The sequence below is a fragment of the Dryobates pubescens genome, chromosome 2 (assembly GCF_014839835.1).
Source record: "Dryobates pubescens isolate bDryPub1 chromosome 2, bDryPub1.pri, whole genome shotgun sequence".
NCBI classification, from domain to species: Eukaryota; Metazoa; Chordata; class Aves; order Piciformes; family Picidae; genus Dryobates; species Dryobates pubescens.
This window is the reverse complement of record NC_071613.1, coordinates 50,884,207-51,025,019: the sequence shown is the minus strand read 5'-3', so window position 1 is coordinate 51,025,019 and position 140,813 is coordinate 50,884,207. Positions and strand designations below refer to the sequence as shown.

Below are 140,813 nucleotides of genomic sequence, written 5' to 3'. Positions count from 1 at the left end.
ATTTGTGCTTGGAGCCAGGGAATGAGGGCAGGTTGGGAAGCTGCAGCTCAACAACAACCTCCTAAGTGCTTGGACCAAGATGGAACGAACAGATGCCAGACGAGAGGTAAGCCAACCAGGCTGCTTTCCTGATCTATGGCTGTGTATCTGTACAGGGCTACTCTTCCCCATCACATCCCTCTTCCTTTGGAGATCCTATTTCTAAACAGATGAAATTTCAGAGAGCACATTTCTATTTCCAAGCAGGATTAACCAGGAGAGAGCTCACCAGAGGAAGGAGTCGTTAAAAATAAACCCATCTGCTGCTGAGGGAGAGAAACAGGAGAATTCAAGCAACAGGCAGGACCATGAATCCTGAGGAATGATAAACTCATGGAATCCCAGCATGGTTTGTGTTGGGAGGCACCTTAAAGATCATATCTAGTTCCAATCCCCCTGACACGGGCAGGGATGTTTGGTCAGCCCCTGGAACAGGCTGCCCAGGGAGGTGGTGGAGTCACCATCCCTGGAGGTGTTCCAGAAACCTGTGGATATGGCACCTGGGGACATGGTTTGGTGGCCATGGTGGGGTTGGGTTGGTGGTTGGACTGGATGATCTTCCAGGTCTTTTCCAACCCAAACAATTCTATGATCTTCAACTAGAGCAGGTTGCTCAGAGCCCAGTCCAACCTGGCTTTGAACACTTCCAAGGATGGGGTATCCACAGCTTCTGTTTAATCACCAATCCCTTTAGGAGAGAAATAAATTCAGGCTCCAAAACCCCCATTTTAATTTACTCACTACCAGTGGAAGTTCCTCCTAGAAGAACTACAGCCTGCCCATGTAAGGATTCATCATACAATGATGAATCATACAATGATGAGGCTGTGGAGTCTCTTTCTCTGGAGAGATTCCAAACCCTCCCATCCATGGTGATCCTGGGCAAGCTGCTGTGGGTGCCCCTGCTGTAGCAGGGGGGGTTGGACTGGGTGATCTCCAGAGGTCACTTCCAAACCCTACCATGCTAGGATTCTTTTATTGCATTCCCTTCTCCAAGCTGTAAATGTTTTCCCAGATCCTCTCCAGGTTAAGAAGACTAAAAGAAAGGAAAAACCTTCTCTCCCTGACCCTAGAAGGGAGCAGCCTCCCACCCCTCCAGAGCACTCTGCTCTGTACTCAAGCACCCTCTGCTCAGACACGCGGTGACAGCAGGTAAACACAAATGCCTCCAGGAGATGCATCGCTTTGTCCCCTATTAATGCTTCAGGAGCCCCAGTTCCAACGGTTTGGGGTCCTGAAGGCACATTTCAGATATTGTTTTTAAAGCTTATTGCAGACCCTGAGGAGGAAAACTCAGCTCAAATACAGTTTGACAGGTAAAGGGCACTGTGAAGCCTCCGTGAGCATACCTGCTACAGGGGGAATGTGCTCATGATGTAGAAAACCCTTTCCATGCCATGCAGAAAGATGTCCCCCGTGGTTTTCCAAGCTCTCCTGGGGTGGGGATGGGAAAAAAAGCATCATTTTACTGGCACCCTGGCACTCTGCAGAGCAGCTGCAGAAACTGCAGACCAAGGAGGAAGGCGGGGGGGGAATAACCCAAACCAAAAATCAAACTAAAACCAACAAAAACAAAACCCAAACCAGCATCACAGATCCCCTCCTGGCTGAAATAATGCACTAAACCCCAGCTTCTTTGGATGAAAATCAATGCCCTTCACAGCAGCCACAGGAAAGCTCAGAAACATAAAATCCTGGAATGGGTTGGGTTGGAAGGGGCCCCAAAGATCATCCAGTTCCAACCCCCCTGCCATGGGCAGGGACACCTTCCACTAGCCCAGGATGCTCAAGGCCTCATCCAAGCTGGCTTTGAACACCTTCAGAGAGAGGGCAGCCACAGCCTCCCTGGGCAACCTGTTCCAGTGTCTCACCACCCTCACTGGAAAGAATTTCGTTCAAATCTCCACTCTAAATCTCCTCTCTTCCAGCTCAAATCCATTCTCCTTCATCCTATCACTCCAAGCCCCTGTCAAAAGTCCCTCCCCAGCTATCTTGCAGCCCATTTCAGGTCCTGTAAGGCAACTCTCAGGTCTCCTCAGAGCCTTCTCTTCTCCAAACATGTGGGCATTTCAGAGTCACAGTAGCACAGAATCACCAAGGTTGGAAGAGACCTCAAAGATCATCGAGTCCAACCTGTCACCACAGACCTCATGACTAAACCATGGCACCAAGTGCCACGTCCAATCCCCTCTTGAACACCTTCTGCCTGTCCATCGGTCCAGCCAGGACAAAAAGTACACTGAACATTTCCAGCAACAGTGCTCACCTTCATTCATGTAACTTCAGAACATGTCAAAGGCAGAGGGCTGCTTGCACATCTCTTCCTGGAAGCCACCCAGACCTGTGATGTCTCTATAAATAGGTTCCCAGAGTCCCCTGTCACTTTGCAAACAAATCATAAAATCACAGTATTGTTTGGTTGGAGAAGACCTCTGAGGTCATCCAGACCAACCTCCAACCCAACACCACCATGGCCATTAAAGCATGGCCCAAAGTGCCATGCCCACAGGTTTCTTAAACACCTCCAGGGATGGTGACTCCACCACCTCCCTGGGCAGCTTGTTCCAGCACCTTCACAGCAAACAAGTTTCTCCTCATCTTCAGATGGAACCTCCTGGGTTCTAGCTGTAGACACACAGCTTTTCCATCTCACCTCCCTTGGTGGGACCAGGACCTGCTTTCTCTGACACCCAGCAGTGGTGGTGGTTGCAGTGGCATTTTGGTTGTTGCCGAGGTTTGCTTTGCATTTGGTTTGTTAATGCTTTGAATGGCAGCATTTGGGGGTGGGGGTCTGCAGTCATGGCTTTGACAGGAACATTCTGCTCAACAGTGGTGACAAAATCACCTTCTGATGTTTGCAGTGTATCTTACTAAAGGCAGAGGGGCTTCAATGTAGAATCATAGAATTGTTTGGGTTGGAAAAGGCCTCTAAGATCATGCAATCCAACCCCTGACCTCAGACCACCAGGGCCATTAAATCATGTCCCCAGGTGCCATGGCCACAGGTTTCTTGAACCCCTCCAGGGATGGTGACTCCACCACCTCCCTGGGCAGCCTGTTCCAGTGCCTGACCACTCTTGCAGCAAAGGAATTGTTCCTCATCTCCAGCTCAAACCTCCCCTGGCACAATGGTCTTGGCCAACCTGTTTTAGAAGCTGCATTTTGACATATGTAATGTTTTTGTAGCTAGCACAGCCCTGGAGAAACAATACTGTGCTGTGCTCTTCAAGACAACTCCTGTTAAGCTCAGATCTGTTCCTCCAGCAATAGGCAGAGGATGGAAAATGCTGCAAAATGGTCTATTATGGACTTATCTTTTCAGATATATCAGATGGTAAAAGTACATAAACCTGCTCACAGAATGCCTGCGTGGTGGGGGTTGGAAGTGACCTCTGGAGATCATGCAGTCCAACCCCCCTGCTACACCAGGGGCACCCACAGCAGCTTGCCCAGCAGCACAATGCCCAGCTGGCTTTGGAAGCTCTCCAGACAAGGAGACTCCACAGCCTCTCTGGGCAGCCTGCTCCAGGGCTCCAACACCCTCACACCAAGCAAATCTCTCTCCAGACCTGTTCTCCAGACCTGTTCTCCAGACCCTCCCACAGCTTCATTGCTCTTCTCTGGACACCCTCCAGAATCTCAATGTATTTCTTGGAGTGAGGAGCTCAGAACTGAACCCAGGATTTGAGGTATGGCCTCGTCAGTGCCCAGTACAGGATGACAGTCGCTGCCCTGGTCCTGCTGGCCACACCATCTCTGATCCAGGCCAGGATGCTGGTGGCCTTCTTGGCCACCTGGGTGTGGGATGGCTCATCCTGAGCTGCTGCCAACCAGCACCCTCTGGTCCTTTCCCACTGGGCATTTTCCTCTGCCTCAAGCCTGGAGCATTCGTGGGGTTGTTGTAACCCAAGTGCAGCACCCAGCACTTGGCCTTGTTGAACTTCCTACAATCCACCTCAGCCCATGGATCCAGCCTGGCCAGGTCTCCCCGCAGACCCCTCCTACCCTCCAGCAGACCAAGACTGCCACTCAGTTTAGTGGGAATATATTATGTCCCTCAAAAAGCATCCACGAGCAACTCAGAGACACCCCAAAGAGTAAACTCCAGCACAGCCAAACCCTCCCCAAACCTGCAGCTGAGCTGCTGTTAGCCCCCTCAAGGAACCAAGCTGCTTCTAACCACCTTGTAGCTAAGATCAGGTGTAAAATCTGCTTAATAACACCCAATCCATCCTCCCTCCAGGAGATTTCATCCTGCATTTGCAGGGCACTGACTCCATAATCCATCAGGTCTTTTCCATCTCTGACTTCTATTAGCCTGTGAATTAGAACAAAAGGACCATTAGGCAAAGCATAATTGTGGAGACAGCCCTTGACACTTGGAACCAACCCCTGCCACTGCTCAGAAACACCCTAAAATGAAGGCACAGGCAGACAGTTGGGAGTAGAGCTTTCCCTTCATCCAAGAGTTACCTGTACCTCAGGAAGGCACAGAGGAGGCTCCTTTTTCTCCCCATCCTGTCAGGTAAAATCATAGAATCATAGAATCAATAAGGTTGGAAAAGACCTCAAAGATCATCAGGTCCAACCTGTCACCCAAGAGCACATGAGTACTAAACCATGGCACCAAGTGCCACATCCAGCCCTCTCTTGAACACCTCCAGGGATGGTGACTCCACTACCTCCCTGGGCAGCACATTCCAAGGGCTAACAATTCTCTTACCTTGCTTGGGCAGCACATTTGGACTCACAGAATCACAGAAAGATAGGTTTGGGAAGGCACATCTGGAGATCATCCAGCCCAACCCCCCTGCCAAGGCAGGATCACCTAAAGAAGGTCACACAGGAACACACCCAGGTGGGTTTGGAATATCCCCAGAGACAGACTCCATCACCTCTCAGCATCCTGTTCCAGGGCTCCATCACCCTTGAATTAAAGACATTACTCTTCATGTTTAGATGGAACTTCTTGTGTTCCAGCTTGGTCCTATCCTTCTGACACCCACCCTTGAAGTATTGATCAGCACTGATGAGATCCCCTCTCAGCCTGCTCTTTCCCAGACTCAAAAGCCCAGATTCTCTCAGTCTTTCTTCATCACAGAGAGGTTCCAGTCCCCTCAGCACCTTTGCAGCTTCCACTGGACTCTCTCCAGCAGTTCCCTGTCTCTCTTGTACTGGGGAGCCCACAACTAGACCCAGGACTCCAGATGTGGCCTCACCAGGGCAGAGTAGAGAGGGAAGAGAACCTCTCTCGACCTGCTGGCCACACTCTTCTTGATGCACCCCAGGATGCCATTGGCCTTCTCGGCCACAAGGGCACATTGCTGGCTCGTGGTCATGCAGGACTCCCAGGTCCTTTTCTCCAGAGCTGCTCTCCAACAGATCAGCCCCCAGCCTGTACTGATCCATGGGGTTGTTCTTCCCCAGGTGCAGGACTTTTCCTTAGTGTATTTCATCACATTTCTCCCTGCCCAGCTCCCCAGCATGCCCAGGTCACACTGGAATGTGTTGTCCAGGGAGGTGGTTAAGTGGGGCAGAGAAGGTCACCAGCTCTCCAAGCACCATGGTGGAGAGGAGGAGTTAACAAATGAAATCCCACACTGGATTGCTGGGAACCTGAACCTCACAAAAGCCCAGCCAAAGCCTTCTCTTTTTCCAAGATTTTCTCAGTCCAAAATTCTCTCAGCCTTTCCTCACCAGAGAGATGTTCACATCCTTTTGCTCTACAGCATCATCTCTTCATGCTGTTATTATAGAATCATAGAACCATAGTATTGTCAGGGTTGGAAGGGACCTCAAGGATCAGCCAGTTCCAGCCCCCCTGCCATGGCCAGGGGCACTTCACCCAACATCAGGTTGCCCAGAGCCACATCCAGCCCGGCCTTATAAACCCCTCCAGGGATGAGGCTTCCACCACCTCCCTGGGCAGCCTGTGCCAGCGTCTCACCACCACCCTCATGGGGAAGAACTTCTTCCTAGCATCCAATCTGATCCACAAGCACCACAAGGACAAAGCCCTGCCTCCTACCTCACCCCCTCACATTCCAGGGTTCTGAGGTGCCTGGCTGGTGGAGCAGCAAACTGGAGCCAAGCCCATGGCTCCCTGTCAGCAGCAGCCTCCCTGCCCAGCTGTGCCACAGCAGCACCACAGAGCAGACTGGCAGCACATCTGCTCGCTGAGAGGATGCCAGTTGTGCCTGGCTGTGCCAGACCATGTGGCAGGGGTTCAGTGGCTGGTTGGGGAGCAGAGGGATTAGGAGGGATCTCAGGATGGTTCTGCCTGTGGCTGGAGCTGGATTGGAAATGGGGCTTTCCAAATGGCAGTGGGGAAGCTACATGATCCTTGAGGTCCCTTCTAACCCTAAAAATTCGATGATTCTCTGCTTCTGCTACAGCAGCCTTAGAGCTGCCTTAACACTTTCATTTAAAACCCTTTTTTTTTTTCCAAAGGGTTTAGGAGTTGGCAGTGGATTTTCTCCATGAGCTAATAATGGCCACACCTGAATTATTTCTCTCATTAAAGTCAGATCCTGAAGAATATCCATGCAAAGAGGCTGTTGACCCAGCAGATCCATCCCAAAACACAAAGGCTTGGATGTTTTACCAGTTAACAATCATGACACAGCATCCCAGCACAGTGGGGTTGGAGGGGACCTCTGGAGATCATCCAGTCCAACTCCCCCTGCTACAGCAGGGGCACCCACAGCAGCTTGCCCAGCAGCACAATGGCCAGGGGGGGCTGGAAGTTCTCCAGAGGAGACTCCACAACCTCTGGGCAGCCTACTCCAGGGCTCCATCACCCTCACACCAAAGAAATTTGTCCTCCTTTTTCAGGCAGAACTTCCTGGGTTCCAGTCTGTGCCTGTTGCCCCTTGCCCTGTGACTGGGCACCACTGACAAGAGCCTGGCCACATTTTCTTGACCCTCAACCATCACATATTGCTGAGCATCGAGAAGTTTCCCCTCTGGGGCTGCTCTTCTCCAGGCTCAACAGCCTCAGGTCTCTGAAACTTTCAGCACCTGCTCCACAGCCACTGGCTCCAGCAAACAATGAGGAGCAGCATGGAAACAACCTGGCCTGGCAGGAGTGACAGCAGGGGGTTACCAGAGATGTTAATCTTGACCCCATCACAGGTGAGACACTGGAACAAGCTGTCCAGGGAGGTAACGGATGCTCCCTCCCTGGAGGTGTTCAAGCCCAGGTTGGATGTAGCCCTGAGCAGCCTGGGCTGGTGGGAGGTGTCCCTGCCCACCTCAGGGTGGGGGGGGAGGGGGGAACTAGACGATCTTGAAGGTCCCTTCCAACCCAAACCTGTGAGTCTGTGTGGGGCAGGGTTTGCTCTGCACCGAGGAGCCACCTGCTGCTGGTTTCTGCTCCTGCCTGGGCATTAAACCCAATCAGCTATTTGCTGAGGAGCTGTGGCTCTTGAGAGAGAACAGCAGCAATTCCTGCCCAAACCCACGCTCCAAACATCTGTTAGATGTTCCTGTACATCCTGCAGCACGGCAGAACACAATCCTGCTGCGAGCTGCCACGACACAGCCGCTGCTGGGGCTGCAAAACAGCAGCTCCTGCTCCACCTCTTCTCTGCGCAGCCTGCAGCTTCCTGCCCTAAGCCTTTCGCAGACCGTTTGGCTTTCACTTGCTAGCCTGCTCCCTCCCTTTTCACTAAAGGAAACAACTTTCACGATTGACTTTGGGCTTTTTCCCCCCTCATAGTTCATGTTTCATCATTCCATTTTTTCCTTGCTCCATCTTTTCCTGTTCCATTTCTCCCCTATTTCATTTTTCCGATCCTATCTTTTCCCCTATTCCTTTTTTTCAGCTTCTCTTTATCTTCCTTTTTTTCTTTATCTTCCACTTTTTTCCTATTCCTGTTTTGCCCATATTCTTTTTTTCTCCCATTTGCAATTTTTCCCTGTTCCATTTTCCCCACATTCCTTTTTTCCCTGCTTCGTGATTTTTCCTATTCCATTTTCACCACTAATTTCAGGGGGGTTTCCACATTCCATTTTTTCCCCATTTCATTTTTTTCCCCATTCCATTTTCACCACTAATTCTATGGGTTTTTTCCACATTCCATTTCTTCCCTTATTCCTTTTTCCCCTATTCCATTTTCTTCCATTCCATTTTTTCCCCTATTCCATTTTCCTCCATTCCTTTTTTCCTTTATTCCATTTTTCCCTATTCCATTTTTCTCCATTCCATTTTTTCCTTTATTCCACCTTCCTCCATTCCATTTGTTCCTTTATTCCTTTTTCCCCTATTCCATTTTCCTCCATTCCTCTATTCCTTTATTCCATTTTCCCCTATTCCATTTTCCTCCATTCCATTTTTTCCCCTATTCCATTTTTCTCCATTCCATTTTTTTTCCTTTATTCCATTTTCCTCCATTCCATTTTTACCCTTATTCCATTTTTCCCTATTTCATTTTCCTCCATTCCATTTTTGCCCTTATTCCATTTCCCCCTATTCCATTTTCTTCCATTCCATTTTTGTCCTTATTCCATTTTTCCCTATTTCATTTTCCTCCTTCCATTTTTTCCCTTATTCCATTTTTCCCCCATTCCATTTTCTTCCATTCCATTTTTTCCCTTATTCCATTTTCCCCTATTCCATTTTCCTCCATTCCATTTTTTCCCTTATTCCATTTTCTCTAGTCCTTTTTTCCCCTCACATTCCATTTTCACATATTCCTTTTTTTGCCCACATTCTTTTTTTCCCCATATCCTTAGTTTCAATTATTAATCCTTCCCCCCCCCCAATTCTTTTCCTTCCCTATTCCATTTATTTTTCCCCTTCCTCCATTATTTTTGTAACCACATTTATTTTGCTCTTCCCCCCCCCCTTAGAAAACACAACCCCAAATCAGGCAGCTTGCAGGCCAGGTCCATTTCTCCCTCCCAGCCACCCAGCTCCCTCCCACACGATCCCCAAACCCCACCACATCTCTTTGCTTTCCTCAGGAAACGAGGCAAAACCTGGACAGCTCTTCGAGTTCCAGAAGCTCCATCTTCAGGAATTAGTGGAAAAGATTCTGTTTTAGAGAGGGATTTGGGGAGAAAAGGCAGCAGTATAGCACTGGGAATTAATCTGTGGTAGCTACAACTGGCTGGTTTTCTTTCCTCAAGCTCCCAGTTGCACAGGAGATGGGGATAAACAGAATAAACTAAATATCTCTGCAGTCACACTATAAATTAGAGTGGGATAGGATAGGATAGGATAGGATAGGATAGGATAGGATAGGATAGGATAGGATAGAATACAATAGGAGTAGAGTAGGATAGGATAGGATAGGATAGGATAGGATAGGATAGGATAGGATAGGATAGAATACAATAGGAGTAGAGTAGGATAGGATAGGATAGGATAGGATAGGATAGGATAGGATAGGATAGGATAGAATACAATAGGAGTAGAGTAGAATAGGATAGGATAGGATAGGATAGGATAGGATAGGATAGGATAGGATAGAATACAATAGGAGTAGAGTAGGATAGGATAGGATAGGATAGGATAGGATAGAATACAATAGGAGTAGAGTAGAATAGGATAGGATAGGATAGGATAGGATAGGATAGGATAGGATAGGATAGGATAGGATAGGATAGGATAGGATACGATACAATAGGAGTAGAGTAGAATAGAATTAACCAGGTTGGAAAAGACCTTTGAGATGCATAAGAATAATGTGAAGAGCTATCATAAAAGTAAATAATACAATATACATATAATTAATAATAATACAGCTAATAACACCATCATTACTGTAATAGATATTTATCATTATATGTATGCAGTATAGATCATATTTTCTACATAACAAACAATACATAATATATTATATGCTGTATATAACATGTATTGTACATATTATATATAATATATACTATGTACTATGTGTGTTGCATAATGTATTATATAAATATAATAAAATAAATAGATCTATAGTCATACCTTAAAACCATAACAATAATGCAAAGGGATATGATAAATACTAAATAATGCAATATAATATACATATAATTACTAATAATATAGCTATGTATATTCATTTCTGTAATCTATATTTTATTACATATATTGTGCATATTATATATATTATTTCTATCCTATATATTCATCACATATAGTTCATTCTATGCATTAAACATAATATTTATGTATATATAATATGAAATACACATCATATTAATTGTATAATATATATATTATCCAAAGATAATGAAATAAAGATCTATAGTCTCACCGTAAATACATAACAATAATACAAAGAGATATTATGAATATTAAATAAGGCAATATAATGTAATTGCTAATAATATATAGAATGAAATGGAATGGAATGGAATGGAATGGAATGGAATGGAATGGAATGGAATGGAATGGAATAGAATAGAATAGAATGAAATGGAATAGAATGGAATTGAATGGAATGGAATAAAATGGAATGGAATGGAATAAAATGGAATGGAATGGAATGGAATGGAATGGAATGGAATGGAATAGAATAGAATAGAATAGAATAGAATAGAATAGAATAGAATAGAATAGAATAGAATAGAATAGAATAGAATAGAATAGAATGGAATGGAATGGAATGGAATAGAATAGAATAGAATAGAATGGAATGGAATGGAATGGAATGGAATGGAATGGAATGGAATAGAATAGAATAGAATAGAATTAACCAGGTTGGAAAAGACCATGGAGATCATCAAGCCCAACCTATCATATATATATAGACAATATGCACTGTATACAATATAATATAGTTATATATAATATAAATATAATTACTAATAATATAGCTAGTTATAATCATTATTGCAATATATATTTATTATCTTATATATATGGAATGGAATGGAATGGAATGGAATGGAATGGAATGGAATGGAATAGAATAGAATAGAATAGAATAGAATAGAATAGAATAGAATAGAATAGAGTTGAACTAACCAGGTTGGAAGAGACCTTGGAGATCATGGAGTCCATCCTATCACCCAGCACCATCTAATCAACTAAATATTCATTATATATAATACTTCTTTATCTATCATCTATTTTATTGTCTATATTGGTTATGTAGTCATAATAATATTAACATATGCTCTGTTATGATATGCTCATAACAATACATAGAACCATAACATAAACATATAAATATGCTAAATTGCATAAATATACCATTTGGGGGCTCTGTTCTCTAAGACCCTGCACCATTTGCACGGCATTTATGTCTTCTTAGATGATGCTACACTAAAAAAGTCCTCATTTCAGCAGTTTATTCCACATAAAGATCACTAACACATTTGGGGGGGGTGGCCTGTTCTTCAGGGCCCTGCATAATTTACTTCAGAGTTATAGAATGTATTTATTTCTTTCTATAATGCATTTATATGATGCCCTGCTAATAAAGTCCTAATTTCAGCAATTCATTAAACATAAATAGAAGTATATCATTTGAGGGCTCTCTTCCTTTAAGACCCTGCCCCATTTACATGATAGTTCTGTATTGGTTTGCACGATGCTCTGCTGCTACAATCCCAATTTCAGCAGCTTATTGAACACCAAGAGCATTACCACATTATTTGGGGGGGGGTTTCTATTCTTTGGGACCTTTCACTCTTTACATTACATTTGTAGCATATATTTGTTTCCATGAGATGTTTATATGAATCTATGCCAATAAAGCCCTAATTTCAGCAACTTATTAAACACAAATGCACTGTTTGGGGGTTCTGTTCTTTGGGACCTTTCACTCTTTACATTATATTTGCAGCATGTATTTGTTTATGTGATATATTTATATGAATCTATGCTAATAAAGCCCTAATTTCAGCAGCTTATTAAACACAAATACCTTGTTTGGGGGTTCTGTTCTTTGGGACCTTTCACTCTTCACATTGTATTTGCAGCATATATTTGTTTATGTGACACATTTATATGACTCTATGCTAATAAAGCCCTAATTTCAGCAACTTATTGAACTTAAATACATTATTTGGGGGTTCTATTCTTTAGGCCCCTCCACCATTTACATTGTATTTGTAGCATATATTTGTTTCTATGATATCTTTATATGAACCTATGCCAATAAAGCCCTAATTTCATCAATTTATAAAACACAAACACATTATTTGGGGGTTCTGTTCTTTAGGGCCCCTCTACCATTTGCATGGCATTGATGCAATTAATGCATTTATATGTGTGTGTGTGTGTGTGTGTGGATAATGCATTTGTGATGCTATGCTTAATAAAGCCCTAATTTCAGCCACTTGTTAGACACAAACATCATCAATACATTATCTCTGGGCTCTGTTCTTTGGGAGCCTGCACCATGTACTTCCTATCTGCATGCTTCTATCTATTTATAGAGCACACTCATGATGCCATGCTCACAAAGTCCCACTTCCAGCAGTTTATTAAACACCAGTCCCATAAACACATTATCTGTGGGCTCTGTTCTTTGGGACCCTGCACTTTATACTTCTATGTTTGTTTGTATTTGTGTGTTTGTATTTGTGTGTTTACACTGATTTATATAGCATTTATAGGATGCTATGCTAATAAGTCCTAATTTCAGCAGCTCACTGAATAAATATCAGCAGCCCATGATTTTTTTTTTTGGGGGGGGGGGGTGGGGGGTGTGCTCTCTTCTTTGGGGCCCTTTACCATTTGCATGATGTTCATATAATCTATTGATTTCTATTTATTCATACAACATTTATGGGATGCTGTGCTAACAAAGTCCTTCTCTCAGTAGTTTGTTGAACCTAAACATCATAAATACACAATTTTGGGGGGGTTCTGTGCTTCAGGACCCTTTCCCCTTTCTATTTTATTTCTATATTTCTATGATTTTATGCTAATGAAGTCCTTATCTCAATAGTTAATTAAACCTAAACATCATAAATACACAATTTGGGGGGGGGGGGGTGGGGGGGTGGTGTCTGTGCTTCAGGATCCTTTCCCATTTATATATTTCTAGGATTCTATACCAATAAAGTCCTCTCAGTAGTTTATTAAACCTAAACACCATAAATACTCAATTTTGGGGTGTTCTGTTCTTCAGGATCCTTCCCCATTTCTATTATATTTATATAGTTCTATGATTCTATGCTAATAAAGTCCTTATCTCAGCAGTTCATTAGACCTAAATGCCATAAATACACAATTTTGAGGGGTTCTGTGCTTCAGGATCCTTTCCCATTTCTATTAGAGCTATATATTTCTGTGGTTCTATTTCAGCCTGGTTTATTCTATTCTATTCTATACTATTCTATTCTATTCTATTCTATTCCATTCCATTCCATTCCATTCTATTCCATTCTATTCCATTCTATTCCAATAAGGTCCTTATCTCAGTAGTTTATCAAACCTAAACACCATAAATACACAATTTTGGGGGGGGTTCTCCAGGATCCTTCCCCATTTATATTTCATTTAGATATATCTATGATGCTCTGCTCATAAAGTCCTTATCTCAGTAGTTTATTAAACCTAAATGCCATAAATACACAATTTTGGGGGGTTCTGTGCTGCAGGATCCTTTCCCATTTCTGTTCTATCTATATATTTCTGTGATTCTATGCTAATAAAATCCTTTTCTCAGCAGTTTATTATCCTAACAATCATAAATACACAATTTTGGGGGGTTCTGTGCTTCAGGTCCTTCCCCATTTCTATTATTTATATTTATATATATATATATATATATATATATACACAATGCTCTGCTCATAAAGTCCTTTTCTCAGTAGTTTATTAAACCTAAATAACATAAATACACAAATTTGGGGGGTTCTGTTCTTCAGGATCCTTCCCCATTTCTATTATATATATATATTTCTATGATGCTCTGCTCATAAAGTCCTTATCTCAGCAGTTTAATAATCCTAAATGCCATAAATACACAATCTTGGGGGGGGGTCTGTGCTTCAGGATCCTTCCCCATTTGTATTGTAGTTACATATTTCTCTAAGTCTATGCTAATGAAATCCTTATGCCAGTAGTTTATTAAGCCTAAATACCATATATACACAATTGTGGGGGTTCTGTGCTTCAGGATCCTTTCCCATTTCTATTATATTTATGTATTTGTGTGATGCTGTGCTCGTGAAGTCCTTATCTCAGCAATGTCTTACAGCCCCAGCGCTCAGTGCCTAAAATCAGGCTCCTGTTGCAATGCAAAAGCCATAAGCAGAAGCTGCAGCACTTCCTCAGCAATCAAAGCCATGTTGTTTGGACTCATCATCCAGAAAAGTAAATAGATGGATAGATGGATAGATAGATAAAGATAGAGAGAGAAAGAGATGATAGATAGATAGATAGAAAGAGAGAGAGAGAGAGAAAGAGAGAGAGAGAGAGGTAGATAGAGATAGAGAGATAGAGATAGAGAGATAGAGAGATAGATAGAGAGATAGAGAGATAGAGATAGAGATAGATGGATAGAGATAGATAGATAGATAGAGATAGATAGATGATAGAAAGAGAGAGAGAGAGAGAGAGAGGGAGGGAGGGAGAGAGAGAGAGATAAAACCTATTTTATAGCAAAAGAGGGGAGGAATAAACCCCACAAAACTAAAGCATCTCTTCACTTAGCTTCTCAAAATGCTGAATGGCAGCTGCAGGGCAAGGCTGTGCTGCGTGGCAATGTGGCAATCCTGAACCTTCAGCTACAAAAATCATCCCCCCCAAAGTGACTGTTTGCAGGTCTGTGCCCACGAATTCATCAGGTCCCTGGTTTTACATCTCTGTATTGCCAATCCTCTGCAGCAGCAGAGTGGGGGGTGGGAAAAAGGTCAAAACTAAGGATCCTAAATGGCTCCGAACCAAAAAACCACCCAACAAGGTAACGATGGTTTGGGTGGATCAATAAAGAGCTTTTAGAGCTGGAGAGAGAGAACAAAATCAAATCAGAGCTGGTGAGGGCAGCTGGACCTCACAAAGCGAGAGCTGATGGCAGGGGAGAGCCTTCCACCACAGGCTGGCAGATGGAGGCAGCAGGGTTCAGATCATCACAGCATCGTTTTGCTTAGGAGAGATCTTCAAGTCAGAGTCCAACCATTAACCCAGCACTGCCAGATCACCACCAAACCATGGCCCTCAGAACCACATCTCCGCAGTTTGGAAACCCCTCCAGGGATGGAAACTCCACTGCTGCCCTGGGCAGTCTGGGCCAGACCTTGACAACCCTTTGGGGGAAGAAATTGTTGCTAATTTCCAGCCTAAACTTCCCCCTGGGGCAGTCTTGAGGACATTTCTTCCTGTCCTGTCACTTGTTCCTTGGGAGAAGAGACCAACCCCCTCCTCATTCCAGCCTCCTCTCAGGGAGCTGTAGAGAGCCAGAAGGACTCCCTTCAGCCACCCCAGGTCCCTCAGCTGCTCCTCACCAGCCCTGTACTCCAGACTCTTCCCCAGCTTGGTTGCCCTTCTCTGGACCTGCTCCAGCCTCTCAATGTCCTTCTTGGAGTGAGGAGCCCAAAACTGATCCCAATATTTGAGGTGTGGCCTCACCGGTGCTGAGTCCAGGGGATCAGCCTTTTCCCTACTCCTGCTGGCCATGCCATTGCTGATCCAGGCCAGGATGCTGGTGGCCTTCTTGGCCATCTGGAACACACTGGCTTATGCTCAGTCAGCTCACACACTCCGCAGGTTGCCAGTGGGTGCAACATCTCAGGCCAGCCCCACCTCAGCCCCTCCAATCTGACTCCTTCCCAGTCAGATGACAACCCACTCCAGGGGTGAGGACACAGGGCATGATGCACCCACCCACCCCAGGGGCCTCAGGCAGCAAAGTGACTTTGCCATGGCTGCTCACCTGCCCACAGGAACAGAGCTGTCACAGCAACTGGCAAGGACTAAGCCAGGATAAAACCAGGAGAAAGATCCAAGACCAAGAATAATTGTCAACCCATGCAAACCAGGGGACAGAGAATCATGGAATTGTTTGGCTTGGAAAAGACCTCTAAGATCACAGAGTACAAGGATCAATCCGACATCACCACAGCCATCAAACCTCATCCTGAGAATAACATTTTGAAGCAATCCCATGGGATTTGCCATGTCAGTGTTAAAGAAGAGCAATCTCTGGCTGTTAGAGGTACCAGTGCACCCACAGAAGGAGAGGGAACTTCATGTGCCTCCAAGAGAAGCTTGGCACCCTGCCCCTGATTGAGGGAAGCTGCAGGCTGGACCTCTTCTTGACAAATCTCACCCTCGTGGTGGCCCAGGAGTGCACTCAAGCAGCCAAACAGGCACAGGTACCACTGGTGTGAAGCTGCAGAGCACCCACTGTGATGCAGAGCTGACCTAGTTGTGGTCATGGTCTTGATCTAGCCCCTGCTCCCTCTTCACCCCACACCAGGCATCCACTAGAACACAGATTCATAGATTCACAGAATGGTTTGGGTTGGAAGGGACCCTGATGATCATCTAGATCCAAACCCTCTGCCATGGGCAAGGACACTTTCCACCAGCCCAGGCTGCTCAAGGCTTCATCCAACCTGACCTTGAACACCCCCGGGGAGGGGGCATCCAGAACCTCCCTGGACAACCTGTTCCAGTGTCTCACTGCCCTCACTGTAAAGAATTGCTTCCACATTTCCAGTCTAAATCCCCCTTCCTCAAGCTTCAATCCACTGCCTCTCTGTGTCCACCTGCAGGCAGGGTGACTTGGACACATCCGGATGCGTCCGCATCAACTGTGCTGTGTCCATCACACATGGTGGCTGCCCTCTGCCGCCCAAGCCCAAGCTGAGCACAACCAAGCAGCAACCAGGACACTGGCTGAGCCCTGACAGGCAGATCCTGCCCATTTCAGCCCTCCCCACACCGTGACCCCAGCCCATCCCTGGCTCACGGTGACGTTCCCCTCCCTGCAGTCGGAACATCTCCGCAGGGGCTGACATCACAGGCTCGCTCCTCCCGCAGTGGAGCCCCACCTTGGTGGCCTTTCCAGTTTTGCTCCAGAGCTTGTCACTTCACTTTAGCTCGTTGGGAAGAACCTGGAGGCTCTCTTCTTTTAAGTCATGTACCTTCACAATCGGAGGGAGCTGTGCCACCAACGTTTCAGAGGCATCCTACCAGATGGGGACTACGAGAAAGCTGGGGAAGGACTTGCAGTGATAGGACAAGGGGCAATGGCTTTGAGCTGGAAGAGGGGAGACTGAGACAGGAGATAAGGGAGAAATTCTTTCCAGCAAACGTGGTGAGACGCTGGAACAGGTTGCCCAGGGAGGTTGTGGATGCCCCCTCCCTGCAGGTGCTCAAGGCCAGGTTGGATGGGGCCTTGAGCAACCTGGGCTAGCAGAAGGTGTCCCTGCTCATGGCAGGGGGTTGGAACTGGGTAATCTTTGAGATCCCTTCCAAACCAAACCATTCCATGAATCTATGAATCCCACCCCAGGACCAGATACCTCCCAACACCACCACCTCAGCAGCTGAGGGTTGTTCCAGTAACGAAACAGAGGCAGTTTCTCAGGGTTTAAGGATTACAAGGGGGTGCTGGGGAATGGGAAGATGCCACATTGAAAAGGCTTTTTGACCATTTATTTTACAGTCATGTTTTATCAGCCATAATCCTGGCCAGCTTGTTGTAGCACTCTGTGTAATTTGCATGGATCATTAAAATGATTGAATCATTAAAATGATGGAATAATTCCACTTTTGGGTTGCTGTGTCCTCATAGGGAAACAGGTTAGTCAAGAAAACAATTAGCTAAGAGATGCTATTTGGCCAGGGGAGGCCTGGGATGGAGATTAGGAACAATTTCTTTGCTGCAAGAGTGATCAGGCACTGGAACAGGCTGCCCCTAGGGAGGTGGTGGAGTCACCATCCCTGGAGGGGTTCAAGAAACCTGTGGCCATGGCACCTGGGGACATGATTTAATGGCCCTGGTGGTCTGAGGTCAGGGGTTGGATTGCATGATCTTAGAGGCCTTTTCCAACCCAAACAATTCTATGATTCTACATTGAAGCCCCTCTGCCTTTAGTAAGATACACTGCAAACATCAGAAGGTGATTTTGTCACCACTGTTGAGCAGAATGTTCCTGTCAAAGCCATGACTGCAGACCCCCACCCCCAAATGCTACCATTCAAAGCGTTAACAAACCAAATGCAAAGCAAACCTCGGCAACAACCAAAATGCCACTGCAACCACCACCACTGCTGGGTGTCAGAGAAAGCAGGTCCTGGTCCCACCAAGGGAGGTGAGATGGAAAAGCTGTGTGTCTACAGCTAGAACCCAGGAGGTTCCATCTGAAGATGAGGAGAAACTTGTTTGCTGTGAGGGTGCTGGAGCCCTGGAGCAGGCTGCCCAGAGAGGTTGTGGAGTCTCCTTCTCTGGAGAGCTTCCAACCCCAGGATGCCCCTGTGGGCAAGCTGCTGTGGGTGCCCCTGCTGAAGCAGGAGGGTTGGACTGGGTGATCTCCAGAGGTCCCTTCCTATCCTCACCACTCTACACTCAGATCTTGTTCAAAGATCATTTCTCTTGAGCAGAAGCATTCATCTGCGTTTAACATTTCCTGCATTCAGAAAGCTGCTTCCTCATCAGAGAGGGAGCTGAGGAGGAAAACACTCAGCAACCAAAACACCCATAGTGAAGGTCCCAAATTCACTGAGGAGGTTTGGTCTTGTACAGAACACAGGATGTGGATAAAAGTACAGTGGAAATCTTCTGACTAGACACAGGGCCCATGCAATTCATGGTGTTGTTTAAATTCATCCCACATTAGTTGGCCCATCAGCAGCTTGGCCTAGTGGAAAACATCTCAGCAGAGGCTCAAGCAGCCACATATCACCTCGATGAACACAGCATGCCGCCTTGCCTGTGCTGCAGCAAACCTCATCCATTCCTGCTGCATCCACACCAAGCACAGAGCTCCCTCCTAGCCTGCAGATCCTCTCAAACCTACGTGCCTGAAGTGCTGCCTTTGAAGGAGGACACAAAGTAGGACACAAATCGCCTGCTCCCTCAGAATGAGCTTTTCTGGTCATCTCTGTGCTACGTCAAAACTCAGTCATCCCATTCTTTGCCCACACAGAAAATGAATCAGTTAAAGCAAAAACAAACCACAAAGCTGACAGTTTATCTGCGGATTCGCCCCTCCTGCCTCCTGACCCTCCCCAGACCACAGCTCTGGTTTACTTCAGGGCACTTTGGGGCATGGTTTCAGGGCTGTGGCCATCTTAAGTTGCTGCTTTGACTCAGTGGTTCATAGATTTGTAGAATGGTTTGGGCTGGAAGGGGTCTTGAAGACTGTCCAGTTCCAAACCCTTGCCATGGGCAGGGACACCTTCCCCTAGACCAGGCTGCTCAAGGATTCATCCAAGCTCTCCTTGAACACCTCCAGGGAGGGGACATCCACAACCTCCTTGGGCAGCCTGTTCCAGTGTCTCACCACCCTCACTGCAAAGAATTTCTTCCTAATCTCCAGTCTAAATCCCCTCTCCTCAAGCTTCAGGCTGATCTTAGAGGTCTTTTCCAACCTCAACTATTCAATGATTCTACTGCTGAAGGAGGGGAGCTAAAACAGGAGGTTGGGAGGCCAGAGGAAGCGTACACTGTGCAGTAACTGTCCAAACACTCGTGGACACTACCACCTCCCTCCACCGACTGCGCAGGCTACTGAGGGCTCAGGCTGCAGCCCACGCAGGTTCTGCAGCAGCAGCGGCTTCACTGACACATCACACATCAAATAAAGCAGCTACAGGTGCCTGGAGCCGCTGCTCTGCCTGCAGCCAGCGCAGGGACCACCTCAGGAGGGGAGAAAAAACCACAGAAAACAAGGATTTTTCTACCTCTGACTGCCCGAGATATAAATTCCTCCTGGCTGCTCCCCGTGTCTGTGACACAGGCAATGAGGATAATGAGGTGAAGGACTAGGAGAGCCACTCTTGCTGATTGCATTCCCAAACTAATAAAGCTCCCGCGCGGGGCTGGTGCCTGCAGCAATTCATCTTCCTTCCCCTCGCCGCGGCCGGCAAAGGCTGCTTCAGAGCATGCCACCATGCTTCCCTGTCCCCAGGTCACCGGCTGGGAGCTGTGTCAGACCCCCCGGGACAGGCAGGGTGCCCCAAGTCACCGGCTGGGAGCTGTGTCACCCCCAGAGCCAAGCACAGTGTTGTGGAGCGCAGGAAGGAGGAAGGAAAAGTCGCAGCTCTTCAGGAATCCTCCCATTGTTATTGCCACTTAAAAACTGCTGCTCCGGCTCCGTGTCCTGCCTTGAGCTGCTGCTGCAAACAGCTCCCTAAAGGGCTCTAGACAGTACTTACTTCTTCCTCCCTTCTCTCTCCCTTCTTTCCTTTCTCCTTTTCCTTCCCATCCTTTTCTCCTTTCTTTCCTGTCCTTCTCATTTCCCTCTTTCCTGTCTATCCTTCTCTGCCCTCGTCCCTTCTCATCCCCTTTTTCCTTTCCCCTCAACCCTTCTTGCTCTACTCTTTCCTTCCTTTCTCACTCCCTTCTTCCCTTCTCTCCCCTCTTCCTTTCTCACTCCCCTCTTCCTTTCTCACTCCTCTCATCCCTTCCATTCCCTTCTCTCTCCTCTTTCTCTCCTCTCTTCCTTTCTCTCCCCCTTTCCTTTACTTCTTTCCCCTCTTAGCAAGGCAAGAAGCACTCAAGCTCTCCGATCAACCCAGCTGAAATCAAACGTCCCCAGCAGGACACGAAGCCCTCTGCAAGCAAACACTTGGCCCGAATTCTCCTTCAGTTTGGTGAAGTTTTCAAGCCCTAGCATGCCAGGGGAAATGCTGCCTCAGTGCATCATCCTCCCACATCAGGAGGAGGAAGGTGGCTGAACAGTGTGACACTTGCTGGACGCAGAAGCGTGGCTCTGAGATGCAGCAAAGCCACCCTGCTCCTGACCGCCCCTGCGCTAAGGGAGTAACTCTGTAGAAGATAGGAAAATTGCACCAGCGAAAGAAGCTGGGTTCCAATCAGCCCAGAGGCCTGCTAGAGAGCTAACAAAGCAACAGCAACAACAACAAATTAAATCCCTTGGGAGCAAACCAGGAGTGTTTGGTTGGTCCCCTCACACCAGCCACGAAGAGAAAGCGGGAGCAAATTCCGCACTCGGCACGGAGCTGAAATAATTGCGGCAGTGACTGGTGGGGAATTCTCTGAGCCTGCAGAAGTCAAATCTCTTCAGGAACCCTCCTATTGCTATTGCCACTTAAAAACTGCTCCTCCAGCTCTGGGTTCTGCCTTCAGCTGCCACTGTGAACAGCTTCCTAAAGGGCTCTGCGCAGTGTTCGCTTCTCTCCTTTCCTTCCCCCCTTCTCGCTCCCTTCTTTCCTTCACATCCTTCTTCCTCCCTCTTTGCATCCATATCCTTGCTCCTTTCCCTTCCCGCCCTTCTCTCCCTTCTTTCCTTCCCATCCTTTTCTCCCTTCTCTCCTTATTATTCTTGTTCCCTGCTTTCCTCCCTGTACTTCTTGCTTCCTTCTTTCCTTACTTTTCCTTCCCATCCTTTTCTCCCTTCTTTCCTTCCCATCCTTCTCTCTCCTTTCTCTCATTTCTATCTTCATTCTCTCCCCTCTTCCCTTCCCTTCTCTCCCTTCTTCCCTTCCCTTCTCTCCCTTCTTCCCTTCTCTCCCTTCTTCCCTTCCCTTCTCTCCCTTCTTCCCTTCTCTCCCTTCTTCCCTTCCCTTCTCTCCCTTCTTCCCTTCCCTTCTCTCCCTTCTTCCCTTCCCTTCTCTCCCTTCATCCCTTTTCTCCCTCTGTCCTGTTCCTCTTTTTTCCTCCCTTCTCTTCTTCCTTCTCTCCTTCCCTCTAGAGCTCTCCATCCAGAAAAGCCCCCAGACTCCTCTCCCATGGAACAGAGATGCTTCCCTCCCCAATTTACCTGCTCAGAGCAAACACCCTTAAAATTCAAGACCCTCTCAGCACCTCAAACCACCACCACAACCCCACCATAGATCCAACCCAAATCTAGTCAGGAATTGCTCCCACTGCCACCTTCCCCATCACTTCCCCCTCACCTCATCCAAAACCCACCCAAAAGGGATGAGCCTGGGAACCTTCAGAGGGTAAAGCCTGGGAGAAAAGTGGCTACAAAAGGCACCCAAAAAGATCTGGGAAACTTCAGGGATGGTTAAAAATCACAACGATTCCAGCCCAATCCCTGTCCCCAGGAAGCATGAAAGGGTCTGAGTGGTGGCGAGGAACTGCAGGAGGTGACCGAGCAGCCCCTCGCCAGCCCCCAGCCCCCTGCAGGCTTCCAGCTTTCCCCCCCCTAACCCTTTTCCTCACCCCAGACCATGAAGTTTCTTCCCGTTCCGGATGCCACCACCATCATCCCCAACCCATCATCCAAAAATCTTTGTTGGAGCCCCAGAGCTGGGGAGGGGGCTCCTGGAGACCACCCGGGATGTTTCTAAGCCGGGGTTAAAGGAAAAACTTTCAAGGAACGTGGAGGTTTGGAGCTCGGCTCCCGGTTGAAAACTTCTCGGGAATGAGGAGGTTTGCAGGGATCCCCACACCCCAAAACCATTGAGAGGTTCCCACATACACTCCAACCCAGCTCTGGAGCTGCGGGAAGAGTTTTAGGGATGAGAATTCCCCACACCCACCACAGCCGAAAGGAATTCCAAGCGGGCAGGGATGCAGGGATGCAGGAATGCAGGACGAGCTGCCGCGGGGTGGGGTAGGGGGGGTGGACGGGTGGAAATCCGGGGGAAAAGAAAACCAACCTTCAGCCTCGGATTTTCCTCTTCCTCTCGCAGGTCCTGAAAGGGAAGTGGCTCAGCATCTTAGAGGGGTTTTGGGGGGGAGGGTGGTTGATTGCCACCCGGGCAGAGGGAATTGTCCTCTCTGGGCAAAGGGGTGGTGGTGACGGTGAAGCTCCTTCGCTTGGGCAGAAAGAAGACAGAATCCCTTTCATTTCCAGGTTTTATTGTTGTAAACATTAAAATTGTCTTTCTCAAAGAAAGAGTTTTATCAGGAGGAGGGAAAATAATCATCATCATTAATAATAATAATTAATAATAATTAATAATAATAATTAGCAGTTCTAACTGTCGTACACCATAGAAAAGAAAGAAAAGGAACAAACAAAACCAAAAAGGCAGCGACCTGTCTCATGTTGCCACACCAGAGTGGGGTGAGGTTGGGTTTGGGGGCGGGGGTGGAGGTTTTGAGGGGCGGGGGGGGTATACACAAAGTAAAACACCACAAGGATATGGCAATATTAAAAACATTACCCTAACAAAATACATGAAGCAAAGATTTTGGGGCCAAAAACTCAAAAAAAAAAAAAAACCCACCCCAAAAACCCCTAACCAAACTAAATTAAAAATAAAAGGGGGTGGGGGGTGGGAAGGAGACAAAAAAATAAGGAAAAAAAACAACAGGGAGCAAAGAAAAAGGAAATAAAAATGTAAAGGGAAAACAACAAGAACAAAAAAATGGAATTAAAAATAAAGGGGGGAAAAACAACAAGGACAAAAAAAAAAAGGAAATAAAAATATAAAGAAAAAAGGAAAAAAACAACAAGGACCCAAAAAAAGGAAATAAAAAATAGAGGAAAAAGGAAAAAACAAGAACAAAAAAAGGAAATAAAAAATAGAGGGAAAAGGAAAAAATAGCAAGAACAAAAAAAAGGAAATAAATAATAGAGGGGGAAAAAGAGAAAAAAAAAAGGAAATAAAAAATAGAGAAAAAAAAAGGAAAAAACCAACAAGAACCAAGAAAAGGAAATCAAAAAAATAGAGAAAAAATAAAGGAAAAAAACAAGAACAAAAAAAAAAAAGAAATAAAAAATAGAGGGGAAAAAAGGGAAAAAACCAACAAGAACCCCAAAAAAAAGGGGAAATAAAAAATACAGGGGAAAAAAAAGGAAAACAACAAAAAAAAGGAAATAAAGAAATAGATTTTAAAAGGGGGGAGGGGGGGGGAAACCAACAAGAAGAACAACAACAACAACAAAAAAAGGCAAATGGGATGAAACCAACACACACACCACCACCACCCCCCCCCAAAAAAAAAAACCAAAACACCCAAACCAACCAAAAAAACCCCAAACCAAAAGAAATTCAAAGTGCTCAGTAATTTCCAGGGAGTTACCTCTATACCATAAGCACTCTGGATAAAAGCTGCTGCATGCAAGGTTTGGTTTTGTGGGGGAGTTTGTCGGGGGGTGGGGGGGGAGGGGAAGTGATTTCCTTTAAGCTTCAGACAACAAAATAATCAAGATATAAACTTTTTTTTTTTTTCCTCTTTTTTTTTTTTTTGGTCTTTTTTTTTTTTCCATTTGTTTTTTTTTTTTCCTTGCTTTTTTTTTTTTTAAACCTTTTTTCTTTCTTTTTTTTTTTTTGTGTGTTTTTTTTTTGTGTTTTGCTTTTAAGTCGACACCGATAACGTAACAACACTTACGAACGAGAGGAATGCCGGACGGTGTTTACAAACACGAATGTGTCCCCTTCTCTTTTCTCTTCTGGGGTTTTTTTCCCCCCCCCCCCCTTTCCATTTTATTCCCTTTTTTGTTGTTGTTGTTGTTGGCTTTGTTTTGCTTTAAATCCCTTCTATCTGACTTCTTTTTAAACGTTGTTTATCGGGGAGGGAGCTTCCAGAGCGGGGCGGGGGGCTGGGAGGGGGGTCGTATTTTATTCATTCTGAGGTTGCATTATCGTTTCTGAAGTGGGGGGGAGGGAGAGAGAGGTTGGATTTTATCCTTTTGGAAGGGGAGGTTGGATTTTAGTATTGGGGAAAAGGGAGGTGGGGGGGGGGGGGGGGGGGGAGGAGGGGTCTGTAGTAGTTGTGCCCACCTATTAGTTGGGGTTTTTTTTTTTAGGGGGGGGTTGGGTTGTTTTTTGTTTCTTTACACTCGAAGAAGACGTTTGGAGCGCGTCGAGAACTTATAAAAGCTACCAGACTACATAGTGTCTGAAAAATACTATTTATAGAATATAGACATCACTGAAATAGCAAGTGCCTATAACAGCATCACCCCAGGACTCTCATGCTTTCCTGGGAGGGGGAGAGATTTGTTCTCCTTTCTCTTTATTTGTTTTGTTTGTTGTTGGGGTTTGGTTTTGTTTGGGTTTTTTTTTTGTCTTCCCTTCATTGGATTTTTTGTTTTGTTTTGCTCTCCGCTCTTTCGCTCCTCCTCGGAATCCGTTTCTCCGCGAGCAGGCACAGAATAAAATCGCTCCAAAGCCCCAAATTGCCTCTGATAAAAATGCTTTCTTTTCCTGACATGCCACCCACGCAACATTTAGGGATGGGGGGAGAGGTGGGGAAGGGTGGGGGAGGGGGGGGAAAGGTGGGGTTGGATATATTACAGCTTTCTTTTACAGCAGAAAACTTTTTAGGGAGGGAAAAAGGTGGGGGGGAGGGGAGCGGGGCTCGTGGGTCACCTTAACGCTTGTGTTTGTCACCGTGCACCAGCTTGAGCTGGGCGGCAGGAGAGGTTCACCCCCTTAATCACAAGTCCTTAAAATCACTAACTCATTGATAAGCTGATAAGAAAAAGGTTGATACCATGGTGTTTGTGTTGGTCCGTGAGCTGCATCCGCGACGATGCCCCAGAGCCCCCCAAAAATGCCCGTTTGTGATCACGCTCTGCCTGCGGGTTGGCGACGCTGGGGTGGGGGTGGGGGTGGGCAAGTTGGCACCCGTGGGTGCTGCCCTTAGGCCCAGCCGGGTTCCCCTTCAGACAGGCCCAAGTTTCTCTTCGGTTCAGCAGGAAGAGCAGAGGGAAGAAGTCTTTAGAAAGGTAAAGTGTCCAGGAAAAGTTTGTCGATTATTGCTGGCGGTGGCACCAAGTCTTCCAGTTTCAGGTAGAAAATGCGCTGCAGCCCCTGCGTGCAAAGCGTGCGGAGTTCGGGGAGCTTCCCCAAGAGTTTGGACAAATAGTTGGGGCGGTTGAGCCCCCCGTTGTTAAAAGTCACATGGTCTTTGAGACAATTGACAATCTTGTTCTGAAGTTCTTCCACCCTCTTGGGTTCCTTCAACCCGTGCCTCTCTGGGAAAAGAGAGAAGGATGCGGAAGGTTACAGGGTTGGCGTGGAGGTTGGGGGGGCGCAGGGGGGCAGCTGTGGTATAAAAAAGAAAAGGGGTATGGGGGTAAAGGGGACACTGACCTGTGACCATGGCCAGGGCAGCGATGCAGGAGAAGGCAGAGATGTCGATGTTCATGTTCTGCAAGTTGGAGGAAAACTCAACAATGGAATCGATCCACTCGCCGAAGCCGCGGACGCACTGCAGCCGGTGCAGGACCACCCCGTTGCAGAAGATGAGCTTGCCCTCCGCCGGGTTGGACCTGGAAGGAAGGTGACAGCCCCAAAATGAACGGATGGAGGGGTGGGCAAGACGGGGGAAATGAGATGGGAAGAGGAAAAGAGAGAGAAGAAGAAAAGAGAAGGGAGGAAAAGAGAAAGGGAAGAGGGGAGAGGAGAAAGAGAGGGACGAAAAGAGAAAGAAGGGGTGGTGGGGAAGAGAGGGAGGAAAAGAGAAAGAAGGAAAAACAAGAAAATAGGAGAAAAAGATAAAGAGGAAAAATTGAGAGAAAGAAGAATAAAAAGAAGAAAGAAGAAAATAAAAAGAAAAAGAGGGTGGAGAAAGAGTAGGAAAAGAAAGAAAAGAAAGAGGACAAGAGAAAGAATAGGATGAAGTGAGAAATAGGAAAAGAAAGGAGGAAAAGAGAGAAGGAGAAGGAGAGAAACAGAGGAAAAAAAGAAATGTAAGGAAAAGAAAGATAGGAAAAGAGAAGGAGAGAAACAGGGGAAGAAAAGAAATGTAAGGAAAAGAAAGATTAGGAAAAGAGAAGGAGAGAAACAGAGGAAGAAAAAGAAGGAAAAGAAGGAGTAGGAAAAGGGGGTAAAAGAGGGAAAGAGGAAATGAGAGAGAAGAGGATGAATGAGAAATAGGAAAAGAGAAGAGGAAAAGAGGGAAAGAGAAGGAGAGAAACAGGAAGGAAAAGAAAAAGAAGGAAAAGAAAGAGTAGGAAAGGAAGGAGAAAGAGAAAGGAAAAGAGAAAGAAGAGGAAGTGAGAAATAGGAAACGAAAGGAGGGAAACAGGAAAAGAGAAGGAGAGAAACAGGAAGGAAAAGAAAAAGAAGGAAAAGAAAGTAGGAGGGAAAGAAAGGAGGAAAAGGAAGGAGGGAAAGAAAGAAAAGGAAGGAAAGAGAAAGGAGGAAAAGAAAGAATCGTAGAATAGAATCATAGAATCGTTTTGGTTGAAAAAGACCTTTAGAAAGAGAAGGGTGGGGGGAAGAAAGAAGAGGAGATTAGAAGGGAAAAGGGGAGAGAAAGGTGGAAAAGGGGGGAATGCAGGGAGAGAATGTGAGCAAGAAAAATAAAGTAAATAAAAACAGAGAAAAGGAAAGATAAGGGAAAGATTGTGGCAGATGGGGGGGAAGGAAAAGAGAAGGGAGGGGGGAGAAAAGCTAAACAACTAATTACTGGAGGAGCAATAACTGAAGGATTTAAGAGGCACCTAATTACCGAGGAGTTAATAAAAGGCAGCTCAGCGGACCTTGAAGGGAGCCGACCCCGCCGCGCCCCCCCGGGGGTCCCCGGGGCCCCGGCCCCTCACCTGTAGGCCAGGCGCAGCACGAAGAGCTCCAGGAAGGCGGACTCGAAGAGCAGGTCCTGGTCCGTTTTGGGGAGGTCGGTGAAGCCGGGGATTTTCTCTGCCCACCCTCGGATGATCTCCATGGAGCCGGTCAGGAGATCGTAGAACTGCTGGATGTGCTGGGTGTCGTCCCCGCTCAGCTGGTACTCGGGGTTAGCCTGGAACTGTAAATTCATTACAGAAAACGCTTAATGAGGGGCTCTCCAAAGTCCCTAACCCGTGACATCGGTCACCCCGCTGCTGGCCGGGTGACAATTAAAAGGTTAGACCTGATGGATCTCAGCGGTCCCGTCCAGCCTGGATGGTTCTGTGACAGATCTGTCCCTGACCAGTCACGAAATGGGACACTTGGAGGGGAGGGGAGCAATTAACTCAATTAACTCCATTCATTAGGAAGGGCGCTGGGGCTTTCCGCTCCGCGGGTACCCAGAAGCACCCCCCGCGGGCTGGGGCCAGCCCCGCTCGGAGCCCCCTGGCCCGGCTTAGCCTCGCCTCTCCCCACCGAAGCGGGGCTAGAGGCGGGGGGCGGCAGGTCCCCACCATCCCCGGGGGTGCAGCGGGAACATCTGTGGGGGTCCCTCCGCGAGCTTACGGTCCAGCTTACCCTGGAATAGTCCAGGCTGGTCATAGCCGGGTTGGAGTCGACATGGGCTCTCACCAGCGCACTGATCAGACTCACCGGGGGCGAGGGGGGAGAGGGCTCCTGGGGGCTCTTCGGTTTGGATGGCAAACGACCCCTCCGGCCTTTGAGGCTGTCTGTGCGCACCACTGCAAGGAAACGGGCATCAGCGGGCATCAGCATGGGAATCAGCGCGGGCATTAGCATGGGTAACAGTGCGCATTAGCAGGGGCATTAGTGGGCATCAGCACGGGCAACAGCACGGGCATCAGCTGAAATTAGCATGGGCAATTAGCACAGGCATTAGAGAGCATGGGTACGGGCATTAGCACGGGCACCAGCGGCAATTAGTACCGGAATCAGCAAGGGCATCAATGGGCATCAGCAGGGCATCAGCGGGGAAATTAGCACGGGAATCAGCACGGGCATCAGCGGGAATTAGCATGGGCATCAGTGGGCATCACCACTGGCTTAAGACAGCTCGGCTTGACCCGGCTCGGCTCTGCTAGACCTGGCCCGGTTCGGCTTGGTCCGGCCCGACTTGGCCCGGCTTAGCCCGGCTCCGCTCGGCACTCACCCTCCTTCACCATGCCGACGGCCAGGCACTTCTGGAAGCGGCAGTACTGGCAGCGGTTGCGCCGGCGCTTGTCCACCGGGCAGTTCTTGTTGGCCAGGCACACGTACTTGGCGTTCTTCTGCACCGTGCGCTGCGGGGACACCGGAGGGACACGGCGGGGGGCACCGGGGGCGGCACCGCCGGGCTCAGCGCAGGGGCTGCGGCAGCGCCGCGGGGCGAGATCCCCAGCCCCGCAGCCCCGCAGCCCCGCGCCCGCTCCTCTTGCCTGGCTGTTTCCCTTGCCCTCCTTTTCTTTAACTTCCCCTCCTGCTTTCTATCCTTTCCTCTTTTCTGACGCCTTCTCTTCTTTTCTCCTTTCTTTCCTTCTTTTTCCCTTTCTTTCCTTCTTTTTCCTACTTTCCCCCGTTTCTTCTTTTCCGTTCCTTTCCCTCTTTCCCCCTTTTTCCAATTCCTTCATTCTTTTTCTTTTTCTTTCCTCCTTTTCCCTTCTTTCTTTCTTATCCTCTTCCACTCCTTTTCCCTTGCATTCTTTCCTTTCCCATTTCCCTTTCTTTCTATTCTTTTATTTTGCCCCTTATTTCTTGGTCCCCTTTATTTCTTCCTATTCCCCTTTCTTTCCTCTTCTACCCCTTTATTTAGTTCTGTTTCACTTTCTGTTTTCTCCTTTATTCCTTTATTCTTCCTTTTCTTTCCTTCTTTTCCCCTTCATTTCTTCCTTTCTTTTTTCCCGTTTCCCCTTTATTTTCCCCCCTTTACTTTTTTCTTTTCTACTTTGCTTCTTTCCCCCTTTCTTTCTTGGTTTTCCTTTCTTTATTTCCTTTTTTTCCCTTTGCATCCATTTAGTTCTTTATTTTCCCCTTTCCTTTTTTCTTTCTTTCTTTTCTCCCCCGTGTTTTTTAATTTATTTTTCCACTTTATTTTTCCCCTTTCTTTTTTCCCTTCCTTACTTTTTTCTTTCTTCCTTTTTCCCTCTCTTTCGTTTCCCCTTCTTCATTTCCCTTTTTTCCCCTCACTTCCTTCTTTTCCCTTTCTTCTTTCTTTCATTTTTCTATTTTTTCTTTCCTTTTCTCTTTCCCCCTTTCCCCTATTTTTTATTTTCTTTCTTTCCCCCCTTCTATTTCTTCTTGTTTTCTTTCTTTGCTTCCCTTTTTCTTTGCATTTTTTTCTCTTTCTTTCCTCTTTCTCTTTTTTACTTCCCTTTCTTCTTTCTAATTTTTTTCTTTCTATTTTTTTCCTTTCTAATTTTTTTCCCTTCTATTTTTTTTTTCCAGAGCATTTAACAGGAGCAAATTGCCAGCGTTACCACTGGAGCTAACCTCCCGGCTCCTGGCCGTGTTTGATATGCCAAGAGGAGGGCAGGAGAGGCTGGGTAAATACAAATCCGTGGGCATTCATATTATTTACATTCCTTGGAGACCTTCTCTATTTAAAATGATCAGATTATTCAATCAGGATGGGGAAATAAAGAGATCACTTAATTTTACCACAGGGAATTCTGTTCCACTTGGTTAGCTCAGACACAGCTCTCTGTCCTAACCAATTTCCATCTGAAGGGGAATGCGGCTCCTCGCCACCCGCCGGCTCCCCCCTGCCGCCCTTGCCCGCTGCCCACCGCCCTGCCTGTTCTCCTCTGCCCTGCCCGCTGTCCACTACCCTGCCGGTCTCTCTTCCCGCTGCCCACCGCCGTACCCACTGCCGTGTCTGCTGGCCGCTGTCCTCTGCCCTGCCTGCCCCCCTTGGCTGCTGCCTTGTTCAATACCCTGCCCGATACCCGACACCCTGGGCACTGTCCTCTGCCTTGCCCCCTTGTCTGCCCACTGCCCACCACCCTGCCTGTCATCCACCCTGCTGCCCACCCTCCTGCCTGCCACACAGCCCACCATGCTGCCCACTGCCTTCTTCCCTGCCTGCCACCCTCTCCGCTGCTTGCTGCCTGCGGTCCACCACCCCACCAAACACCCTGCCAGCTGCCCACCACCCTGCCCACTGTCCTCTGCGCTGTTTGCTATTCTGCCTGCCACTTGCTCCCCACCACCCTGCCTGCTCTCCTCTTCGGTGCCAACCACCCTGCCTGCTGCCCACCACTCTTCTCACCACCCTGCCCACTGCCCACCACCCTGCCTGCTTCTCTGCATGCTGCCCACCACTCTTCTCACCACTCTGCCCACTGCCCACCAACCTGTCTGCTGCTCTGCCTGCTGCCTACTACCATTCTCACCACCCTGCCCACTGCCCACCACCCTGCCTGCCGCTCTTCCCACTGCCCACCACGCTGCCCACTTCCCACTCACCTTGAAGAAGCCCTTGCAGCCCTCGCAGGTGCGGACGCCGTAGTGCTGGCAGGCAGCGTTGTCCCCGCAGACGGCGCAGAGCCCCTCGTTGGAGGGGGACCCCCGCGATGGGGGCGAGGGGACCTGGCTGTCTAGCAGCTGCGGAGCGTGGCCCAGCTGCAGGCCGGGGAAGGCCATGGAGGGCTGCTTGCGGATGGGGTTGGGGACAGCGAAGGCCTGGCCGTCCACGGCGTGGTGGCCCCCGGCAGGCTCGGGGTTGATAGGGACGTGAAGGGGGCCATCAAAGCGCATCTGGCAACTGGAAACGGGGGTGCCGGGGGGCGACTGCTTGAAGGAGAAGAGGGAGAGGCGGGAGACGGGCGTTTTGCGCTGCTCGATCATGTGCGTGGTGGCCACGTAGTTGGGGTGGAAGTTGTGGAGGGAGCCGGGCTCGTCCCACACGGGGCCGTGCTGCACCTGGAAGCCGGGCGTGGAGGGGGTCGGGGGCGATGAGGGCTTGTAGTAGACGGAGCCCGAGTGGGACATCATCTCCTCGGACTGGGGAGGGGGCAGGTGACCGTGCTGCTGGTAGCCGTGCATCTGAATATCTTCCACCTTAATGGAGGACTGCTGTCCCGACAGGGGCATTTGGTACAAGCAAGGTGGCTTCACGTCGTAGCTGGTGTTGTAGTTGTCCATAAAGGTACTGAAGCTGGGGAGAGAAGTGGTGGCAGTGATTTCAGTGTTGGTGAGGTCCATGCTAAACTTGACAAACTCCGGGGTTAGGAAGTCGGAGCTGTACTCCCCCGAGGAGTGGTAACCGTAGCTCTGGGAGGCCGGGCTGGCTCCTTGGGGCGAGGACCCATACTGCGCCTGAACGCAGGGCATGGCTGCAACGAAACAGGGTCATATAGACTCGGCCCGCACCACCGCGCTGCCCCCCGAGCCCCACACAGCCCCGACCCGACCCGCCCCGCCGGAGCCCTCCCGCCAGACCCCTTCCTTGTCCCGCACCCACCTTCAGCCGGGGAGCGGAGGGCGGACAGCGTCGGAGCGGGACGGAGAGAGCAGGTTCCGCGGGTTTAGCAGGAGGAGGAGGAGGGCTCCAGCCTGCCCGTCGCACCGGCTGCAACACACACACAGCCCGGCTCTGCCAGCTGGCCCGGCACCGGCGGGGCGAGGGCTGCAACCTGTCCCAGCACCGGCGGCGGGGAAAGGGCAGCACCAGCACCGGAGGATGCTAATCCGAGCCCGGCGGATCCTGTCCCAGCACCGGCGGACCCTGTCCCGGAACCGGCGATGGGGAAAGAGCAGCACCAGGACCGTGGGATGCTATTCCGAGCCCGGCGGATCCTGTCCCAGCACCAGCGGATCCTATGCCGGCACCTTCGGTGCGGAAAGGGCAGCACCGGGACCGGAGGATGCTATTCCGAGCCCGGCGGATCCTGTCCTGGCACCGGCGGCGGGGCGAGGACCGGGACCGGCGGATGCTGTTCTGAGCCCGGCGGACCCTGTCCCGGTGCCAGCGTCGGGAAAAGGACAGTACCGGGACCGGCGGATGCTGTCTCGGCACCGGCGCGCCCTGTCCCAGGTCTGGCGGCGGGGAAAGGGCAACACAGAGCCTGGTATATTCTATTCCGATCCCGATAGACCCAGTTCCGAGACAGGGAGATTCTTTCCAAAGCCCACTAAACCCTGTTTCGAGCTTGACAAACCCTTTTCGGAGCCCGACAAATCCCGTTCCGAGCCTGACAAACGCCGTCCCGGGACCGGCAGAGGGGCGCGGGCAGTACGCAGCCCGACGGACCCTGCCCTTCAACCCGCGGGGCAGCGGGAGCGCTCCCGCAGCATCCCAAGAGCCCCCCGAGGACCCGATCTCGGTCTGGGGGATTTTAACCGGGCAGAAAACTTTCCACGGGCGGGCTGTCACTCGTCTCCTGCTCCCGTTTATCCCTCCGATACCCCGTTTTTTGCGGCAAAAGAAGCCGGTTCGGTTTTTTCCATTTCCACGGGTAACGGCGAGAGCCCGGGTTTGCCCACCCCGGGGGCACACAGCGGGTGACACCTATGCAGGGTGACACCGGCAGCACCCACGCGTTTTGTCACCCAGAGGAGCCGGCAAATCGCCGTGACAACCCCACGGGTGGGTCCGGAGCGCGGAGCCCACCCCCCGGGTGCGATGTGAGGGGTTTTTTGGTGGGGTGTTGGTGGCGGTGGGGAGGTGGGGTTGGGGGGTGATGTCCGCGCGTGGGGACTCACCGGAGAGCCGAGACCAACGCATGCATCCAACACCGACCTGTCGCGACACGTCGAGAGTGGAAGGGGGGGTGGAGGAGGGGATGGGGAGGGAAGAAATGTTTGGGGGGGTGGGGATGGGGAAAAGGGGAGGGGGGGGAAAAAAAAAGAGGGGAAGAAAGAAGCCGGGTGGCAGCAGCGTGGCGCAGGGTGAAGGGAAGCGGCCGGAGTGTCCCCTTGTCCCCGCAATGTGCCTTTGTTTATGTGCGCTCCCCTCTGCCACAGCCAACGTGCAACCTCGGGTACCCCCCACGTCACCACCGCGTCACCACCCCACCGACCAATCAAACGTGGGGGGGTGAAAGAAGGGGGGGGGGGGAGCCGCCTTTTTTCCCTTTGGTAGATTTCCGATTATGACGTCACAACGAGGGACACGCCCCTTCATATGTGTACCCCACCACCACCTTCATCCTTCCCTCTTTCAGCATCTTCATGGAGCGAATTTTGGGGAGGGGCCTTATTTGCCTCGGAGGGGGGGGGGGGGCGGAAAGTGAAAGTGGGGCGTGGCACCCACCCCCACCCCTGGCTGAGCGTCACCAGTGACGTCATAAGCGGGGCAAGCCAGAAATAAAGCCCCCCCCCCCCCCCCCCCCCCCCCCCCCCCCCCCCTTACACAATGGGGAGGTCCCTGGGAGGTGGTGGGAACCTCCCTGGGGTTGGCCTTTTGGGGTGCAGAACAGCACCCTGGGGATCTCTCCACTGCCCTCATGCTTCATTTTGGTGTAAAACTCCTTCTTTTCAGCCCACCCCCCCCCCTGTTTCCATCAGCCCTCCCCAATTTTTGCCTGTTTAGTCCCCAAAACACCCCTGGTTCTCATCATTGAGTCTTTCTATAGCTCCAGCATTCTAAACTTCCAGGAAATACACCCCCCAAAAAAACCCAACCTCTTAATTTGATTCTTTTATCCTGTATTAAAGGAGAGGAAGAGCTCAAATCAAGGTGAAATTGAACAATTTGGGGTAATTTTAGGGGGAGTGGGAGCATTTTATGGCTGGATGTGGATATAGATATAGTTGATGATCTTCAAGGGTCTTCCTCCAACCTAAATGAATCCAAGTTTTGGGGTCAGAAAGTGTCACAGGGGGGTGTGCAAAGAAGAGCTAATTGGGTATAATTAAGGGTGTTTAACACTTAACCTGTTAAAACCCACTAATTTTGGAGGTCCCTCCAGCATCAGGGTTTTTGTGGGGTCAATGATATTGAAGAGGCGGTGGAACCCTTGTGGTAGGCTCCAGCAAGCAGGTCCAACCTCGACCTCAGCCATTGCCATGGGACATTCTGGTGGACTTCAGACTGGAGGGAAAAAAAAGGCATAAAACACAGAAATGGACATTCTTGCTGCCAGCTGAGTGCTGTGACATGCGAGGGACAGAGTTCTACAGACCAAGGAGTACAGGCTGGGTTCTCTAGGTGCTATTTGGTGCATAGAGACAGAGTAAAACCAAACACACCCAGTATGGTGCAACCTTGGCCTGAAAGCTCAACTTTTCCATGCAAAATCCTTACACAAACCCCTCTGGAACACTTGGAGATGAATGGTTGTTGGTGGTTGCTTCCTGTCATGTTCCTCTGGCTAGAAGGCATTACCCTCACCCTATAAAGACTTCTTCCTTTCACTTCACGCTGGACAAGACAAACTCCTTGGCTTTGTGGCCATTGTGGAGTCTCCTTGTCTGGAGAGACTGGAGGTGGCACATGTGGACATGGCACTTCAGGATGTAGTTTAATGGCCACAGTGGTGTGTTAGGTTGATGGTTGGACTCGATGATCTTAGAGGTCTTTTCCAACCCAAATAATTCTGTCATTCTGTGATTCCAAAGCCAGCTGGCCACCGAGATCCTGGGCAAGCTGCTGTGGGTGCCCCTGCTTTATCAGTGGGGTTGGAGTGGATGATTCCAGAGGTGCTTTCCAACCCCCACCACACTGGGATTTTGTGCCTCTGTGATTCCCAGCGCTTGCCTCGCTCGCATCCAGGAGATCATTACCAATGTGTGGTTATATTCTGGGAGTTCCTGCTGAGGTTTATCCAACAGGAGAGGAGATGGATGAAGAAACCACATGCCACCATGAGATGTTGACCTCCAATGAGATGTTGGTTTAAACCAGAGAGGTTGGTTACCCAGAGAGGTGGTGGAGTCACCATCCCTGGAGGCGTTCAAGAAACCTGTGGCCATGACTCTTTGGGATGTAGTTTAACAGCCATGGTGGTGTTGGGCTGATGGTTGGACTCCACGACCTTAAAGGCCTTTTCCATCCCAAATAACTCTATGATTCCATGAACATTTCACACATCAATGGCCAGCTCTTGCTTTGTCCTCATGGCACTGGAGAACCTAGGCTGGCCACCACGTGTGTCCCCTCAGCTGTCAAGACACAACCATCAGCCTCAGCCAGGCCACAACAGTCCATCAGTTGGAACATCACAGAAGAACCTTGCTGTGAAGGCCCTTCCAGGGAGAAGTAATCCACCTAATTAGCATATCCTTCGCATAGATGTAATATAAATTTCATTACTCACTTAAAAGTTCTAAAGTTAACAGCATAAACTTGAAGTTGAGTAATTAAGTAATCCTTATATAGACACTTATTAAAGTATTTATACATATTATCTTAAATCTACATCTATCATTTTGCCAATTAAAATTAGGACTTTAATTGCAATTAAGTAATTTAATTGCCAATTGAACGGCAAAATTGCTAAGTGACTAATTTTAATGCCTATTTTAATTACCAATCATGACTGGGGAGGGAGCTAATCAAGCAGTATCAGAGTAATGATGTGAAAAAAAGAGAAGAAAAAAAAAAGAAGAAGAAGAAGAAGAAGAAGAAGAAGAAGAAGAAGAAGAAGAAGAAGAAGAAGAAGAAGAAGAAGAAGAAGAAGAAGAAGAAGAAGAAGAAGAAGAAGAAGAAGAAGAAGAAGAAGAAGAAGAAGAAGAAGAAGAAGAAAAAGACCTAGGAGAACAAACATTCCAGGCTCCCTGCTTTTCCCAAAGAGCTCCAAATTGGAGGAATGCAAACACAGTTTCATCCAAGTGGCCCAAAAAAGCTCAGGTTTGAGACCAAAACTCCTGGGCAGATTCTGTGTTAAAAAGAGTTGTCAGCCTTCCTCCAAAGTTCTGAGGGGGCAGTGCCTCCTACCCCTTGTTCTGCTGTTCTCTTGCCGAAGGGAAGGCCAAAACTGTCGTGGGACTCCTGTGTTGCCCAGAAAGTAAACCCCAAATCCCTGTGGGACTCCTGTGTCTCCCTAAAGGTAACCCCAAAATCCCTGTGGGACTCCTGTGTCTCCCTAAAGGTAACCTCAAAACTCCTGTGGGATTCTTGTGTCTCCCTGGAGGCAACCCTAAAACTCCTGTGGGACTCTTGTGTCTCCCTGGAGGCAACCCTAAAACTCTTGTGGGATTCTTGTGTCTCCCTGAAGGCAATCCTAAAACTCTTGTGGGACTCCTGTGTCTCCCTGGAGGCAACTCTAAAACTCCTGTGGGGTTCTTGTGTCTCCCTGGAGGCAACCCTAAAACTCCTGTGGGACTCTTGTGTCTCCCTGAAGCCAACCCTAAAACTCCTGTGGGACTCTTGTGCAATGCTTGAAACCCCCAAACTGGTAAATTTAAGGTCATAGATTCACAGAATGGTTTGGGTTGGAAGGGATCATCCAGTTCCAACCCCTCTGCCATGGGCAGGGACACCTTCCACTAGACCAGGTTGCTCAAGGTCCCATCCAGCCTGGCCTTGGACACCTCTAGGCAAGGGTATCCACAACTTCCTTCAACAATTTGTTCCAGTTTCTCACCATCCTCACTGTAAAGATAATCCCTGCCCTGATCCTGCTGGCCACAGCATTGCTGATCCAGGCCAGGATGCTGGCAGCTTTCTTGGACACCTGGGCACGCTGCTGGCTCACTTTTAGCCTCTGTCAACCAGCACCCTCTGATCCTTTTCCACCAGGCAGTTTCCAGCCACCCTGCCCCAAGCCTGGAGGATTCCTGGGGTTGTTGTGACCCAAGTGAAGCACCCAGCACTTGGCACTTCATACAATTCACTTCAGCCCACCGATCCAGCCTGGGCAGGTCTCCCTGCAGAACCCTGCTACCCTCTAGCAGACCAAGACTGCCACTCAGTTTAGTGGGAATACATTATCTTCCTCAAAAAGCATCCACAGGCAAATAAGAGACACCCCAAAGGGATCCAGCCTGGCCAGATCCCTTCTGTAGGATTAAACAGGTCCTAACCCTGCCTAGGGTGAATCTCCTCCATGTTTTGACTGTGGTTTGGTTTGGTTTGTTGTTTTTTTTCCCAAGAAAGGTTGAACCAGATGATCCTTGAAGTTCCTACCAACCTATTCTTAGAATCATAGAATTGTTAGGGTTGGAAGGGACCTCAAGGATCATCTAGTTCCAAACCCCCTGCCATGGGCAGGGACACCTCAAACTACATCATGTTGCTCAGGCCTTCAAAACCTCCAGGGAGGAGGCTTCCACCACCTCCCTGGGCAACCTGTGCCAGTGTCTCACCACCCTCATGGTGAAAAACTTCTTCCTAACATCCAAGCTGAATCTACCCATTTCTATTTTTGCTCCATTCCCTCCAGTCCTATCACTCTCTGGCACCCTCAAAAGTCCCTCCCCAGCTTTCTCGTAGCCCCCCTTCAGATCCTGGAAGGCCACAATTAGGTCTCCTGGGAGCCTTCTCCTCTCCAGACTGCACAGCCCCAACTCCCTCAGCCTGTCCTCACAGGAGAGGAGCTCCAGCCCTATTCTTCTACTATTCTACAGCTCCTCACCTCCACTCCGAGGAGAGCATCATCACGGTTTGATGTCAGTGGAGCCTGGGATGGAGCTGTTTCCATAAACTGGACTATTTTAGGTGCCTTGTAAAAAGTTTTCTTACATAAAGCACACATCTCCAGGCTCACACCCCCCACGCACACACACACACACACACACACACACACTCTCTCTCATGCGTACATAGATGGGATTTGTATCTTGGCAGCCTTCTCCTGGAAGGTTTGAAGACGCCAAAAGTAGTAACGACGCTGCAGAGCCTGTTATAGCTCCTCACTTCTCCATTTCTGTGTGCTGACGAGGACACCCAGCCAGCCTGGAATAATTGCAAAACAAGCCCAGGATTGTCCCAGGATTGTCTCATGCCACTCTGATGGGTGCTAGGATGGTGACGTGGAAGAGGCAGCAGCCACCTCCCACCGCTTCAAGAGGAGGTCAGGGAAAGGACAGCGGCAAAGCGGAGCTGCACCATCCCGGCTCTTCCACTCATCTTGTTTCCCACAGAATACATGAATGGATTTACAGCTTTTCTTTTTCTCCCCCTCAGCCCCCCAAATTCTTGGCCACAGAGCTGCAGATGTAGCAGATGCTCCCAACTGAGAGGTTTGCTGGCAGCTACAGGGACCTGGATGGGTCAGGCATTGGAGCGGGCTGCCCGGGGAGGCGGTGGAGTTGTCATCCCTGAGGGTTCAAGCAATGTGTGGACAGGACTCTCTGGGACATGGTTCAATGGCCATGGTGGTGTTGGGTTGATGGTTGGACTCGATGATCTTAGAGGTCTTTTCCAACCCAACCAATTCTGATGCTAGGATTGCCCAGACCAAACAGGTTGTCACACGTGGGAATCAGAACCGCGTAGGCCGGAAAAGACCTTTCAGATCATCCCAGCACTGCCAGGCCACCACTAAACCATAGCCCTTGGCCTCATATCCACACAGGCTTGAAACCTCTCCAGGGATGAGGAATACACCACTGCCCTGGGCAGCCTGGGCCAGGACTTGGCAACTCTTTTGGGGAAGAAATTGCCTGTCATGTCCAGCCTAAACCTCTCCTGGGGCAATTTAAGACCATTTCCTCTTGTTCTATTGTTCCTTGGGAGGAGACCAACCCCCACCTTACTCCAACCTCCTTTCAGGGAGTTGTACAAAGCAATGAAGTCTCCCCTCAGCCTCCTCTTCTCCAGACTAAACAACTCCAGCTGCTCCTCACCAGCCCTGTTCTCCAGACCCTTCTCCACCTTTGCTGCCCTTCTCTGGACCTGCTCCAGCCCCTCACTGTCCTTCTTGGAGTGAGGGGCCCAAAAATGAACCCAGGATTTGAGGTGTGCCCAGTCCAGGGGCACAATCCCTGCTCTACTCCTGCTGGCCGCACCATTGCTGATCCAGACCAGGATGCTGGTGGCCTTCTTGGCCACCTGGGCACACTGCTGGCTCATCCTCAGCTGCTGTCAGCCAGCACCCCCAGGAGCTTTCCCATCAGGCAGTTTCCAGCCACTCTGCCCCAAGCCTGGAGCGTTGTGACCTAAGTGGAGGAACCAGCACTTGGCCTTGTTCAACTTCATCCCATCAGCCTTGGCCTACTGAGCCAGCCTGGCCAGATGCCACAACTCATCTGCAGTAGCACCATTACCCCTTGTCCCTGTCACTTGGGATTTAATGGCAGAACCCCCCCGAGATCTGCTGTAATTTATAACTGCCTTTCAGTGCAATCCTTTTTGTTGTTCTCAGTGAAATCCTTTCTTGGCTGGGCAAGGTCCTTCTCCATCATCCAGTCCTTAGAAGCACATTCCCTGGAGGACTCTGCCATGAGTGACTGCAGGAGAACAAAAAAAAAAAATCACAGAATGGTTTGGGTTGGAAGGAACCTTAAAGATCATCTAGTCCCAACGCCTCTGCCATGAGCAGGGACACCTTCTACCTGACCAGGTTGCTTGAGGCTCCATCCAGCCTGTCTTTGAACACTTCCAGGCTTGGAGCCTCCACAACTTCTTTGGACAAGCTGTTTCATTGCCTAACCACACTCAAGATTCTCTGCTACTACCAGAAGTTGGTGAAAGGGGCAGGTTTCCAGCACAGCACCTTCCAACAGCCAGCCATGCTGGAGGTGTTTTACAGATTCATAGAATCATAGAATGCTTTGGGTTGCAAGGGACCTAAACACCATCTAGTTCCAACTCCCCTGCCACAGCCAGGGACACCTTTCACTGGAGCAGATTGCTCAAGGTCTCATCCAACCTGGCCTGGAAAACAGATGGATGCTGGAAAGCAGATGTTCAATATCATCCAGGGGCTCTTGTTGACAAAGAGGATCAATGGTGGGCTCGAAAAAGCACCTCTGGGTCTGCCTGGGACCAGCACTGCTCAGAGCTGGAGTCAGAGAAGGCTCCTGACACACAGGAAATATTTCTCCTCCAAGATGTTTTTCATTACTGAAGCCTTGTAACAACAGCAGAAGCTTGAGGAGCTGTGTCCACGGGTGCCAAAACTGCCTCTGCAAGAGAGGGTGTTGCTCAGGCCATCAGAACATCACTGTCTTCAACTCTGTCTTGTGGTGGTTTGCATAAAGCCCTGCAGATGTGAAACATAATGCTGGAGGAATGTCTGGTTTGAGCAAGTCACCAGGAGGCTGTTTCTGGAACCCCCAAGCAGAAATGGTTTGTTGAAGGCCCCTTGGGAAGATTGCTGAGGGATGGACCAGCTGCCAAAGGCAGGAAGGCAAATTCATTGCCTCAGGGGATGGCCCTGACCTTCTCACTCCCTAAAAGAGTTGTGAATGGAGACAACATGGTCTGAAAGCAGCAGATGTGTGATCTGCATGCAGCTCTGCAGGTGGCCTCACCACCTCTGCCGTGCTGCAGGTGGCCTTGCTGGCATTGCCATGGTGCAGATGGCCTCACCAGCTCTGCCGTGCTGCAGGTGGCCTTGCAGGCATTGCCATGGTGCAGGTGGCCTCACCAGCTCTGCCATGATGCAGGTGGCCTTGCAGGCATTGCCATGGTGCAGGTGGCCTCACCAGCTCGGCCGTGCTGCAGGTGGCCTTGCAGGCATTGCCATGGTGCAGGTGGCCTCACCAGCTCTGCCGTACTGCAGGTGGCCTTGCTGGCATTGCCATGCTGCAGGTTTCCTCACCAGCATTGCCATGGTGCAGGTGACTTTGCTGGCATTGCCATGGTATAGATGGCCTCACCAGCATTGCCATGGTGCAGATGGCCTCACCAGCTCTGCCACACTGCAGGTGGCCTTGCAGGCATTGCCATGATGCAGGTGGCCTCACCAGCATTGCCATGGTGCAGATGGCCTCACCAGCATTGCCATGGTGCAGGTTTCCTCACCAGCATTGCCATGGTGCAGGTGGCTTTGCTGGCACTTCCATGGAGCTTGAGGATCAAAGTGTGCTGCTTTGGGGCCTGACCCTTCCCCTTCACTGAAGAAAAGAAGCTTCCATTGACACTGTGAGGCTCAAGGCCTCCTGGAGTAGAGAGAGGTGGAGTCTTCTACACAATGTCTTTGCAGGCTGTTGTTCTCATGACTGGTGAGTGGGAGATCTGTGCCTGCAGATCTCGCAGAGCAGCGGTGGAGATGGGTGCCAGCCCCGCAGCTGCTAGCCCCACCAGGTGCCAGTCTCCTCCTGCTCCATCCCAGCACAGTCTGGGTTGAAACTGTGGCACAAGCATAACACCACCACCTCCAGTCACTGGCTGTGTGTCTGGGCTGGTGAGTGGCTCTGCCCTGGCCACCCCACCCCACAAGGCAGGTCCTCCTCCACCAGGATGTGTCCCCAGCCAGGAAGTTCTCCCTAGAGATGTTAGCTTTCATCTCCCTGTTTCTTCAGACAGTGGGAGTTAGGTTGGACATGAGGAACAATTTCTTCCCCCGAAGAGTTGTCCAGGCCTGGCCCAAGTTGCCCAGGGTGGTGGTGGAGTCCCCATCCCTGGAGGGTTTTCAAAGCCATGGAGATGTGGTGCTGAGGACATGGTTTAGTGGTGACCTGGCAGTGCTGGGTTAATGGTTGGACTTGATGATCCTGGAGGTCTCTTCCATCCCAAACCATTCTGCTGTTCTGTGGTTTTGTGGGGACTCAGTGTGGCTTAGAGCTGAGCACATGTGGTGCAGTAAACATCTCCTTGGGCTAAGCAAGCCACACAGTAACATCTGCAGCTCATCCACGTGGACTTCAAGGTGGTAAAGCAGCTCCCAAGCTCCCCCAGGGATCACCACAGAAGGCAAAAACTCAACAATCACATTGGAGGGACCCCTATTTTCCATCTCTCAATAGAATCACAGAAGAGAATCAACCAGGTTGGAAAAGACCTGAGATCAAGTCCAACCTATTACCTAATACCTAACACCTCCTGACAACTAAACCATGGCTCCAAGTGTCATGTCCAGCCCTTTTTTGAACACCTCCAGGGATGGGGACTCCACCACCTCCCTGGCCAGCACATTCCAATGGCCAATTACTCTTTTTGGGAAGAAAGACTCAGTGTGAAGGGCATCAGAGCTTTCACCTCGCTTGTCCTCCCTGAAGCACTCCTTTGCTCTCAGCGAGGTCTTGCTGGCCCTTAGCACATATTTGGCCCTTCCATACAGCCCACGGTACACAAAGTATTTGCTCATCAGAATGGAAATGAGACAATCATGGAGAAAAAGGCAAAAAATGACACATGATAAAGAACAAAGTTTGCCTTGCAACATTAAAAACACAGTCATTAATAAGCACTGATGTGATGAAGAGCAGATAAAATGACCCAAAGTGTCACAGAACAGAGGAAAATGTTTGGAGGGGTTTTTTTCTTCAGTTTTAACTGAGCAGGATCTGCTTCTTCAATGTGAAAAATCTAGATTAAAATTGAGGCAACAACAACAAAAAGAATTCCATAGAATCATAGAATCACAGAATTTTTAATGTTGGAAGGGACCTCAAGGATCAGCCAGTCCCAACCCCCTGCCATGGCCAGGGACACCTCACACTACAGCAGGCTGCTCACAGCCACATCCAGCCTGGCTGCAAACACCTCCAGGCATGAGGCTTCCACCACCTCCCTGGGCAACCTGTGCCAGGCTCTCACCACCCTCATGGGGAACAACTTCTTCCTAACATCCAATCTCAAGCTACCCATTTCTAGTTTGGTTCCATTCCCCCCAGTCCTATCACTCGCTGACACCTTCAAAAGTCCCTCCCCAGCTTTCTTGGAGCCCCCTTCAGATCCTGGAAGGCCACAATGAGGTCTCCTCAGAGCCTTCTCTTCTCCAGACTGAACAGCCTCAACTCCCTCAGTCTGTCTCCATAGCAGAGCAGTTCCAGCCCTCTGCTCATCCTCGTGGCCCTTCTCTGGACTCCTTCCAGCACCTCCAGATCCTTCCTGTGCTAGGGGCTCCAGAGCTGGACACAGTGCTCCAGGTGGGGTCTCAGCAGAGTGGAGCAGAGGGGGAGAATCACCTCCCTCGCCCTGCTGGCTCTGCTTCTCTTGCTGCAGCCCAGGATGTGATTGGCTTTCTGGGCTGCAAGTGCTCACTGCTGGCTCCTGTTGAGCTTTTCATGAATCTTACCAGTAAATAAAAATATCTTTTTTTCTTTCCTTTTGGCTGAAAGAGCTTTAAAAAGAGGACTTGTAATTGGAGAAATCAAGGCTGGATGGTATGGTCTACAGATTGTTCAATACAAAAGGCAACCAAATGAGGCCAGATAGATGTGATCAGCAAGAAGAGATGGATTGATTTCCAGTACACAACATTCCAGTGTAAGACACCACTGGAAAAAAAGGGGGCAGTTTGTCTGTCAGTCAAGCCTCAGTTCCATCAGCCCATGCTCCTCAGCAAGAAGCTCTGCAGGGAAGGTCCCTGCTGACTCATCAATAATGAGATGTAAATCTCTGACTTGCTTGTTCAGGGTGGTTCCACAACCCACCACCACTCACACCTTCCTCTTCCTGAAAAAAAAAAGGCTTTGTTTTGGATTCCAGATGGAACCTGAAGAACATGAAGAACAGAGAGACAAGAGATTCCCCTGGAGAAAACGGAGCACTGGAAGCTGAAATGCTCTTCAGTGAGAATGGTGAGAATTGGAAGGGGCCTCTGGAGATCATCAAGATCAAACACCCTGCCAAACCAGGATCACCTAGGGCAGGTCACACAAGAACGAATCCAGGTAGGTTTTGAAAGCCTCCAGAGGAGGAGACTCCACAACCTCTCTGGGCAGCCTGCTCCAGGGCTCCAGCACTCTCACAGCAAAGAAGTTTGTTCCCACATTCAGATGGAATCTCCTGGCTTCCAGTTTGTGTCCACTGGCTCTTGTCCTACCACAGGACACCACTGAAAAGAGATTGGCCCCTTCTTCTTGACACCCACCCTTTGGATATTTGCAAACATTGGGGAGATCCTTTCTCAGCCTTCTCCAGGCTAAAAAGCCCCAGCTGTCTCAGCCTTTCCTCCTCAGGCAGAGATTCAAGTCCCTTCATCATCCTCATAGCCTCCACCAGACTCTCTCCAGTAGTTTCCTGTTATTTTGAACTGGGGAGCCCACAACTGGACCTGGTATTCCAGATGTAGTCTCACCAGTTCAGAGTAGAGGGGCAGGAGAACCTTGCTTGACCTGCTGGCCACACTCTTCCTCATGCACCCCAAGGAGGTGAAGTAAGAGTTCTGTTTGATTTGGGATGATGAGTATGAGCCTCACCTTCCTGTTCTGTCATTTCATGCAGTCAGCAAAGATCTTAGTTATTATTTGTGGTGGGATTGTGGTTCAGGCTGGGCAGGGGAGCACGTGGGATGATGATGTCTATCACAAGAAGGTGATGTGTTTCCAGCAGAGTGGATCTGCTTCCAAAACTTTTTCAGGAACAATGAAGAGCATTTTGTTCCAAGAGAGAGCTGATAATAACTGCCCAGAGAGGTTGTGGAGTCTCCTTCTCTGGAGACATTCCAAACCCACCTGGATGCATTCTTGTGTGACCTGTTCTGGGTGATCCTGCTTTGGCAGGGGGGTTGGACTTGAGAATCTCCAGAAGTCCCTTCCAGTCCCTAACATCCTGTGATTCTGTGAGAGCTGCTCTTTAAAATCATGACACTTAGCAAGCAAACTAGGGGAGGTAGGGAAGGTGGTGGTGGTGGGGGGTGTTGTGTGTATTATTGTCCTGGGTTTTCTGGAACAGAATCCCAGGCCAGCCATGGGCTGCAGGTTGGGATCAGCCTGGGTAGCTGGCTCAAGTTGGCTCCAGGAGCATCCCATCCCATAAACACCACACTGAGCATAAAGGGGGAAGGTTCTCCCTGATTAGACTCCTATTTTTGTTTTGGTTCTTCCTGACCATGCTGCTTTTGACCATGCTCATTTTCCTTCTCCTGAGGCCTTCCTTCTACTCTGGGGTAACCACCTTGCATTTGCTGTGCTGAGTGCAACTTCATATTGGGGTTAGTTTGGCTTCTTCCTTCAACCTGTTTCATTTCAATCTGTGGGGCTTTCCCTCTTTAACTGGATCCCCCTTTCTCTGCTGGGCAGGGGCCATCAGGTGGAGGTTAGCCCCAAATGTAGGTGGACAGTTCTGTTGGGGTAAAATATTTGGTGGAATAATTTAATCAGGTGTTCTCTGAACAAATTTAAAGTGGTCTGTTAAATGAGACTTGGTGTTGGCCCCCAGTTTGACTCATGCCTGGCCATTGTTGGCCCCCAGCTCAGCTTTTGCCCAGTGATTGTTGGCCCCCAGTTCAGCTTCTGCTTGATATTGTTGGTTCCCCAGCTCAGGCAGAATCAGCTTTTGCCTCAGTTTCCTGGGTGGGTCTGTCCATGAAAAGCCTGTGAAGAAGGTGGGAGCATTCCACTGTCTGGGTGCTGGGGTGTATCATCCTGTGTGATGGTGCCAGACTCTGTCTGAGCTCCACAGAAACGCTCCTCTTTGCCTGGAATCCCAATATGTTCATTTCCCTCTCTCATAAAGCCACAGAGAGGCTCCTTTTATGAAGTTCTGCAGACTCCCACCTTCTTCCTGAGGCTGCACAGGGCTGAGAGAGCCATGGTAATGCTCTGTAATTAATTTGCCAGGCAGGTAACTTCTGCAGGGCCATAATTTACTTATCTGTCTGCAACTCAAATGAATCCCCCACTTCAGGACCTTAATCTTCTTTTCTGCCTTTTTATCTCCTTTTTTTAGCTCTGAGTTTCATAATTCTTCACAAGAGGCTGCTTTGCAACCTGTGTTTTGGGGGATGTTCTTGTGATGTTCTCACCAAACACTTAGAGCCACGCATGGCTAATGGGAGACTTCATTCCTCCACCTCACCACTTACGAGGGAGTTAATTCAATTAACAGTGAAGATGGAACAATGCAGGAGTGAAAAAAAAAAGGTTTATATTTGGAGGGCTGAGGATTGAAACTTCATCCAAGTGTGGTCTCAGGTGTGCAGAACCTCCTGAAGGTCATTCTCGGCGCTGTAATTCCCAGAGGGGTGGCAGCAGATGAAAGTTAGTCAGGAACTGTAACATAAGCAAGGTTTGGAGCTGTTTAACTTTGCCCTGTCCTTGGGTTTCTTTTCTAATAACTTTATTATTTAAATCACAGAATGGTTTGGGTTGGAAGGGACCTTAAAGATCATCCAGTTCCAAGCCCCCTGCCATGGGCAGGGACACCTCACACTAGAATCATAGAATCAGTAAGGTTGGAAAAGACCTCAGAGCTCATCAAGTCCAATCTGTCACCCAAGACCTCATGACTAACTAAACCATGGCACCAAGTGCCATGTCCAATCCCCTCTTGAACACCTCCAGGGATGGTGACTCCATCACCTCCCTAGGCAGCACATTTCAAGGGCTAACAGCTCTCTCTGGGAAGAACTTTCTGGTCACCTCAAGCCTAAATCTTCCCTGGCACAGCTTGAGACTGTGTCCTCTTGTTCCCAGGCTGGTTGCCTGGGAGAAGAGACCAACTCTCACCTGGCTACAACCTCCCTTCAGGTAGCTGTAGACAGGTCTGCCCTGAGCCTCCTCTTCTCCAGGCTAAGCAACCCCAGCTCCCTCAGCCTCTCCTCATAGGGCTGTGCTCAAGACCTCTCCCCAGCCTTTTTGCCTTTTTCTGAACACATTCAAGTGTCTCAATGTCCTTCTTAAATTGAGGGGCCCAGAACTGGACACAGGACTCAACTTCCTCCTAATATCAGCAGGGACATCTCCAACTAGAGCAAACCTCTATCATTTCATCTCTTACAGATGACCTCCCTGGGAAACCTGTAGCTGACATAAATAAGGAGTTGGTGTCTGTCTCATAACGTCTGAAATTTGTCACACTGTGATTTTCCTGGTTTCCAGGAAGAATGCCACATGAAGGAGGACAGAAATGCTAAATCAAGTATAAATCATAGAATCACAATAGGGAAAGTCAGAAAAGACCTCTAAGAGCATCAAATCATAGAATCATAGAATCAATAAGGTTGGAAAAGACCTCAGAGATCATCAAGTCCAACCTGTCACCCAACACCTCATGACTAACTAAACCATGGCTTCAGGTGCCATGTCCAATCCTTTTTTGGACACCTCCAGGGATGGGGACTCCACCACCTCCCTGGGCAGCACATTCCATCTTTTACCTAACACCTCCATGACTATTGGACTGTGTCCCAAAGTGCCACATCTCATTTTTTGAACACCTTTCAGGGATGGTGACTCAACCACCACCTGCCTGAGCAGCCTGTTCCAATGCCTGACTACTCTTGCAGCAAAGAATTTTTTCCTACTATCCAACCTAAACCTCCCCTGGTGCAACTTGAGGCCATTGTGTCTTTGTCCTATTACTTGGCAGAAGAGGGCAACACTCCAGCCTCCATCAAAACTTTAAAAATTGATCTGGAATCAAGGAATTGCTTGAGTTGGAAAAGACCTCCAAGATCCTTGAGTCCAACCATCCACCCAACACCACCATGGCCATTAAACCATGTTCCACAGTGCCATGGCCATACATTTCTTGAACACCTCCAGAGCTGCTGACTCCACCACCTCCCTGAGCAGCCTAACCCTCATGTGTTTGGTTTATGTTGCTGCACTTGGACCTTCTAATCCAGTGAAGGAGAATTTATTTTAAGGAGGAATTTTGAGGGCAACCATTTAATCCTGGGAACAAGTGCCAGGGTGGACGTGGTACTTTGGGGCGTGTTTTAATGGCCATGGTGATCTTAGGTTGATGGTTGGATTCGATCTTAGAGGTCTTTTCCAACCCAAGCATTTCTATGATTCTGTGATAGGAAACTGGATCAGAGGGAAATTCCTCTTGGTCTCATTGGAATTTCATTGTCATCATTCTGACGCAGGCCCTGAGCTGGGTAACTTTGAAGCTGAACTCTTTTCAGGCTGGGCTATGCAAGCCCATCAGCTCAGAGTGAAGCTGTGGTGGACAACAGAGCAAATCTAGGGATATCTAAGAAAAATCAATGAAACAATGCAAAACCTTGAGCAGCCTCACTGCCAAGGAGCAGGAGGTTTGCAAGGGACAAGGAAGGCGTAAGGTTTGCAAGGTACCAGGAAGGAGTTAATCCCACGGAGGAATGTGGAGGAGCTGCCAGAGAAGAGTGACATTGTTTTTCCCTGATGTCAGCACAGAAACCCTAACACAAAGAGGTGAATGTTGTCCTCTGGAGAGCTGTGGAGAAAAGCTGAATGTGGAGCTTGTGCCGAGGCCGCCAGCAGCATTACAAACTGCTCGGCCCAAGATGACAAAGTGTTTCCTGGAACCAGGAGCTGCCTCCAGACATCTGGGCAGGACCAGCGCTGTGGGTGACAGTCTGAGCACCCCGAGATGCAAGTGTGGCGGTGCTGGAAGTTGCACCCCTGCTACAGAACAAACAAGGTTCAAATCCTTAGCACTGGTGAGGCCCCACCTTGAATACTGAGTTCAGTTTTGTGCCCCTCACTCCAAGAAGGTCATTGAGGGGCTGGAGTGTGTCCAGAGAAGAGCAATGAAGCTGGTGAGGGGTCTGCAGAACAGGGCTGGTGAGAAGCAGCTGAGGGAACTGGGGTTGTTCAGCCTGGAGAAAAGGAGTTTGATGGGAGGCTTTCTGGCTCTACAGCTCCCTGAAAGAAGCTTGGATCCAGGTGGGAGCTGATTTCTTCTCCAAGAAACAAGTGATAGGAGCAGAGGAAACAGCCTCAAGTTGCACCAGGGGAGATTTAGGCTGGACATGAGGAACAATTTCTTCCCCAAAAGGGTACAGGCTGGACAGGCTATCCAGGGCAGTGGTGGAGTCCCCATCCCTGGAGGGGTTTCAAAGCGTTGTAGATGCAGTGCTGAGGATATGGTTTAGTGGCAACCTGGCAGTGCTGGGTGAATGGTTGGACTTGATCTTGAGGTGCTTTTCCAACCAAAATGATTCTATGATTCTGCCTCCTGAGGTTCTGGTAGACTTGGTCTTACCATCAAGCCAATTCACAGCACTCTGTGGGGTTGTTTCACTTCACAACTCAGTGTAAACGGCAGCTGTTTTTCTCCCATACACCTGCATGTTGAGTCTGGCCTGAAGAATTCAATTTATTCTGTATTTGGGAGGTGATGGTCTGCAGGACATGTAGACCCAGCTGCAATAGAAGTGTTGTTTCACTTCAGTGTAGGCAGCACATAAACTCTCATATTTGTTCCACCGTAACGGGAATGAAATACTTGCTGATATGTTTGGATCTGTAGCCGCTCCTCTCAGCAGCTCCAACTTGCCCTACCTTGATCCACCTCCCAAATGGGAGGCTTCACAATTGGTCTGACTGTCCATCACAGCTGAGATTCATTTTCTGCTATTCTGAAGCCTACAGAAAGGTAAACAGAAGGAGAAAAACCCGAAGAGAAGGTTTTCAATTGCTTGGTGTTTTTATTGCAGAGGTTGGTATTAACCTGCCCTGCACCCTTGGCTCAGCCTTGTCAGGAGGCTCTGCCACTTCTGGGCTTTGCCTGAACATCAAATAGTCAGTGGTGTGTTCATTAGGAAAATCAGATTCTGGGCCTCCCAGGAAGCTGCTGCTTAAATCTGCTGTGAACAAAGTCAAGCTGTTCAATGCTGCTGCCTGGCAGGAGAGGCAAATGTGAGTTGCTGAGGTTACAGTGCCAAAATGGGGCAAGCTGGGAGGACCATGCTTGGTGGCAAAGGGTCTTTCTCTCCACTGTCTCCATGAAGCCAGTATGGCTGCTTGTGGTGGCTTCTCAAGAGTTTAAAAGCATGATAGAAATGGCCTCAATTTGCACCAGGAGAGGTTTAGGTTGGATGTGAGGAACAATTTCTTCCCCAAAAGGGCTGTCAAGGCCTGGACCAGGCTGCCCAAGGCAGTGGTGGAGTCACCACCCCTGGAGGCGTTTCAAAGCCACGGAGATGTGGTGCTGAGGACATGGTTTAGTGGCGACCTGGCAGTGCTGGGTTATTGGTTGGACTCAAGCGTGAACGTTTCTGCCAACCAAAATGATTCTGTGGTTGCATGCTATAGTACAGATGCATATGGAGGGGACAACAGCACCTATGGAGATTCTGGAAATAAGCTTGAACAGAGTGGGACCAGGTTGTTCCCACTAAAGCTAATGGAAGTCACTGGTTTTCAGAGGAATATGCCCCTGCAAGAACCTGCTGAGTTTTTCTTTTAGTATCAGGATTCTAAACCTTCCAAGTCCATGTTTACATAGGATCAATATCCCAGGAGAAGTGTTTCACATCATAAGTGATCTCTGGCTTTGAAATTTATAGTTTAGGGAAATCTGAGATTAAAAAAACATCCTGAAGATTGCCCAGAGAGGTGATAAAAGCCCCATCCCTGGAACCATTCCAGGTCAGGTTGTTTGGGGCTCTGAGCAACCTGTTCTAGTTGCAGATGTCCCTGCTGACTGCAGGAGGGTGGACTAGATGAGCTTTGAAGGTCCCTTCCCACCCCAACCAGTCTGTGATTCTATGGTACTGATGGTGGTGAGACACTGACACAGGTTGCCCAGAGAATTTGTGGATGTCCCAGCCCTGGAGGTATTGAAGGCCAGGTTGGATGGGGTTAGAGCAATCTGGTCTAGCTGTTGTCTCTGCTCCTGGCAGGGGTCTGGAACTAGAGACCTTTAGTGTCCCTTGTAACCCAAGCCACTCTGATTTTATGACTCTAAGAGAGTGTTTTGGGCAGGTCCTTGGTCTTCCTCCTCCTTGCTGTGTGTGCTGGGGGGTCCCAAAGAGGAAGACTATTGGAATGGAATGGGCTAGGCTGGAAGGGACATTGAAGATCATCTAGTTTCAAGCCCCCTGCCATGGGTAGGGACACCTTTCACCAGCCCAGGTTGCTCAAAGCTCTGTCCAGCCTGCCCTTGAGCACATCCAGGGAGGGGGTATATATTCCTGGCACAGATGCAAAGAGGGGATTTTCCCTTCTGCAATGAAGTGTCTAGCTCTGGAACCCTCAGCACGAGAAGGCATTGCACCTTCTGGTGCAGGTCCAGAGGAGTCCACAACAGTGGACTGTGAGGCCAGTGCTGTGAGGCCAGGCTGAGAGAGCTGTGCTTGTTCAGCCTGGAGAAGAGAAGGCTGCAGGGAGACCTTCTAGTGGCCTTTCAGTGCTTAGTGGGAGTGTGTAAGAAAGACAGGACTCGGTGCAAACTCCTTCGGTTGCAGATGTCCCTGCTGACTGCAGCGGGGCTGGATTTGAAAGGTCCCTTGCACCCCAAACCAGTCTATGATGCTACGCCGTTAAACCCAAGCTTTCCCCTGTCGAGCCCCGCCCCTGCACAGCGGCCGGGCTCCACCTCTCCTTAGGGAAGGAGCGCGGCGGGGCCCTAAGGGGGCTGCGGGGCGCGACGAATGAAAGAGGCAAACAGCAGGAGGGCGGCAGCCGTCCGCTTCCCGCCCTCTGATACGGGCGGGCGGGAAGGCCCCTACAGCCGGGGATGTAGCTCAGTGGTAGAGCGCGCGCTTCGCATGTGTGAGGTCCCGGGTTCAATCCCCGGCATCTCCAGAGGCTTTCATTTTTCGTTCTCTTTTTTTTTTTTTGTCGTTTCCCTCGCCTATTTCCCTGCGAGGCCGCAGATTTCAAGACGGGGACCGCACAGCGCACTCCTCCCGGTACATCGTTACTTAGCCGGGTTCGTCGCCCTCGGGAAAAAGAAAAGCGACGAATAAGCCCTGTGGCCCTACGTCGGAAGATAACAAAAACGCGAACTGCATTGGCCGGGAATCGAACCCGGGCCTCCCGCGTGGCAGGCGAGAATTCTACCACTGAACCACCAATGCTCGCTCTGAAATGTTTGCTGTTGCTGCAGGCCTCCAACATCGCGCCCGGGAATGGCTGGGGTCGGCTCACTGCTCCGTTTGTTACTCTCACGTCCGCGTACTGTACTTATGAGTATTTCACCACACTTTACACTCCTAGCAAGCACCTCTCGTTCCCAGAGTACAAATGAAGCCTGTTCTTGCCTTTGTAATTAATCAGTTTCGTGCCAGGCGAGGGTTGGTCTCTTCTCCCAGGCAACCACCAACAGAACAAGAGGACGCAGTCTCAAGCCGCAGCAGGGGAGGTTTAGGCTGGATGCTAGGAAGAAGTTCTTCACAGAAAGAGTGACTGGCCAATGCAATGGGCTGCCCAGGGAGGTGGTGGAGTCACCATCACTGGAGGTGTTTAGGAAGAGACTGGATGAGGCCCTTGGTGCCATGGTTTAGTTGATTACATGCTGTTGGGTGATCAGTTGGACTTGATGATCTCAAAGGTCTTTTTCAACCTGCTTAATTCTATTCTATTCTATCAGATATCTGCTCAGAACATCTGTGAGGGTTGGCTGAGGTACTGCAGAAATCTGTAAATCAGGAGTTTGACAATTCGTGTGCCTCCCTGGAGCTCAGATGGTGCTCTGGAGCATGCTCTGGAAAGCCTTTTCGAAGCTGCATGGCACAGACTCATAATTGGCTGTGTAGGAGAATGCTGAATGCTGAATGACAGGGAGAATTGAGACCCATCCTATTAGGAAACGGTAGCCCAGAACTTCAGGACTGGTGGAAATTCATAGATTGATTAGAATGGTTTAGGTTGGAAGGGACCTTCAAAATCATCTAGTTTCAACCCCCCTTGCCAAGGGCAGGGACACCTTCCACTATCTCAGGTTGCTCAAGGCCCCTTCCAATCTGGCCCTGAGCACCTCCAGAGATGGGACAGGGTGCCTCCCTGGGCACCCTGTCCCAGTGTCCCACCACCCTGACTGGAAAGATTCTCTCCCTAATCTCCAGTCTAAATCTCCTCCCTTCCAGCTCCTCCTCCTATCACTACAAGCCCTTGTAACAAGTCTCTTCCCCAGCTCTCCTGTTCCCTTCTTCAAATCCTGGAAGGCTGCTCTGAGGTCTCCCTTCTCTTCTCCAGGCTGAACAGCCCCAACTCTCTCAGCCTGTCCCCACAGGTGAAGTTCCCCAGTCCTCTGATCATCTTCACAGCCTTCTCTAGACCCACTACAGCAGGTTCATGTCCCTCTTGTGCTGGGGCCACCAGAACTGGACACAGCACTCCAGGCAAGGTCTTGCCAGAGCAGAATCACTGGAGGTGTTTAGGAAGAGACTGGATGGGGTGCTTGGTGCCATGGTTTAGTTGATTAGATGGTGTTGGGTGATAGGTTGGACTCAATGATCTCAAAGGTCTTTTCCAACCTGCTTAATTCTATTCTATTTTATTCCATTCTATTCTATTCTAGTCTAGTCTATTCTATGCTATGCTATGCTATGCTATGCTATTCTGTTCCATTCTATTCTATTCTATTCTATTCTATTCTATTCTATTCTATTCTATTCTATTCTATTCTATTCTGTTCTATGCTATGCTATGCTATGCTATGCTTTGCTATGCTATTCTAATTCTATTCTAATCACCTCCCTCATCCTGCTGGTAACTGCAGGCCTTTCAAGATGGCTCCTAAAAGCCTCTTCAGCAAAGGCTTCTGCCTCTGCTTCCAGAGCACAGGAAATGTGTGCCATCCTTGGTGAGCTCTCCTGAGTGGAGCCACACGCACATCAACTTCATTTTAACAGGTCACGGAATAAGCTGGGCATTTAAAAATATCCACCTACCCAAAAGGACAAATGAAGAGGCATTGTGGAGCCTTCAGCAAAGGCTGCCCGCGACCAAACAAAACAAAACAATCGTTGGCAATCTCTTAGGGACGACTGATAATGTAGAACAACTTGTCAGGGCAGGTTAAAGTTTTAAGGACTAGCAATTTTGACAGCGTCCCTCTGAGCACAGTGAGAGCGCAGGGACGAGCAGGACAGCAAAAGGTCACTTGGTCACACATATCCGGCTGCCTCCCTGAAGTTTAGCTCAAGCCCCACCAGGCACGTCCCAATTAATTATTTAAATCTGCAGGGAAAAGTATTTCTGCAGATGAAAAGGTAGAATCTGAAATTCTAGGGAAGGAAGCTACGGGATGGAGCTTTGGAGTCTCCTTCTCTGGAGTCTTTCAAGACCCATCTGGCTGTGTTCCCTGCCCTAGGTGATCCTGCTTTGGCAGGGGGGTTGGACTGGATGGTTTCCAGAAGCTCATTCCGACCCCTACCATTCAGTGGCTGGAACAGTCAGAACTCAGCATGAGCTGGCAATGGTCACTTGCAGGCCCAGAAAGCAGCCATGTCCCAGGCTGCATCAAAATCAGCGTGACACAGGCAATTCTGCCCTTCTGCTCTGCTCTGGTGAGGCCCCACCAGGAGCACTGCATCCAGTTCTGGTGCCCCCCATGTAAGAAGGCCATGGAACTGTTGGAGCAGGTCCAGAAGAGGCCATGAAGATGATCAGAGGGCTGGAAAACCAAGCTTGGACAAGCTTGGAGAGCTGAGGGCTCTTCAGCCTGGAGAAGGCTCCGGGGAGGCCTTAGAACAAACAGCCTTCCAGTACCAGGAAGAGGATACAGGAGAGCTGGGGAGGGACTTCTGACAAGGGCTTGGAGTGCAATGACAGTGGGTTTGAGTTGGAAGAGGGGAGATTTAGGCTGGAGATGGGACAAGAGGAAGCAGCCTCAAGTTGCACCAGGGGAGATTTAGGTTGGACATGAGGAACAATTTCTTCTCTGAAAGTGCTGTCAAAGCCCAGCCCAGTGGTGAAGTCCCCATCCCTGGAGGGCTTTCAAAGCCTTTCAGAGGTGGTGCTGAGGGCCCTGGTCCAGTGGTGATCTGGCAGTGCTGGGTTAATGGTTGGACTCCATGATCTTAGAGGTCTCTTCCAAGCAAAATGATTCTGTGATTCCTTATACACTGGTCTGTCACTGAGACCAAAAAAAAAGTAATCTAGCATGAATTCCAGACAACCTTTTCCATATGGAATCTCTCTCTGGCACACATGAAGAGAAAATAAATTTAGATGATTGATTGATTTGTTTTATACTTTGTGCCACAAGAAATCTCTTTCAACAACAGCAAATAAATACACTTGGATAGTCCAAGCTGTCTGGCTCTCTAAAAGATCTTATTTATCTTTTCTCCCTCTCTGCTGATGGAATTCACGTTCTGTCAGACCTAACTTGGCTCTTTGCTCCAGATTAACAGGGATGCTCCACATGGCTTCTGCTCATCTCTCCCATAGCTAAGCTGTCCATGCAGGGAGAGGCAAATTCATTGACTGAGTTGGGTTGGAAGGGACCTTATAGATTATCTAGTTCCAAACCCCATGCCATGGGCAGTGGCACCTTCCACTAGACCAGGTTGCTCATCCAACCTGGCCTTGGACACCTCAAGAGATGAGGCATTCAGAACCTCCCTGGGCAACCTGTTCCAGTGTCTCACCACCCTCACTGGAAAGAATTTCTTCCTAATCTCCAGTCTGAATCTCTCCACCTCCAGCTCAATGCCATTGCCCCTTGCCCTGTCACTTCAAGCCCTAGTCAAAAGCCTTCCCCAGCTCTCCTGTAGCCTGGAAGGCTGCTCTAAACTGGGACCTTCTCTTTCAAAGCTGCAGTTTTGAAAGCAGTGGATGCTTGTAAATGTTGCAGCCTAGAGGGAAAACAAACACAGCCCAGGCTGGTGCAGTTGGTAAGCAGTGTCAGACACCAAGCCACAGAGCTTTACTTCCCAGTGACACCTGACACCAGCAGCCAGAGATGGGCATGCTTTAAATGTTTCATCGCAGCCATGACCAAGCACATCCACTTTCCAGGAGGACCTAACTTGGGCTTAGGGCCATCAGTTGATGAAAAACTCAACATGGGCCAGCTCTTGCGCTGCCAGCCCAGAAGGCAACAGTGTCCTGGGATCCATCAAAAGCAGTGTGACCAGCAGGATGAGGGAGGTGATTCTGCCCCTCTACTCTTCTCTGCTGAGACTCCACCTAGACTACTGCATCCAGTTCTGGGACCCCCAGCATAAGAAGACCATGGAACTGCTGGAGCAAGCCCAGAGGAGGCCACGAAGACAATCAGAAGGCTGGAGCACCTCACCTATGGGGACAAGCTTAGAGAGCTGAGGCTCTTCAGCTTGGAGAAGGCTCCAGGGAGACCTTAGAGCAAGCAGCCTTTCAATACCTGAAGGGGGCTACAAGAGAGCTGGGGAGGGACTTTTGACAAGGGTTTGTAGTGCTGTGATGAAGGATAGTGGGTTTGAGCTGGAAAATGGGACATTTAGACTGGAGATTAGAAAGAAATTCTTCACAGTGAGGGTGGTGAGAACAGGTTGCCCAGGGAGGTTGTGGATGCTCCCTCCCTGGAGGTGCTCAAGGCCAGGTTGGATGAGGCCTTGAGCAACCTGGGCTGGTGGGAAGTGTCCTTGCCCATGGCAGGGGGTTGGAAACCAGATCATCTTTGTGATCCCTTTCAAACCAAACCATTCTATGCTTCTATGAATCTTGGCTGGGAAAAAAAAACCCTCCACAGATAAACACTGCTTCTGTTTCTGTTGCTTTGTTTCAACTCTTCTCTGATGATCATCACCCTTTGCTCCTCACAAAGCTGTTCGCTGAAGATAGATTAGAAGCAAGCATATTTGCGAGTGCCCGAGCAGATTTTCTCCTGGTGATGCAGAACTCTGGTGTGCAGTCAGGAAACAATGACAATCTTTTCCTCCATCTTCCCTTGCTAATGAAGAGAAAGTGCCTCTGGGGTTAAGGACAAAAGGTGAACCCTCCTGGAACACAATTTACACCTGCTGAGCACATGGGTTTGGGGCATTGAAAAATCCCGATCTTGGCAGGTGTCCCAGGGACCAAGCCACATGCACGGAGACTTGGGAGGGAGTATTTTCACCCAGACATTAAATAAAAACCAGAATGCCAGAGGGGGTGGGGTTTGTGATACTTGAAGGCACTTCATGGTTTTTGGTTTTTGTTTTGCTCTACCTCATAAAAGAAAAAAAATCTTTCAAAAGCTAAGAACCGATCTTTAACTAAGACAAAAACACAGCTGACAAGGAACTAAGATGAAAAGACAGCTGTGGTTTGAAAAGAGGCCTAATGAAGGGAGGAAGGAGCCCATCCCTCCTTTGTGAATGGGGGGGGGGGCGGGGGGAAACCTCTCCTGGAAGGGGAAGTGGTGAGGTAAATGTCATCTTTAGGAAACTTTTCACTCCTCCTCGGATTTCCCTTTAATGAGAAGAGCAGCCCAGCACCCACATTTTCTACCCCCTCTCAGATTCTGCTCGTTTGTGAAGAGTTTCTGAAGTGCAGAGGCGCTGGGGTGCAGTTTATGTTCACTTGGAAACCGGATGCTGGTGCATTTCGCTCTCGTGCCCTGTTTTGAATCAATCAAAAATTACCCTACATTGATACTGACAGGGCAGCCACATCTGGCTTAGACAGCAAGCCTGCGGGCTGGGAGGACAGGGCCTTTTCCCACCTCTCACATTTCTCAGGATGTTTTGGGTGTTTGTCAAGAGACAAAACAGCAACACTCAGTGCCACGTTAGTGCATGTGTATGGGGTGAGCATTCACATATTGAACTTGTGCCTGTATTGGCTCATGGTGAAATTATTCACCGCAAATTGCATGCAAATCCTTTTTTAATCCTAACCTCCTTCTTAGCTTCTCACACTCTCTCAAAAAAACCCAACCCAACCCATACCCCACCCCCCCACCCCAAATGATCCACTTTTGGGGTGTGAGGGGTTTTTTGTTCTTTTTGTTCAGCTGAGATAGTCCTGAATATCTAGGTATTGTAGGTATCTAGGTATGATGGGCCTGAATATCTAGGTATTGCGCTGATTCCAGCTGCCACTTGAGCTCTTCTTCCTGTTTAAGAGCTCCTCATGTGTCTGGGATAAAAACTGCTTCCAGCACTGGTGGCCTGAATATCACTTACTTTGCAAAACTTCTGAAACCCAACCTTGCAGTTGTTTACCAACTTGAAATACCACCCAGAGAGCTGCAAGCCGTACATTATTATTGCAGTGTCCAATTTAGCTCATCTGGTTATAGCTGACCCAAGAGGGAGGGATTAAGTTCCTACAGTCTCCTCAGATGGGACCTGTTGCTGACATTTAGCTGAGGAGGGATTGGAGCGTGGCTGAAGGATGCCATGGGAGGGAGAAGTGTCCCCTTCCTCACAGCTGCAGCAGGTTATTTTTCAGTGCCTGATAGAAATCATGTCTCATGCTGCCTGTAAACCATGTTGAGTAAGCAGTGAGCGTGGAGGAACAGCAATAAAAGCACTTTCTGGGAGGCAGCCAAGAATCAGGGTTAGACACACAGCTGATCCTGCACGCCTGGAAAGCATGAGCCACAGACAAGGCAGTGCATGGGGTGTGCAAGGTCCTCTGCGTGTGACAGCAACTGCATCAGGCAGATAGGCTTGTGACGGGCATATGAGCTCCTGAGTCACAAGATCACCTCACGGCTTGCACCAGCACAGAATCACAGAATTGTTTGAGTTGGAAAAGACCTGTAAGATTACAAAATCCAACCATCAACCCAACACCACAATGGCCATTAAACCAGGACCCAGAGTGCCAATGTCCACGTTTCCTGAGCACCTTCAAGGATGGTGACTTCTCCACCTTCTTGGGCAGCCTCTTCCAATGCCTTGCAGCAAAGAAATTGTTCTTCATATGGAGCCTAAGCCTCCCCTGGCACAATTTCAGGCCACTTCCTCTTGTTCTATCACCTGATATTAGGGCAGAATAATCCAGATTATGAATGACTCCAGTACAGAATGAGATTTATTAAGACTTCTTTCTCTCCACCATGCTTTTTTAACCCACTAGGCAAACAGGGAAGGACCTGCAGTCAATGGATGGGCACTGATTTAATGGGCATTTGTATTACAGAATGGGTGTTGATGGAATGTACCTTGTATTATAGAACAGGCATTGACAGAATGTGCATTACTTTGTATTAATATAATGAATATCTTAGAATCATAGAATTGTTAGGGTTGGAAGGGACCTCAAGGATCATCCAGTTCCAACCCCCCTTGCCATGGGCAGGGACACTTCACGCCAGATCAGGTTGCAGAGAGCCACATCCAGCCTGGCCTTAAAAACCTCCAGGGGTGAGGCTTCCACCACCTCCCTGGGCAACCTGTTCCAGTGTCTCACCACCCTCATGGGGAAGAAATGTTCCCTGTTTATTTGTAAGGAAAACCCCTTTGTGCCCCAAAGGCGAAGCACCACCACCGCGCCTTAGGAATGGAGGTGATCAATCACCTAAACACCACTTCCTAGTTCAGCAGTAAGGACGAACAACCCAAATGAACCACGGCGCCAGCAGCGCCCACACGGGCTGCGCCCCGCGGGCCGTGCAGCCGGGGACGCCCCGCCGCCCCGCGCAGCCCGATGGGGAGGAGGGGTCGGGGCGCGCCGCGCCGCCCCTGCCGGCAGGCCGGGGCGGGAAGCCGGAGCAGGCCGCGGCCTAGCACGCTCCGCCCTCCGCCAGCAGCACCGGCCTGCCGTGAGGCCCAGCCGCGGCCTGCCGCCCAGGGCAGGGCGGGGAGGTGAAGGCGGAGCGGGCAGGGGAGGGCTGGCTGCTGGAGGCGTGCCGCGGGCGGAGGAGGAGGCGCGGAGGCAGCCGGCCGCTACCAACCCACCCCCCACCCGCCCCCCTCCGGCTTCAGCCGCCGGCCGGCAAGCGGAGCAGAGCGGGCCCGGGCTGCTCCTGTGAGTGGGGCTGGGGGTTTGGGTTTGGGGGGTGCTGAGGGGGCGGTTAATGGCGGTGCCCGCCTCGGGGGTGGCTGCGAGGGAACCGGCAGCGGGGGATCCGGCAGCGGGAGCAGGGAGCGGTGCGCGGCAGCCGTGGCTCCTGCGCCGGCAACCGACAGCCACCGCACCAGCGCTGCCGCCGATCCGGGTCTGCCCTTCTGCAGAGTGCGGGGAGAGCTCACCCCGCTGCGGCTGCCAGCCGCTCCCCGCGGCTTCAATTCAGCTGTTGGGTAGGAGGAAGGGCCGGGAAATGGGGCATGCGGCTGAGTTGTGGCAGCGGCGTGAAGCCCTGGGCAGCTGTCCCGTTGGTGCGGGCGTTGTCGCTGGGTGCTGAGTGTCCGCATCAACTGGTGGCTCTGCTTATGGAGAGGTGTTTGAACGTGGGTACAGCAAGAGGGGGATGCAGAACTCCTTAAGTGGTTTTTCTTTCTCAGAGCTGTGAAGGCATCTGTTATTAAAGCGTCTCCCATTACAGAACCATAGAATTGTTTGGGTTGGAAAAGACCTTTAAGATCATGGAGTCCAACCATCAACCCAACACCACCATGGCCATTAAATCATGTCCTAAAGTCTCCTGGCCACAGGTTTCTTGAACACCTCCAGGGATGGTGACTCCACCACCTGCCTGGGCAGCCTGTTCCGATCCCTGACCGCTCTTGCAGCAAAGAAATTGTTCCTCATCTCCAACCTAAACCTCCTCTGGCACAATTTCAGGCCATTTCATCTTGTTTTATCACCTGATCCTAGGGGAAAAGATCAACCCAAACTCACTCCAACCTTCCTTCAGGGATTTGTTGAGAGCAATGAAGTCTCCTCTCAGCCTCCCCTCCTCCAGGCTGAACAACTGTGGATGCTTCAGACGTTCCTTGTAACACTTGTTCTCTAAACCCTTCACCAACATCTCCTATTATTAAAGGATTCTCCTATTACTAAGCACCTTCTATTATTGAATAAAAAGTGATGCTTTAGGCAATGACTAGCCTAGCTGTAGTTGTGCTGAGCTCTGGAGAATGAAAGTGGTTCCTTCTCACTTGCACTGAACAGGGAGGTGGTGGAGTCTCTGTCCCCAGAGCTGTTCAAAAAAGGATTGGACGTGGCACTTGGAGCCATGGTTTAGTTGTCAGGAGGTGTTAGGTATTAGGTGATAGGTTGGACTTGATGATCTCTGAGGTCTTTTCCAACCTGTTTGATTCTGTGATCTTTGTGGGACGATTCTGGGTGAAAGCATCTGGGTGTAACCAGTAAGTCCTAAACTTTATTGAGTGCTTCTCTCTTCTAAGCAGCCCCTTCAGCAGAGGTTGATCAGCCCATGGCTGCAGGAAAAAGTGTGAATTGTGTGTGTGGAGACCTTGAGCTCAAAGCAGAGTTACTACCTGCTGAACTGACTCTTCATGGGTTCACAGATTGCAGCAGGTTGGAAGGGACCCTTAAAGGTCATCTTGTCCAACCCCCCTGCAGTCAGCAGTGACCCCTCCAACTGGATCAGGCTGCCCAGGGCCACAGTAGTCCAGTAGGACTCCATTGTTTGCAACTGATAGTGAAATCACAATGAAAGTGAGCTCCTTTCCATCTGTTGCTGGAAGCAAGGGCTCTCCCTTCTCCACTCTAGAATAGCTGCACTTTTCTCCTTGCTGCCCTTCCTTGTGTCTCATTAGAGCTGTTGGAGGTCCTCACACAAGTGAGCTATGCCTGCTGCAGTGGTGCTGAGCTTTCTGAAGGCAGTAGGAGCAGGAGCACCTCGCCAGCCTCGCTGGACACAGTCAGGTTCCAGCTACACTCAGGACAGCTGTAGAGGCAAAGGCTGTTGGGAAGGTTTGGAGCACCATGGAGGCTTGGATATGTTAGCAGTACAGACTCTTGCAGTTGTCTTTCTGTGGCTCACTGTTACGAGGACATAGCTGAGACTTCCCTGAGTCATGAGACTGCTCTGTGTAGTCTCACTTTCATTCTCTCTCTGCAGTGTGCTTGTGCACTGAGCTCCCTTTGAACTGTAACTGCTTTCCACCTAGAAACTTGCCCTGAGAGTTTCCCTCAAGTGTAATTATACTCTACGCTGGCCTGAAGGCTCTAAGGTCCCTTTCTCAGGACAGTCTTTTGACCATGAATGAGAAGCAAGCTTGGAGACTCAGCTATTAGGAGTGTGGTGTATTTTGAAGTGATGCTAATCAGACCTGGTTTTTCCTCACTTGTCTGTGGGTATGGTTCCTCAGAACTGAGGGCCACAAAGATGATCAGAGGGCTGCAGCACTTCTCCTTTGAAGATGGGCTGAAAGAATTGGGGCTGTTCAGCTGGGGAAGAGAAGGCACTAGGGAGACCTTTTGACTACATTTCAGTATCTGAAGGGGACCTACAGGAAGTCTGGGGAGGAACTGTTTAGAAGGGCCTGTGGTGATAGGATGAGGGGCAGTGGTTTGAAACTGGGGCAGGGTAGATTTGTATTGGACATTTAGAGGAAGTTCTTCACAATGAGAGTGGTGAAACACTGGAACAGTTGCCCAGAGATGTGCTGGAGGTCCTGTCCCTGGAGACAATCAAGGTCGGATTTGATGTCACCCTGGACAGCCTGATCCAGTTGGAGATGTCCCTGCTGACCACAGTGGGTTGGCTAAGATGCCCTTCAAGGGTCCCTTTCAACAAGCTGCAATCTGTGAACCTGTGCAAACTGCTCAGTGATGAGCAGTAGGTGAAGATCAGCTCATAAAGGCTCCATCTGATAGCTGAGGACCTTTAAGGGTTGATACATGAGGGAAAATCCAGTCTTTGCTCATTCCTCAGCAGGGATAAGCAGAATGTTGTTATTTTAATGTTAGCCATTTACCCATTTGATTTAGTCTTAAGTTTGGAGGGCAGTTTTGGGTATCACATGAAGCAGGATTTTCTCTGGTGGCCTGATGAGCTGTCATTAATGGAAACTGGGTAGGATGTGGTGGGTTCAAAGGCTGTTAATACAAACCAGTTGCCCCAGTAAGAGCTCAGGCCCCTTTCTGCCACCTGCCTTGTCTTCTGCTAAGCTTTAGCAAATATTGTGCTTTTTCCACAGGCAGTTTGCAGTTGCTGCTCTCAACTTTCACATGGAAGTATCTTGATGGTTTCAAAACAGGGCTTTTGTTTCCAAGCAGCTCTGTTAGGCAACAGCTTTACTTTTATCACAGCGCTTGTTTGCAGGCTGGCAACAGGACTTGCAGAGTTCTTCTGATTCTCAAGAATCAATTAATTATTACAAGAAGGACATGGAACTGTTAGAGTGGGGTCAGAGGAGGCCTCAAAGGTGATCTGAGGGCTGGAACACCTCCACTGTGAGGACAGTCTATTTTCAGTGGTGTCCTGTGATGGGACAAGGGGCAATGGACACAAACTGGAACACAGGAAGTTCCACCTCATCATGACAAAGAACTTCTTTGCTGTGAGGGTGCTGGAGCCCTTTGCAATCAAAACAGTTCTATGGTATCATGGTGTTGCTTTTAGAAACACCCCCCCTTGTACTCAGCACTGGTGAGGCCACACCTTGAGTACTGGGTCCAGTTTTGGGCCACTCACTCCAAGAAGGAAATTGAGGGACTGGAGCAGAGCCAGAGAAGAGCAAGGAAACTGGTGAGGGGTCTAGAGAACAAAGCTGGTGAGGAGCAGCTGAGGGACCTGGGGTTGTCTAGCCTGGAGAAAAGGAGGCTGAGGGAAGACCTAATTGCTTTCTACAACTACCTGAAAAGAGGTTGAAGCCAGATGGGGGTTAGTCTCCTCTCCCAAGGAAGAAGTGATAGGAGGAGAGGAAATGGCTTTGAGTTGTACCAGGGGAAGTTTAGCTTGGGAATGAGGAGAAACTTCTTCCATGAAAGGATTCTCAACCATTGGAACAGGATGCCCAGAGAGGTGGCTGAATCTTTGTCCCTGGAGGTGTTTCATAGAGGCAGAGATGTGCTGAGGGCCATGGTTTAGCACTAGACTTGGTAGAGTTAGAGAATGGTTGGTGTCAGTCTTAAAAGTCTTTTCCATCCCAAAGAATTCTGTGATTCCATGACTTTATACCCCTAAATAATTGCCTGTGAGCCAGGCTCCCATGGGAACCTGTAGCTCCATCTCAAAGGGGCTTCTAAATGCTGGATGAACTCACCCTGAGTCATGTCCTGGTGCTGCCTGTGGAGTCCAGGTTAGTACTTCCCCATGGCTGGGGACAAAGTCTTGGGCTGTGCCTTTTCTTCCGTGATTCTGTACCTGAGTGTTGATTCTGATTTGGCAGGTGCATTGTGGGCACTCCCTCCCCTGAGGCTGGGTTTGCAGGTTCTATCAGCTCTCAATCTTTATTCCAGTCTATAAAACCAGGCCACTTCCTGGATACGCCTCAGGAATCACCACCTCTGTAGTTCATTTGAGCAGGTTTGTGTATGCAGGCCTAGCTCTGCCCCTGCAGTACTCCAACCACCTCTTCTAATCCTTCCTCCTTGAGTACTTGACTTGAGGGGGAAGGAAAGCCATGGATGTAGTTCAGCCACAGTGTTCAGCTGGGCTGGTGGCTGATCCCATGTCTTCATCAAAGATGAGGGAATGAAGGACATTAGAACAGAAGCAGATCTAGACTGAGTGCAACTAGCTAGAACACATCTTTCAGCTGGTAGCCAGTCACAAGTAGTGTCCTCCAGAGCTCAGTGCTCTGACCAGTTCTCTTTAACTCTTTCTCCATGATCTGAGTGAAGGACATCAGAACAGCTCTAGACTGAATGCAACTAGCTAGAACACATCTTTCAGCTGGTAGCCAGTCACAAGTGGTGTCCCCCAGAGCTCAGTGCTCTGACCAGTTCTCTTTAACTCTTTCTCCATGATCTGAGTGAAGGACATCAGAACAGCTCTAGACTGAGTGCAACTAGCTAGAACACATCTTTCAGCTGCTGGACAGTCACAGGTGGTGTCCCCCAGAGCTCAGTGCTGGGACCAGTTCTCTTTAATGTCTTTCTCCATGATCTGAGTGAAGGGAGTGAAGGACATCAGAACAGCTCTAGACTGAGTGCAACTAGCTAGAACACATCTTTCAGCTGGTAGCCAGTCACAAGTGGTGTCCCCCAGTTCTCTTTTAATATCTTCATCAGTGATCTGAGTGAAGGGATGGAGGCACCCTCAGTTAAAGTGCTTACTTTTTAGTGTGTGCAGATTTGGGGAGGGGGGTGGGGGTGGTGGGGTGGTGGGTTCCATGGCTGCTGTTAACCCTTAGAAAGCAAGAATGCCTTTTTGAACTGTTTAAGCTAAAGGTAATGTTGGCACAGGGCCAGGAAAGGATGGAAATCTTCCTGGCCTACATGTGGTGAGGCTGGAGAATAGGTTTCCTAGCCCTTGGATGGCAGGTTTTGAAGTTGTCTTTCAGTAGGGCAGGAGGGAATTGAAAGGCTTTTCCCATAAACCTTGGTCAGTATCTGCTGATGCTGGGAAAGCTCAGCATACTCATGACCTCAGGGTTTCTTCTTTGGTTAGTTCTTAAGTGCAGTGCTTGGGACTGCAGCCATCACTAAGCATCCCCTGAGGCTCAGCCGACCTCTGCTTCCCTTGCAGGATGGTGACCTAGCTGAAGTCCCAAGAAGCATCTAGAAATCAAGCTTTTCCCCTCAGCAACTTTCTGAGGCAGCTTTCTTGGTGGGAGGATAATGAAGCAGCAGAAAAAGAAGTGGTCAGGTTGCACAGCGATGTGGTTGAGTGCCCATCCCTGAAGACATTCAAGAGCAGACTTGGATGTGGCCCTGGGCAGCCAGCTCCAGTTGGAGATGTCCCTGCTGACTGCTGGAGGGTTGGACAAGATGACCTCTGAGGGTCCCTTCCAGTCTGATGCAGTCTGTGAATCTGTGAAAACAGAAAGACTGGAAAGAGGACCCAAACAAGTTTGTTCCTTCTGGGATACAGCTCAAAGCAGCTGGGTTGTCATCTGCTGCAGGCTGGGATGTTCTTGATAGCTGAGTACAGAAAGCAAAGGAAGTGGTTTGAAGTAGTGGGAGCCATGAGAAGCAGGGAGGGTAGCCCACCTCTTTGTGTGCATGACAAACACCATGGCTGCTTTGGGGCAGGATAGCCAAGCTCCTTGTCTGCACTGCAGTGTGGAAAGAAGCTTCCTCAGTTGATAAGCTACTGCTCTCTTCCATGGTTAGAGCAGGATGGCCAGTGGGGATTTTGGGTCTGAAGTTCTGACTACAGGAACTTATAAAGCTGTGGTGAAGTCCATAAGCTGTCTGTGGGCTCTGTTTATGTGCTTGCTTGGTGAGGAAGTTCTTGGGTAATTGGTGAGGAAGTTCTTCAGTAATTACCCAATTGGGAATGGTTTTAAGCTGAGGGAGAGTAGGTTTAGACTGGATCTTGCCAAGAAGTTCTTCAGTATGAGGGTGGTGAGACTCTGGAGTGGGTTGCCCAGAGAGCTTTTATATGCCCCCTCCTTGGAGGTGTTCAAGGCCAGGTTGGATAGGACATTGAGCAACCAAGTCTAGTTGAGAGGTGTCCCTGCCCATGGCAGGGTGTGGAGGATTGAGAGAGGGCCTAGCTTGATGAGGAGAGGCTGAAGGATCTGGGATTGTTTAGCATGGAGAAGAGGAGGCTCAGGGGAGACCTTATTGCTGTCTACAACTACCTGAAGGGAGGCTGTAGCCACGAGGGGGTTGGTCTCTTCTCCCAGGCAACCAGCACCAGAAGAAGAGGACACAGTCTCAAGCTGTGCCAAGGGAAGTTTAGGCTTGAGGTGGGGAGAAAGTTCTTCCCAGAGAGAGTTGTTAGCCTTTGGAATGTGCTGCCCAGGGAGGTGGTGGAGTCACCATCCCTGGAGGTGTTCAAGAAGGGACTGGTTGTGGCACTTGGTGCCATGGTTTAGTAGTCATGAGGTGTTGGGTGACAGGTTGGACTTGATGATCTTTGAGGTCTTTTCCAACCTTTTTGATTCTATGATTCTATGTCTAAGGTCCCTTTCAACCTAAGCCATTCCCTGATTCTATGATGAATTAAAGTGCCAAAACTTGTGTTTAAGAACCCAAGATCACCATGAGAGGCTTTAGGAGAGCACCTGGAGGCTGGATTCTCCCAAGATATCAGCCATATTTAAGCTTGAGGAGGGCAGATTTAGGCTGGAGAATAGGAAGAAATTCTTCACAGTGAGGTTGGTGAGACACTGGAACAGGTTGCCCAGGGAGGTCATGGGTGCCCTCTCCCTGGAGGTGTTCAAGGTGAGGCTGGATGAGGCCTTGAGCAACTTGATCTAGTGGAAGGTGTCCCTGCCCATGGCAGGGGAATTGGAACTAGATGATCTTTGAGGTCCCTTCCAGCACAAACCATTCTGTGATTCTGTTCTGTGTTTTGTACCCACTGGAATTCATCCTTGCTCTGTTGCTTTGTTATAGCTGTGGCTGATAATAATTAATGGAGAAGTCACAAGTGCATGAGTCAGTGGCCCAGGCTTGTGCTGGTGGGTAGATAAGCTATGGTTGCCCTTCAAAGTGTGCTGCTTTATTCCCTTGATTGTTGTTGTTGCTGGTTAGGTAACAAGTAGGGCAGAGATGAGACCTGTGCCATCTGAGGAGAGAGTTGCTTGGTAACTGCTAGGAGTGCTGCAGGTGAAGGGTCTTCAGTTTGGGTTGGTTTAAACTTTAATCACTTTGGTTTAAGATGCTTAATGCAGGTTAAGGGAAGTTCTCCTCCACCTCTACTCTGCTGTAGTGAAGCCACCTCTGTAGTTCTGGGATCCCCATGTCAAGAGAGACAGGGAACTGCTGGAGAAGGTCCAGTGGAGAATCTAAAGATGCTGAGGGTCCTGCAGCATCTCTTTGAAGAGGAAAGGCTGGGAGACCTGGGGCTGTGGGGGCTGGAGAAGAGTAGCCCCAGAGGGGATATCTTCAATGCTCAGCAATATATGATGGTTGAGGGTCAAGAGGATGAGGTCCACACACTTTTCATTGGTGCCCATTGACAGGACAAGGGGCAAGGGGCACAAACTGGAACCCAGGAGGTTCCATCTGAAGATGAGGAGAAACTTGTTTGGTGTGAGGGTGCTGGAGGCCTGGAGCAGGCTGCCCAGAGAGGTTGTGGAGTCTCCTTCTCTGGAGAGCTTCCAAAGCCATCTGGACATTGTGCTGCTGGGCAAGCTGCTGTGGGTGCCCCTGATTTAGTAGGAGGGGTTGGACTGGATGATCTCCTGAGGTCCCTTCCAAAGCCACCATGCTGGGATTCTGCGGCACCCTGCAAAAGGTGGTGTTAACCACTTCAGTCTTGTAGCAAGCACAGGAGAGAGCTGGTGGGTGGCATTGCTGAGGGAGGTGCTAAAAGGGTTACTTTCTGATCACCCCCACCTTTTTCTTCTGATTTGGCCACTTCCTGTGTTGCCAGTCTCAACCAGAATCATATGACTTGAAGTCCTCAAGTTCCCCACAGTAAGAATCCTGATGGTGGCCTATTCTCCTGTTTTCCTGAGCAGCTATCATAGCCATTGCCTTCGAAGTAGTCCTACAAGAAGCTCAAGAAGGACAAGGAACTAGTGGAGGGAGTCCAGCATAGGGCCACTGAAATGCTGAGGGGATTGGAACATCTTGCACATGAGGAAAGGCTGAGACCTGGGGCTGTTTAGTTTGGAGAAGTGGAGGCTGATGGGGGGGCTTCTCAATGCTCAGCAAGAGCTGAAGCATGGGGGGCAAGAGGCTGGGGCCAGACTCTTGTCAGTAGTGCCCAGTGGCAGGTCAAGGGGCAATGGGCATAAACTGGAACCCAGGAGATTCCATGTGAAGATGAGGAGAAGCTTCTTCAGTGTGAAGGTGCTGAAGCCCTGGAGCAGGCTGCCCAGAGAAGTGGAGGAATCTCCATCTCTGGAGGCTTTCAAGATCCCCCTGGGTGTATTCCTGTGTGACCTGCTTTAGGTGATTGTGGTCTGGTACAGAGGTAGAACTGAGGGAGTTGGGGCTGTTCAGTCTGGAGAAGAGAAGGCTCTGAGGAGACCTTATTGTGACCTTCCAGCATCTGAAGGGGGCTACAAGAAAGCTGGGGAGGGACTTTTGAGGGTGTCAGGGAGGGATAGGACTGGGGGGAAAACTAGAAATGGGTAGATTGAGATTGGATGTTAGGAAGAAGATCTTCCCCATGAGGGTGGTGAGAGCCTGGCACAGGTTGCCCAGGGAAGTGGTGGAAGCCTCATCCCTGGAGGTGTTTGCAGCCAGGCTGGATGTGGCTGTGAGCAACCTGCTGTAGTGTGAGGTGTCCCTGGCCATGGCAGGGGGTTGGAGCTAGATGATCTTTGAGATCCCTTCCAACCCTAACAATTCTATGATTCTAATAGGTTGGTAGGGACTTCAGGGATCATCTGGTTCAACCTTTCTTGGGAAAAAAAAGCAAACAACAAACCAAACCAAACCACCTTCAGAGGTCCCTTCCAACCTCTACCATTCTGTGACTTTGTGACCAAAAGTGGAATGAGAGGCAACTGAGGAGCGATGACTTCAGCTCTTTGGAGAACAGTCTCAGGCTGCGCATGGGGAGGTTCAGGCTAGATGTTAGGAAAAAGTTCTATACAGAAAGAGTGATTGCCCATTGGAATGGGCTGCCTGGGAGGGGGTGGAGTCATCATCACTGGAGGTTTTCAGGAAAAGACTTGATGGGGTGCTTGGTGCCATGGGTTAGTTGTTTGGGTGGTGTTGGATTGGTTGATGGGTTGGACACGGTGATCCTGAAGGTCTCTTCCAACCTGGTTTATTCTATGTATTCTATTCTATGAGAAGAAGAGGCAGTGCAGGACTCTCAGCTCAGCCTGGAGGAGCATCAGTCTGGGGCTCTCATCACCCAAAACTCACCTGGGAAGCTGTGGGAAGGGTTTGAGGCAGATGGAATCAGAGGGTGCTGCTGTGCCCGTGGCGAGCTCTGCAAAGCCCAGGGCTGGCGATGGGAAGCCTTCTATTTTTGAGCCTGCCGTGGGGTGAGTCACTCCATTAGCTGTGTTGGTGTCAGCTGGAATGGGAGGCGCCCAGATTCCATGGTGATGGCCTCGCAGAGCACACACACACACAGAGCACAACAGATTGGGTTTGCTTCTCCTCATCTCGCAGGTTCCGCGTCTCCTGCACCGCGTCTGATGGCAGCGTGCAGGGCGTCACGCGCTCCGAGCGCCCAGCTACTCCGCTTGGCTCCATCTGTCTCTTCCCTTCCACTCTGGCAGGCGTCTTCCCTTGCTCTGCAGCTCCTGGTTCTGTGTCTGAACGTGCCACCCTGGAGTGGAGCTTGAGGAGGGCAGAGTTAGACTGGAGAGCAGGAAGAAGTTCTTTGCAGTGAGGGTGGCGAGGCTCTGGAACAGGTTGCTCGGGGACGTTGTGGATGTCCCCTCCCTGGAGGTGTTCAAGGCCAGGTTGGATGAGGCTTTGAGCAACCTGGGCTGGTGGAAGGTGTCCCTGCCCATGGCAGTGGGGGTTGGAACTAGATGGTCTTAAAGGTTTCTTCTAACTCATACCATTCTATGACTCTATGAACCATTCCCCTTCCTTCCCTCTTTCCTCCTTCCTTTCATTCTTTCCCCCAACTCTGACCATGCACAGCTAGGACCCAGCCCCACACCTTCATTTTGGACTCAAGAAAATGTCTCCCCATGAGAACAGTGGGACATTGGAATCATCTCCCAAGGAAAGCAGTGGATTCCCCTCCACTGGTCAGGGTTTGAGACTTAGTTTAACAGGGTGCTGGGCCACCTCATTTCAACCAGACTATCATCTAGAAAGGTTGGACCAGGTGATCCTTCTTGTATCCCTTCCAACCTGGCATCCTTTGATACTGTGATAATTAGGAAGCAGTTGAGTGGAGAAATGCTGGTGGTTCCAGCACTTCCTTCTCCCTCTCCTGGCCTCCTTGGGTGGTAGCAGGTTGCACAACTCAGGGAAGATCCAGCCCACAGCCTTGCATCTACCTGAGTTGGGCATTTTGGGAGATCAGGAAGTCACTCGGAGGCTTTCTGTCAGCTGAAGGAGAGCTGTGGGCTGGCAGGTGCTCCTGAAGAGGAGCACCTACTGAAGAGAAGTGTTGGAAGTCACTTTAGAAAGCAGGATGTAAGTTGCCTTTGTATGCTTTGGGGGTTATAGACATGGGGCTGACAGCCAAGCAGGAGGATGTTGAGTTTCACAAGCTGCTGGAGCAGAGCCTTGGAGCACGCTGCAGGGGGTCCATGGGCTGGTAGCTTTGAGGTTCACCCAGTGAGCTCTCTGGGGCAGGGCCACTGGTCAACAGTGGGGGCTCTGGAGTGAGAGGTTCCTAGGAAAGTGCCTTTCATGTGTCTTTGCAGGAAGAGGGGCAACAAAGCTGGTGAAAGGTCTGGAGAACAGATCTGGTGAGGAGCAGCTGAGGGAACTGGGGTTGTGTAGTCTGGAGAAGAGGAGGCTGAGGAGGGACCTTCAGGGTCTCTACATCTCCCTAAAAGGAGACTGGAGTGAGGTGGGGGTTGGTCTCTTCTCCCAAGGAACAAGTGATAGGATGAGAAGAAACAACCTTAAGTTGCCCTGGGGAAGGTTCAGGTTGGCCATGAGGAACAATTCCTTCCCCAAAAGGGTTGTCAAGCCCTGGCACAGGCAGCTCGGGGAGGTGGTGCAGCCACCCTCTGTGGAGATGTTCAAGAAGCCTGTGGACATGGCACTTGGTGCCGTGGTTTTGTGGCCATGGTGGGGTTAGGTTGACAGATGGCCTCTATGATCTTGGGCAGCTTTTGCAGCTGAAACAATTCTCTGGCTGCTGATCCCGTGGCTGAGATGCTGGTGAGGAAATGCAGTGCAGGAGGGAGGGGTTCCTGCAGTGACGACAGCTTCTGGGAGCTGCTTCAGCGCCTGGAAACCAAAAGTAGGAACCTGAAGCTGCTGAGTAGTTTCCATTTCATGTAGGCTGCCCTTTTGTGTCTCCTTCCAAGATTAAAGCCTCTTTCTTCTTACCAGGAGCTCTTTAATAAAAAGCTGAAACTTTGAGCCTATGTTCCTGTGGACATTTCCAGATCCTCCTCTGGTTTACTAGGGAGGGTCCCTTGTAGCTTCTTTAACAGATCCATACAATCCTGGAATGGTTTGGGTTAGAAGGGACCTTAAAGATCACCTAGTCCCAACCCTCCTGCCATGGGCAGGGACAGCTTCCACTAGATCACACTGTGCATAACACCCACTCCTTTCTGCATGCCACAGGCTCCTCCTGTGCCAGTCAAGAGCTCCTTGCTCCTGTTGGAGCTCATTCCAGAGCCTGCAAGGGCCTTCAGGCCACCCTGGAATGGAGACCATGGGTCCAAAGGATGCCACTGATGGCCTGAATTGAAACTAAAGACAATGTGTGGATTGCCAGTGTCAGGTGGCACAGCATTCATAGAACCATTGAATGGTTTGGGTTGGAAGGAACCTTAAAGATCATCCACTTCCAACCCCTGGCCATGGGCAGGGTCACCTTCCACTAGCCCAGGTTGCCCAAGGCCACATCCAGCCTGGCCTTGAACACCTCCAGGGATGGGACATCCACAACCTCCCTGGGCAACCTGTTTCACCCTCACTGTGAAGAATTTCTTCCTAATCTGTAGCCTAAATCTCCCTTCTTCCAGCTCAAAGCCATTGCCCCTTGTGCTGGCACCACAAGCCCTTGTCAAAAGTCCCTCCCCAGCTCTCCTGTAGTTCCTTTCAGGTACCTTGGAAAAGAAACCACATTCCATGTGGGAAGTGGCACACAGCAAGGTCTCCTTGAGGCAGCAGGACAACTTAAACACCACCTCAGTGTGCAGAGAGCTCAGGAGGAATAAGGGGCTCTCTGAACATCCACTTGTGGGGCTTTCCCTCAAGGTGATCCCCAGAAGGTCTGCTGGTAGCACCAGGCAGGATGAAGCAGAGCACAGGAGATGGAAGGGGAAGGAATGAAGTCTGGGTGGTGACACCCAAGGCTGTGCTGCGTGCACAGAGACAAAGCATTGCTTGAAACCCCCTCGTCTTTTGCAAGCAGGGAGCAGAGCTTGAGTTGTTTCCAAGCCGAGATCAATAGCTTGGGATGGAAACCCAGTTTTATTTCAGTGCAGATCGTGACAGCAAGCAGCATGAGAAGGGATGCAGTCAGAAACCAGCCAGCTTGCCACGACACGTGGTTTAAATCACCTTTAAACTGGCTCCAACAGGGGTGCCTGGGGCCTTGAACAGCCTGGTCTAGTCCAAGGTGTCCCTGTCCATGGTTGGAACTAGATGATCCTTAAGGTCCCTTCCAACCCAGACCTTTCTATGAATCTGTGATGTTGAACTGGGATAGCCCAGAAAGTTGTGCTGCCACTCAGTGTGGCCTGGACAGGCTAGAGAGCTGGGTGGAAGCAATCCAATGAAATTCAAGAAGGGCAAGTGTAGAGTCATGTGTCAGGGGAAGAACAACCCCATGGATCAGCACAGACTGATCACAGATCACAGGATGTTGGAAGGGACCTGCAAAGACCATTGAGTCCAACCCTCCTGCCAGAGCAGGACCATAGAATCCAGCACAGATTGCACAGGAACACATCCAGGTGGGGCTGGAAAGTTTCCAGAGAAGGAGACTCCACATCCTCTCTGGGGAGCCTGATCCAGTGCTCTGTTGGAGAGCAGCTCTGGAGAAAAGGACCTGGGAGTGCTGGTGGACCACAGGAACCAGCAATGTGCTCTTGTGGCCAAGAAAGGCCAATGACATCCTGGATTGCATCGAGAGGAGTGTGGCCAGCAGGTCAAGGGAGGTTCCCCCTCTGCCTCTACTCTGCCCTAATGAGGCCATATTTGCAGTACTGGGTTCAGTTATGGGCTCCCTAGTTAAAGATTTGAGACAGGGAGCACAAGAGGGACATAGACCTGTTGGAGCACAGCATGGTTTAATGGTGACCTGGCAGTGCTGGGTTAATGATTTGACTTGATGATACCAAAGGTCTTTTCCAACCTTAATGATTCCATGATTCTGTGCAGGGGTTTGTGCTTTGGACCTCATCCTTTCTCCCTGAACTTGGATGTGGTTGAGACCCCATCCCTGGAGACACTGAAGTTCAAACTTGATGGTACCCTAAGCAACCTGTTCTAATTGAAGATGTCCCTGCTGACTGCGGGGGGCTTGGGCAAGATGACCTTTGAGGGTCCCTTCCAACCCAGTGCATTCTGTGAAGCATGGAAGGGACACACTTGAACGCCAGGTTCTCCCAGCTGGCATGCTGGGAGATGCTAATTTGCACTGTTTCAACTCCCATGGCTTCTTGAGCATCTTATGTCCCCAGAAGAGTCACTTGCAACCTGCTCTTCCATGAGGTGACTCTGCTGATGCATCGTGTGTGTAACCACTTCTAGAGTGCCACCAGCCTGCAGTCTCAGATGGGCTGTTATTGTCACAGCTTGAGGGAATCCTATGGTGGAAGACTGGAGTCCAGAGTGCTGGGGTGATGTGTGTGTATTCACCATCACCAAGTGCTTCCTGGGGCTGCAGATGGCCTCTGAACTGGTGCTGGTTGTCTTTCTTCTTGTATTTTGCTGAACAACCCCAGTTCCCTCAGCTGCTCCTCACCAGACCTGTTCTCCAGACCATTCACCAACTCCCTTGCACTCCTCAGGGCATGCTCCAGCTCTTCAATGTCCTTTTTGAAGTGAAAGGCCCAAAACTGAACCCAGGATTTGAGGTGGGGCCTCACCAGTGCCTGGTAGAAGGGGATGGTATCAGCTCTAGACCTGCTGGTCAAATTATTGCTGATCCAAGCCAGGATGCTGGTGGCCTTCTTGGCCATCTGGGCACATGCTGGATCATGTTCAGCCACTGTTTACTCAATGTCCTTCTTGGAGCAATGGGGCAGTAGGGCCTCCTTGAGTACCCAGTACAAGGACTGAGCCCCCTGACCAGGCTCTGCATGAGGCTACCAAGGCCTCTTGCAGTGGGCAGCCACCACAGCTCCCTGCTGCTGGCCCAGTGCCACTCTGGCCACGCGGGGAGTCGGCTGGCATTCCAGTGTTGGCACGGGGCTGTGACACTTCTCCTGCTCCTGCTGTAAGCCTTAGCCTTGCTAAATCCCCATGGGGAGGTTGCAGGGTGAGTCTGGGTCTGGGGCAAACACATCTTTATGAGCAGAGGGTTGGAGTTCTGATGGACATCCTCCAAGTGATGTTGTGCTGTTTCTAACGTGGTGCGAGCCGCTGGGGGGAAGCTGGATGAGGCTGTGCCTGCTTAAGATGCAGGTCAGCTCCATGCAAGTCCTTCATTCAGTGGCTGAACACTGGGGCTTTGAAGAGTTTCTCTGACCCACATAGGGCTGGTTTGAATCCATCCCTTGCCAGATGATCAAGTTTTGCCCTTATTCCCAGCTACTTCATCTTGTCCACACTCTCTTCTACTGCTTCTCCCTGGAGGACCTGCTTCCTGCTTAGCAATCCCTGGGTTTGTCACCATTTCCAGGTAGGACAGGCTCTGCTGGTGGGCAGAGAACACAGGCATCACGATTCCTGGCTGGAAAGCAGCATGGGGTGCTGCTAGGTAAATGTGATGGGGGAAAGTTTGGTGGGATAAGGGTGCAGCTGAAGGTGACCCACGGGCCTGAAGTGACAGGAGGAGGGGCAACGGCTTTGGGCTGGAAGAGGGGAGATTGAGACTGAAGATTAGGAAGAAATTCCTTCCAGTGGGGGTGGGGAAACTCTGGGACATGTTGCCCAGGGTGGTTGTGGATGCCCTCTCCCTGGAGGTATTCAAGGCCAGGCTGGGTGGGGCCTTGAGCAGCTTGGTCTAGTGGAAGGTGTCCCTGCCTGAAAGGGGGTTTGGAACTGGATGATGTGTAAGGTCCCTTCCAACCTGAGCCATTCTATGTAACTGTGAAGCTAGTTCCAACCCCATTGCCATGGGCAGGGACACCTTCCACTAGACCAAGTTGCTCAAGGCCCCATCCAGCCTGGCCAGGGAGAGGGCATCCACAACCACCCTGGGCAACCTGTTCCAGCATCTCCCCACCCTCACTGGAAAGAATGTCTTTCTAATCTTCAGTCTCAATCTTCCCCTCTTCCAGCCCAAAGCCATTGCCCTTCCTCCTGTCACCTCAGGCCCGTGGGTCACCTTCAAGAGTAGGGTTTCTGGGTTGGGCCTGGTGATCCTGAGGGTCTTTTCCAACCTGAACGCTTCTGTGGCTCTGCGACTGCCCTTCCCCTCCCCGAAGATCACTGATCAACACATTGCCAGGGGCTCCTCCGAAGGGCTCCTCCCCAAAGGGTTTGCTTTCCTCTGCCTTTCCCTGCAGCTCCCAAGATGGCATTTCAGAAGGCGGTGAAAGGAGCGGCTCTGATTGGCGGCGGCGCCATGGCAACGGTTTTTGGCCTCTCGCAGTTCGCTCAGTATAGAAACCAACACGTAAGTATTGGCGATGGTTTCTGAGCACATCTGAAACTTCCCCAGCTGCTGGAGCGTCTGTCAGGCTCCTTTGCTTGGGGACAGAGTGCCAAGAGCCTCTCTGGCGGCTCCTTTTGGCGGGTGCTAAGCTGGAGGACGGTTCACCACTGGAGGTCTGCAACCAGTGGGTGATTCTTGGGAGGCAGCTTTCACATAGACCTTTGTGTGCTAGGTTCTGGATGACACTGAACTGGGTGGGAGTGTTGAGGAGAGGAGACCAAGAGGTGACCACAGTAATGTTTATATGTGAGGGGTGAGTGTCAGAAATTGAATAGAATAGAGTAGAATAGAGTAGAGTAGAATAGAATAGAATGGAATAGAGTAGAATAGAATAGAATGGAATGGAATAGAATAGAATAGAATAGAATAGAATAGAATAGAATAGAATAGAATAGAATAGAATGGAATAGAATGGAAATGAATAGAGTAGAATAGAATAGACTAGAGTAGAATAGAATAGAATGGAATAGAATAGAATGGAATGGAATGAAATAGAATAGAATAGAATAGAATAGAATGGAATTGAATAGAGTAGAATAGAATAGAATAGAGTAGAATAGAATGGAATAGAGTAGAATAGAATAGAATAGAATGGAATAGAGTAGAATCTAATAGAATAAAAGCAGAATAGAATAGAGTAGAATAGAGTAGAATAGAGTAGAATAGAATAGAATAGAATAGAATTGAATTGAATTGAATTGAATTGAATTGAATTGAATTGAATTAACCAGGTTTGAAGAGACCTTTGAAACCAACCTATCATCCAACACCATCTGATCAACTAAACCATGGCACCAAGCACCCCATCCAGTCTCTTTCTAAACACCTCCAGGGATGGTGACTCCACCACCTCCCTGGGCAGCACATTCCAATGGCCAATCACTCTTTCTAGGAAGAACTTCTTCCTAACATCCAGCCTAAACCTCCCTTGGTGCAGCTTGAGACTGTGTCCTCTTGTTCTGGTGCTGGTTGCCTGGGAGAAGAGATGGTGCTGGTTGCCTGGGAGAAGGAGGATGGAGCCAGGCTCTGTTCAGAGATGCCCAGTGACAGGACAAGGAGCAGTAGGTGCAAGGTGGAGCAGAGGAGGTTCCACATGAACATAAGGAAAAACTTTCACTGGGAAGGTGGAAAAACACTGGAACAGGCTGCCCAGAGAGGTTGTAGAGTCTCTTTCTCTGATACATTCAAAACCTGCCTGGATGCATTCCTGTGTGGCCTACTCTGGGTGATCCTGGTCTGGCAGGGGGCTTGGATTGGATGATCTTTCAAGGTCCCTTCCAACCCCTAATGTTCTGTGATCTGCTGGAGGGTAGGAAGGCTCTGCAGAGGGATCTGGACAGGCTGGATCAGTGGGCCAAGGCCAATGGGATGAGGATTAATAAAACCAAGTGCTGGGTCCTGCACTTGGGTCACAACAGCCCTAATGAAGGCTCCAGGCTTGGGACGGAGTGGCTGGAAATTGCCCAGCAGAAAAGGACCTGGGAGTGCTGGTTGACAGAAACTGAGCATGAGCCAGTGTGTGCCCAAGTGGCCAAGAAGGCCACCAACATCCTGGCCTGGATCAGCAATAGTGTGGCCAGCAGGAGTAGGGCAGTGATAATGCTTTTGTACTGGGCACTGGTGAAGCCACACCTTCAAGTGAGAGCCAGTTTTGGGCCCCTGACTCCAAGAAGGACATTAAGGGGCTGGAACATGTGCAGAGAAGGGCAACAAAGCTGGTGAAGGGTCTGGAGAACAGGGCTGGTGAGAGGCATCTGAGGGAACTGGAGGTGTTTAGTCTGGAGAAAAGGAGGCTGAGGGGAGACCCCATTGCTCTCTACAGCTCCCTGAAAGGAGGTTGGAGCCATGTTGGGGGTTGGTCTCTTCTCCCTACTATCAGGTGATTGAAGGACAGGGGAATTTCCCCTGAAATTGTGCCAGGGGAGGTCTAGGTTGGAGATTAGGCCCCAGCCTTGACCCCAGGGAAAATTACAGAGTCACAGAAAGGTAGGGATTGAAAGTGACCTCTGGAGACAACCTCCAACCTCCAACCTCCCTGCCGAGGCAGGTTTGTCTAGAGAAGGTCACACAGGAGCACACGGAGAGATGGCGATTCCAGCACCTCTCTGGGCAGCCTGCTCCAGTGCTCTGTCACCCTTAGATGGAAGAAGGTCCATACCTCCAACCTGCCTCTGCAGCACTGATCACAGCCCTGATAAGAGGACATGGTGGTGTTGGGTTGGTGACTGGGCTCTGTGGTCTTAGAGGGCTTTTCCAGCTGCAACAGTTCTATGATTCTATGATCAGGGCCTGCGCTGGGGCTTTTTTTATGACTTCCTTTTTCTCCATGGCTCAGGATGATGAATTTGATTTCTCCAGCCTACCTGGAGCTTTACATTAGCACATGAACAGGAATGTTACTTATGGATTCCTAGATCACTTTGTGAGTCCGTGATTGAGTTCCAACTGCCAGGCTGAATTTTCTTCTCGCTATGAGCGCAATCAAACCCATTCAAGGAACTCTTGCCTGAGGAGCTGTAGATATAAACAGCAATTGCTGGTTGCAGTAAACACACTTGGTCATGCCAAACTAATCAGGGTGGTGCAGATGGGATCCCTGCATGCAGCTTTTCTTCTCCCTCACAGCTAATTGACAGCAAGATGAATCATGTCTCCATCAGTTCCTGGTGGGTGCCGCCGCGCTCAGCCAGGTCTTCTTGCTGTGCCTGTGGCTATCAGCTTGGGGCTGTGCTCCCTCACAGAATCAGAGAATTGTTTGGGTTGGAAAAGCCCTCCAAGATCACTGAGTACAACCATCAACCCAACACTACCATGGCCACTGATCCATGTCCCAAAGTGCCATGGCCACAGGTTTCTTGAACACCTCCAGGGATGGGGACTCCACCACCTCCCTGGGCAGCCTGGTCCAGTGCCTGAGAATCCTTTCTGGGGAGAAATTTTTCCTACTGTCCAACCTGAACCTCCCCTGACACGACTCGAGGCCATTTCTTCTTGTCACCTTTACACCATTTGTTGTACTTGAAGTGATGAACTGCAGTCAACTCCAGGCAGTGCTGGTACGCCTTGGTTCTTCTGCAGTTACAGAATGAAGTTATTCTTGAAGTTATTCCTCCAGGAGAGGCTGCAAAGATGATCTGAGGCTGGAACTCCCTCTCCTATAAAGAAAGGCTGCAAGAGTTGGGGTTGTTCAGCCTGGAGAAGAGAAGGTTCTAGGGAGACCTTTGAACAGCCTTCCAGAATTTGAAAGGGGCTACAGGAGAGCTGGGGAGGGACTTTTGACAGGGGCTTACAGTGACAGGATGAGGGGTGATGGCTTCAAACTGGAAGAAGCTGGATTGAGATTAGAGATGAGGATGAAATTCTTCCCCTTGAGGATGGTGAGACACTGGGACGAGTTGCCCAAGGAGGTTGTGGATGCCCTGTCCACCACCTCCCTGGGCAGCACATTCCAATGGCCAATCTCTCTTTCTATGAAGAACTTCTTCCTAACATCCAGCCTAAACCTCCCCTGGCACAGCTTGAGACTGTGTCCTCTTGGTCTGGTGCTGCTTGCCTGGGAGAAGAGACCAACCCCCACCTGGCTACAACCTCCCTTCAGGGAGTTGTAGACAGCAATGAGGTCTCCCCTGAGCCTCCTCTTCTCCAGGCTAAGCAACCCCAGCTCCCTCAGCCTCTCCTCCCAGGGCTGTGCTCCAGACCCCTCCCCAGCTTTGTTGCCCTTCTCTGGACACCTTCCAGCAACTCAACATCTTTCCTTAAACTGAGGGGCCCAGAACTGGACACAGGACTCAGGTTAGGTGTGGCCTAAGCAGTGCAGTGTACAGGGGCAGAATGACTTCCCTGCTCCTGCTGGCCACACTGTTCCTGATGCAGGCCAGGATGCCATTGGCCTTCTTGGCTGCCTGGGCACACTGCTGGCTCATGTTCAGCCTACTATCAACCAGTACCCCCAGGTCCCTTTCTGCCTGGCCACTCCCCAGCCTGTAGCACTGCCTGGGGTTGTTGTGGCCAACGTGTTGAACCCAGCACTCAGATGTGCTAAATCCCTTTGGTCAGAAGAATAAAGTGGAAGCTGAACTTTGGAAGTGCCACAGCTCTGTACCTCACCCTGTGATCTTTGCCAAGTGCCTCACGCTGGTGTGCAAACAGCAGGGAGCGAGGGGAGGCTGGAGCTGGGAGGCTCATCAGGATTCACCTCTCTGCTTCACTTCCACTCAACCTCTCCACTGTCTGTGTGCCTCGGAGCTCCCTGAGCTGCAGGGCTGGCAGCGTCTGCGTCTCTGTTTGAGGGCCGTGGTGGCTTCAAACAAGCTGCTAATTAGGAGACCTTTCGTTGCTCTGCATTTGTAGTCAGTGGCTAAGCCTGGGCCACAGTTTGTCAAAGTGCTTAATGGGGCTGCTCACATGCCTGGAGGTGAGCAAGGCCCTGCCTGAGCACTGGAGACAACCCCAGCAGAACCCACAGCACTGGGCTCAAGTTCTGCCAGGAGAGGTTCAGGTTGGACAGTAGGAAAAATGTCTTCCCAGAAGGGGTTTCTCAGGCACTGGAACAGGCTGCCCAGGGAGGTGGTGGAGTCACCATCCCTGGAGGTGTTCAAGAAACATGGATGTGGTGCTGAGGGATGTGGTTCAGTGGGGGTGGTTTGGCAGTAGTGGTGGGATTGTGAGCTCTGCATGAGTGGTTGATCTCAAATGTCTCTTCCAACCTCAATCGATTCTATACAAATCAGTGGTGGTGCTGTAACTGGAGTGTCCTGGTCTGAGCCAGAGCAGAACCAGTTCTGGTCAGGGCTGGGACTTCCCAGCTCCATCTCTGCTCAGTGAGGCACTTGATAAAGTCCAGGGCAGGGTGGCACAGCCAGGGGCTGCTTCTAGCAGGCAGAAGCTGATGGGAGAGTTCCTGCCAAGGGCTGCCTGCAGAAAGGCTCTGCCTGAGACTTGCTCCTCTGCACACCAAAGGCACTGCCACAGCTTCTGCCACACCTTGTGGGGGCAGCAAGGCAGAGGTGGCAGCTGTGGGGAGGAGCAGCCAGGACAGGTGACCCTCAGGTGTCCAACAGGGGATTCACAGAATCTCACCATGGTGGGGCTGGAATGGACCTCATCTTCAGCCATTGTCAGCCCCAGGTCCTTTTCTGCTGGGCAGTTTCCAGCCATTCCACCCCAAGCCTGGAGTGTTCATGAGGTTGTTGTGACCCAAGTGCAGCACCCAGCACTTGGTCCTGTTGACCCTCATCCCATTGTCCTTGGCACATTGATCCAGCCTGGCCAGGTCCCTCTATGGAGCCTCCTACCCTCAAACAGACCAACACTCTATAAACTCACTGAGGGTGCCCTCTTGTCCCCTCCTCCAGATCATCCATAAAGATATTAAGAGTATAGTGCAATAAAGAATCAGTGTGATAAATGCAGGTCCTCCTGTGGTGTTTCTCATCTTTGCAGGGTCACTTTGTGAATGTGCAAGCTGCAGAAGCTGTGCCAGTCCCCTTAAAGGACCATTTCCCCACAAGAGAAGAGCAGATCCAGACTCTGAAGACCACAAGTGAATTCGATGTCCTCATCATAGGTGGAGGAGCCACAGGATGTGGCTGTGCTTTAGATGCTGTCACTAGAGGTAAGGCTTGGAAGTTTGATTGGGTTCTTATTCCTGGATGACCTGGTTGGGAATGCATTGCTCAGGTTGGCTTCAGAGGTAGAGAAAGGTGTTCTACAGAGTCCTGGTTATCAAACTTTCTCTTCTCTTGGAAGCTGAAAGGAACTTGAAGAAACCTTTCCTTGCATGGTGGTGTTTCATCAGAGGCTTTATGGTCCTTGTGCTTGTGTGTGGTTGCCTAATGCAAACCTTTTTTTCCTGCTTGCTCTTGGATGGACTTCTCAGTCTCTGTTGCTCCTTTCTTGGTCCTTATTTACCTACAGTCACCCTTTACTGGCTTGTGCAGAAGAATAGCTGCAGAAAAGTGAAGACAAGACTTACCCAGCACTTCAACAACTGTGTTGAAAGGACCAAGCATGAAACCCAGATGAGACACCATGGCTCTCCAGCTTGTATTTCTTCTGAGATCAGGAGAGATCTCAAGAAATATATGGACATGGCACTCTGGGACGTGGTTTAGTGGCCCTTGTGGTGCAGAGTTGATGGTTGGACTCAATGACCTTAAAGGTCCTTTCCAACCCAAACAATTCTGTGATTCTATGATTTGCAGCTCCTGCTAATAATGCATTGTGGCTGCTCAGTGTGTTGTAGGTTTGGAGTCTGTTTGGATTTTCAGTCTGAAGGTTCTTGCTCCCATTTCTGGGGGATTAGTGGTGTAAGTGGGTTAAGAACCTCCTAGAAGCAGCTGGATTGATCTTGACTTAGGGAAAGCTCAAGGTAAAAGAAGCTGCAATGAGTGCTTTCTCCATGCTTGTTGCAGGAGGATGAGAATGTGAGTGGTGACGATTGGTTGTTGCCCAGCAGACACCCAGATGTTGCCCAAGTTGGTCAGTCATGTAAAGACGCTGTCCAGGGAGTGGAAAAGCAGGATGTTCATGCTGATGCCTTCCAGTACCTGAAAGGGGCCTACAAGAAAGACAGAGAGAGACTGTTTACAAAGGCCTGCAGGGAGAGGGTGAGGGGCAGTGGCTTCAACCTAGAGAAGAACAGAATTAGATTGGATGTTGGGAACAAGTTCTTTACTGTGAGGGTGGTGGAACACTGGAACAGGTTGCCCAGGGAGGTGGTGGAGTCACCATCCCTGAAGATGTTCAAGAAACCTGTGGCCATGGCACTTTTGGACATGGTTCAGTGGCTGTGGTGGTGTTGGGTTGATGGTTGTGCTCTATGATCTTAGAGGGCTTTTTTCAATGCAGGTAATTCTGTGACTCTATGAAAATGCAGCTGTAAAGCATCCAGAAATTGTTGTAGGTCACCTGTGGTTATCTTTTTACACTCTGGTGACATCAGTGGTGTTCTGAAGTGGAAAATACTCCAAGGCTTTTGGTTAATGAGTTGGTGTTGTTTATTGATGGGACTTGCTCTTTCCTTCTGTTCACTTCACTTCACAACAAATTCTGCTGTTCTTGTGGTTGATAGCTCTGCACCAAATCATTTCTGATGCTATCCATTCATCTTCAGTAACACTGGACCAAAATACATGACTCTGGTCTTTGGAAATTACCAGTAATAGAGCACTGTATTTTTGGAGGTGGTGGAGTCTCCATCTCAGGAGTCATTCAAAACCCACCTGGACGTGTTCCTGTGTGACCTTCTCTAGGTGAAGCTGCCTTGGCAGGGGTGTTGGGCTCAATGATCTCCAGAGGTCCCTTCCAGCCCCTACCAAGCTGGGATTCTTTGAAAAGTTTTGGGGAGACCAGTAGATGTTAAAATGTCTGTTCCCCATCCAGTAACCTGAAACATCCCTCCCAGGGGGTGAAGGAAAGACCCTGGGGTTAACCCCTAATGAATATGATGCTCTCCTCCTTAAGTGTTCATCATTGTGTTGCCCCCTTCCTAGAGGTGTTCAAGACCAGGTTGGATGAGGCCTTGAGCAGCCTGGTCTAGTGGAAGGTGTCCCTGCCCCTGGCAGGAGGGTTGGGACAAGGTGATCTCTAAGGTCCCATCCAACCCAAACCATTCTATGAATCTGTTAATGATCTGTTTCCTGCAGCTCTTCCATCACACCACCCTCTGGCAGCCTCTTTCACAGAGGAGATGCCAGCACCTCCCTTGTGCCAGCAGCAATAGGGTGAAGGGGTTCCTACCCATTCCCACATGAAGCAGTGGTGTACTTCACCCATGGAAAGCTTTTTCCTGGCCTTCAGGGTGACTAAAGTTCATAGAATCATGGAAGGGACCTTTAAAGGCCATCTTGTCCACCCCCCTCAGTCAGCAGGGACATCTGCAACTAGAACAGGTTGTTCAGAGCCCCAAACAACCTGACCTGGAACAGTTGCAGGTGTGGGGCATCAGCCATCTCCCTGGGGACCCTGGGCCAAGGTCTCACCAGCATCATCATCATCAAACATTCCTCTCTTCTCTCCAGTCTGAATCTCTCCCTCTTTTAGCTCAACCATCACCCCTTGTCCTGTCACAACAGGCCCTGCTCAAAAGTCTGTCCCCAGCTTTCTCTCTGGCCCCTTTAAACACTGGAAGGCTCCCAGAAGGCCTCCTTGGAGACCTTCTCTTCTCCTGGCTGAACAAACCCAGCTCTCCCAGCCTGCCACGCTCCAAGTGTTGACAAAACAAGTGATGAAATGTTTGGTTATAAAGCACTTGGTGGGGTGGATTTGGGTGACCATCTGCAGCCCCTGTGCACCTGCCTGTGTCAGGAACATCTCTGTGTGCTTTTGGATGATCATGTTTAGAATTGTGTGGGTTGGAAAAGCCCTCTATGATCATCCAATCCAACCATCAACCCACCACCACCATGGCCATCAAACCGTGGCCCAAAGTGCCATGGCCACACATTTCTTGAACACCTCCCAGGATGGTGACTCCACCACCTCCCTGGGCAGCCTGTTCCAATGCCTGACCACTCTTGCAAGAAAGAAAACATTCCTTGTGTCCAACCTAAACCTCCCTTGGTGCAATTTCAGGCCATATTCTGCAGCCATATCTCACCATGAACGTTTTGTGTGTTTGTCCATCACGTTCTTTGGCTCCCTGGGCACACCCATGCCCGGATCTCCTGTAGCTTTGGGCACCTCTTGAGCAGCCTATGAGCAACCAAGGGTTGCAGTTGCATGCCTGTGGGGGGTGTGTGTGACAGGTTAGAGCTCTCAGCTGCAAAGAGTTAAAAATATTGATGAAAATCTTGTCTTCCTGAGGTGTAATTTGCTGGAGGGAGCGTGGCCCCTGCAATGTACTTAATGCCTTTCCAGTGTGGAATATCCAGCTTTTAATGTGCTGCTGCTGAAGTTCTGCTTTGACTTTTCCCTCAGGAAGGAGGCTAAAATTTGTCATTACAATATAGACACTGCAGCACACTTTGAATACCAATTTCTCCATGTACAGAGTAATTTTTCTTGTGATTGTCTCTACCCTAGAGAAGTGTCTTTAATGAATTACATACAAATTGTGTAATTTAAGAAGTTAATTTGGTTTTCTGGTAACACAGGACTGAAAACAGCCCTTCTAGAAAGAGATGATTTCTCATCAGGGACCAGCAGCAGAAGTACTAAATTGATCCATGGTGGAGTGAGGTATCTTCAGAAGGCCATCATGCACTTGGATCTTGAGCAGGTAATTGTTTATGCTGGCTGTTAAGCAGAAATTGCTGGTAGACACTTCCCCTGTCCCAGTCACAGCCAGGGCTCCTTTTTCTTTTTGCAATGCTTGGCTGTTGTGTTCCACAGCAAATATACCTAGGAAGTGTCTTCTCCACCTGAGCTTCCCAACTTAGGAGCTGGGTGGTGCTTCCTTTTCCTCACCTCTCATGGCCAAGGAAATTGCCACAACTTGGGGGCTGTGTTTATTTGAGGGAAAGAAAGCAGAAGCAGGGCTGGGTTCAGAATAAAAAGATCATCCTGCCTGTCAGGATCAGGATTTGGGGCAGTGAGAGGTTATCCACTCTGGAATGGGGAGACAAAATAGGGTCCTGGAGTGGTTAGATAGAAATGGTTGTGTGTCTTCTTGTGGGGGTGGAAACTGATATTCTTCTCATGAGAAAATGATTTGTGGTCTGACTTAAAATATGTCCAGTACCTGAAGAGGGCTACAAGAAAGCTGAGGAGGGGCTTTTGGCAAGGGCTTATAGTGCTAGGACAAGAGGCAATGGCTTTGTGCTGGAAGAGGAGAGATTTAGACTGGAGATGAGGAAGAAATTCTTTCCAGTGAGGGTGGAGAGACACTGGAACGTGTTACCCAGGGAGGGTGTGGATGCCCCCTCCATGGAGGTCTTCAAGACCAGATTGGGTGAGGCCTTGAGCAACTTGGGCTAGTGGAAAGTGTCCCTGCCCATGGCAGGGAGTTTGGAAGTGGATGATGGTTAAGGTCCCTTCCAACCCAAACCAGTCTGTGATTCTGTGTCTCAGTGGTTGTAATGCTGCTGCAAAAGCAGTGACTGCTTAGGGAACAGCAGATGAAACATGCAGTTATCAAGCTGTAGAACAGCTGCATGTTCATAGAATCATGGAATGGTTTGGGTTGGAAGGCACCTTCAAGATCATCCAGTTCCAATCCCCTGCCATGGGCAGGGACACCTTCCACCAGCCCAGGTTGCTCAAGGCCTCATCCAGCCTGGCCTTGAACACCTCCAGGGAGAGGGCATCCACAACCTCCCTGGGCAACCTGTTCCAGTGTCTCACCACCCTCATGGGAAAGAATTTCTTCCTAATCTCCAGTCTCAATCTCCTCTCCTCCAGTTTCAACCCACTCCCTCTCATCCTACCACTACATATCAATCCCAATTGATTAATTAGGAGAAAACCAATTCTGCTTTTACTACTGCCAGTTAGGCTGGGATCCGGCTGTGAGAATCAGCACAGAAACTCCACCCTGGGGTGGGTTCTGACCCTCCTCAAGTGCCTCCTGCCCATGGTTGGGAGTCAGGTGGCTCATTGTGCTTTCTGTTCTCACAGAAAAAGGTTCAAGTGAGGTGAAAAATGAAGTGAAACCAAAATCTGGGGGGGAGGGAATAGTTTCATTCAGCTCTGAACTTTTCAGCAGAGCTCAATGTGTCTTGGACAGAGCAGGGAAAATTCTGCAGGATATTTACATTGATCAAGTGTCTTGTTGAATAGAATAGCATAGAATAGAATAGAATAGAATAGAATAGAATAGAATAGAATAGAATAGAATAGAATAGAATAGACCAGACCAGACCAGACCAGACCAGATTGGAAGAGAATGCTGCACATGGAGACAGAGTGGACAGGGACTGACTCTACTCTTTTGTTTCTCAGTACAGGATGGTGAAGGAAGCGCTGGAGGAGCGTGCAAACCTGCTGGAAATTGCTCCTCACCTCTCAGCTCCTCTGCCAATAATGCTCCCTGTGTACAAGTAAGCTCTGCTCTGTCTCTCCCTTATCACTGATTTTGACTGATTTTGACATGGCACTTGGTGCCATGGTCTAGTCATGTGGTCTGTGGAGACAGGTTGGACTCGATGATCCTTAGGGTCTCTTCCAACCTTAGTTATACTGTGATACTGTGATACTGTGACAAACAAGCTGGTTCCCTGGAGGAGCCTCTCCTCAAGCATGTCTTTAAACCTGCCATAGGCTTTCTCCTTCAGCAGGTGAGCTGTTGCTGTGCTGTAGAAGCTTGAGGAGAGCAGGTTTAGACTGGAGATTAGGAAGAAATTCTTTCCAGTGAGGGTGGAGAGACACTGGAACAGGTTGCCCAGGGAGGTTGTGGATGTACCCTCCCTGGAGGTGTTCAAGGCCAGGTTGGATGAGGCTTTGAGCAACCTGGGCTGGTGGAAGGTGTCTCTGCCCTTGACAGGGGGTTGGAACTAGATGATCTTGAAGGTCCCTGCTGACCCAAACCATTCTGTGAATCTATGAAATCTTCTCATGGCACCAAGCAGCTGTCACCACTGTCCAGGAGCACATCTTGGACTTGAGCTGTTAATGTATAGATTGGATATGAGAAGAAACTTCTTCACCAAAAGGATTCTCAAAGACTAGAACAAGCACCCCAGGGAGGTGGTTGAATCCCAGTGCCTGGAGGTGTTTCAAAGAGGCAGAGATGTGGTGCTGAGGGTTTAGCACCAGCCTTGGTAGAGTTAGGGAAGGGTTGACCTTGAAGGTCTTTTCCGGCCTAGAAGATTCTGTGACTCTGTAATGTATGGATTTATTTCTGTCCTACCAGAAGGCACTTCTGCTGGCTGGAGCTCACATAGGTCAATACTCAGCTGCATGCATTTGGCCTGCTGGTGCAGGAGGCATCAGCCAGGGTGTGCCTTTGAGGAACCCTTTCAGTTCACACACAGCCTGGTTCTTCTCTTATCACAGAGCTTTAATATCTCACCTTGTACTGAAGTGAAAAAAAAAGCCAACTTATGATCCTCATCCACAATAATGAAAGGCTTGACTCTGTTTGGCTGACTGCAGTGAGCAGATTGGTTGCAAACAGCAGTGCACACCACAAATCCTACATAATCTACACTATCTTGTGAGGCCACGGACTTGTCTGGTGGTACAATTGGTGCCCCACACCATTCTGTGGTCCTTTCCGCCTTCCAGTTCACCACAGCTGCCTCTAGAGGCCATTTAGAATAGATTAGAGCAGAGCAGAACAGAGCAGAGCAGAGCAGAACAGAACAGAACAGAACAGAACAGAACAGAACAGAACAGAACTGAATTGAATTGAATTGAATTGAATTGAATTGAATTGAATTGAATTGAATCGAATTGAATTGAATTGAATTGAATTGAATTGAATTAACCAGGTTGGAAAAGACCTTCAAGATCATCAAGTCCAACCTACCACCTAACACCATCTAATCAACTAAACCATGGCACCAAGTGCCTCATCCAGGCTCTTCCTAAACACCTCCAGGGATGGTGACTCCACCACCTCCCTGGGCAGCACATTCCAATGGCCAGTCTTTCTATGAAGAACTTCTTCCTAACATTCAGCCTGAACCTCCCCTGGCACAGCTTGAGACTGTGTCCTTTTGTTCTGGTGCTGGTTGCCTGGGAGAAGAGACCAACCCCCACCTGGCTACAACCTCCCTTCAGGGAGTTGTAGAGAGCAAGAAGGTCTCCCCTGAGCCTCCTCTTCTCCAGGCTAAGCAACCCCATCTCCCTCAGCCTCTTCTCACAGGGCTGTGCTCCAGACCCCTCCCCAGCTTTGTTGCCCTTCTCTGGACACCTTCCAGCAACTCAACATCTTTCCTAACCTGAGGGGCCCAGCACTGGACACAGGACTCAAGGTGTGGCTTAAGCAGTGCTAGGCACAGGGCAGAATGACCTCCCTGCTCCTGCTGGCCACACTGTTCCTGATACAACTTGAAACGTCTCAAGTTGTAATTTAATCTCCTGTTGAATTTTTTTCCCCCCTCTGGCAGATGGTGGCAGCTGCCCTACTACTGGTTTGGAATAAAACTCTATGACCTGGTGGCAGGAAGCCAGTGCCTGAAAAGTAGTTATGTCCTCAGCAAGTCCAGAGCCTTGGAGCTCTTCCCAATGCTACGCAAAGATGATCTGGTTGGAGCCATTGTCTACTACGATGGTAGGTTGCCTCTCTCTGCTTTCATTATTTCTTTGTGGTCTGTTCTTGGGTGGAGAAACCCAACTGGAGATGGTGTACATTGGCTTTCTAAAGGGAAGGGAAGCAGCTTGAAGGGTCCATCTTGCTGGAAAGAAATTCTTTGCAGTGAGGGTGGTGAGACACTGGAAACAGGTTGCCCAGGGAGGTTGTGGATGCCCCCTCCCTGGAGGTGCTCAAGGCCAGGCTGGATGATGCCTTGAGCAACCTGGGCTAGTGGAGGGTGTTCCTGCCCATGACAGGGGGTTGGAACTAGATGATCTTGAAGGTCTAAATGATATCTGAGATCTCTTCCAACCTAACCCACTCTATGAATCTTTCAGGTCCCTTCCAACCCAAACCCATTCTATGATCCTGTGAATCTCTCCTGGGACATTTAGAATCAAGATCAGGAAGAAATTCTTTCCACTGAGGGTGGGGAGATGCTGGAACAGGTTGCCCAGGGAGGTTGTGGATGCCCTCTCCCTGGAGGTGCTCAAGGCCAGGCTGGACGAGGCCCTGAGCAACCTGGGCTAGTGGAGGGTGTTCCTGCCCATGTTCCTGGCAGTTGGAACTAAATGAACTTTGAAGTCTCTTCTAACCCAACCCATTCTGTGAATCTTTGAAGGCCCTTTCAACCTGAACCAACCCATTCTAGGAATCTTTGAGGTCCTACCACCCCAAACTGACCCATTCTATGACTCTTGGAGGTGCCTTCCAACCCAAACCCATTCTATGATCCTGTGAATCTTTGAGGTGCCTTCCAACCCATGTCATTCTATGATTCCCTGAATCTTTTGAGGTCCTGCCAACCCAAACTGACCCATTCTCTGAATCTTTTGAGGTCCTGCCAACCCAAACTGACCCATTCTCTGAATCTTTTGAGGTCCTGCCAACCCAAACTGACCCATTCTCTGAATCTTTTGAGGTCCTGCCAACCCAAACTGACCCATTCTCTGAATCTTTTGAGGTCCTGCCAACCCAAACTGACCCATTCTCTGAATCTTTTGAGGTCCTGCCAACCCAAACTGACCCATTCTCTGAATCTTTTGAGGTCCTGCCAACCCAAACTGACCCATTCTCTGAATCTTTTGAGGTCCTGCCAACCCAAACTGACCCATTCTCTGAATCGTTTGAGGTCCCTTCCAACCCAAACTGACCCATTCTCTGAATCTTTTGAGGTCCTGCCAACCCAAACTGACCCATTCTCTGAATCTTTTGAGGTCCTGCCAACCCAAACTGACCCATTCTCTGAATCTTTTGAGGTCCTGCCAACCCAAACTGACCCATTCTCTGAATCTTTTGAGGTCCTGCCAACCCAAACTGACCCATTCTCTGAATCGTTTGAGGTCCCTTCCAACCCAAACTGACCCATTCTCTGAATCTTTTGAGGTCACTTCCAACCCAAACTGACCCATTCTCTGAATCGTTTGAGGTCCCTTCCAACCCAAACTGACCCATTCTCTGAATCTTTTGAGGTCACTTCCAACCCAAACTGACCCATTCTCTGAATCTTTTGAGGTCACTTCCAACCCAAACTGGCCCATTCTCTGAATCTTTTGAGGTCCCTTCCAACCCAAACTGACCCATTCTCTGAATCTTTTGAGGTCACTTCCAACCCAAACTGGCCCATTCTCTGAATCTTTTGAGGTCACTTCCAACCCAAACTGGCCTATTCTCTGAATCTTTTGAGGTCCCTTCCAACCCAAACCCATTCTATGATCCTATGAATCTTTGAGGTCCCTTCCATCCTAAACCCATTCTATGATCCTGTGAATCTTTGAGGTCCCTTCCAAGCCAACCCATTCTATGAATCTTTGAGGTGCCTTCCAACCCAAACCCATTCTATGATCCTGTGAATCTTTGAGGTCCCTTCCAACCCAAACCCATTCTATGATCCTGTGAATCTTTGAGGTCCCTTCCAACCCAAACCCATGCTATGATCCTGTGAATCTTTGAGGTGCCTTCCAAGCAAACCCATTCTATGATCCTGTGAATCTTTGAGGTCCCTTCCAACCCAAACCCATTCTAGGAATCTTTGATGTTCCTTCCAACCCAAACCCATTCTATGATCCTGTGAATCTTTGAGGTCCCTTCCAAGCCAACCCATTCTAGGAATCTTTGAGGTGCCTTCCAACCCAACCCCATTCTGTGATCCTGTGAATCTTTGAGGTGCCTTCCAACCCAAACCCATTCTATGATCCTGTGAATCTTTGAGGTCCCTTCCAACCCAAACCCATTCTATGATCTTTGAGGTCCCTTCCAACCCAAACCCATTCTATGATCCTGTGAATCTTTGAGGTCCCTTCCAACCCAAACCCATTCTAGGAATCTTTGAGGTCCCTTCCAACCCAAACCCATTCTATGATCCTGTGAATCTTTGAGGTCCCTTCCAACCCAAACCCATTCTAGGAATCTTTGAGGTCCCTTCCAACCCAAACCCATTCTATGATCCTGTGAATCTTTGAGGTCCCTTCCAACCCAAACCCATTCTAGAAATCTTTGAGGTGCCTTCCAACCCAAACCCATTCTATGATCCTGTGAATCTTTGAGGTCCCTTCCAAGCCAACCCATTCTATGATCCTGTGAATCTTTGAGGTCCCTTCCAAGCCAACCTATTCTAGGAATCTTTGAGGTGCCTTCCAACCCAATCCATTCTATGATCCTGTGAATCTTAGAGGTCCTACTAACCCAAACTGACCCATTCTCTGAATCTTTTGAGGTCCTACCAACCCATTCTCTGAATCTTTTGAGGTCCTACCAACCCATTCTCTGAATCTTCCGAGGTCGCTTTGAAGCCAATCCCCGTTCTGTGATTCTGTGCATTTTTGAGTTCCTTTCCAATCCAACCCATTCCACAATCCTAGGAGACCCTCCTGCCCAGTTCTGGCTGGGTGGTGGCCCTCTCCTTCAGCCTTGGAGCAATCAGGAAGGCTGCTTGTTGCGTTTGGTACTGCTGGATCAAACCGGCGGCGTGTCAAACCATCCATTATTCATGGCCGTGTTGTGTTCTGAACCGTTGCTGTGCTCATCTTAATTACATTTTGTAAATTGTTTGTACAGGGGGAATAAAAAAAAAATAAAAAAAAAAAAAAAGGCAAACCAGGCCCATTATAAATGTTGGAAGCACCAGCAAGAGCACATCAGAGCTTTCCCAGAGGCTATTCTTGCTCTGTCTCAGCGTCGGGAAGCTGCAGCATATGTTGGATGTTAGCCTGGGTGTACACAACGTGTCCTATTTATTCAAGGTTTGCTTTGAAGCTACAACTCACAAGTTTGTTTCTTAGGGGTAGATGTCAGACTTCATTTAGCATTTCCTTGCCATTAGGATCCTCCTGAATAGCAAAAAAAAAGGCAACATTTTGGGAGAAGAACGTGGCTGCTATCTGAGCAGTGATCTGTCACTTCGACTTATGTAGCTGAAGGAAAAGTGGAGGAGAGGCAGTGGGGTGGAGGAGCTGGGCTGAGCTCTCAGGATCGTGGGCAGAAGGGTTTTAAAGCATTCTGAATGGAAGAATTCATCTCCATTTTTATATCTCATTAATAATGATACATGGAATATAACACCCAATGATAGCTTGTGTTGTGTTAGAATGTCAAAGAATAGGACAGAGTAAGATAGAATGGAATAGGATAAAATGGAATGGAATGGAATGGAATGGAATGGAATGGAATGGAATGGAATGGAATGGAATGGAATGGAATGGAATGGAACAATGAGGACAGAATGGAATAGAGAGAACAGAATGGAATAGAGAGAATGGAACAGAGAGAACAGAATGGAACAGAGAGGATAGAAGAACATAGGGGACAGAATGGAACAGAGAGGACAGAATGGAACAAAGAGGATAGAATGGAACAGAGGATAGTATGGAACAGAGCACAGAATGGAACAGAGAGGATAGAATGGAACAGAGAGGACAGAATGGAACAGAGAGGATAGAATGGAACAGAGAGGATAGAATGGAACAGAGGATAGAATGGAACAGAGGATAGTATGGAACAGAGCACAGAATGGAACAGAGAGGATAGAATGGAATAGAGAGGACAGAATGGAACAGAGAGGATAGAATGGAACAGAGAGGGTAGAATGGAACAGAGGATATAATGGAACAGAGCACAGAATGGAACAGAGAGGATAGAATGGAACAGAGAGGACAGAATGGAGCAGAGAAGATGGAATGGAACAGAGATAACAGAATGGAACAGAGCTGTTGAGGTTTAGATGAGCCATTAGAAGGAAGATCTAGAAAATACATGGTAAAACCAAGAAAAACCAGGGTTGGGCTCCATGCTTTTGAAGGTCTTTTCTATGGAAAAAAACCCAACATGAAAGCAGGGATCCAACTGGCCAGAAGATTTCAGTTTCAAGCCTTTAAGCAATTCCAAGTGGCACAGATCTGTTTTAGAAGCTTCCCCCCCTCCATCTCTAGGTGCTCACAGACTTAAGTTTTCTTAACATATTTTGCCTGTCAAGATGAGCCTTTGGGTGTGTAAGGCAGGGGTGGGGGAGGGAAAGGGTGTTCTGGAACCGAGCCTGAATGTTAAGATTGGAGGTGGTTGACCTCACTTTTTGAATGTGCTGCTATTTCCTGCAAGCAGGAATCAGCAGCTATGGCTTCTGTGCCTGTGGAGTAGCTGTGATTTCTGTGGTGGCTGTCATGCCACAGCCTGATATTTAGCTGGCTCTACAAATTGCCAGTGCACTTGGCAGGGCTGTGAGAATTGTCCTTTAGTTTTGGCATTGGGGATCCTTTGTTGTTGTTGTTGTTGTTGTTGTTGTTGTTGTTGTTGTTGTTGTTGTTGTTGTTGTTGTTGTTGTTCTTCTTCTTCTTCTTCTTCTTCTTCTTCTTCTTCTTCTTCTTCTTCTTCTTTCTTCTTCTTCTTTCTTCTTCTTCTTTCTTCTTCTTCTTTCTTCTTCTTCTTCTTTCTTCTTCTTCTTTCTTCTTCTTCTTTCTTCTTCTTCTTTCTTCTTCTTCTTTCTTCTTCTTCTTTCTTCTTCTTCTTTCTTCTTCTTCTTTCTTCTTCTTCTTCTTCTTCTTCTTCTTATTATTATTATTTCTTTCCTCCTGGAATATTTGAATCTGGAGCTTAGGTAAAAGTAGAAGAAGCTGTAAGAATTGGTCTTTATTTTTGGCATCTTCAGGACTTTTTCATGTGTATTCCTTCCTGGAATATTTAAATTTGGAGCTTAGGTAAAGGTAGCAGAAACTATAAGAATTGCTCTTTATTTCTGGCATCTTCAAGACTTTTTCATATGTTTTCTCTCCTGAAGTATTTGAATTTGGAGCTCAATTAAAGGTAGAAGAAACTATAAGAATTGCTCTTTATTTTTGGCATCTTCAGGACTTTTTCATATGTTTTCTCTCCTGAAGTATTTGAATTTGGAGCTCAGTTAAAGGTAGAAGAAACTGTAAGAATTGGTCTTTAATTTTGGCATCCTCAGGGACTTTTTAATGTGTGTTCTGTCCTGGAATATTTGAGTCTACAGCTTACTTAAAGGTAGAAGAAAGTAAGAATTGCTCTTTATTTCTGGCATCTTCAAGACTTTTTAATGTGTGTTCTTTCCTGGAGTATTTGAATTTGGAGCCCAGTTAAAGGTAGAAGAAACTATAAGAATTGCTCTTTATTTCTGGCATCTTCAGGACTTTTTATATTCATTCTTACCTGAAATATTTGAATCTGGAGCTTAGTTAGAGGTAGAAGAAACTATAAGAATTGCTCTTTATTTCTGGCATCTTCAGGACTTTTTCATATGTGTTCTCTCCTGAAGTATTTGAATTTGGAGCTTAGTTAAAGGTAGAAGAAACTATAAGAATTGGTCTTTGGTTTTGGCATCCTCAGGACTTTTTCATATGTATTCTCTCCTGGAATATTTGCATTTGGAACTTCCTTAAAGGTAGAAGAAACTATAGGAATTGGTCTTTGGTTTTGGCATCCTCAGGACTTTTTCATATTCATTCCTCCTGAAATATGTAAACCTGGAGCTTATTTAACAGTAGAAGTTGTAAGAATTGTTCTTTATTATTGGCATCCTCAGAGGGCTTTTTTTCCCCCCTATTTCTTTCTTCCTGAACTATTTTAACCTGGAGATTATTTAAAAGTAGAAGAAATTGTAAGAATTATTCTTTATTTTTGACTTTTTGGGGGTTGGTTGGGGGTTTTTTTTGGTATGCATTTCCTCCTGAAATACTTTAACCTGGATCTGATTTAAAAGTAGAAGCAGCTGCAAGAATTGTTCTTTATTTTTTTGGCATCTTCAGGACTTTTTTTGTGTGCATCTTCTCCCGAAATACTTTAATCTGGAGCTTGCTTAAAAGTAGAAGAAACCCTAATGAATTTTCTTTATATTTTTGGCTTCTTTTATGAGTTTTATTTGAATGTATTCACTCCTGAAATATTTTAACCTGGACCTCCTTTACAAGTAGAAGAAGTTGGAAGAATTCTTCTTTCTTTTTGGCATTTTGGGATTTTGATTCTATTTTTTTTTCTTTCGTATGTCTCCTCTCCTTAAAATATTTTAACCTGGAGCTTAGTTAAAAGCAGGAAAAGCTACAATAATTTTTCCTTGATCTTTGGCATCCTCAGGATTAAGTTATTTATTTATTTTATTTATTCCCTCTGAAAGATTTGAATCTGGACCTTATTTAAAGGGAGAAGAAGCCGTGGCAGAGGATTTAGCTTCGCTCATTCACGGCAAACCCCCCTGAGAAATCCTTCCCAGGCACACACCCAGACACACAAAAATCAATGCAAAAGAGTAGGGCATTCATTAAACTGTCAAAAAATGGAATAAATGTGGGGTTTTTTTATTTATTTATTATTTCCTTAGGCTCTTGGAGCTCTTTTTCCTTCTTTCTGAGTGTGTCCTGAATGATGAAATGGTAGAGCTTTGTAATTTGGACTTGAGAAATGGATATTTTGGGGGGTGTTGAGGGGTATTGCCCTGTTCCAGACTTCCTCCTCCCCCTTTCCCTGGGTCTAATAATTCTTTGAGTTTGTGAGTGTTCAAAAAATCAGTAGATGTGGCACTTGGAGACTTGGTCTAGTGGTCATGGAGGTGCTGGGTAGAAGGATGGACTTGGTCATCTTAGAGATCTTTTCCAACCTTGATGATTCTATAGAACAGAATTAACCAGGTTGGAAGAGACCTTTGAGATCATTGAGTCCAACCTATCACCCAACACCATCTCATCAACTAAACCATGGCACCAAGCACCCCATCCAGTCTCTTCCTAAACACCTCCAGGGATGGTGACTCCTCCACCTCCCTGGGCAGCACATTCCAATGGCCAATCTCTCTTTCTATGAAGAACTTCTTCCTAACATCCAGCCTAAACCTCCCCTGGCACAGCTTGAGACTGTGTCCTCTTGTTCTGGTGCTGGTTGCCTGGCAGAAGAGACCAACCCCCACCTGGCTACAACCTCCCTTCAGGGAGTTGGAGAGAGCAATGAGGTCTCCCCTGAGCCTTCTCTTCTCCAGGCTAAGTAACCCCAGCTCCCTCAGCCTCTCCTCACAGGGCTGTGCTCCAGACCCCTCCCCAGCTTTGTTGCCCTACTCTAGACATGTTCCAGCAAGGCGAGTTTCCAGAGGTGAAGCACCCAGCTAACAATATTACTTGGTTCTTCAGAGCTGAAGCTAGATGAGAAGAAGCCTTGCAGGCAGACTAAGTGTTAGATAGAACCTGGTCCATACTCTGTCTTCTCCATATCCCATTGCTCTTTGTCCTGTGTCCAGTATAACAGAGCTGGAGGTGGAATCCTGAGGAAGAGGCTGTCCAGAGAGGTGGTGGAGTCACCAGCCCTGGAGGTGTTCAAGAAACTTGTGGCCATGGCACTTTGGGCCATGGTTTAATGGCCAGGGTAGTGTTGGGTTGGTGATTGGACTGGATGTTCTTGGAGGTGTTTTCCAACCCAAACAGTTCTCTGATTCTGTGGCAGCCAGGAGGGATCACAGAAGTGTGGTACCAACGGCTGCCTCTGGTGGGGTGTGTGGACAATGAGGTGCAGCCCCAGGCTGAACCTGGAGGAGGGATATAGAATCGTAGAGAATTGTTTGGGTTGGAAAAGCCCTCCAAGATTATCCAGTCCAACCATCAGCCCAACACCACCATGGCCACTAAACCATGGCCCGAAGTGCCATGGCCACACATTTCTTGAACACCTCCCAGGAGGGTGACTCCACCGGCTCCCTGGGCAGCCTGTTCCAATGCCTGACCACTCGTGAAGCAAAGAGCAACCTATTTCCTGGATGGCATCAGGAGAAACACCAGTGGGGCTCTGTTCTAAATGCTGCTCCTCACTCCCCTAACCAAGCCCCGTGGGTCCCTCTCATTCGGCAGAGCTTCTCGGCGCCCAGCAGCCAGCGTCGCAGCTGCCTCCATGCTCCGGAGCTCTTTTCTCCTTTTCAGAAGGGATCAAATCAATACCCCCTTCAAATGGCTGGTGTCTTTAACCCAGTTTTGCTTCTGTCAGAGGGAGCAGCCACACAGGGTGTCCCCCCCCCTCAACCAGGAGCAAGCCCTTTGCTCCCAACCAAAGGGCCGTCGCCACCGCGTTGCCATCACCATCGCCCCAGGCGTCCCTCCCCAAAGCGGTGGCTGATAACTGCATCTCCTGCTGTACCTGTAACAATTTAATTGTGTGAGTCAGCCCAGTCAAGCATCCCCAGCTCATGACTGGGAGACATGAAATTCATTGTCATTATTGTCCCTGTCATTTTGGATCATTATATCCCGCCGCAGAATTTTCCTCACTCCAGTGCTTTTCTTACCTCCAGGAAGCAAGGGATTATGGCTGAGGTTGGGGTGGGGGCAGGACTGTGAACTCCATTTACCTCAGGGGAGCCACAGATGAAATTGGCTTTGCTCTCTGACGTGCTGGATCCCTCTGTTTGTCCGTGGTGGGTTGGAGGTTGGAGATGATGAATATTCCAGCCAATTCCACCGCCTCGCGCTTGGCTGTTTCTTTAATGCTCCTCTAAGCAAAGGGAAAGGGAGGGGGAGGAGGTTTGCTCCTCTAAGCAAAGGATGAGGGTGTTTTTGTGTCCCTTAAGAAGTGAACAGGGAATAATCCTTCAGATGGTGTTTCAGAAGGTTATTTCTCAGCAGAAAAAGACAACCCAAGCCCAGCTTGATTTGCAGACTGGGACACAAACACCTGAGTGGTCCTCAGTGGGTTGTGGTGGGCACCGGGAGGCCTCCACTGGAGCGTGGAACTCTGCTGTCATTGACACCCCTGCCTCCAGTTCTGGGCCCCTCAGTTTAGCAAGGAGGTTGACTTGCTGGAAGGTGTCCAGAGAAGGGCAATGAAGTTGGTGAGGGGTTTGGAACATAAGCCCTATAAGGAGAGGCTGAGGGAGCTGGGGTTGCTTAGCCTGGAGAGGAGGAGACTCAGGGGAGACCTCATTGCTCTCTACAACTACCTGAAGGGAGGTTGTAGACAGGCAGATGGTGGTCTCTTCTCCCAGGCAGCCAGCACCAGAACAAGAGGACACAGTCTCAGGCTGAGCCAGGGGAGGTTTAGGCTGGATGTTAGGAAGAAGTTCTATACAGAGAGAGTGATTGCCCATTGGAATGGGCTGCCCAGGGAGGTGGTGGAGTCACCATCATTGGAGGTGTTCAGGAGGAGACTTGATGGGGTGCTTGGTGCCGTGGGTTAGTTGTTCAGGTGGTGTTGGATTGGTTGATGGGTTGGACGCGATGATCTTGACGGTCTCTTCCAACCTGGTCTATCCTATCCTATCCTATCCTACCCTATCCTATCCTATCCTATCCTATCCTATCCTATCCTATCCTATCCTATCCTATCCTATCCTATCCTATCCTATCCTATCCTCTCCTATCCTATCCTATCCTACTCTATTCTATTCTATTTTGTATTCTATTCTATTCCATTCCATTCCATTCCATTCTATTCTATTCTATAGTTAATAGCTGGTTGGAGATTAGAACAGTTTCTTTGCTGCAAGAGTGGTCAGGCACTGGAACAGGCTGCCCAGGGAGGTGGTGGAGTCCCCATCCCTGGAGGTGTTCAAGGAACCTGTGGCCGTGGCACTTTGGGCCATGGTTTAATGGCCGTGGTGGTGGTGGGCTGATGGTTGGACTGGATGATCCTAAAGGTCTCTTCCAAACCAAACAATTCTATGATTCTGTGAATCTACACAATTCCATCCTGGAGCTATGATTGGAAACACACATTGTGGGATTGTTGTACCTCTGCCAGCTCCTTCCCTTGTGGTGGCAGCTGGTCCTCTATTATTTGGCATACAGAGCCTGAGCAGCTCCCATCCCTGTGATGGGCAGGGCTGGAGAAGTTCACATTGATAGACACAGCAAGGCCAGCAGGACCAGGGCAGGGATTGTCTCCCTGGACTGGGCACCAGTTAAGCCACACCTTGAATACTGAGTCCAGTTTTGGGCCCCTCACTCCAAGAAGGATGTTGAGGGGCTGGAGCAGGTTCAGAGAAGGGCAACGAAGGTGGTGAAGGGTCTGGAGAACAGGGCTGGTGAGGAGCAGCTGAGGGAGCTGGGGCTGTTCAGCCTGGAGAAAAGGAGGCTGAGGGGAGACCTCATTGCTCTCTACAACTCTCTGAAAGGAGGTTGGAGCCAGGTTGGGGTCAGACTCTTCTTGCCATGATCAAGTGATAGGACAGGATGAAACAGCCTCAAGTTGCACCAGGTTGGACATGAGGAACATGAGCCAGCAGTGTGCCCAGGTGGCCAAGAGGGCCAATGGCATCCTGGCCTGTATTAGGAATAGTGTGGCCAGCAGGAGCAGGGAGGTCATTGTGCCCCTGTACTCTGCATTGGTTAGGCCACACCTTGAGTACTGTGCCCAGTTCTGGGCCCCTCAGTTTAAGAAGGACATCGAGACACTTGAACATGTCCAGAGAAGGGCAACAAGGCTGGGGAGAGGCCTTGAGCACAGCCCTGTGAGGAGAGGCTGAGGGAGCTGGGGTTGCTTAGCCTGGAGAAGAGAAGGATCAGGGGTGACCTCATTGCCCTCTACAACTACCTGAAAGGTGGTTGTAGACAGGAAGGGGTTGGTCTCTTCTCCCAGGCAACCAGCACCAGAACAAGGGGACACAGTCTCAAGCTGTGCCAGGCGAGGTTTAGACTCGAGTTCTTCACTGAGCGAGTCATTCGTCATTGGAATGGGCTGCCCCGGGAGGTGGTGGAGTCCCCATCCCTGGAGGTGTTCAAGGGGAGATTGGACGTGGCACTTGGTGCCATGGTCTAGTTGTGGGGTCTGTTGGGACAGGCTGGACTTGATGATCCTTGGGGTCTCTTCCAACCTTGGTTATACTGTGATACTGTAATTTTTAACCCACAAGGGTTGCCAAGGCCTATCCCAGGCTGTCCAGGGCAGTGGTGGAGTTCCCACCCCTGGAGGGGTTTTCAAAGCTGTGGAGATGTGGTGCTGAGGGCCATGGTTTGGTGGTGGCCTGGCAGTGCTGGGCTGACAGTTGGACTCACATGATTTTAAATGTCTCTCCCAACCAAAACCATTCTATGACCTTCCTCACCATGCTCCTCCTCTCACTTCAGCCAAGTCCTCCTTGCCCAGCATCTCCTGACCTGTGTCTGCAGCCTGTCATGTGCTGGGTTTCTCTAGGCTCAGGGGAGAACTCTCAAAAAGCTGCTGCTGGTGGATGGATGGAGGTGGATCCTGCTGTCAGCAGCAGCCCTGAATTCTCTCTGCCTGGCATTCCTTGGTGAATGTGGTCACCTCCAGCTGATACACAACTGCCCATCCTGATGATTTCCAGTGTGCCACATCCCCATCCCCCATCTCTCCTGGGACATTTAGACTCAAGATCAGGAAGAAATTATTTCCAGTGAGGGTGGGGAGATGCTGGAACAGGTTGCCCAGGGAGGTTGTGGATGCCCTTTCCCTGGAGGTTCTCAAGGCCAGCTTGGATGAGGCCTTGAGCAATCTGGGCTAGTGGAAGGTGTCCCTGCCCATGACAGGGGGTTGGAACTAGATGATCTTGAAGGTGTCTTCCAACCCCAACCATTCTATGATCTTGCCTCTCAGGCATCAATTTGGTAGAGAAATTGGTTTTCATAGACTGGCTTAGGTTGGAAGGGACCTTAGAGATCATCTGCTCAATCTCCCTGCCATACCAGTAACTCACTGGATGTAGGGGAGAATGAATTAGTTTTTGTGGCTGGTGGGTATAGTGAGATGTGAAAACGTTCTGGTGACAACTTTCCAGCTCTGCCTGGCTTTGCTCTCCACTTCTCAGACAGAAAAACTTCATCTGAGGTTTCAGAAGTCAAGGAAATGTGATCATTCCACTGGTTTGCTGCAGCACTTCCACTGTGCAAATCGCTGGAGGATCTTTAAGGCCCCTTCCACCCCAAACCCTTCCACGATTCTATGAATCGCATTCCCCAGCTGAGCCCCACTGGGCCACACAGTGGAGGTCAGCATCCAACCTGCACAAGACAACCTGCCAGAGCTGCCACATCAATCAATTCTTCATTTAGGCTTTAAAAGAAAGACAAAAAAGAAAGAAAGGGGGGGCGGAAAGGGAAGCTGCTGCAGCGTGGAGGGCAAAGTTTGCCTCCATTCCAAGCTGTTGGGAGGAGCAGTCAGGTCGGATGTGGCACAGGCCCCCGGTAAGCTGTGTTGACATCACCACGCTCCTCTTTGGCTTGGTGGCATGGCCCTGACAGTTGTTCAGGGTGACATTTGAGCCTGGCTTCCATAAAGTGACAGTGACAATGCTCAGTCCCATTTTAACACCGCGCTGTTCCTCCTGCTGACGTGGCGATACGGCTGCGGTGACAACTTGAAGGCTGAGACAAAAGGAGCAGGAGGCAGCGTCCTACAAAGCAGCAGCACCCAGCAGGGATCCCAAGTTTGATCTCTCCTGGTGTGCCTAGAGGTTGTGGCTTGGGTTTGGGTTCTGATAGCTTAGTTTCTGTACCAGTTTTAGCTTCTGTGCTAAAGACATTAGCAAAACTGTCTTCCCAGAAAGGGTTCTCAGGTGCTGGATCAGGCTGCCCAGGGAAGTGGTGGAGTCACCATCCCTGGAGGTGTTCAAGAAACATGGATGTGGTGCAGAGGGATGTGGTTTAGTTGTAGTGGCTTGGCAGTAGTGGTGGGATTGTGAGTGGTTGGACTTGATCATCTCAAAGGTCTTTTCCAACCTTAATAGTTCCATGATTCTGTAAGAATCATAGTGAGCTTTGGCCTGAAGCATTGTGTGGTTTAGAGAGCAAGGAGCATTTCAGGTCTGAGGGCATCAGTGAGGATTCATGACTCATGGGGTCAAGTTTCATCATAGAATCATAGGATTGTTTTGTTTGGAAAAGACCTCCAAGATCACTGAGTACAACCTTCAACCCAACACCACCATGGCTATTAAACCATGGCCCCAAGTGCTATGGCCACAGGTTTCTTGAACACTTCCAGGGAGGGTAACTCCACCCCCTTCCTGGGCAGCCTCTTCCAACCCCAACCACTCTTGCAGGAAAGAAATTGTTCCTCATCTCTAACATAAACCTCCCCTGGTGCAATTTCAGGTCATTTCCTCTTGTTCTATCGCCTGATAGTAGGGAGAAGAGACCAACCCCCACCTCACTCCAACCTCCTTTCAGGGAGTTGTAGAGAGCAATGAGGTCTTCCCTCAGCCTTCTCTTCTCCAGGCTGAACACCTCCAGTTCCCTCAGCTACTCCTCACCAGCCCTGTTCTCCAGACCCTCCACTAGCTTGGTTGCCCTTCTCTGAACGTGATCCAGCCCCTCAACATCCTTCCTGGAGTGAGGGCCCCAAAACTGAACCCAGGATTGGAGGTGTTACCTCACCAGTGCAGAGAAATTTGCCCAGCTCTTTCCCAGAGAAGCCTGGAAGAGTTTTGAGTCACTCCAGCTGATTCATGATGCCTAAACTTGGCCACGACCACTTTCCGTCTGCACAGCAGATGTTGAGTTCCTGCCTTAATGCTTGTAATAAAGCTGCTCAGCCTAATTAAGCACTTAGTTAGGAATCAGAGGCTGTGGGCAGCCCTGGTAACTGGGTTCTGGAGCGTGCTGTCTAATTATCGCTCATCAGCCTGCAATTTGGGGCGGTTTTGGCAGGGTTTGTGTACACACAGGGAGCAAAGCTTCCCTCACATGGAGCTGCTTGGTTTCGTGCCTCGCTTTGCTTCGCTGCCTGCATGGAATCATCTAGCGCAGGGCTGGGGTAAGAGAGGAACGCAGAGGCACAGAAATAGACTCCTGAGATAGCTTGGAGAGTAGCACTGATGTGAGAGTCAGAGAGCCACAGAAGGGGCTGGGTTGGAAATAGACCTGTAAGATCATCCGGTTCAGCCGTTCTCTAACCCTGCCGTGGCTGAGGCTGAGCCCTGGCTCTCAGCACCACATTTCTGGGTCTCTGAAACACCTCCAAGGGTTGGGGATTCAACCACCTCCCAGGCCAGCCTGTTACAGTGCTTTGAGAACCCTTTCAGTGAAGGAAGTTTTTTTTTTCTCATGTCTGACCTAAGCTCTGTTGGTGCAACTTGAGGCCATTTCTTCTTGCTCTGTCACTTGTTCCTTGAGAGAAGAGACCAACCCCCACCTGGCTCCAGCCTCCTTTCAGGTGGATGTAGAGAGCAATGAGGTCTCCTCTCAGCCTGCTTTTCTCCAGGGTGAACAACCCCAGTTCCCTCAGCTAACTCCCCACCAGACCTGTTTTCCAGACCCTTCATCAGCTTCTCTGCCTTTCACTGAACCTGCTGCAGTCCCTCAGTATCCTTCTTGGAGTGAGGGGCCCAAAACTGGACTCAGTATTCGAGGTGAGGCCTCACCAGTGCCCAGTCCAGGAGCACAATCCCCACCCTGGTCCTGCTGGCCACAGTATTCCTGATCCAAGCTTGGATGCTTGTGGCCTTCTTGGCTACCTTCAGCCACTGTCAAGCAACACCTCCTAGCTCCTTTTCCACCAGGCAGTTTCCAGCCACTCTGCCCCAACCTGGAACACTCATGGGGTTGTTAAGAGGTGGTGCTCACTGGTGTTGATAGAGGGGTAAGAGCTAAGCAAGAGATGAATTTGCAAGTATTTATTTGGCCTTTTCTCCCTCAGCTTTAAAAGGAGAACCAAAAAAACCCACACAACCTTCTAGTCTGTGTGGGGATCTCACATGGTGACCACCCCATGGGCTGAGCTGTCTCATTCCCATATTTCTTTTAATGCCTTTGTCCATTCCACAGGAGCCTAGTAGGTGGTTCCCTGGAAGGATTTGTCCTCCCCAGAAAGTTCATTAAGGCTGCCAGATAGCTTCTTGCATGGCTCATTTCCAGCTCCCCATTAAACTTGACCTCCACAGCAGTAACTGGGTGAGGCTAATCAGAAAGGGCTGTAAATTGAGGGGGGAGGAGGACAGTTCCATGTCTGTCACAGGGTCCAACCTGCTCTTTAAAGCAAGAAGTTTGCAACCCCACAGGCTGCAGTTCGGCTGTTGCAGCGTGAGCCAGAGGGTTTGGGGTGATGCCTGCAGGGGTTTCTGTGGCAAGAGACCAGTGTGGTGGTGTTGGTTCTTGGCATAAAGAGCTTAACAGGACCACCAGTGACCACCTTAGCATTTGAAGAGCTTCCAGCTTCTTTTTAAAAGGGTCACTGGTGACTGTGTGCTCTTTATCTTCAACTGTGCGTGGAGAAAATTGTGGCCAGCGTGTCGAGGGAGGTTCTCCTCCCCCCTCTACTCTGCCCTACTCAGGCCATGTCCAGAGTACTGGGTCAAATTCTGGCCTCTCCAGTTCAAGAGAGAGGGGCAGCTACTGGAGAGAGTCCAGTAGAGGCTACAAAGATGCTGAGGGGCCTGCAGCATCTCTGGGAGGAGGAAAGGCTGAGAGCCCTGGGGCTGTTGAGCCTGGAGAAGAGGAGCCCCAGAGAGGATCTGCTCAATGTTCAGCAACACATAAAAGGTTGGAGGCAAGAGGCTGGGGCCAGACTCCTGTCAGTGGTGCCCAGGGACAGGGCAAGGGGCAGTGGGCACAAACTGGAAGCCAGGAGGTTCCACCTGAAGATAAGGAGAAAATTGTTTGGTGTGAGGGTGCTGGAGGCCTGGAGCAGGCTGCCCAGAGAGGTTGTGGAGTCTCCTTCTCTGGAGAGCTTCCAAACCCAGCTGGCCACTGTAATCCTGGGCAAGCTGCTGTGGGTGCCCCTGCTTTAGCAGGGAGCTTGAACTGGGTGATCTGCAGAGGTCCCTTCCAGCCCCCACCACGGTGGGATTGTGTGAAGCGAAGAGTCGCAGAGGAGCAAACAGGACCTGGTACTAAATCCATGGGTGCCTGTGTGGTCCAGAACATGCTAGAAGGACCAGAGTGCCTCCTGAAGAGTGTGGTTGTCACAGAGTGAATCAGTCAGAGCCACACCTCTGCAGTCTGTGGGCCAAAGCTGGCCACAGTTCAGCTGTGACAGAAATAAACCGAACGTACGCGCGGTGCAGCCTGTGGGAGGCCTCCTCCAGTGCCAACGGAAGCATTGTCTGCTCCTCTTGCAGAGCTACAACATTTGCTACTGAGCAGTGAAAATAGAATTTTCCTAAATTACACCCCAGAAAAAGGGGAAAGAGAAAGAAAAAAAAAAAAAGGAAAGAAAAGCAATGAAATGATAAACCAAATGGCATCACTCTGGGGCTCAACAGGATGTAGGACACACTTAGACAAGATTGACACTGGTGAGACACTGGAACAGGTTGCCCAGGGAGGTGGTAGAAGCCTCATCCCTGGAGATTTTTAAGGCCAGGGTGGATGTGGCTCTGAGCAACCTGATCTAGTGTGAGGTTTTCTTGGGGAGTTGGGACTAGATGCTCCTTGAGGTCTGTTTCAACCCTAACGATTCTATGGTTCTATAATTCTAAGCTGTCTTGAGGTACTGCATGTCTTCAGCAGCAGCCTTTGAAGAAGAATGGGGGTTTTAGGAGGGTTTGGTGTTAATTTGGTGACAGCAGTGAGGCCAAGGAGGGTGACTACCTTTAGTGAAAATTAAAGTCCCCCTTTATTGTTACTCTGATACAGCAGGGATTGATGGGATCACAGGATCATGGAATCATAGAATTGTTTGGGTTGGAAAAGGCCTCTAAGATCATCGAGTCCAACCATCAACCTGACACCACCATGGTCATTAAACTATGTCCCAAAGAGGGATGATTCTGGAGAACAGATTGTGTGAGGAGCAGCTGAGGGACCTGGGGTTGTTCAGCCTGGAGAAAAGGAGGCTGAGGGGAGATCTTCTGGCTCTCTGTAAGTCCCTGCAAAGAAGCTGGAGCCAGGTTAGGGCTGGTCTTCCATCCCTAGTGCCAAGTGATTATCAGACAAGAGGAAACAGCCTCAAGTTGCACTATGACAGGTTTAGATTGGATATTAGAAGAAACTTCATCCCTGAAAGGGTTCTCAAAGACTGGAACAGGCTGCTCAGGGGAATGATTGATGTCCCTTAGCACCACATCTCTGAGGCTTTTAAACACTTGCAGGGATGGGGATTCAGTCATCTCCTGGGGAAGCCTATTCCAATGTTTGAAAACCCTTCCAGAGAGCAAGTTTTTTCTCATGTCCAACCTAAAGCTTATTTGGTGCAACTTGAGGCCATTTCCTCTTGTCCTGTCAGTTGATTCTCAGGAGAAGAGACCAATCCCCACCTGGCTCAAGTCTCCTTTCAGGGAGTTGTAGAGAGCCAGAAGGTCTCCCTTCAGCCTTCTTTTCTCCAGAGCAGACCCCTTTGTGTCAGGTACCACCTTATGTGTTGATGGTGAGAACAAAGTGATGGAGGACCAGAAAATAACTGAAGAAGCCCTCTTGGTCTTGAGGTCCTTCTGCAATAAGTGAATAAGTGCCACCCAGGTACATCAGGGTTTCATTCATACATAGATGGGTTTGAGGGTTGTGTGTCTGGTTTGTGCTTGGATTCTTTTTGGTCAGCTCCCACACTTACAGGATCAACTCAACACTGGTTTGGTTTTGCTTGGTTTTGGATTCTATCCTCTGGGCCAGGTAGTCCTCAAATCAAGCCCCACAACAAAGAAAGGTGTCTTCAGAGCACTGAGCTCCTGAACACCTTCAGCTTTGGGCCAGAGGAACATTTGCTGTGCCAAGGGAGATTTAGACAGGATGTTAGGAAGAAGTTCTTCATAGAAAGAGAGATTGGCCATTGGAATGTGCTGCCCCCGGGGGTGGTGGAGTCACCATCACTGGAGGTGTTTAGGAAGAGACTGGATGGGGTGCTTGGTGCCAGATGGTATTGGGTGACAGGGTGGACTCAATGATCTCAAAGGTCTTTTCCAACCTGGTTAGTTCTATTTTGTTCTATTCGCTGGAATACTTTGGAACTGTCAGCTTTGGGCCAAAGGAACATTTCCTGGAGTACTTTGGAATCTGTGCTGTGTCCTGCTCCACATGGAAGGAGCTGCACTGATGCAGCAGGTTGCAGCTCTTTGTCTTTTCTCTGTCTGGTGCTACATGAGCTGTATCTTCTCCAGCCCTGCCTTGAAGTGTTGAGGTTTGAGCTGAACCTCCTGAGGTCGTTTTACAAGGGCTTGTAGTGATAGGACAAGAGGGAATGGATTGAAGCTTTAGGGTGGTAGATGCAGATGTTAGAGGCATGGATGGCTTCCAGGAGATGTATAAAGTGTCCTCTGCCTTTGAGATGTTCTAAAGTTATATGCATTAAGTTGCTCATTGTTGATGAAAGTGTTCACTGTTCTTTTCTTCCTGGCTGGACTGAAGGACAGGCAGAAGGACTCTTAAATGCCCACATGTTTGGAGAAGGAATGGCTCTGAGGGGAGACCTCTTAGAGCAGCCCTCCAGTACCTGAATGCTACAAGAAAGCAGGGGAGAGACTTTTGACAAGGGCTTGTAGTGATAGGACAAGGGGCAATGGCTTTGAGGTGGATGAGAGGAGATTTAGACTGGAGATTAGGAAGAAATTCTTTACAGTGAGGGTAGTAAGACACTGGAACAGGTTGCTCAGGGAGCCTGTGGATGTCCCCTCCCTGGGGGTGTTCAAGGCCAGGTTGGATGAGGCCTTGAGCAGCCTGGGCTGGTGGGATGTGTCGCTGCCCATGGCAGGGGGGTGGGAACTAGATGATCTTCAAGGTCCCTTCTAGCCCAAAGCATTCTAGGATTCTGTGATTTCATGGAATCATGGAACGGTTTGGGGTTGAAGGGTTTGATCCTCCCCCTGCCATAGCAGCAGCACCCATGGCCATGCATCCCTCCACTGGTTTGCCTTTCTCTCCTGACAAGGGGGTGGTTTAGTCTGGTCCATGCTGGGTGATGGAGCATCCCCAACTTCTCCTGACACCTTGCTCAGCTGGTTTGCTGTTCTTCTCTGCAGTTCATCCTGGGCATTGTTTGCTGGGCTGAGCTGGAGTTAGTCTGGTTCTTCATCGGTGTTTTATCATGTTGCTGCCTCCATGCACCTCGCAGAAGTTTTTGCTTTGTCTTTTCTCCTGCTGGCTGAAGACTGATTGCACTGCATCATCTGGCTGTGTGAGGAGGAGAAGTTTGGGGAGGGGAGGTGGCACCTCTGAGGCCATTGATCCCACCTTTAGAACGTTGCCCTTTTAGCTGGGAACGGATGATTTGCGCGGCGGGTCGAGGCGGCGCGGGCAGAATCCGAAGGACCAAACTTTACATAAACCATTTGTAGCGAGGGCTGGGAATGCTGGCAGCATAAATCAACCACACTATCTATTACCAATTTATCACCTGATCAGTCTTAGCTTGGACAGAAGTGGCCCCAAACTGGTGGGGCAGAGGAACCGTACCTCAGGAAGCTGTAACCCTCTGGTGAATTAATTATTCAGGACACACAGAGCCTGGCCCCTTCAATGTATAGTAATTCTTCCCAGCCAGCAGCTAGGACTTTCCCTTCAGTGGCAATAATAAATAGGAAAAGTCTCAGGTGAAGCCAGCATTTCAAAGTAATTAATCATCTCCCCCTCCCCACCCCTCTGCCTCTCTCCTGGTTTGCTTTAACGAGGGAATTTCGGTAATAAATCTTTAATGATACACGTTAAGAATCCTTCATTAATTCCTGTCTGCTTATTGCTCTTGCTCTTTTTTGGGGGGTATTTTGGGGGGGTGTGTGGTGGTTTTATGGTGTGGGTTGAGTGTTGAGATGCACACACAAGAAAAAGCAATTGTAGGGAGCTGAGAGTGCGGCACAGTCTCTGGGAGGTTGTTCCATGGGTGTGGAGAGCTGATGGGAATTGTTGGTGGATGCTGGTTGGGTTTCATAGATTGGGTTGGAAGGGACCTTGAAGATTCATAGATTGATAGACTGGTTTGGGTTGGAAGGGACCTTAAAGATTCATAGATTGATAGAATGGTTTGGGTTGGAAGGGACCTTAAAGATTCATAGATTGATAGAATGGTTTAGGTTGGAAGGGACCTTAAACATCATCTAGTTCCAAAACCCCTTTCAGGCAGGGACCTCCCACCAGCCCAGGTTGCTCAAGGCCTCATCCAGCCTGGCCTTGAACACCTCCAGGGAGGAAACATCTGCAACCTCCCTGGGCAACCTGTTCCAGTGTCTCACTGCCCTCACTGTAAAGAATGTTTTTCTAATCTCCAGTCTAAATCTCCCCTCTTCCAGCTCAAAACCATCACCCCTCGTCCGGCCATGACAAGCTCTATCAATAGTCTTTCCACAGCTCTCCTGTAGCCTTTTTCAGGTATTGGAAGGCTGCTCTAAAGTCTTCTTGGAGCCTTCTCTTCTCCAGACTGAACAGCCCCAACTCCCTGAGCCTGTCCCCATAGAATCTATGTGTGCTCCAGCCCTCTGCTCATCTTTGTGGCCTCCTCTGAACCCTTTCCACTAGCTCCATGTCCTTCTGATGCTGGGGGCACCAGGACTGGTTGTCCCTCGGCTCTTGGACGTGGAGTGGTCCATGTGCTGTTGGGAATTGCTGATGGACGCCGTTTGGGCTACCAAAGGAATCCTTGGAGTGACAGGATCCCAGCGCAGGGCAAGGCAAACCCAGTGGTTTCCGTACTGCTCAGCTGGAGGTGCAGCAGACCCAGCAGAGGCGTGCGGCGGCTGCGGGCGGGGGCACGGCCGGGGCCGGCACCGAGGGAGGCCCGGGCGGGGAGCTCCGCCGGGGCTGTATCTTTAAAACCCGCCGGTGAGGCGCGGGCAGCCATCAGGGCCTATGCGATGTGACAGGGACAGCTGTGACGGATCGCTTCTGACACACTTCCATACCGCGAGTGCGTGGCTGGGGGTGACTGGTGTCCTTCCCCCCCGTGCCCGTCCCCGCTGCAGGACAGCACAACGACGCGCGGATGAACCTCGCCATCGCCCTGACCGCTGCCAGGTACGGCGCTGCCATGGCCAATTACGCTGAAGTGCTGCGCCTGCTGAAGGGCAGGGACCCGGCCAGCGGCAAGGAGCGCGTCTGCGGGGTGCGCTGCAGGGACGTCCTCACAGGTGGGTGCCTCCCGGACACCCCCCCGCTGCCCCCCGCCCGCCTCCGCCGGCCGAACTGCCAGCGCTGCGGCACCCCCGCGGCCACAGCTCCCACCGCCTCGCACCCCTCTCTCCCTGCACCTCTGGCTCCCATCCCCTTGCACCCACATCCCCTTGTACCAACAGCCACTTGCACCCATCTCCTTGCACCCCTCTCTCCCTGCACCTCTGGCTCCCATCCCCTTGCACCCACATCCCCTTGCACCAACAGCCACTTGCACCCATCTCCTTGCACCCCTCTCTCCCTGCACCTCTGGCTCCCATCCCCTTGCACCCACATCCCCTTGTACCAACAGCCACTTGCACCCATCTCCTTGCACCCCTCTCTCCCTGCACCTCTGGCTCCCATCCCCTTGCACCCACATCCCCATGCACCAACAGCCACTTGCACCCATCTCCTTGCACCCCTCTCTCCCTGCACCTCTGGCTCCCATCCCCTTGCACCCACATCCCCTTGCACCAACAGCCACTTGCACCCATACCCTTGCACCCCCAACTCCCACCACCTTGCACCCCTCTCTCCCTGCACTTCTGGCTCCTATCCCCTTGCACCAACATCCCCTTGCACCCATATCCCCTTGCACCAACATCCCCTTGCACCAACATCCCCTTGCACCAACATCCCCTTGCACCAATATTGCCTTCACCAACATCCCCTTGCACCCCCAACTCCCCCTGCCTTGCACCCCTCTCTCCCTGCACTTCTGACTCCTATCCCCTTGCACCCCAGCTGCTTCTGCACCCCTCTCTCCCTGCACCTCTCTCTCCCCTTACCTTGCACCCATCTCACCTTGCAGACCATCCCCCTGCACCCTGATCCCACTGCACCCCCATCTCCCATCCTCTTGCACGCCCCTCTCCCTGCACCCCCCTATCCCTCCACTCCCATTACCCTGCACCCCCTTCTTCCTCCACCCCCATGCTGGTGCACCCTGCACCCCCAGTGTCCTGCCTGGTGGGGTGGCACCAAGGTTTTGCCACTGGGAGGCTGATGGGATGGCATCAGGTCTTTGCCACTGGGTGTCTGATGGGATGGCATCAGGTCTTTGCCACTGGGTGTCTGATGGGATGGCACCAGGGCTTTGCCACTGGGTGGTGAGCAGCAGCAGAGCCCTTTGCTGAGGAGCCCAGACTCTGCTCATGAACCAGAGAAGAGCAAGGGAAGGGGAGCAAGGAGCTGTTTGTAAATCTCAGTGAAAGGACAGAGGAGCCACCTGCCCCATGCATTGGTGTCACTGAGCTTCAGCTCCTGCCAGGTTCTTCACCCCCAGTGTTTTAGCTGGGCAGGCTGAGCTCCATGGCCAACCCCCCCAGAGACACAGCAACCATCCCAGTTACCAGTCTGCAGATTGAGACTGGGAGCTCTCATGCTGTAGAGGAAGATCCCAGCTGAGCTCCTCCTGCTGCCTCTGCAGACAAATCATAGAACTGTTTGGGATGAAAAAGTCCTCTATGATCAAGTTCAACTGTTGACCTAACACCACCATGGCCACTACACCATGTCCCAAAGTGCCATGGCCACATACTTTCTTGAATGCCTCCAGGGATGTGACTCCACCCCACCTCAGGAAGCCTGTCCCAATCCCTGACCACTCTTGCAGCAAAGAAATTGTTCCTGATCTCCAACCTAACCCTCCCCTGGCACAATTTCAAGCCATTTCCTCTCATTCTATCACCTGGCACTAGGGAGAAGAGATCAACTCCCACCTCACTCCAACCTCCTTTCAGGGAGCTGTAGAGAGCAATGAGGTCTCCTCTTAGCCTTCTTTTCTCCACGCTGAACAACCCCAGGTCCCTCAGCAGCTCCTTTAAGTAGGGAGGAATTAGAACAGTAAGACCTGTCCTCTAGACTGCCCCCCACAACCCATAGATCATAGAATCACAGATTAGTTTGGTTGGGAAAAACCCTCTGAGATCATTGAGTCCAACCATCAACCCAACACCACCATGACCATGGAGTCTCCTCCTCTGGAGACTTTCCAGCCCCATCTGGATGTGTTCCTGTGCGACCTGTGCTGGATTCTATGGCCCTGCTCTGGCAGGGGGGTTGGACTCGATGACCTTCAAAAGTCCCTTCCAATCCCTGACATCCTCTGATCCTGTGATTAAACCATGTCCCATTGTGCCATGTCCACACACTTCCCAAACACCTCCAGGGATGGTGGGCAGGGCAGGGGAGGTTTCACCCCAGAAGACCTTCTCCCCAGGCTGGTGTTAAGATGAGAACTCAACATCCGAAGCCTGTCCCAGCTGTTGGGCACTGCCAGCTGCGGTGCAGCAGGCTCGAGCCCACGGATGGATGAATCGCAGCGAGCCAAGGAACAAATGGAGGGGGTGGGAGGTTGTGTGTGGTTGATGCTGTTTGCTTTCACAGGGCAGGAGTTTGATGTCAAAGCCAAGTGTGTCATCAATGCTACGGGACCCTTCACCGACTCGGTGCGCAAAATGGATGATCAGCAGCTCCCCAACATCTGTCAGCCCAGCGCTGGCGTGCACATTGTGATGCCTGGCTACTACAGGTAACGGCCTGCAGGGCCCCAGCCACCCCTGCTGCTGCTGCTCCCTGCAGTAAAGCAGCTGGCAGGCACCTGCCTGAGCTTCTGGAGGGGCCCCAACGCAGCATCTGGTTGTTAATTTTGGAGTGCGTGAAGGAAAGCGTGGCCAGCAGGTCAAGGGAGGTTCTCTGTCCCCCTCTACTCTGTCCTGGAGTATGGTGTCCAGTTCTGGGCTCCCCACTTCAAGAGAGACAGGGATCTACTGGAGAGAGTCCAGTGGAAGCTATGAGGATGATAAAGGGACTTGAATCATACAGAATCAACTAGGTTAGAAGAGACTTTCAAGATCATCAAGTCCAATCCATCACCCAACCCTAACTAATCAACTAGACCATGGCACTGAGTGCCTCATCTAGGCTCTTCTTAAACACCTCCCTGGGCAGCCCATCCCAATGGCCAATCTCTCTTTCTGGGAATAAATTCTTTCTAAGATCAAGCCCAAACTTCTCCCTGCACAGCTTGAGACTGTGTCCTCTTGTTCTGGTGCTGGTTGCCTGGGTGAAGAGACCAACCCCCACCTGGCCACAACCTCCGTTCAGGGAGCTGGAGACAGCAAGAAGGTCTCCCCTGAGCCTCCTCTTCTCCAGGCTAAGCAACCCCAGCTCCCTCAGCCTCTCCTCACAGGGCTGTGCTTCAGACCCCTCCCCAGCTTTGTTGCCCTTCTCTGAACACCTTCCAGCAACTCAACTTCTTTCCTTAAACTGAGGGGCCCAGAACTGGACACAGGACTCAAGGTGTGGCCTGACTAGTGCTGAGTACAGGGCACAATGACCTCCCTGCTCCTGCTGGCCACACTGTTCCTGATGCAGGCCAGGATGCCATTGGCCTTCTTGGCCACCTGGGCACACTGCTGGTTCATGTTCAGCCTACTGAAACTCTGTTTGATCTGGAAAAGCTGGGTCAAGGGTTGGACTGGATGATCTTTGAGGTCTCTTCCAACCATGTGTATTCTGTAATTCTGTGACCTGGGGCTGTTTAGTCTGGAGAAGACTGGGAGGGAACTTACCAATGTCTATAAATATCTGAAGGGTAGGTGTCAAGATGAAGGTGCCAGTCTCCATCCAGGTGTGCCCACTGACAGGGTGAGGGGCAATGGGCACAAACTGGAAGGTTCCATCTGAAGATGAGGAGAAAGTTGTTTGGTGTGAGGGTGCTGGAGGCCTGGAGCAGGCTGCCCAGAGAGGTTGTGGAGTCTCCTTCTCTGGAGAGCTTCCAAACCCCCCTGCCCGTTATGATGCTGGGCAAGCTGCTGTGGCTGCCTCTGCTTTGGCAGGGGGCTTGGACTGGATGATCTCCAGACCTCCCTTCCAGCCCCCAGCATGCTGGGATTGTGTGATTTGAGGGGGTGTTTAAAGAGGATTCTGGTGCACCTTAGAACAATTTCACCCATTCAGGAGAGACTGAAGTCTTCCAGTTGTTAGCTGAAGCTCACCAAGGCAGAACTTGGTGAGCAGGTGGTTCTGCCACTCTGCTCTGCTCAGGATTCTTGATTCTATGATCCAGAAGGATGTGTCATTGCAATGAGGGCCCTGCAGCAAACCCAGGGTGAGTTCTAAAGCTTTGGCTCAAAATCCCAAGCAAATGAGGGCTATAATTGATTGATTTTCTAATAACTAATACTTTTAATTGGGAATGTGGAGAATTCCTGTTCTCCTTGTTCCCCCTCTGCATGCCAGCACGTGGGCACCGCTTTCCCTGTAAAACACTCTCTGCCCACATGCTGCCTCCACAGCGCAGCCAAGCAGCTGAAACCATCCTGGATTTCCTTCAAGTGGGACAGCTGAAACCAAGGAGCTGGCTGCTGCACTGAAAATACTCATGGTGTTTAATCTGAGCTGTACCAGGGCTTCTCCTGGTGCCAAGGAGTTCTCCTCACCACAGGAAGGGGGCTGTTTCTCTGTGGCCATTTGCCTTCTGCTCAGTGTTTCATAGAATCAGAGAATGGTTGAAAGAGACCTCTGGAGATCATCCAGTCCAACACCCCTGCCAAAACAGGATCACCTAGGGCAGGTCACACAGGAACACATCCAGATGGGTCTTGAAAGTGTGCAGAAAAGGAGACTCCACAACCTCTCTGGGCAGCCTGCCCTGAGGCTTCAGCACCCTCACCTTAAAGAAATTCCTCCTCACATTGAGGTGGAATTCCCTGTGTTCCAGCTGGTGCTCATTGCCCCCTGTGCTATCACAGAACACCACTGAAAAGAGACTGGCACCACCTTCTTGCCCCCTACCTTTCAGATATGTATAGACATTCATAAGATCTCTTCTCAGTCTTCTCTTGTCCAGGCTAAACAGCCCCAGGTCCCTCAGCCTGTCCTCATGACAGATGCTCCACTCCCTTCATCATCCTTGCAGCCTCCTTTGGACTCTCTTCAGTAGGTCCTTGTCCCTCTTGAACTAGAGAGCCCAGAACTAGACACAAGACTCCAGATTTGGTGTCAGCAGGACAGGGTAGAGTGAGAGGAGAACCTCCCTTGACCTACTGGCCACACTTTCCTTCATGTACCCCAAAATGCTGGGAAGAATTTTGGCCCATACTCACATACCAGGCAAAGGATTTGAGATATGAACACAGTGAATATTTTGTAAAACTAATGTTAGCCTTCTGCATTCCTCTCCCAGGGGTTTCTCACTCATTTGTGTTCTTCATTAATAGTCCCAGAGTTCCTCCTCTCATTAATTCTATTTTTAGCTCACTCATGTCTGTTCTGGTGGCTGCAGTAAGGCTCGTGCACTCCCTATTGTCTGAGGGCATCATCTGCTGATATGAGAGAGGGCTCTGGCTGCCTTTGTGCAGACAGGCTGCCAGCCTGAGGTGTGTCCTTCCTGGGGTCTGTCCTACCTTCTGTCACATTTTAGGGGTTTTCCCTCAGTTTTTGAATTTCCCCCTCTGCCCTGCATTCCAGCATCCTGGGAAATGTGTTTGTTGAACCCAGGTTCTGTTCTGTGGTGAGTCACCTATTTGTGACTGCCTTCCAAGTGATCACAGAATGCTTTGGGTTGGAAGGGACAGAATCACAGAGCCACCAAGGTTGGAAGAGACATCAAAGATCGAGTCCAACCTGTCACCACAGACCTCGTGACTAAACCATGGCACCAAGTGCCACATCCAATCCCCTCTTGAACACCTCCAGGGATGGTGACTCCACCACCTCCCTGGGCAGCACATTCCAATGGCTAACAACTCTTGCTGGGAAGAACTTTCTCCTCACCTCAAGCCCAAACTTCCCTTGGCACAGCTTGAGAATGTGTCCTCTTGTTCTGGTGCTGGGTGCCTGGGAGAAGAGACCAATCCCCTCCTGGCTACAACCTCCCTTCAGGTAGCTGTAGACAGCAATAAGGTCTCCCCTGAGCCTCCTCCAGGCTAAGCAACCCCAGCTCCCTCAGCCTCTCCTCACAGGGCTGTGCTCAAGGCCTCTCCCCAGCCTTGTTGCCCTTCTCTGGACACGTTCAAGAGTCTCAATGTCTTTCTTAAACTGAGGGGCCCAGAACTGGACACAGGACTCAAGGTGTGGCCTAACCAGTGCAGAGTACAGGGCACAATGACTTCCCTGCTCCTGCGGCATAGCCAGAAGGTCTCCCCTCGGCTTCCCTCTTCCCCAGCTCCCTCAGCTGCTGACCACCAGCCCTGTTCTCCAAACCCTACACCAGCTTCCTTGCCCTTCTCTGGACCTACTCCACCACCTCAACATCCTTCTTGGAGTGTTCAGCCTCCTTTTCTCCAGACTACAACTTAGTTTAGATCTTTATTTCTCTTCCTTATTTCCTCCCCCCCACCACCACCACCTCTTACAAAATCACACTTTGAAAGTAAAAAAAGAGAATACAAAAAAAAAATTATCCTTTTGAGGAGACAGCTGAGGCTTAGTGCCTGTTCTGATGGGGTTTATTAAACCTCAGCTTCCCTGTCTCTAAATCAATAGCCTTTTCATTTTCAAAAGTAATCATTTGTCTGACGTGGTTTACCTTCCACCAACCTGTGTTGACTCCCCCTATTAAATTGTCCTCCTCCAACTGTAGGCTTAAGCTGTCTATAAATGTCACCTGAAGAACGTTCTGATATACATGCTCCATGGGCAATTCTCAGCTCCTCTTCCAGCCTGCCCAGACATTGCAAACTTACCCTTCAGCAGTCACTTCAGGCTGCCCCAAAAATTCAACATTCAGAGCATGCAGCAGGTTGGAAGGGACCCTCACTCAAAGCTCATCTTGTCGGGTCCCCCTGTAGTCAGCAGGGTCACCCGCAATCAGATCAGGCTGCCACAGGGCCACATTGAGTCTGATCTTGAATGTCTCCAGGGATGGGACCTCCACCACATCCCTGGGCAACCTGTTTCACTGTTCCACCACCCTCATAGTGAGGAACTTCCTCCTAATGTCCAACCTGAGTCTCCCCTGCTCCAGTTTCAAACCACTGCCCCTCATCTGTCACCACAGGCCCTTCTAAACAGTCCCTCCACAGCCTCCCTGTAGGTCCCCTTCAGATACTGAAATGCAGCTCTAAGGCCTCCCTGAAGCCTTCTGTTCTCCAGGCTGAACAACCCTAACTCTCCCAGCCTGATCCCACAGGGGAGGTGCTCCAGCCCTCTGATCATCTTTGTGGCCTCCTCTAGACTGGCTCCATCAGGTCCATGTTGTTCTCTTGTGGTACCCATATCTGGACACAGTACTACAGGGCAGAGTAGAGTGTCAGAATCACCTCCCTTCATCTGCCAGCTATATGCAGTGTTTCAGCTTCTGGCTGTAGGTCATTCATGGCCAAGCAGCTTTTTGTAAGCCTTCAGCTTACTGTGGAAGTGTGAACCTATTGAATTATTCCCTTCTGAAGCTCTTTGGTACCACCTAAATACGTATAGCCTGCCTTCCTTCCATATATTTCCTCTATCCCCCTTCTCCCTGAAGGCAGCTAAATGGACTGCAGGTGTTTTCACAAGCACTGCTAGGACCTGGAATGAAAGCCAACATCTTGCCTTCAAGGATTGAAGCTGGAAGAGGACAGATTTAGACTGGAGATTAGGAAGAAATTCTTTACAGTGAAGGTGGTGAGACACTGGAACAGGTTGCCCAGGGAGGTCATGGATGCCTCCTCCCTGAAGGTGTTCAAAGCCAGGTTGGATGAGGCCTTGAGCAACCTGCTCTGGTGGAAGGTGTCCTTGCCCCTGGCCCATTCTGTAATTCCATGATTTCTCCAAACTTCTGGTGCTTATCATTTAAAGTCAGGTGATAGCCATGTGGGAAACCTCCGGAGGTTTACCTTTATTCAATCATTTGTCCCGAGACCAAAGGTGACGGTGGGATGCTCGGTGTGGGACACTTGGTGTGCAAGAGCAGTAGCCCTGGTGCTGCCTGACCTGTTTTGAGCCTGGTTTGAGTCTCTCTCTTTGCTTTCAGCCCTGATAACATGGGTCTGCTGGACCCAGCCACCAGCGATGGCCGAGTGATTTTCTTCTTGCCCTGGGAGAAGATGACGATTGCAGGAACCACAGACAGCCCAACTGATGTCACCTCCCATCCCATCCCCACAGAAGAGGACATCAACTTCATCCTCAACGAAGTGCGAAACTACCTTAGTGTGGATGTTGAAGGTAAAGCTCTGCCGGCTCTGTTTGGCCCTGATGACTCCCTGGCACTTCAGCTTGACTCAGTGCTCTCTGTGATCTGGCCACTGTGGTCCTGGGGCCTCTGAGTGCTTCTAAAGCTGGGTTAGGACATAAGTGTGCTCCTGACCTCTTTCAGAGCTATATGATGATGCTTTTCCAGATAACCCTGCACTACTTAGGTTTAGGCTGGATGTTAGGAAGAAGTTCTTCCTAGAAAGAGTGATTGGCCACTGGAATGTGCTGCCCAGGGAGGTGGTGGAGTCACCATCACTGGAGGTGTTTAGGAAGAGACTGGATGGGGTGCTTGGTGCCATGGTTTAGTTGATGAGATAGTGTTGGATGATAGGCTGGACTGGATGATTTCAAAGGTCTCTTCCAACCTGGTTAATTCAATTCAATCCAATCCAATCCAATCCAATCCAATCCATTCTATTCTATTCTATTCTATTCTATTCTATTCTATTCTATTCTATTCTATTCTATTCTATTCTATTCTATTCTATTCTACTTGGACTATTTAAATAGAAAGGAAGGGACCTCTGGAGATCATCCAGTCCAAGCCCTGTCCTAATGCAGGGGCACCCACAGCAGCTTGCCCAGGATCACAATGGCCAGCTGGCTTTGGAAGCTCTCCACAGAAGAAGACTCCACAACCTCTCTGGGCAGCCTGCCCCAGGGCTCCAGCACCTTCACACCAAACAAATTTCTCCTCATCCTCAGGTGGAACCTCCTAGGTTCCAGTTTGTGCCTGTTGCCCCTTGTCCTGTCACTGGGCCCCACTGACAAGAGTCCTCTTGCCCCCCACAGGTCCCCATAGCTCTTGCTGAGCATTGATCAGATCCCCTCTGGGGCTACTCTTCTCCAGGTTCAACAGCCCCATAGGCTCTCAGCCTATCTGTGTAGGGGAGGTACACCAGCCCTGTGGTCACCCTTGTGGCCTCCTCTGAACCTGCTTCAACAGTTCTGTGTCCTTCTTGTGTTGGGGGGCTCCAGAACTGCATGCAGTACTCCATGTGGGGTCCCAGCAGAGCAAAGGGGGCAGAAACACCTCCCACATCCTATTGGTCACACTGCTTTTAATGGCCATGGCTATGCTGGGTTAACAGTTGGACTTGATGATTCTGCTATCTCATACTTTAGCCTTGAGAAGAGAAGACTGAGAGGGGATCTGATCAATGTGTATAAATGTCTGAGGGGTGGGTGTCAAGTGGAGGGGGCCAAGCTCTTTTCAGTGGTGTGCACTAATAATACAAGAAACAACAGGTTCAAGTTTGAAGGTAGAAGATTTCACCTCAACATGAGGAGAAACTTCTTTACAGTGAGAGTGATGAAACACTGGAACAGGCTGCCCAGAGAGTTTGTGGAGTGTCCTTCTCTGGAGACTTTCAAAACCTACCTGGATGCATTCCTGTGCAGACTACCCTTAAGTGATCCTGCTTTGGCAGGGGGGTTGGACTCGATGACCTCTGGAGGTACCTTCCAACCTCTGATGTACTGTGTGATCTTAGAGGTCTTTTCCAATCAAATCCATTCTCTGATTCTATGGTAGATAAGCCCAGGATGTAGATAGGAAGGAATAGAATAGAATAGAATAGAATAGAATAGAATAGAATAGAATAGAATAGAATAGAATAGAATAGAATAGACCAGGTTGGAAGAGACTTTCAAGATCATTGTGTCCAGCCTATCATCCCAACACCACTTAATCAATTAAACCATGCAACCAAGCACCCTATCAAGTCTCCTTCTAAACACCTCCAGGGATGGCAACTCCACCACCTCCCTGGGCAGCACATTCCAATGGGCAATCTCTCTTTCTGGGAAGAATTTCTTCCTAACATCCAGTCTAAACCTCCTCTGGTGCAGCTTGAGACTGTGTCCTCTTGTTCTGGTGCTGGCTGCCTGGGAGAAGAGACCAGGCCCCACCTATCTACAACCTCCCTTCAGGTAGCTGTAGAGAGCAATAAGGTCTCCCCTGAGCCTCCTCTTCTCCAGGCTAAGCAACCCCAGCTCCCTCAGCCTCTCTTCATAGGGCTTGTGTCCCCAGCTTTGTTGCCCTTCTCTGGACACCGTCCAGCAACTCAACATCTTTCCTAAACTGAGGGGCCCAGAACTGGACACAGCACTGAAGGTGTGGACTAACCAGTGCAGTGTACAGGGGCAGAATGACCTCCCTGCTCCTGATTCCATGATAGGTAAGCCCAGGATGTAGATAGGAAGGAAGCTGGTGGAGCTAGGAGGATGAAGAAGGCAGAGCTATTGGGAGGGGACCCTACAGAAGCCCTGTCTGAAGGGCTTCAGCTGCTTTGAACAGAGCCTACCTGCACACACGCCGCTCATCACGCTCGCAATTAGCCGCCTTTATAGATTGCTTGTCACTGACTTGAGGACGTGGTGGTGGCCCTATCAGCTGGCTGCAGCCCTTCCTTCCTGCTGCCAGAGCCAGTGCCAGGGTTATCAACTGCCACAGGCTTGGCAGGGCTCCAAGCTGCTTAATGAGGGCGTCGGGCGCGCGCCGCGCTTTCCGCTTCCATCAGTTTTCAGCAACCTAATGTGGGAATCTTCTTTCTGCGAGTACCACTTCACCTTGGCAGGTTCAACACGCTGGCAGAGCACCACTGCTTGTGGGAGATCTGTTTTGTGGTCTTTGGGGGATAGTTTTTGTGGTGGGGTTTTTGGTTGGTTGTTGTTTTGGGGAGGGGGGGAGGGGTTTTTTTGGACCGATTTCTTTCCATTCTCGTTAGGCTGAAAGTTGGATAAAAAGAAAGCCAACCTCAATGTTCCAAAGAGTTCACAATCCAGAAAAGGAGTCATTTATTCATGTACTTATTTATTTTCCTGACCACTTGCAAATTGAATAAGCCACAAAATGGATTTGGTTAAATTTTCTTCTTGGTCCTGTTTGTTGGTCCATTAAAAGGTGGCTTTTGGAAGCCTGGGGTATTTTCATTCATAGAATCATAGAGTGGTTTAGATTTGGGGTCTCTTCCAGCCTTGGTGATTCTGTGACTGGAAGGAACCAGCCATAAAATGAATTTGGTTAAATTCTCTTCTTAATCCTGTTCTTTTGTCCATTAAAACGTGGCTTTTGGAAGCTGGGCTATTTTCATTCATAGAATCATAGAGTGGTTTAGATTTGGGGTCTCTTCCAACCTTGGTGATTCTGTGACTGGAAGGAACCAGCCATAAAATGAATTTGGTTAAATTCTCTTCTTGGTCCTGTTTGTTGGTCCATTAAAATGTGGCTTTTGGAAGCCTGGGCTATTTTCATTCATAGAATCATAGAATGGTTTAGATTTGGGGTCTCTTCCAGCCTTGGTGATTCTGTGACTGGAAGGAACCAGCCATAAAATGAATTTGGTTAAATTATCTTCTTAATCCTGTTCTTTTGTCCATTAAAATGTGGCTTTTGGAAGCCTGGGGTATTTTCATTCATAGAATCATAGAGTGGTTTAGATTTGGGGTCTCTTCCAGCCTTGGTGATTCTGTGATTGGAAGGGACCAGGCACAAAATGGATTTGGTTAAATTCTCTTCCTGGTCCTGTTTGTTGGTCCATTAAAATGTGGCTTTTGGAAGCTGGGGTATTTTCATTCATAGAATCATAGAGTGGTTTAGATTTGAGGTCTCTTCCAGCCTTGGTGATTCTGTGATTGGAAGAGACCAAGCACAAAATAGATTTGGTTAAATTCTCTTCTTGGTCCTGTGTTTTGGTCCATTAAAATGTGGCTTTTGGAAGCTGGGGTATTTTCATTCATTGAATGGTTTGGGTTGGAAGGGATTTTCAAGATCATCTGGTTCCAAGGCCCCTGCCTTGGGCAGGGACACCTTCCATTAGACCAGGTTGCTCAAGGCCTCATCCAGCCTGGCCTTGAGTCCCTCCAGGGTGAGGGCACCCACAGCCTCCCTGGGCAACCTGTTCCAGTGTCTCATCAGCCTTTTCCTACAACTGTTAAAGGCTTTTGTGATAGGTTTCTCAGAGATTGTGGTTGAGGTCCCATCTCTGGAGACATTCAAGATATCATTCAAGTCATTCCATGATTCTATATCTCTGTTGTCTTGGGGGTTTAACTGTTTTGAACAACAGACCACCCTGTCTCTGGCTTTGGGGTACAAAACATCCCTGATACTAGTCAGGGCTGTGCTGGTTTTGCTTCTGTAGCCCAGCTTGTTCACAGGCTCACAGGATGTTAAGGGTTGGAAAGGACCTCTGCAGATCCTCGAGTCCAACCTCCCTGCCAGAGCAGGATCATAGAATCCAGCACAGGTCACACAGGAGCACATCCAGATGGGTCTGGAAAGTCTCCAGAGAAGGAGACTCCACAACTCCCCTGGGGAGCCTGTTCCAGTGCTCTGTGACCCTCACAGCGGACAAGTTCCTCATGTTGAGGTGGAACCTCCTGTGCTGGAGTTTCTATCCATTGCCGCTTGTCCTATCCCAGGGTGCAAGTGAGCAGAGCCTGTCCCCTCCTTCTTGACCCCCAGTCCTCAGATATTGATAACCATTGATTAAATCCCCTCTCAGTCTTCTCTTCTCCAGACTAATCAGCCCCAGGGCTCTCATCCTCTCCTCACAGGGCAGTGCTCCAGTCCCATATTGCTCTGCTTTGGAGAGCCTTCTCCAGCTTTTTGAGTTCTTTAGCTCCCAAGCACAGTCCCCCATCCCCCAGCAAGTATCTACTCAGGGACAACACCACTTTGGCTGATCTTTGACTGCTCTTTGCTCCTGGACAGTGAGAAGAGGTGATGTGTTGGCAGCATGGAGTGGCATTCGTCCCCTGGTCACAGACCCCAACTCCAAGGACACGCAGTCCATCTCCCGCAACCACGTTGTTAACATCAGTGAGAGCGGCCTGGTCACCATCGCAGGTATGGCTTTGTTGGGCCTTCCCCAGTGGGGCTTGGTCCAGACTTTTCCTGTTGCAGGATCATCCTGCACTGCTCTATAGTCATGGCTTAATGGCCATCATGCTGTTGGGTCAATGGTTGGACTCATTGACCTCATAGGTGTTTTCCAACCCAAACTGTTCTGTGGTTGTGTGATGGTGGAGGCACGACTGGCCTGTGGGAGCAGGACCAGTAAGAATTATGGGATATATAAACTATATATGCATGGCATGGTTTGGATTGGAAGGGGTCTTAAAGATCATCTAGTGCCCATCCCCTGCCATGGGCAGGGACACCTTCCACTGGACCAGGTTGCTCAAGGTCTTGGAACACCTCAAGGGTGGAGGCATCTACAACCTCCCTGGGCAAACTTTCTCACCACCCTCATTGTGAAGAACTTCCTTCTAATGTCTAGCCTAAATTTACCCTCATCCTAGCACTCCAAGCCTTTGTCAAAAGTCCCTCCCCAGCTCTCCTTTAGCCCCATTCAAACACTGAAGGCTGCTGTAAGGTCTTCCCGGAGCCTTTTCTTCTGCGGGCTGAACAGATCAGCACACATCAGCTTGGTATTCTGCCACTTTCAAACACTGAAGACTGCTGTAAGGTCTCCCTGGAGCCTTCTCTTCTGCAGGCATGAGCTTGGTATTCTGCCACTTCCCCCCAAATAAAGAGGTGAATGTGTGATTGCAGGTGGGAAGTGGACAACCTACCGTGCCATGGCCCAGGACGCCATCGATGCAGCTGTTCAGGCACACGGTCTGAAGGCAGGTTCCAGTAAGACCATTGGACTGCAGCTACTAGGGGCTGAGGACTGGAGTCCCACCCTCTACATTAGGTTGGTCCAAGACTATGGACTTGAAAGTGAGGTGAGTCATGGTTGCTGCTGGTGTTTCTGTGTTGGAGGGGTTGTGCAGCAGTGTCGCTGCTGCTCTGACCCATTCACAGCCCAAGGAGTTTCCTCCCACACAATCAACATCCAGTGCCCTCCTCAGGTTGTTTGTGGCTTGTGATAAGAGGCTTGGCAAGCCACTTCTGTGTCTTTGATGTGCTTTCCAAAGCATGGAGTCACAGAGGGGCTTGGGTTGGAAAAGCCTTTTAAGATCATCCATTCCAACCATTTTCTAACCCTACCAAGGCTAGGGCTAAACCATGTCCCTCAGCACCACTTCTCTGCATCTTTGAAACACCTCCCTGGGGAGCCTGTTCCAGTCTTTGAGGACACTTTCAGTGAAGAAGTTTCCTCTAAAGTCCAACCTAAACCTCTCCTGGTGCAACTTGAGGCCTTTTCCTCTTGTCCCGTCACTGGGAGAAGAGACCAACCCACAATTGGCTCCAGCTTCCTTTCAGAGAGTTGCAGACAGCCACGAGGTCTCCCCTCAGCCTCCTTTTCTCCAGGCTGGACAACCCCAGTTTCTTCATCATGTTGAATTCTGTTTTCAACTCCACAGGTGGCTCAGCATCTGGCTTCAACCTATGGTGACAAGGCTTTTGAGGTGGCCAAGATAGCCCAGGTGACCGGGAAGAGATGGCCCATCGTCGGGAAACGGCTTGTGTCGGAATTTCCTTACATTGAAGCTGAGGTATGTGCAGAAACTCCATCGTGTTCTCTGAATCCCAGCATGGGGGTGGGTTGAAAGGACCTCTGGCACCCTCACAACAAAGAAGTTTCTCCTCATCTTCAGGTGGAACCTCCTGGCTCCCTGTTTCTGCCTGTTGTCCCTTGTCCCGTCACAGGGCAAGAAGTCTGATGAGACTGGCCTCATCCTTTTGTCCCTCAGGCTTTAGCTCTTGCTGAGCATTGCTCTGATCCCCTCTGGGGCTGCTCTTCTCCAGGCTCAACAGCCCCAGGGCTCTCAGCCTTTCCTCCTCACAGGGATGCTGCAGGCCCCTCAGCATCTTTGGAGCCTCCTTTGGACACTCTCTGTCCCTCTTAAACTGGGGAGCCTAGAACTGGGTCCGCTGGATTCTGTCCAGTAGTTGCCTGTCTCTCTGGAACTGGAGCCTAAAACTGGACCCATTTATCCAGGTGTGTCCTCATTGAGGCAGAGTAGAGGGGATGGAGAACCTCTGACCCACTGGGCACACTCTTCATGTGCCTCAGGAGACATCTGACCTACTTGGCTGGCCATGAGGGTACATTGCTGACTCCTGGGGAACTTGTGGTGCTCCAGCACTCCTAGATAGAATAGAATTAGAATAGAATTAGAATAGAATTAGAATAGAATAGAATAGAATAGAATAGAATAGAATAGAATAGAATAGAATAGAATAGCAGAGCAGAGCAGAGCAGAGCATAGCATAGAATAGATTGGATTGAATTAATCAGGTTAGAAAAGACCTTTGAGATCATTGAGTCCAACCTATCACCCAACACCATCTCATCAACTAAACCATGGCACCAAGCACCCCATCCAATCTCCTCTTAAACACCACCAGGGATGGTGACTCCACCACCTCCCTGGGCAGCACATTCCAATGGCAAATCTCTCTTGCTGGGAAGAGCTTCTTCCATAACATCCAGCCTAAACCTCCCCTGGCACAGCTTGAGACTGTGTCCTCTTGTTCTGGTGCTGCTTGCCTGGGAGAAGAGACCAACCCCCACCTGGCTACAACCTCCCTTCAGGGAGTTGGAGAGAGCAAGAAGGTCTCCCATGAGCCTCCTCTTCTCCAGGCTAAGCAACCCCAGCTCCCTCAGCCTCTCCTCACAGGGCTGTGCTCCAGACCCCTCCCCAGCTTTGTTGCCCTTCTCTGGACACCTTCCAGCAACTCAACATCTTTCCTAACCTGAGGAGCCCAGAACTGGACACAGGACTCAAGGTGTGGCCTAAACCAGTGCAGTGTACAGGCGCAGAATGACCTCCCTGCTCCTGCTGGCCATGCTGTTCTTGATACAGGCCAGGATGCCATTGGCCTTCTTGGCCACCTGGGCACACTGCTGGCTCATGTTCAGCCTACTCTCAACCAGTACCCCCAGGTCCCTCTCTGCCTGGCCATTCTCCAGCCACTCTGACCCCAGCCTGTAGCCCTGCATGGGGTTGTTGTGCTGTTCTCCAGCAGCTCACCCCCTCACTTGTTCGCTGCTCAGCTCACCCTCACCTTTGATCCCAGGTGCACTTTAAAAACGATTCCAAGGGAGGAAGAGCTTCTCAAGCCCTTCTGCTGGCTGGGTGGGAGGCTGTCGCAGCAGGTCACAGCCCAGTGGTGCAGTTTGTGGTGCTGAGCAGAGGTTCTGGCAGCTCCTGGCTGGTTTCTCAGTGGTGCTTCCCTCTCCCCCATGTGCAGGTGGTGTATGGTGTGAAGGAGTACGCCCGCACCGTGGTGGACATCATCTCCCGCCGCACTCGCCTGGCCTTTCTCAACGTGCAGGCTGCAGAGGAGGCCCTGCCAAGGATTGTGGAGATCATGGGCAAAGAACTGAACTGGAGTGAGCAGAAAAAAAAGGTACAAAGGGCCTTTGTCATCTGAAACTGGGTTGTTTTTCTGAAGGAGTTTCCAGCTCTGAAGGAGTGGACTAGAAGCCCTCGAGTGGTGCTTTCTTCTCCAGAGTGATTCACTTGGTGTCATTCCTAGCTACAAAGAGTGGTTTGGGTTGGAAGGGATCTACTTCCAACCCCCCTGCCATGGGCAGCAGCCTATTGGAAGGAAATCAGAATAGCTGGGGAATGAGCTGGCCTTGGCTGGAGAAGACAAGGAAGAGCCAAGTCCTGCTCCCCAGCTTTAAAAGCAAATCATAGAGTGCACTGGGTTGGAAGGAACCCTTAAAGGTCATCCAGTCCAGCACCCCTGCATTAAACAGGGACATCCTCAACTAGATCAGGTTGCTCAGAGCCCCATCAAGCCTGATTTTGAATGTCTCCAGGGATGAGGCTTCCAGCTCCCTGGGCAACCTGTTCCAGTGTTCCACCACCCTCATAGTAAAAAAGGTTTTTCCTAATGTCCATCATAGAATAGTTTGAGGTTGGAAAAGCCCTCTAAGATCATCCAGTCCAACCAGCAGCCCAACACCACTATGGCCATTAAACCATCTCCCCAAGTTCCATGTCCTACACATTTCTTGACCACCTCCAGGGAGGGGAAGAAAACTTGGTGTTCTGTTCTGTTCCTCCTGAGATACTTTGTGTGCTGACCACCTTTTCAGCAGGTCTGAATCAGAAAAGGAGGATGGTGGAGATGATGCTGCAAGATCAGCCTGCTCCTCACACACACACAACTCTTCTTTTGTCCTTGTAGGAAGAGCTTGAAGCTGCTAAAAGATTTCTCTATTTTGAAATGGGCTACAAAGTGAAATCAGATCAATTGGCAAACAGCTCTGAAATCAGCCTCCTGCCTTCAGATATTGAAAGGTGAGTGAAGAGTTCCCTTTGCTGCTAGGGATTCAGACCTGTCCTGCTCCCCAGAGGTAGTGCTCTCCCTGGAATTGTTTTGGGTGGAAAAGAGCTACAAGGTCATCGAGTCCAACCATCAGCCCAGCACTACCACAGCCATGAAACCCTGTCCCAAAGGGCCATGGCCACAGGTTTCTTCACAGCATCACAGTATCACTAAGGTTGGAAGAGACCTCAAAGATCATCAAGTCCAACCTATCTCCACAGACCTCATGACTAGACCATGGCACCAAGTGCCACGTCCAATCCCCTCTTGAACACCTCCAGGGACGGCAACTCCTCCACCCTCTTGAACTCCTCCAGGCATGGTGACTCCATCACCTCCTTGGGTAGCCTGTTCCAATGCCTGGCCACTCCTGCAGCAAAGAAATTGTTCCTCATCTCCAACCTAAACCTCCCCTGGTGCAGTTTCAGGCCATTTCCTCTTGTCCTATCATCTGATACTAAGGAGAAGAGACCAACCTCCTTTCAGGGAGCTGTAGAGGTCTCCCCTCAGCCTCCTCTTCTCCAGACTAAATAACTCCAGGTCCTTCAGCTGCTGCTCACCAGCCCTGTCCTCTAGTTCTCTGCTAAGCCTCCTCTTGCAGGTACAAGAAGCGCTTCCACATGTTTGACAAGGAGAATAAAGGCTTCATCACCATCCTGGACGTGCAGCGTGTCCTGGAGGTAACCTCTCGTGTTCTTTTGGCTCCCTTTTGAAGCCCCTCCTCTCGATTTCAGTGTGGCCCAAGCAGTGCTGAGCAGTGCAGTTGAATCATCTCTGTGCTGCTTCTTTGTCTGCAGAGCATCAGCATGCAGATTGATGAGAACACCCTTCATGAAATCCTCAACGAGGTGGATCTGAACAAAAATGGGCAGGTGGAGCTCAACGAGTTCCTGCAGGTAGGTGCTGCTTTGTCACCAGAGGAGCTGGCATGGGCAAAGGCACAGGGATTTCACTGCTTTCCCCTCCTTTCTGAAGGGCTGGGTCAGAGGCCAGGGGAGTGGTGTAGTGACAGAGCACTGTGGAGATGTTGCTCTTTGCCCTGTCACAGGGTGAGAGATACACAGAGAGGTTTAGGCCAGACCTTAGGAAGGAACTCTTCAGCACAAGGATGGTGAGACTCTGGAACAGGTTGCCCAGGGAGGTGCTGGCAGCCCCAACATTGGATGTTTTTAAGGCCAGGCTGGATGTGACTCTGTGCAAGCTGGTCTAGTGGAAAGTGCCCCTGCCCATGGAACTGGATGATCCTTGAGGCCCCTTCCAGCTCTATGAATCTGTGAACCCTCCTGTGACCAAACCAGGATGGTGACAACCCATCCAGCTGCTTCTTCCAGGGCTTGAAGCTGAGGGGTGCTGCTGAAGCCTGGTGGTGTCCCAGCTGGCTTCTCTTTTTTCTGAGGAGCCTTTCCTGGTGTGGTGTTCCCACTGCCTGCCACGTCTCTTCTGCCTGGTGGCAATGATGAATGCTGAACATGAGAGAAATTAATGCTGGGGATTTTGGTCAATGTCAGCCCTTTCTTCACTGTGTCAAGTTAAACAAACAAGATCAAGGCAGAGGAAATGGTAATTGTCTCTCTGGAGATGAGCTGCAGATAAGAGCAGCCTTGTTGAATCTAAATGCAGGGAATTTTCACAGGTTGTGGCCAGCATGACAAAAAAAAAAAGGACAATTTATTGGCCTAAAATGCTGCAGTTCAGCTGGAGAACTGAAAGGCAGTGGGGGGGAGGGGAAGAAAAAAACCCAACTAAACCATACTGGGGGGGTTGGGAGAAGAAACCACAGCTCTGGGAGTTTGCTGATGAATTCAGAGAGAAGAGGAAAGCACAGCTGCTGCTTTAGCTGCTGGAAAGGCCTTCTTCTTACATCCCCCTGCATGTGGAAAGATGTCATTGAGGGGAGGGGAAGCCACTGTTTACTGTGAGGGCTCTGTTTAGCTGTCATTCCAGAACTCCAGCATGGTGTGGGTTAGAAGGGACCTCTGGAGATTATCCAGTCCAAGCCCCCTGCCAAAGCAGGGGCACCCACAGCAGCTTGCCCAGCAGCACAATGGCCAGGGGGCTTTGGAAGCTCCCCACAGGAGACTCCACAGCTTCTCTGGGCAGCCTCCTCCAGGCCTCCAGCACCCTCCCACCAAACAAGTTTCTCCTCATCTTCAGGTGGAACCTCCTGGCTTCCAGTTTGTGCCCATTGCCCCTTGTCTTGTCCCTGGGCACCACTGACAAGAGTCTGGCCCCAGCCTCTTGCTCCCCACAGCTCCTTTAGCTCTTGCTGAGCACTGATGAGATCCCTTCTGGGGCTGCTCTTCTCCAGGCTCCACAGCCCCAGGGCTCTCAGCCTTTCCTCCTCACAGAGATGCTGCAAGCCCCTCAGCATCTTTGTAGCCTCTGCTGGACTCTCTCCAGCAGTTCCCTGTCTGTCTTGAACTCTTGGATTAAGCTAGTTTGGCCATGTTGTGGTTAAGAAGCTGAAGCATCCACAAATTACCTCTAGTGTGGATTTTGTGGTGGCTCTCTGGGGTTTTGGCTTTCCTGTGCTGAGCTGCCTCGTTAGGACTTGGCTGCCCTACCTCGCCATGTCTGCAAAACCCAAAGGCCACATCAGAGTTCTCCTACATTCACAGGATCATAGAATGGTTTGGGTTGTTAGAAGGGACCTCAAAGATCAGTAATGACGAGTGTAGAGTCCTGCATCTGGGAATGAACAACAGCAGGCACCAGTACAGACCTGGGGTTGTCCTGCTGGAAAGCAGCTCCATGGGGAAAGACCTTGGAGTCCTAGTGGACAGCAAGTTAGGGGACAGCAAGTTAGGGACAGCAATGTGCCCTTGTGGTCAGGAGGGCCAATGGGATCCTGGGGTGCAGCAAGAAATGTGCAGCCAGTATATCTAGGGAGGTTCTCCTCCCCCTCTACTCTGCTCCAGTGAGGCCATTTCTGGAATATTGTGTCCAGTTCTGGGCTCCCCAGTTCAAGAGGGACAGGAATCTGCTGGAGAGAGTCCAGTGGAGGCTATGAGGATGCTAAAGGGATTGGGACATTTGTCTGTGGAGGAAAGGCTGAGAGACCTGGGGCTGTTCAGTCTGGAGAAGAGAAGGCTGAGGGGGGCTCTTATGAATGCCTATGAATATCTGAGGGGTGGGGTCAAGAAGAAGGGGTCAGTCTCTTTTCAGTGGTGCCCAGTAACAGGACAAGGAGCAACAGGCACAAGCTGCAACCCAGCAGGTTCCACCTCAGCAGGAGGAGAAACCTCTTTGACCTGAGTGTGCTGGAGCAAAGCTACACTGAGAGGTTGTGGGGTCTCCTTCTCTGCAGACTTCCAAGACCCATCTGGATGCATTCCTGTGTGGCCTGCAGGGGTGCTTTGGCAGTGGGTTTGGAGGCAATGATCTCCAGAGGTCCCTTCCATCCCCTACTATTCCATGATTCTATGATTCCCCTCCCAGATGCTCGTCCAGCTTCAGCAGGGCTGGTCCCACATTTGCAGAGGTCCTGCTGGAGACACCATTGATGATTTTCCTGTGCAGGGCAATAAATCTGAAGGATTCTTAGTTCCCAGCAAGATATCCAGAGCAGCCTTTGAGGAGCTGCTGGCTATAATTTCCAATCTAATGCTGACTTTATCCGTGGGATCAACAAGAATTAACTAAAACCTTATCACCAGTGTGTGCTCGTTAAGAGAGAGCCCAGCCCAGCTTCAGGGACTTAAAGGCAAATTAGTTTCTAAAAGTCTATAAAGGAATTTGGATTTGCAAGAATGGTGGAAGTCAAGTGCAGTGTCTCTGCAAAGGAGGATGTGTGGATGGAAGGGGCACGGTCTGGGGTCAGGGGTAGAGTAGGAGTGGCAGCGGTGCTGAGTTGGTTACATCTCCAGGGATGCTGAGGTTTGGTGTTGGGAAGAATTTCTTCACAGAGATGGTTCTCAGGCCCAAGTGCCACATCCAATCCTTTTTTGAACACCTCCAGGGATGGTGACTCCACCACCTCCCTGGGCAGCACATCCCAATGGCCAGTTACTCTTTCTGGGAAGAATTTTCTCCTCACCTTGAGCCTAAACCTCCCCTAGCACAGCTTGAGGCTGTGTCCTCTTCTTCTGGTTGCCTGGGAGAAGAGACCAACCCCCAGCTGGCTACAACCTCCCTTCAGGTAGTTGTAGAGAGCAATAAGGTCACCCCTGAGTCTCCTCTTCTCCAGGCTAAACAACCCCAGCTCCCTCAACCTCTCCCCATGAGGCTTGTTCTCAAGAATCAACCAGGTTGGAAGAGACTTCCAAGATCATCCAGTCCAACCTATCACCCAGCCCTATCCAATCAGCTAGACCGTGGCACTAAGAGCCTCATCCAGTCTCTTCTTAAACACCTCCAGGGATGGTGACTCCACCACCTCCCTGGGCAGCACATTCCAATGGCCAATCTCTCTCTCTCTGAAGAACTTCTTCCTAATACCCAGCCAGAACCTCCCCTGGGGACAACTTGAGACTGTGTCCTCTTGTTCTGGTGCTGCTTGCCTGAGAGAAGAGACCAACCCCCACCTGGCTACAACCTCCCTTCAGGTAGTTGTAGACAGCAATGAGGTCTTCCCTGAGCCTCCTCTCCCCAGCCTCGTTGCCCTTCTCTGGACATGTTCAAGTCTCTCAATATCCTTCCTAACCTGAGGGGCCCAGAACTGGACACAGGGCTCAAGGTGTGGCCTGACCAGTGCTGAGCACAGGGCAGAATGCCTACCCTGCTTGCATCGGTGGAGGACTGGTGTGGGTTGCAGTTACCTTGCTGTCCCTCTGGCAGGTTGCTGAGACCTTCCCTGTCCCTCTTGCTTCCCCAGCTGATGAGTGCCATCCAGAAGGGCCACGTCTCGGGCAGCCGGCTGGCCGTGCTGATGAAGACCGCCGAGGAGAACCTGCGGCAGCGCTCGGTCATCCCGGTGGACCGCAGCGGTGGGGGCCTGTGAGCTTCGGCCTCCCCCACGCCTGCTGGCAAGTCCAACAACCACCAGGTCTGCTCTGCTGTGAGTCCAGCCCCCCACCAGGCCTGCTCACAGCCACAAACATTCCAGTTCTTCTGACTCTCCTGGCTTGTCCCAGATAAGTGGTGTCCATCTGTTGGTGTAGCTCCTACAACGGCACGTTTGGGTGCGTTTTGTTCTCCTTTGTCAGTGGTTTTCTGTGCAGCTCTTTACTGCTCCAGCATGTGGCCTTTTGGCTTGGGTGCTCTCCAGACGTTGGGGTTGGTTGACAAGAGTGTGGGGGGCACAGCCTAGAGGGACTTGGGGGCACTCAGAAGGACCTGGAGACACACACGAGGACCATGCTGCCTTCTTCGTCGACTGTTCTATCACCTTTGACAAACGAGATGCTCAGAAGCGAGCCCTGCCTGCCTTGAGGTGTCTTCTGGTTTTGCAAAGATCTGTTTAGTGTTTCAAAGCTGCTGGTTTGCCCCCTGCAGTGAAGAGAAGGAAAGCTGACCCTTCAGGGTTGGAGATGGCACCAGGGAAGGAACCAACCTGATGCCTCCTGAGACAGCGATTGCAGCGAGGAGCTGTCCGCAGCCTTCCAGAGGTGATTTTGGGTTTGCTCTGTTGACTGCTCTCTTATTTTTGTGGCACCAAACTCAGCAGCAGCATGAAGCTGGAAGAGGACAGGACATCTTGATTAATCACCCCAGCTAATTACTTAGCCAAGAGCCAGGGGACAGCTGCTTCTTCTCCTAGCTGAATCAAACCCAGCTTCCTTCACTAAACAGCCTTGGCTTAGCGGTGAGGTTTTATGCCATCCAACTTCACCCTGCTTCCAGCTGGGAGAAGTGGGATGTGGGCAGGTTTTAGATGGCAAAAAGTCTTAATTTAGCTCAAAATGTTTAGCCAGGCAGGTTAGTGGGGGGGGGGAATTAATAATTAGTGATAAAATAATAATAATTAGGACCTTAGGACCAGTCACTTGGGATGTTCTCTCAGCAGCTTTGTGTCCTCTTTGTCTTCCTGCTGCAGTTTGGACATCAGCTGGGAGGTTTCTGGCCAGGAATGGGCACCTTGAGAAGGGTTTGGTGATGAATTTGTTGGTCTGTTCAGGTGGGGTTTATTTTTGAGTAGCAATCCCAAACAGTAACCCAAAGGAAGCTTCAGTTCCAAGGAGCCACATTTTCTACCTGGTAAAATCTAATCTGTTTTAACTGGTGCCAGTTTCTACCTGGGTAAAACCTGGTTTATTTTAACTGGTGCCAGTTTCCACTTGGGTAAAACCTGGTTTATTTTAACTGGTGCCAGTTTCTACCTGGGTAAAACCTGGTTTATTTTAACTGGTGCCAGTTTCCACTTGGGTAAAACCTGGTTTATTTTAACTGGTGCCACTTTCTACCTGAGTAAAACTTGGTTTATTTTAACTGGTGCCAGTTTCTACTTGGTTCATTTTAACTGGTGCCAGTTTCTACCTGGGTAAAACTTGGTTTATTTTAACTGGTGCCAGTTTATGTCTGGGTAAGATCAGCCCCTGTGTCAGTTGTGGCTCTGCAGCTCCTCTGCCAGGCTTTTGGCTATGCAGCTCCTGTGCCAGGCTCGTGGCTCTGCAGCTCCTGTGCACCTTTGACAACACCAGGAGAGGGGTGTAGGAACAAAAGGGGTTGGCTTCTCTGCTCCTGTAAACATTTCCCTTTGAGGAGTGTTCCTATGGATTCAGCTGAAGTGCAGGATGTGGGGGACAGCCTGGGGTCTCCCAAGCCCTCCTCAGATAAGAGCAGCATCACAGATCTCATCATTTCCGTGCTGCTGAGCTGGTGGTGAATGCACAGTGCACAGAGAGCAAGGGAAGGAGGGGAAGAGGGAAGCTGGGAGGAGAGGATTCTGCTGTTAATTACAAATAAAAGAAAATTACAAAAGACTAAAAGTAGTGAGACCTTGCCCAGGCCATGGAAAGGGAAATAGTTATAATATTGAACATTTTCTTGCATGGTTTAAAGAAAAATTCTCCTCCACTCCTCTCTAAAAGGCACTGTGTGAGAATTGCCGCTCCAAGTTTCCTTGGAATGCCCTCAGGATTTTCTGCTGCTTCTTTCCTTTCTCTTCCCACCCCCACCTTTCTTTATTCTTTTTTTTCTCTTTCTTTCTTTTCATGTTTTCATTTTGTCTTTTGGTTGGTTGCTTGGTTTTGCTTCTTCCCCCCCCTTCTTTCTCCCCCTTCTTTCTTCCCTTCTTTCTCCCCCTTCTTTCTTCCCTTCTTTCCCCCCTTCTCTTCCCCCTTCTCTCCCCTCTTCCCCCCTTTCTCTTCCCCCCTTTCTCTTCCCCCCTTTCTCTTCCCCCCTTTCTCTTCCCCCCTTTCTCTTCCCCCCTTTCTCTTCCCCCCTTTCTCTTCCCCCCTTTCTCTTCCCCCCTTTCTCTTCCCCCCTTTCTCTTCCCCCCTTTCTCTTCCCCCCTTTCTCTTCCCCCCTTTCTCTTCCCCCCTTTCTCTTCCTCCCTTTCTCTTCCCTCCTTCACTTTGCCCCTTCTCTTCTCCTCTTTTCTTCCCCTTTCTCTTTCCCCCCTTCTTTCTCTTTCCCCCCTTCTTTCTCTTTCCCCCCTTCTTTCTCTTTCCCCCCTTCTTTCTCTTTCCCCCCTTCTTTCTCTTTCCCCCCTTCTTTCTCTTTCCCCCCTTCTTTCTCTTTCCCCCTTTCTTTCTCTTTCCTCCTTCTTTCTCTTCCCCCTTCTCCCTTCTTTCTCTTCCCCCCTTCTCTCTTTTCCCCCCTTCTCCCTTCTCTCTCTTCCCCCCTTCTCTCTTTTCCCTTCTCTCTCTTCCCCCCTTCTCTCTTCTCCCCCCTTCTTTCTTTTCTTCTTTGTCCCTTTTCTCCTTTATATTTTGGTCCTTTTTTTCCTTTCCTTTCAGCCCTCCAGCATCAGGGCTGTGACTTTGGGATTCCCCTGGCTGGGCTCACGCATCCCTCCGCTGCAGCTTTGCTTTTGCATCCGAGGCGCTTCCCTGTCACGCTTCCCTGCTCCCTTACGTGTGGCACAGCCAGATGCTGCAGGGGCACCTCGTGTGACAAGAGGAGCTGGCATGTCCTCACTTCCAGCAGCTGCATCATGTCCTCACTTCCAACAGCTGAATCTCTCCACGCAGAGATAAAGCCACAAGTACTTGATTTGTCACCTCGGGGCCGTCGCTGCAGTCAGTGCCGCCGGTGATTCCTCCCCCCACCGTGAATATTCTGTAGGAAGAGTTGTTCAGTGTCACTGCCTGGCTTTGTTCTGATCCCAGGGGGACAAACAGCACGGGCTGGGGGTTCTCTTCTCTCCTGTTTTTTTTTGAGGTGGTGGTTTTGGGGAGGGGGTTTGCTGGGGGGGTTATTTTGTGGCTGCAAATCAACTCCCGTGTGTGTGTCCACGCTGCCCCGATTCCCTGCGGCACTCGGGAATTGTGCTCTGGCCTGAGCTGTTCGGTGCCCTGGTGGAGGCTGGGTTTGTTGGGTTGGGCTTTTCGTTTGTTTGTTTGTTTGTTTGGGGTTTTTTTTTTGACCTGTCTGGGTGTTTTGCTGCTGTTATTTATTACTTTTGATATGCAGAAGGAGCCGCATGCATTTAGAGAGCAATAAGAGGATGTATTTAATGTGCCTTGTTTTTAACCGAGTTCCCAAGCCAACGCATGAGCCAATAAAGCTGATTAAAAAGGGTCCCTTCCCTCCTCTTTTGTTACAGCAAAAAAAAAAACCAACCCCAAAACCACCAAACCCAACTTTGGGCAGCCTTGGAAAAAAATCATTTCCAATGGAAAAACACCCTGGGGGGTGGTGCTTACTAGCAAGCATCCCCTCATTTCTTTCCTTGTTTCACAGAAGCCCAGAATGTCAGCGTTTTTACTTCTGAACTACAAAATGAGGAGCAAACCTCAGCCCAGTTCCATCCAGGTTTGAGCATTTTCCCTCCTAACATAGGAAGTGAGCAGCAAGCATCCCCCAGTTCCATCCAGGTTTGAGCATTTTCCCTCCTAACATAGGAAGTGAGCAGCAAGCATCTCCCAATTCCATCCAGGTTTGAGCATTTCCCCTTCTAACATAGGAAGTGAGCAGCAAGCATCCCCCAGTTCCATCCATGTTTGAGCATTTTCCCTTCTAACATAGGAAGTGAGCAGCAAGTATCACCCAGTTCCATCCAGGTTTGAGCATTTTCCCTCCTAACATAGGAAGTGAGCAGCAAGCATCCCCCAATTCCATCCAGGTTTGAGCATTCTCCCTCGTAACATAGGAAGTGAGCAGCAAGTCTCACGCAATTCCATCCAGGTTTGAGCATTTCCCCTTCTCACATAGGAAGTGAGCAGCAAGCATCCCCCAATTCCATCCAGGTTTGAGCATTTTCCCTCCTAACATAGGAAGTGAGCAGCAAGCATCCCCCAATTCCATCCAGGTTTGAGCATTTCCCCTTCTCACATAGGAAGTGAGCAGCAAGTCTCACCCAATTCCATCCAGGTTTGAGCATTTCCCCTTCTCACATAGGAAGTGAGCAGCAAGCATCCCCCAATTCCATCCATGTTTGAGCATTTCCCCTTCTAACATAGGAAGTGAGCAGCAAGCATCCCCCAATTCCATCCAGGTTTGAGCATTTCCCTTTCTAACATAGGAAGTGAGCAGCAACACCCAATTCCATCCATGCTTTCCCTCTTTGAGCATTTTTTACTCCTGAAGTACAAAGTGAGGAGCAAAAATCGCCTCATTTTATCCATGCTTTCCTTGTGTGAGCATTTTCCCTTCTGAAATAGACGGTAAGGAGCAAGCATCACCCAATGCCATCCATGCTTTCCCTCTCTGAGCATTTCCACTTCTGAATTACAAAGTGAGGAGCGAGCATCACCCAGGTTGATCCAAACATCACCCAGTTTGATCCAAGCATCACCCAGTTTGATCCATGCTTTCCCTGTTTGAGCATTTCCACTTGTGAATTACAAAGTGAGGAGCAAGCATCACCCAGTTTGATCCAAGCATCACCCAGTTTGATCCAAGCATCACCCAGTTTGATCCATGCTTTCCCTCTCTGAGCATTTCCACTTGTGAATTACAAAGTGAGGAGCAAGCATCACCCAGTTTGATCCAAGCATCACCCAGTTTGATCCATGCTTTCCCTGTTTGAGCATTTCCACTTGTGAATTACAAAGTGAGGAGCAAGCATCACCCAGTTTGATCCAAGCATCACCCAGTTTGATCCAAGCATCACCCAGTTCCATCCAGGCTTTCCCTGTTTGAGCATTTCCTCCTTTCTGAACTACCAAACGAGGAGTGAACCCAGCACTTAGCATTCCTGGCCAGTCCACCACCGCTCAGGGTAAGGGATCAGCACTGCCATCTCCTCCCGGAATTACAACCTGGGCCCTGGGGGGAAGGGACGGGGGCAGGGGCGGGGGGGAGGGGAGCGCTGGCGTTTGGAGGGGCGGGGAAATGCCAACGCCAAGCAGTCCCTTTCGCACCCTGATGAGTTTTTATCCCAACTAAAATCAATAGGAAGGGGGTGGGGGGAAGAGGTTTCCTAATCCATTTTGATCATTTCATTCCCCCCCCCCACCCCCCAGTCAGGTTGGCCCGGGCTTGGCAGCCTTGTTGATGAATGTCCTGACAGCAGGGCCCCCGATATATTTTCATTGCTGCTTAAATCAGTAAAGCTGCTCTCAGCTTTAACACAATTTTTATCATCTCCATATCATTTTATAGGGTTTAATTTACACTTGTAATAGGGAGATTCCACAACTGCTACCTACAAGGGTTTGTGTGTGTGTGTGTGTGTGTGTGTGTCTGCAGCTGGAGCAACTCCCTTCCACATATCCCCCCACACACCTCCTAAGAAAGACCCAGGATTGGTTCCCCCCCTTCAGAGGATTTTATTTGCAAAGATGATGAATTTTATCTGTGAGTTACAGGGCAGAAAATGTTTCCTACAATCTTCTCATTGTATTTTATTTTACTTTATTTCATTTTATTTTTCCTTTCTTTTGTGTTACTTTTATTTTCCTTTCTTCTATTTCATTTTATTTTACTTTATTTCATTTTATTTTACTTTATTTCATTTTATTTTACTTTATTTCATTTTATTTTACTTTTATTTTACTTTATTTTATTTTACTTTTATTTTCCTTTATTTTATTTTCCTTTATTTTATTTTTACTTTATTTTACTTTTATTTTCCTTTATTTTATTTTCCTTTATTTTTTCCTTTATTTTTTCCTTTATTTTATTTTTTCCTTTATTTTATTTTCCTTTATTTTATTTCATTTTATTTTCCTTTATTTTACTTTATTTCATTTTATTTTCCTTTATTTTATTTCATTTTATTTTCCTTTATTTTCCTTTATTTCATTTTATTTTCCTTTATTTTATTTCATTTTCCTTTCTTTTCTTTCACTTTCTTTTACTTTATTTTCTTTTATTTCACTTTATTTTACTTTGACATTTTCATTTCATTTTATTTTGCTTTATGTTATTTTGGTTTATTTTACTTTATTTAACTTTATTTTACTTTTATTTTATCGGGGTTTGGGTTTTTTTTGGTGGGGATTTTGGGGTTTTTTTGGTCCTAAATATTTTGCAGCACTTAAAATCTCCTCCGGGTGGGGTGCAGGGGTGGCATGGGAGGGTCACAATCTTATTTCCCACAATCTTATTATTAATGTTATTATTATTGATCCTAAATATTTTGCAGCACTTAAAATCACCTCCGGGTGGGGTAGAGGGGTGGAGGGGATGTGTGTTGGGTGGGGGGTGTCCACGACCCAGGGGTTTGCTGCTGAAGGCAGAGCTGGAAGGAGCAGGGAGTTTTCTCCGGGGCTGGGTTCTTTTCGCTTCGCTCCGTTTCTCCACTTGAACGCTCAAAACCAATTCAGATTTATTGCAGGCTGGTGTTGGCTTGTGCTCCGCAGCCTGCTTTGGAAACACGATAGGGAATATCATAGCAGCATTAATATTTCAGCCCCGCTGCCCTGGCTGGGTGTTTCCACACACACACACATACACACACACACACCCGCCCTGTCAGATAGCAACTGATTGCATCTGCCACCGAGAGAGACCCTTCTGCGGCGCCGGCCGGCTCGGTCCTCGCTGCTCGCTCGGTGCTGCTTCTCGCCGCAAAAGAAAAGGCTCTCAGCCTTGGAAGTGTGTTCAGCCTCAAGATTCCCATCCTCCTTGCCCTCCCACCCCCAGGTTTTGCATTTCTGTAGCCTCGCACAAAGCTGCCTGGGCTGGCTCGGGGGGTG

At 49.6% G+C, this 140,813-nt stretch overlaps 2 protein-coding genes and 2 non-coding genes across 9 annotated transcripts; 2 read left to right on the top strand and 2 right to left on the bottom strand.

Annotated features, from left to right (window-relative positions):
- Positions 1-25,382: 25,382 nt before the first annotated feature.
- NR4A2 (nuclear receptor subfamily 4 group A member 2) lies at positions 25,383-33,459 on the bottom strand. 4 transcript variants are annotated; one of them, XM_054177514.1, is made up of 8 exons: positions 33,344-33,459; positions 31,562-31,974; positions 31,106-31,429; positions 28,815-28,944; positions 28,223-28,386; positions 27,580-27,782; positions 26,126-26,304; positions 25,383-26,007 (listed from the first exon to the last, which is right to left on the bottom strand). In XM_054177514.1, exons 1-8 carry the CDS (start codon positions 33,363-33,365, stop codon positions 25,751-25,753), a joined length of 1,692 nt encoding a protein of 563 aa, XP_054033489.1. In that variant the 5' UTR covers positions 33,366-33,459; the 3' UTR covers positions 25,383-25,750. The 4 variants fall into 4 exon arrangements, with proteins under 4 accessions (XP_054033489.1, XP_054033482.1, XP_054033471.1 ...); XM_054177507.1 differs by adding an exon at positions 32,103-32,210 and having other exon boundaries at positions 31,106-31,974; positions 33,344-33,448; XM_054177496.1 differs by having other exon boundaries at positions 31,106-31,974.
- An 18,568-nt stretch (positions 33,460-52,027) lies between these two features.
- On the top strand, positions 52,028-52,099 carry TRNAA-CGC (transfer RNA alanine (anticodon CGC)). Its single transcript has one exon. It is a non-coding gene; the product is annotated as a tRNA-Ala (tRNA).
- A 204-nt stretch (positions 52,100-52,303) lies between these two features.
- Positions 52,304-52,374, bottom strand: TRNAG-GCC (transfer RNA glycine (anticodon GCC)). The gene has a single exon. It is a non-coding gene; the product is annotated as a tRNA-Gly (tRNA).
- Positions 52,375-60,078: 7,704 nt separating this feature from the next.
- On the top strand, positions 60,079-136,881 carry GPD2 (glycerol-3-phosphate dehydrogenase 2). 3 transcript variants are annotated; one of them, XR_008463051.1, is made up of 18 exons: positions 60,079-60,187; positions 76,432-76,541; positions 82,023-82,194; positions 85,676-85,800; positions 87,462-87,559; positions 89,573-89,736; positions 111,014-111,178; positions 113,592-113,736; positions 119,164-119,357; positions 124,105-124,239; positions 124,948-125,123; positions 125,706-125,837; positions 127,540-127,698; positions 128,488-128,600; positions 129,230-129,308; positions 129,426-129,524; positions 133,442-134,174; positions 136,467-136,881. XR_008463051.1 is itself a non-coding variant. In XM_054177474.1 (17 exons), exons 2-17 carry the CDS (start codon positions 76,440-76,442, stop codon positions 133,565-133,567), a joined length of 2,184 nt encoding a protein of 727 aa, XP_054033449.1. In that variant the 5' UTR covers positions 60,079-60,187; positions 76,432-76,439; the 3' UTR covers positions 133,568-135,156. The 3 variants fall into 3 exon arrangements, 2 of the variants coding, with proteins under 2 accessions (XP_054033449.1, XP_054033460.1); XM_054177474.1 differs by lacking the exon at positions 136,467-136,881 and having other exon boundaries at positions 133,442-135,156; XM_054177485.1 differs by lacking the exons at positions 60,079-60,187; positions 136,467-136,881 and adding an exon at positions 75,521-75,602 and having other exon boundaries at positions 133,442-135,156.
- The last annotated feature ends 3,932 nt before the right edge of the window (positions 136,882-140,813 follow it).

Coding starts and splice junctions, on each gene's coding strand:
- NR4A2 (XM_054177496.1), bottom strand. CDS start 33,365: ATGCGTTGGTCTCGGCTCTCCG. Junction 26,305..27,579: donor GTGCTGCGCCTGGCCTACAG/GTGAGGGGCCGG, acceptor CCTTCCTTCCAG/GTCCAACCCGGCGGAGGGCA. Junction 26,008..26,125: donor TGCCCTGGCCATGGTCACAG/GTCAGTGTCCCC, acceptor CTCTTTTCCCAG/AGAGGCACGGGTTGAAGGAA.
- GPD2 (XM_054177474.1), top strand. CDS start 76,440: ATGGCATTTCAGAAGGCGGTGAAAGGAGCGGCTCTGATTGGCGGCGGC. Junction 82,195..85,675: donor TTTAGATGCTGTCACTAGAG/GTAAGGCTTGGA, acceptor CTGGTAACACAG/GACTGAAAACAGCCCTTCTA. Junction 128,601..129,229: donor CTGCCTTCAGATATTGAAAG/GTGAGTGAAGAG, acceptor CTCCTCTTGCAG/GTACAAGAAGCGCTTCCACA.